A 144,179-nucleotide genomic window follows, 5' to 3' on the forward strand; every position below is an offset into this window, starting at 1 on the left:
TTATGAAATCCAATTTCATAAATATATACTTTAGTAATTTCTTACCGAAATGGTTAGGCCTAACTCTCTGAATAACAAATCCATTAAACTTATCTCAAGGGAATATTTTGTATCTCCGTTAAGAGACTATGAATTCCATCTTGAGAATACATGTTCCATCAACACTAAATGTGGCTGCTCTACATACTGAGGTTTTGACCGTTACTTCAGATCTCACTCCTGATATATCAAAGCAACCTATACCTCATGATTAGGTCCATTATTCTCTCAGGATTAAGAGTTCATGTTAATATAAGTCGTGAGATTTATTATTCATTTGACAGTTGTTAGGAGAATAATAAATCTCACAGCGGTCCAGTTCAATATGTCTTAACTCTTAAAACATATCAACATATCAACTAGAAGTCTCCACTTCCAGATCAAGACAAATCATCTTAGTTGATATGTTATAGTCTTCGCAGATGAAATGCTCAATTTCATCACCGACTATGAACTAAATTCTGAGTTTACAAAGAACTTGTGATTTATATCTTCTGTGACTAAATCACATACTATGTATCTCATGGACTATATGATAATGTCCAAATATTCATATTGCCATTATTTCAGATAATAATAAAAAAAATTTATTAATCATAATATTAAGTCATACATAATGTCATACTTAATATCATACATAGCATCATACAATAGGATTTAAGGGCACTAATCCTAACACAATAATGAAGCATTGGTCCCTACTGGCTCTCCACTCTCTAAACTCAACAATGGACCACTCATGATCATCCCCATGACAAGTAGGATAGTCGATAGTTAACCTGCGCTCCTGCCAAAAGCCAAAAGCACGATCTATAATGACTGTGTTGATGTCTTGGAGCCCAGAATCACAAGTAATGACAGAAAGATCACTAAACTGAGGGACATGTTGATCACCCCTAAACTGCCTCAAGGCCATACCTGGAAAGTACCTTATACAACCCCAGATGCCTACTAAAGGGATGCCAAGAAAATCAACACAATGGGTCCAACCCTGTCTCCTAGCAACTCCCCACTTAACTCTCTATGTCCAGTTAGTGGGACCCAAGCCAAACAAATACCACAACCAACTAGCAATCCCTAGTAAAAGGAAGATCAAGGACCATAGTGATCTTAACTCTATTCTTCCTTAAGAGCCCAGTAGGTTGTGCCTTAGACATCACACTCATATGACTACAGAATCACAACTGCAGCAGATGCACACAACAACCTAGCCTACCACTACTCGTCTCACAACACAGAGAAAGAGACCGAATAGTCTCAGAAAGGAGAGAGGAAATAAAAGAAGTGTTATGGGGCAGAGTACTTTCCAGGGGTAGGACTACAAAGTTGATAAAACCCAACTGAGAAGGGAATAGCACTGAGCCAAAGGAGGCCACCATAAAGGCCTGGCGTCTTTAGAGAGTCCAATGTTCCTCCAAACCCACAAAGTCTCCTCAGTAAGCAGCAGGGCACTCAGCTTCACCAAACCAACAAAACTAAAAATTCCAAGGGATGCTACCTCCCAAACCATTCCCATATTGTGTCAACCGCTTGCAAAAGCAGGATCGAGTCAATGGTCGATAAACCTGACTCACAGGGGTAGGAAAAGAAGGAAAGCGATCATACTCCTTCAAAGTAAGGACCAAGTCCACATCCCCAATGGTGATACATCACAAAGTGGGATCTCAACAAGTAACTATGGCCTCCAATAAGTGCCAATCCAAAGAAGTGCAAGAGAGTGAAGTGGCATTTCCGAGGAACTGCTTGATGTAGGCCAGATCCTTGGAAGAGAATGAAGTCTACCATCTCTTAAGCTCCTTCTCATGAAAAGTCTCCCACTCAAGCTCCTCCACAGTATCATAAGTCTTGAGCCCAAGAACGTCCATGCTCAGATCTAAAAGAATCTAGTGTTCTGAGGAAGATTCATGCAAGAAAGTACAAGAAAATGGTGTTTCTAAGCATTTTCAATGAAGAAAATGGGTATGAGAAGACCTAGAAAATTACTAATCAAAATGTGGAAGGTCTGGGGAGGTGCCCAGCCTTTATGCACGCTTCTCGAGGCCGGCACATCTTGTAGGGCTGCCAATCCCAAACGATGCACCTTGTAAGGACGCCACCCTCAGTACACGTGCCATGGTTTTTCAACCCCTCTGGCATAAACCCACACCTGTTTTGAGTTTAAATCCAAATGATGGAGGGTTTTGGACAGCTCTAGAGTGAAGATTCCCTCGCTTTTTGTACTAACAATGGCGCGCGGGGCAGGTTCAGCAGCAAACTTGTCCTTCAAAAGATTTTTCACACAAACGAGACCGCACAAAGCCTACATTGAGGCAGTTTATCTTTGCACTTCTCGTCTGGCATCCTAGAATATCTTGAACCTTAGTTTCAAAACTCGATTCACCTGGTTCAAGGGTTGGTTCAGCCCTCGTCATCAAGACATGCAATGGGACAGTGCCAGGGCCATTCCCAATCACTAATAGCTGTCCATCTAGTATGGTGTAGAGATCACAACGATCAATTCCTCAAGGTAAATTTTCTCGAAGCATCGATCGATTCAGTCGATAACTGTGACAATTAGTGCATTCTGCTACATAGCGAGTCCAAAATCCTGCTGGGGAAATCCATGATCATCATCAGGATTGTCAAGAAATCCATATCATCTAGTGCGATTCTAATCCTGCTTTGAGTCATTCGATTAGTTTGGAACCACGCAAAACCCTACAATAAGGCAGTTTATTTTGCGCGATTCAATCCATTTCTCTGCTAATTGATATGCTCATGAACAGGTCCATCACCACATAAAACCTACACTGGGGCAGTTTTATTTCATGTAGTCTCTTTTTTCATATCGTTTAGTAGGTCAATCAACATTGGTAAACCTATGAAAATACAATAAGATGCGAAGTGACCATAGTGGTACAATCAGCTTCTAAATGCTAAGGTGCTACTAGAAAATATACATTTGAGCCTACCAACAGGCAATATCCAGAAGCATACATGTAAGGCCTACCAAGAGGCAATGTCTAATCATACATTTAAGGCCTACCAATAGGCGAAATCTAGAAGCATACATGTAAGGCCTACTAAGAGGCAATGTCCAATCATACATTCAAGCCTACCAAGAGGCAATGTCCAAAAGCATACATGTAAGGCCTACCAAGAGGCAATGTCCAATCATACATTTGAGCCTACCAACAGGCGATATCTAAAATCATATATGTAAGGCCTACCAAGAGGCAATGTCCATACATACATCAAGAGCTTACCGAGATGCGATTTCATACATAAGATCCACTATGGGGCAATATAATACATACATGTCTGAAGCCTACGAAGAGGCAATATAAAAAATACAGTCCAAACCTACCAAGAGGCAATCTAATATATACATGTCTAGCCCACCAAGGGGAAATGTCTACAAAATACAAGAAAAATAAAAACAAACATGCCCACACAGGGGCTACATCATCATAATAATACGACATACATAGCTGGCCTAAGGGGAGTCATCGTCTCTAATGGCATCATTGGCAAAGCGCCCAACTATACCATCATCGGCATCATCACCCGCAGTGGGACCTGTAGAAGGAACGACTCGATTTGCTGAAGAACCTAGGGCATACCCCAGTGCCTAAAATAGTGCTTGTTCTGGTATAGGGCCCTGTACCCAATCATTCAAAGGGGCGTATCCCTAAATACCGGTCGGTCCAAAAGGAGTAGGCATATACTCTGACTCATGTTGACAAATAGGAGGATTTCTACCAGGAATATGAGGTGCAGGAGGTACAAGCATCCTATACCCCCTCATCTCGCCAATCAAAATGCCGATGTATCCAGGAAGTAGGCCTATCTTAACCAGGAGCTGACCCTTCTCTCTCTCTATGTGGCAACGACATGGGCCTCCCGTTCTCTTTTCCATAGGTCCCTCTCTCAAGCTAGCAACCTGGCAATCTCTTCCTGCACATACCCCTCTCCAACGGTGGCCACGCCTTCTCTAGTCCTCAATAACACAACCTGCTAAAGACAAATTGGAGAATTGATTTATAAGGGTCACAATAGCTAGAAATAAAAGATGATAAATAAAATGGGAAAAAGTGAATTTCAACATGCCAAAGAAAATTTAAGAATTTGCTAAAAAAAAAAAAAAAAAAAATTAAGAGTTGATATATAAGTTGGAAGAGAGCCAATAATCTAAATCAGGGAAAAAAAAAGTGCAACCCAAGATTTCCATTTATTTAGTGATTTGTTATTAACTTAATCATGAGAGATCTTAACCCAATTTCGAGTTTTTTTTTTAATTTTTTTTTTTTAATTTTTTTTAATTTTTATGTACAAGGATTACAAGAGTAGCATTTAAAAACAATTATAATCAAACTTTTAACAGTTACTTTCAAACTATCACTGGCCAATCCTGTTTTGAAAAAAAAATTTCATCTTAGTGGCAAATCCCTTCTCCTTATTATGAAAAATCTTCAGGCCAAAAAAGTATTGCTCCTAAATCTCTCTTTTGACACAACTGTCAACTTTAAGATTTGAATGTTGTCAATCCAATCTTAACGTTCTCTTAGATTATTAACACACGCGTGCACACACACACACACACACACACACACACGTATACACACCTATTATAACTTTTAGCAATCTTACATCACTCAATAATTTTTTATTGGATGTGTATTTTGAAAAGTCCACTGTTAATTTACATTTTTCTTTTATAGATTTTACCGTTTAAGCTAATTGGAACCCATAATAAATTCTTTTAATCAAACACTTTACGTACTGTTAATAGGAAAAAAAATTACAAATCACCAAATCAAAAAGAATCAAATTTTGTGCGGAAGGTTTGAACACTCTTCTCTCTAAAGCTACTTGTGATGGTGATATTCGAGGGTATTCTATTTGTAAGCTGGGCCAAGAATTTCTCATCCTTTCTTTGCAGATGATTGCTTGTTATTTTGTAGAGCAACACCTTTAGATTGTGCTAAATTTCAGAGAATTCTGGCTTGGTATGAAGTTGCCTCGGCTCAACAAGTTAACTCTAATAAGACCACGACTTTCTTTAGTAGGAATACCTTGGAGGAGGTTCAGGAAGAGTTAAAGGTTATGTTACAGGTGCCTGCAATCAAGAGTTATGAGAAATATTTGGGGCTTCCATCATTTGTTGGGCATCAGAAAAAAGCTTGTTTCAATCACATTAAGGAGAGGATTTGGACTCGTATGCAAGGATGGAAGGAGAAATTACTCTCTCAGACCAGTAAGGAAATAACGATCAAGGCAGTGGTTCAATCCATCCCTACTTATTCTATGAGTGTCTTTCGTCTTCCTTTTGGTTTGCTCAAAGATATTGAAGCCATGATCAAGAGGTTTTGGTGGGGTTGTTCCGAAAATTCTAGGGAAATTCATTGGGTTCGGTGGGAGACTCTTTGTTCTTCTAAATAAGTAGGAGGTATGGGATTTAGGGATCTTAGGATGTTCAATAATGCTATGTTGGGAAAGCAAGTATGGCATTTGTTTCATGATAGAAATTTCTTGGTGTATAAGGTATTTCAGGCTAAATATTTTCAGTCTGATAATATCTTTGATGCTAAGGAATCACCGTGGTGCTCCTATGCTTGGTGTAGTATTTTGCAAGCTAGAGAGAGGGTTTTGAAGGGAGCTAGGTGGAGGGTGGGGTGATAGGAAAGACATTTCAATTTGGCAGTATTGTTGGCTGCCTTCAGGAGGGGGTGGATGTGTTTTATCTCCACAGCGGGACCAGTCCCTTTAGATGGTTAGTGATCTGTTTTTGTCCGGGTCCAAGAGATGGAATGAGGAGCTTATTGATTTGAGTTTTTATCATTTTGAGGCTGAAGTTATTAAAAGCGTACCAGTTAGTCAATTTGTGGACTTGGATACGCTGGTCTGGCCCTTGTCTTCTGATGGCATTTACTTGGTTCGAAGTGTGTACAGATTGTTTATGGAGCTCAGTAAACTGAACTTGTCTAGTCCCTCATCTGTGGAGCTAGGTTAAGGGCTGTGGCATGGCATTTGGAAGCTTTAGGTGCCTCAGAAAGTTCGACATTTTTTATGGAGAGCTGTCCGAGAGGTGCTGCCTACCAAGTTGAATTTGTGCAAGTGGCAAGTGGTGACTGATGGTCGTTGCGAGCAGTGTCGTGATTCAATTGAAGATAGTATCCATGCTCTGTGGCTGTGCGATTCAATCAAGGCCATTTGGATGTCTAATCAGCGATTTTCCTCTCTGCGTTCGAAGAAGTTTTCCACGTTTGAAGATGTTTTTCGTTTTCTGTGTGGGGAAGTTTCTTCAAAGCCAGTGGAGCTCTTCACCATGGTTGCGTGGAGTATTTGGGAGTGTCGGAACAGGGTTCGGGAGAGACAAAAGGTATGGGGTATTGATGAGGTGTGTCTTCGGGCCTCTAAGTTGCTGAAGGAGTTCCATGATGTGCATAAGAAAATCCCTCAGATGGCTGTTCGAAGTGGGGATACTCAGTGGAAGCCGCCTGCCTCTGGTTTGTTTAAAGTTAATTTTGATGGAGCTTTGTTTGAAGAGTAGGCTTGTGCAGGTCTTGGGGTGGTTATCAAGGACTCAGAGGGGATGATCATTGGTGCATTGAGTCATAAAATTTGGCTTCCAGGGTCTGTGGATATGGTGGAAGCTTTAGTCACAAGAAGAGCTGTTGTATTTGCTCAAGAGCTGTGCCTTCAATCCGTGGAGGTGGAGGGTGATTCTTTGAGGGTTATCCAAGCTCTTGTTGTTGCCAAGCCTTCAAGGACTTTGTTTGGGAATGTAATTTCAGTTATTCAGTGTTTAGTGTCTAATTTTAATTGTAGTTTTTGTCATGTCAAGAGGGAGGGCAATAAGCTTGCACATGCCTTTGCCCATAGAGCAGTTGCATCTGCAGATTTTGATTTGTGGTTAGAAGATCTACCACGTGATTTGGAGGATGTTTTTCAGTTTGACTTGCTTTAAATAAAATTTCTTAATTATTTCTCAAAAAAAAAAAAAAAAAAAACCGAAGAATCAGAATATTAATTAACAAGTTATAGCTACAGTTAAATATATTAAAGTAATACCTTCGCAATATTTCAACATGAACGAAGGCAGATGCTTAAAAAACATGTTGTCCTAAATTTGGATGTATTCTTGATGATAGTCTCCATCCATGCCAACCTACCAAACTAAGTTCCAGCATTAATATTACAACCAAAAATAAGAAAAGATAATGAAACAGAAGAAATTAATCATAGGCATAATATCACCAAAAAAATTTAGAATATTCAGTTGAAGGTATATTGCTTAACAAAATCTGGCTACGTGGAAATACAAAACAGAATAAGGAATAAACTTCTTACCGCTCAAAAGATCTTTGGTAGCCACATCATTATACCACCGGCCGAGGAACATCAACTCTATACATTTTTCTTTGATTCGGTATAAGATGTTATTGTCTCTTTTGCATCTGGAGTCAAGTCACTGACAAACTTACTATGCCTGAAATGAATAGAAATAAGGATTTTTATTTCATTGGCTTGAAGAGAATGAGCTTGAACATAGATGCATGTGTTAGAAATACAGAATAATTGTATTGTATTTCATCATGAGAGAATATACATCATAGCCTTATATAGGAGGCGTAAGTGTGCGGTACAAGTAAAGTATAGTACAAGTATAAGTGTGCTATACAAGAAAGGTAATTGGGCCTAAAGCCCATAATATAATATAATATACATTAACAGCCCCCCTCAAACTCAAGGTGGATGTGAGACCAGCTTGAGGTTGTCAACCAAATCACGAGTGCGTCCCTTAGGAAGTGACTTGGTGAAGATATCTGCAAGTTGATCTTTGGAGGAGACGGAGAAGAGCTTGAGAGCACCATGGACAAGATGATAACGGATAAAATGACAATCAATCTCGATGTGTTTAGTCCGTTCATGAAAGACATCATTGTGAGCAATATGAATGGCACTCTGGTTGTCACAATAAAGGGGAGTAGCAGAGGATGTGGACACACCTAAATCCTTAAGAAGCCATCGTAGCCAAAGGAGCTCAGATGTGGTATCAGCAAGGGCACGATATTCTGCTTCAGTACTGGAGCGGGCCACAAAGGTTTGTTTCTTACTTCACCAAGAAATTAAAGAAGAACCAAGGAGAAAGCAATAACCTGTAGTGGACCTGCGATCAGTGGGATCCCCTGCCCAATCAGCATCAGAAAATGCACGAAGTACAAGAGGAGACTGAGCTGAGTAGAAAAGGCCATGGAAGAGAGTGCCCTTCAGATATCGAAGAATGCGCAGAACAGCAGCATAGTGAGTAGATCGTGGAGCAGACAGATACTGACTCACCTGATGAACAGCATAGGAGATGTCTGGACGAGTAACTGTGAGATAAACTAGGCTGCCAACCAATCGTCTGTAAAGAGAAGGATTAGACAATGGTTTCCCCCCCGAGGGTGTCAAATGCGCATTAAGTTCAACTGGAGTGTCAACAGTCTTGCTGTCAGTGAGTCCAGCTCGAGATAAAAGGTCAGAAGCATACTTGGCTTGAGTAATATAAAGACCATCTGTGGAATGAGTAATTTCAAGACCCAAGAAATAACTGAGACGTCCAAGATCTTTCATCTCAAATTGTTGACTGAGAAAATCCTTGAGTTCTTGAATGCCACTGAGGTCATCACCAGTTATGATCATATCATCCACATATAGAAGAAGCAAAATGGTGCCTTTATCAGTACGACGAAGAAATAAGGCAGAATCATACGGACTGGCAGTGTAACCCAAGCGAAAGATAGTGGAGCTAAACTTGGCAAACCAAGCTCGTGGAGCTTGTTTAAGACCATAAAGTGCACGTCGAAGATGACAAACCTTGTTTGAGTCAACAGAGAGACCAGGAGGAGGTTGCATATAGACTGCTTCACTCAAATCCCCATTAAGGAAAGCATTTTTAACATCCATCTGAAAAAGATCCCATTTACTAGCAGCAGCAACAGCTAAGAGGGCACGAACAGATGAGATACGAGCAACTGGAGCAAAGGTCTCTTCATAATCAATCCCATACTCCTGTGTAAAACCTTTTGCAACAAGACGAGCCTTGTAGCGCTCAATGGACCCATCAGAGCGAGTCTTGATCTTATAGATCCACTTACAACCAACCACAGACTGTCCAGGAGGGAGAGTGACCAGATCCCAGGTATGGTTTTTGGTTAATGCATCAAGTTCCTCTTTCATTGCAATCTGCCATAAAGGGTCAGTGGAGGCCTCACGATAGGTTTGAGGCTCGTGAAGTGTAGCAAGGGCAGTGTAACAATGATAGTCAAGTAAATGTGTAGGAATGGATCTTACCCGGGTTGAGTGGCGATGTGGAATGTCTTGTGGAGGATCTTCAGGCGGAGCAGGAGCAGGGGACCCAGGCTCTAGGTGGGGTAGCTCGTCATCAACCTGTTCATCTTCAACCTGTCTAGGAGTAGCATCAAAAATATCTGGAGAAGGGTCTAAAGGAGGATCAAAAGTATTTGTAGAAGGAGCAAGAGACTCATCTGGAAAAATTTCTAAAACAGAGGAGGTAGTTAGGGAAGAACGAAAGTGAGAGAGTTCAACAAACAATCGATGTTCCCAAAAGACAACATTACGAGAAACACGAAGACGATGAGAGACAGGATCATAACACCTATACCCTTTTTGAGTTTCGCCATAACCAAGGAAACAACAAAGTCTAGATCGAGGCTCAAGTTTGTTGTGTTCATGAGGCTGAAGAAGAACGAAACAAGCAGATCCAAAGGATCGAAGGTGATGATAATCAGGAGGTGACCCAAAGAGACGCTCATACGGAGTCTGATTATGGATGACAGCACTTGGAATGCGATTAATCGCATGAACAGCATTAAGAGCAGCTTCACCCCAAAATGGGGCAGGAACTTTGGCAGAAAGAAGAAGAGCACGAACAGTGTCAAGAATATGACGAAGTTTTCTTTCGGCTCGACCATTTTGCTGAGAGGTACCTGGACAAGTTAGATGATGCACAGTGCCATAGGAATGTAACAAAGCTTGAAACGCATATTGAGTATATTCAAGAGCATTATCAGAACGAAAAGTTTTGATACGTTTGGAGAATTGGGTTTCAACCATTTTTGCAAAGTTGCTGTATATTGGTAAAATTTCAGAACGAGATTTCATAGGAAATATCCAACTATAACGAGAATAATCATCAATAAAGACAACAAAATATCGAGATCCACCAATACTAGCAACAGGAGAAGGTCCCCAAACATCAGAATGAATTAACTCAAAAATACTATTAGAAATGGATTCACTGTTATTAAAAGACAAAGCTGGTTGTTTTCCTAACTGACATGAAGTACAATCAAAATTGTCTTTGGACACAGAACCCAACAGACCCCTAGAAGCTAACTGTTGTACCCGAGAAGATGATGCATGACCAAGACGAGAATGCCAAAGTGCAAGAGATGGTAAGGAAGAAACTGCAGCAGCTGCAGCAGCAACAGAAACAGGAGCAACAGGTGGAAGATGAAGATTGTCCACGGGAAACATACGCCCAACTCTAGGGCCGGTCCCAAGCTCTTGTCCCGTCCTCGGATCCTGCACAATACACCCAGAATAGTCAAAAATAAGGCGATAACCTAGTTCAGCTAATTGTCCCACAGAGCACAAATTATAGGATAGGTCAGGTACATGGAAGACTCCAGGAACAGAGAGGTTGGAGGTCGAAACAAAACCTAGACTATTCCCATGCATGGTGGAACCATCAGCTATATGAATATTTAAAGGGTGTGGTGCAGGGTCAAGTTTGGAGAATAAGGAGGAGTGAGGTGTCATGTGATTGCAACAGGCAGAGTCAAAGAGCCAAGTTTGAGACTTACCGGGCAGAACTGAGAGAGCAGTGGAAAGAGATGCATTACCAGCCATACGAACAGCCTGAGCTATGATCTCCTGTAGTTCAGTGGGAGAGAGGTTGACAGTGGATCCAGAAGACTGGGACTCAGCTGAAATGGAAGCCGTCGGCGGAGTAGGCTCAGTATTAGCAACAGCAGCAGTAGATTTGTGACGACGATAACAAGTCTCAATGGTGTGGCCAGGACGCTTGCAATAGTTGCAGAACTTTTTGTTGGTCTGCTTGCGACGATTGCTAGAGCCAGAGGAATCACCTGATTGTTGAGGTTGCTCTATGGGTGGAGCAGAAGGTGTAATAGCCAAAACATTGAGCTTATTCTGAGCTTGAAGGGTTGCAAGACGAGCTTCTTCTCTAACCAACTCATTCACAGCAGTATCAAGAGAGGGAGCAGGACTGCGATTTAGCAGCTGGCCTCGAATAGGCTCAAAGTCCTTGTGAAGGGACATCAGGAATTCATAGAGTCGAAATTCATCTCTGATGGAAGCATATTGTTGAGCATCCTTTGAGCATGCCCAAGTTGGATCAGAAAGGTCAATTTGGTCCCAAATGAAGCGAAGCTGATCATAGTAGTCATTGATGGATTGCCCTGGTTCTTGTCTGAGTTGATGCAATTCAACCACTAACTGATATTTCATGGAGCCATGAGTAGTGGAGTACCTTTTGGCCAACATATCCCACGCTGACTTGGCATCATCATAGCTGCCCAACAGGTTGGAAATGGAGGGAATTGAAGTGTTCCGAATCCATGTGAGGATCATGTGGTTGTGACTATCCCATTCAATCATACGACCAAGAAAGGCAGTATCTTCTTCACTTGCTCCTTTGACAGGAATGGCGACTGCACCAGTACAGTAATGCCAGAGCATACGACCCTTAAGAAAACTGCGCATAGCTTGAGACCAAGATAAGTAATTCTTGTTCCCCTCCAATACAGCATTGATGGGGCGAGGAAGAAAAACATCCTTTTTATCCATTTAGAGACACAATATGCAAAAACAGAATGCAAAAATGAAATCTACGCGAAAAACTGGGTAAGGAGAACCTGGACAGAAAAAGTCAACCCTGGAAAGTCAACGGTCAAAGTCAACGGTCAACAGATGGTCAACGGTCAACGGTCAACGGTCGTCAACGGTCAACAGTCAGCTGCTGACGTCACAGGATGACGTGGCGATGACGTCAGCAGAACAGTAGATGCTGACGCAGCTAGGGCTGACGTGGCAGAGAGATGACGTCAGCAGACCAGGTTAGGGCGCGTGAGAGCGCGTGAGAGCGCGTGGAGGCGCGTGACGGCGCGTGGACGGCGCGTGGACGGAAATTGCGGCGCGTGTGGCGCGTGATCAGCGATGCAGCAGCTTTGAGCGGCGCGTGGGAGCGCGTGCGGTCTCCGATGGCGACGAGGTTTCCACGACTGTGTAGATCGGCGCAGGACGATCTCAGTGGTACCTTCAAAAATGAAATCGGAGCAATATTCGCAGCGGTAATGCAATGAGCAGTGGTCTGTGCAGTGTGAAACTCCTTAACGACGGCGGCTGCAGGTCCGGAACCCAAGGACGACGGCTGGATGACGTCGGAGGTTCAACGGCGATAGGCTGCGGCGGCAGTTGTGATGGCGGAAGCGTTAGTAAAAGAAAGGAAGTCACACAATGAAGACAAGACTGCTAAGAAAAGGTCAGAGCAGTGGCTCTGATACCATGTTAGAAATACAGAATAATTGTATTGTATTTCATCATGAGAGAATATACATCATAGCCTTATATAGGAGGCGTAAGTGTGCGGTACAAGTAAAGTATAGTACAAGTATAAGTGTGCTATACAAGAAAGGTAATTGGGCCTAAAGCCCATAATATAATATAATATACATTAACAGCATGAATATTTAGACCAGTGGAGGTGTCACCTTATGTAGTCAATCTCAACATATGGGATATGCTTAATCTTTGGCCAATCTTCGCCTATTTCACGCTTGCATTTTTGTGATATGAGGGAAGAACCAGAAATTTTCAGTGCCTGCAAGGAGGTGAGTTTTCCCATCCCTTCAGGCAATGACACCAAATTAGGACATTCCACAATAGAAAGATGCTGAAGAGATGAGAAGCTGTCCATCCTTTCTAGTAAAGCCACCAAATTAGAACACTTCCTAATACGAAGATCTGTGAGTTTGTGAACATATGTAAGCTCCTTAGGGAGAGCTACCAACTTTGGAATTTCCCCAATCAAGAGAGAATTGAGGCTCCCAAGTGCTTTCCATTGCTTACCATAATTGGATAGATCAAACTCATTGCAATTTTCAATTTGAAGATGCTCAAGTGAGGAGAGATATTGAAGAACCAGAGACAGAGACTTCAATCTAGGGCAGAACAATATCTCTAGTTTCTTAAGTGAGGTAAGATTTTGCAGGCACTCCTTTGGTAGATATTCTAGATCATCCATTCTACTTATAGACAATGACTTTAAATCAGACACAGGAGAGAATGAGAAGGAGGCAAGTGTTGAAGAAGAAAAGGTCGATGTTGTTAATGCATTTTTTGGGCTATTAGGTCCAGCCATATCAATCATCATAACTGTCTCTACCAATGGCTTCAAGCTAGCATTCTGAAGCACCAGTTCTTCTAGATTTGGAAATCGTGGCATGGAATTCAGCTTGGGGCAAACACAAATTGATAATTTTGATAGATGAGGAAATGAAGGCAATGGTTTATCACCAAAGATTACATCCATCTTCCACCATTCTTTCAAATTAGGCAAGTCATTGAGTGTGAGTGCTTCTAAGGATGGAAAAAATGGTGTTGATGTAGAAGAATAAGAAGTTGAAGAAAAGCGCATGTTATCACCAGCAGAAACATACTCTAGAGCACTCATGCTGTTCAGAGAGAGATACTTTAGATAAGGGAGTTGATCAAAAGGTGGGAGATATTGGCAGTTTGGAATGTCAAATAAAGTGAATTCAATGAGATTTGTGAGCGAAGAAATCCAACTTGAAAATTTAACACCCCCAAACCCAATCACATACAACTTCTTTAAATTTGCGTGTGGCTTGAGGCAATCCAATTGCTCTCCATCTTTGTTGCTTCCACGTGTCCATCTTAATCTTAGCTCTTGAAGGTTTTTTTTCTCACCCATGTTTGCAGTCTCCTTGTCTGATACAGCATCATTCAAGTGCTCAAGATTTAAAATCTCCAGACTTCTCTTCAACTCGTTCAGCTTATTTAGTTCAGAAAGTCCACCACCACGGCTAGAGACTGACTGGTATTTCTTACTAAGGACAAATCGCGGTAATGTCTGAAGAGAAGTTAATTCTCCCATTCCAAGTGGCATATGAGTCAAGCTCCAACATCCATCAATTTCAAGATGCCTAAGGTTGATTAATTTTTTAATACCTTTTGGCAATTCTTTGAGTAGATGACAATCAGAGAGCTTCAGAGTTTGCAAATTCTGTAGCCTGGTAACATAAAGCGGAAGCAATTGGATGCTATTCTGGGAGAGATCAAGATATCTTAAATACTTCAGCTTACAAATGGAAGTCGGAAGTGTCTTGATCCCTAGAGCATGGAGATCCAACACACGCAAAAGCTTGAAACATGAAATAATTTTATAACAAATTGAGTCGCCCATCTTTTCTTTATATGAGAGCAGTGATTCAGAGGGGAGAAGAAATGTGCGCAGTCTGTTTCCTTTAAGTAAAAGAGTTGAAATATGATGCATGAAATCAGAGTGAAAAGAAAATGACAAATGCAGGATGCTTTTATCAATCTTCTTACTAGCTGCCTTTGACAACATGCTCTTCACATCAGCCACTGAATTTGCAAATAGATTACGAGGAAGGTCATGCATTCTGCATCTTCTTATAATACCCAATTCATCCTTTTTTATTGCGTAGAAAAATGGTCTGTGAACCAAAGACAAAAAATATTTATAACCGACATCTTCCAAAGGCTGGCTTTGATCTAATGATGTGATAAACCCCTGTGCCATCCAAAGATTAATTAGCTCCTGTACATCAATTTCATAATCTTTAGGAAATAACGCGCAATAAGCAAAACATAATTTGAGATTTGCTGGTAGATGATCATAACATAATTCAAGTGCAGCATGAATAGAATCTTTGTTTCTACATTTTTCTGAAAGTTCTCTCATTAAGGATGACCACTTTGTTGGATTTTTTGAGGACAGTAGGCTTCCCACTGTCTTTATTGCAAGAGGAACACCTGCACACTTCTCTACAGTTACCTTTCCGATTTCCATGATCTCCAAATCCTTCACCTCTTGCCCTTTCTCAAATGCGATCTCCTTAAATAGAGCCCAGGTTTCCTCTTGATTTAGACTCTTCAAGGTGTAATGGTCAAGGTCTGTACTCTTTGCAACTGCCTTTGCAACATATTCGATGTGTGTGGTCACTAATACCCTACTGCCTCTAGCAGCAACCGATAATAGATTTGTGAAGTCAACCCATTCTTTAAGATCCAGTTTCAGCACATCTTCCAGGACAATCAAGCATTTCTTCGCCAGAATTTCTTTCTGGAATTTTTCCATCAACTTATTCATTTCAAGGTTTTCCCGTTTCTTGTTTGTCGTCGATTCTAAAATCCTTTCAAGAATCACTTTCAGACAAAACTCATCAGAGACATGAACCCACATCCTGGGCTCAAAACGTTTCATGATTCGGTCATCGTGGAATACAAGTTGAGCTAGAGTGGTCTTTCCCATACCAGCGATTCCAAAAATTGGAATGACTGTAACAGCCTGCGCAACCTTGGAGTCCAACAGACGTCCAACGATCCTCTCCTTAAAAGCCTCTCTACCAACAATAGAGTGAGTACGTTCTGCATGCCCGGACCAACTGTCAACCACTTCTTTCCTGGGGTTCGCAGATAGGACATAATCCGCCCACTGGGCGACATTTCTAAGGCGCTTTCCAATACCCTTAAGCTTGCAATTCATAGAAAGAGCATATGGAAGGTTGAAAGAAAAGAAGCATACCTCTTTTGGCTTGCTCTTCAGCCGCTGAGCTTCAACACATACATCATCGACCAAGTCATCCAAATCGATGAGTACATCTTTAAGATGTCCCAGCCAATCCCTGCTTTTACAGCTGACGACCTGGTCTTTCTCCGCACCCGTAACCACATCTCTGATGGAGTAAAGAGTTTTCCTCAGCTTTTCAATCTCAGCTTCCAAACAGGGGAACTGTCGGATATCGTCTTGGGACAAAGTACTCATGATTGCCTTAGTAAAGAACCACACAGGCCCTGGCTCCATTGCTTGTTACAGGGGATTGAAAGATTACTGGAAAGGTCTAAAATTTCAAGCAAGATCAATTTGCGGTGTGAAAAGGATAACAACAATCTGTCCTCATTTACAGTACTCTACCGACAGCCACCTCAGCCAACATTGGTGACTTATCTTACACAATTGCACGCATTTTTATCTTTTTTTATTTTTTATTTTTTCAACTTCTATCTTTTTTTTTTTTTTTTTCTTTTTTTCATTGGCTACCTGTTTTGTTTTTTAAGTTGGAGTTTAGATAACGTTTTCAACGCTTGTGTGCGTTGTGCGTTTGCGTCAGTGCCATTGTTGACTTATCTCCCACAATTGCACGCCTTTCTATCTTTTTTAGTTTTTTATTTTTTCAACTTCTATCTTTTTTTTTTTTTTTTTTTTTTCTCATTGGCTTCTGGTTTTTTTTTTTTAAGGTGGAGTTCGAATAACGTTTGCAACGCTTGCGTGCGTTGCACGTTTGTGTCTGTCAATGGGTCCTGTGTACTATTTATTAGATCTATAAATTTCTATTTTTAATAAAAAATTTTATTAAAAATAGGTCCCAAAGAATTATTTACATATTTAAAAATTATTTTACTACAGTGTTTTCAGTTTTCAGTAATAAGTGGTATCCAAACAGATTCTTCGAGTTTTCTCATTGGCATCCAAGTGTGAGTTTCTTATTTTTCTTTCTTTTGTCAGGGTCACATGGGATGGGTGATAAGTCAACAATTGTCAACAATTGTGAAAATGTAGTGAAAGTGTTTGAAAGATAGGTAATAAGAATATCACAAGGAACTTGAGTTTCATAAACTCGAGTTCCAAGTCGGTTTTTTTAGGAAACTCGATTTTCATAAACTCGATTTTCAAAAAAGTGATAGATTGCTAAATATTTCTCAAATAGTGGTAAAACACTAATAATTTCGAAAACAGTGGTAATTGGCTATTTTTTCCATTAGGACTCGGTCCAATTAACCTGGGGGTGTCAACCCAACCCAACTCGCAAACACGACATTTTTGCAGGTTAAGGTTAGGTCTTAGCGGATTTAGGTCATAATCGATTGAATCAAAAGCGATACAATAAAAAACGCGTTATAAACGAGTTAACTCACATGCCCCGCATTAGACACATTTGATAAATCAATTTATTTGTGTCAATCCGAAATGATTCATTTAACACAACCATGGTTTTAAAAACCGATACAAACAAAGAACCAGAAAAGAGACTGGTTACTAGTTTTATGGTCGGATCGATGGTCAAACCGATGATCTCATAATTAATATAATTTAAATATTTAAATATTTTTTATATGAATTTTGAATTTTAATAACTTATTTTAAGAAAATATAAAATATAGATTTTTTTTTTCCATACTACCTTTTTTTTCTAGTCAGTAATTATTGACAAAAAAAGAATAATCTGCTATTAAAGTTTCATATTTTTACTTTCTTAAATAATAGTCTAACTTTAACTATTTATCTATTCAAGATAAAATTTTTAAAAAATCCCCCAAAGTCAGGTGACTAGACAACTCACTGACTTATTAATTATTATGACCAATCCACTTTCCCACTATCCCACTCCCAGCCACACACGTATACTCTTCTTTAATGATTTGTTTTTAATTACCCCCTCATAAATCTAGCACCCCACACCTGTTTACTATCAAAAACTTTTATTTTTTCAATTCTCAGTTTTTTGTCCTCTATGGGCTGTTTGAGATCTGTTTATTTTATTAAAATTAAAAACTTTTTACTAAAAGGACTGTAGATAAAGGTAAAAATTAACTGAAAATACTATAGCAGGACCCATGAATAATACCAAAGAGTGCAGTGGGGCCCATGAATAGTAGCAAAAATAAATTGAATAGTAAAATAAGCTAACTTTTTAATTTAGGCCAAACGCACACCCAGTACCTCTCTCTCTCTCTCTCTCTGTGTCTGGAAGTTAGATCTCCATCAGATCCTCTCATTCCCTCTGTCTCACCAAAGAGCTATGGATACCTCATACCAGTCCTAAAGGTTGGTTTCAACACCAAGCATGAGCATTCAAATTTTCTCATCCTCTCAAGCCTAGCAGATCTGAGGAAAAAAAAAAATTATTGCAAAAAAATTGTCCTTACCCACTTATTAGACCAACAGATCTAAGAAAAAAGAATATTTTTCTACAAAATAAAGCTTCATTCCAGATCTCTTTCATCAATTTTGCAAAATCGGTTCAACCATCCCCATTTTTAGTTTCCCTAGTTGAACTAACGGTTACCGGTTAAATCCGATTTTTCTTATATTTTCGGTTTTTAAGCATAACTAGACCTGATTATTGTCTAGTCCTTAGTTAAACAAGTCAAATCGACCGATTCGGTTATATGAGTTAAATGGGCTGTGTTCCATTTGACTCATATAACAAATAAATATTCATTTTAATTTAAATTTGTCAAATGTCTTTTATATCAAACTTATATTTTAAATTTAAAAAGAAAAGTGAGTAATTACAAAAACTTACAAGTGATATAATTGAAATTTTAAAACTTTATGGACCTTAGCCATGACCAGTCTATTGTTTGCATCAACCCATTCAATATTGATTCTTAGCATTTGACGAATTCCGTGGATGTTACATTTTTTTTGAATTATGTTATTTTAAATTTGGAATGAAGTGTATGCACTTATTTTGAAGTCTAAAGAACTTATTTCTAAATGGATGTTATATTTTTGTTAAACTATGTTATTTTGAATGTGGGTTGAAGACTTAAAGTATATGCATTACTTTCGGGATGTAAAAACTTTTTTTTTTTTTTTTGAAGATGTAAAGAACTTATTTCTATATAGATGTTATATTTAATACTAAGCAAGTTAAAATAAGTTGTGTCATATTCGTGTCAACCCAACATAACCTGTTTTATAAGCATGTTAAGTGGGTTGGGTCGTGCAACCCGCTTTATTAATAGGTCGGGTTTGGATTGAGGCATTTAGTCGAATACCCCTACCTCGATACGACACAAACCCGACACGCTAACCCAAATTGACACCCCTAATTAACCCCCTTCCCCCACTTAGAAATAGGGCTGCCAAAATCTAACACGACATGACTAATCCATTTATAAATAAATCATGATTTGAGGCTAAACGGGTTTGGATCATATTCGAGTCAACACGCTTGACCCCTTTAACAAATGAGTTGTGTTCGTTTTCAATATGCAAACCCTGTTTGACCTTTTTAGCTTATAACTGTATTAGCTTTTGTTATTATTGTTTAATTTATGGTTGTAATTATATGCTTATTACTATATTTATGGTTATAATTATATTTTAATTTTAGATATATGGAAATTGATAATAGGTTATTTAGGTCAAGTATGACCTATTAATCAAACAAGTTATTAAACAGGTCATTTGTGTTAACTTTTACATGACATGTTAACTAAACAGGTTAAACATGTCATGTTGGGTCGACCTGTTTAATAAACAGGTTGTGTTAGGGTTGAGAATTCTTGACATGTTCATTAAATAGGTCGGGTTTGATCAACCCATATAATTGAATACTCATGGCTAAACACGACACAATCCTAATCCACAAACAAGAATTGCCACCCCTACTCATAAATACTCTTTACCATTTTCATTTTTTAACCTAAATTTTTTTTCTCACTTTTTTTATTCAATAGTTGAGGCTGAAAATTACTTTTTTCAACTCTCAATCTCAGATTATAATACCATGCGTCTAATCCTCTGTGACACCGTAAGAGTCATCATTTTTTAAGGACCAAACACTCAATAATTCTATGGTAGAAAGTAAATGGACACAACTTTAACTCCACTACTCATGTCACAACTGAACATGTACCACTTTCAACTGTGGGTTCATGCAAAACTGATAGCTTGCAAATCACAATGGCACATATATTAAGTTGTGATAAAAATGGTAGTAAATGGTGTGATTCTAGAAAAAAATCAAAGTCAATAGTTACAATGAGGAGGGAAAAAAACAAGGAAAGCTAGATTTGAATACTTGGAAATGGAGGTGTGAGTTGAATTATAAGACTTTTGGTAATTTTTTACACAACTTGATGACATGTGTTACTTCACATGTTGGGTTGTGACAAAAATGGTGTATTTAGACTCTCTCATGGCAATTGTTAGACCAAAAAAAATCAGATACGCCTTCCATTTAGGTAGATGATCAAAAGGGCCTTTTCCGTAGATGGACGATCTACAGTGTTTGGTCTATTAATTTATGCATAACATTACGCATATCTATCACTGTGATTGGTTCTCCACAATTTTTTTTTTTTTCGCAATCTATCCCAGTGATTGGTGAACTGTTATTTTCACAATCACCTTTTATTTATATATTATTTATTCATAATGGTACGAGTCCAGATTTCGTGTAATTTTCTCATGAAATTATGGTCAATGTCGTCTAGGGTGGGCGAAAGGTAGGTAAGACAAAGGTAACGTAGTGGAGAGAGAAAAGCTATCATCCAATCAAATTCAAAGTAATTACAATTGATTTCGTGTAATTTTCTCATGAAATTGTGAATGTCGTCAGGGTGGGCGAAGGTAGGTAAGCCAAAGATAACGTAGTGGAATTCAGCGGCCACCAAAAAAGATAACGTAGTGGAGAGAGAAAAGCTATCTTCCTACTAAATTCCAAGTAATTACAATTGACTTGACTAGTGGTTGTTGACTATTAAAAAATAATAATAATAATAATAATAATAATTGTGTTTATTTATCAATTTGAGACCGATCTTAAATAAAAAATAAATTAGTCGTTAACTCGTGCGATGCATAAAATAATTAAATAAATATTAAAAATACTTAGTTTGCTTGAAGGTAATATGACTTGAAAATAAATGAGAATAAATAATTTTGTCTCGTTAACACATTTCTTCTAAAAGTTATAGACTAAAACAAATGAGTTAGAGCATTCGCTTTGGGGTGGCCAAAAAAGTTCTATTTTACTTTATCTACTAGATAAAGGCCGTGCGTTACACGATTTTATTATAAACTTATATAATATATATTTTATTTGATAAACAATAAGAAAATAAATAATCTATATATATATATATATATATAACTGAAACCTCTAAAGCTCTCATAATTTTCCACATCAGCATAATATTTAAATAAAATTATCATTTTATTTAAATAAAATTATTTTTGTTTATCCAAACTTAACAATGAGTGAAACTCTATCTTTCTAACATGTCCAACTTAAACTCAAACTCATCATTATCATTTTTTTAAAACAAAATTATTTTTGTTTAATCCAAACTTAATAAAGAATGAAATTCTATCTCTCTAACAAGTCCAACTTAAACTCAAACTCAAACATTGACAATTATTACACGTAAAAAAGAAAAAAGAAAAAAAGAAATTGAGATATCACGTGCCCAAATTACTACACGTAACAATATCATTACTGACTAATGCAATTGGTTGATGGAAATGTTAGACCAATGCAACCAAATTGGTTAAATATTGTTACCTTCTTCTTTTTTTTCTTTTTTCTTTTTTGTGCTTTTCATTAGTTTTAGTCTTTGTTTAGCTCCTGTGAAATTTGTGGTACAAAGTATTTAGCATCATAGGTAATACTCAGCCTCTTATTCAAATTTGAGAGGGTCTTCAACGTCAGATTTGATTATTTTTATTATCAAGTTGAGATTTTTATTGGTTTATCAAGCATGGGTTAGTCGAGAAATCTGGTCCTCATACGCAATTGATAGATAATTACTAAGAGAGACAATCACTTATTATAAATAGAGCTTGAGGAGTTTAACAAGGTTTTGGGCATGTGGAAAGTATGGCTTAATGAGTAGCAACATGACAAGAAGTCGATGGAGGAGACTGGAGAGTTTTTGGACTTTTTTTTTATTCTATGGTCTAGGTCAAAATCTTACAATATTGTGAGTATTTTGTAGTGTATTATTTTGGGTATTGGGTATTTTGTTGTCCAAGTAGGAAATAGAAAACTTAGGTATAAATAGTAGATTTGTTATTTGTTGTTTCTTACTTCTGAATTGTTTCCGTAGTTTGTAAGTTTATGGAAGGAATTAGGGTTATTTGGAGTGTGGTTTTTGGTAGATAAGGCTAGAAAAATATATAGAGGTAAGGTTTAGAATACCTAGCAATGTATAGATTCTATGAACTTAATTGAAATTTTACATGATTAATACTGTTATTTATTTTTTCATTTATGGATTGTGGCAACATGGTTGAGACTTCTATGCAAACTACAGATGGAGTAAATACTAAAAATAAGCTAGAGGTAATAGATGTGTAAAATTATTTAACATTTGTTAACTATCACGTGTGTCGCACGGGTTAGCGACTAGTTATTATAATAATAAAAGTAATAAAATATATTGGCATAATAACTATCAAATATAAAATGATAACACCTAAAAAAATTATTATTTTGTAACATACCAATTGTGTTTTAATCAATATTTTGTATTTTTGAGAGATTGTTGAATACCTCTTTGTACACTATATTTTCTAATACTTGCATGAATAAGATTATCATGAAAAAAATAGAATAAACTTATCAAGAAAATAAAATTCAATTGTATTTGAAGACCTAAAAGTAATTTTATTATTTTATTTCAAAACTTACCTTCTCATCAAGTAGCACCAAATCAACACTCATAAGTTCATTATTTCTTTTAATATTAAGTACTTCCCACATTCTTGTGACTCTTACTCTAATATTCCAATCGTCTTTTTCAAAGTCGATTTCATCTGAGAGATTATATCTTTGATTTTGTCTATCCATTCTAATAATAAAAAAAAAAAAATAGCATTTAGCTAAGTTCAAAAGAAATACGATTTCTATATATGAAAACTCAAATGCACCAAAAAATAGTTGCTTCTCAAGATTAAAAAATAAAAAGTAGATTAAAAAAACAGAAATATAAATATAAGCAATTAAAAAACATTCTAACATCTATACACACAAAACACAAAAAGGAAAAGAAAAGCCTAAATATTAGCTCTATTTGCCAAGAAGAAAAGAAAAAAAATAAATATTGACTATATATTTTGTTTTTTTATTGTATTTGGACTCAAAAATTAATTTCGTAGTTAATTAAACATGAAAGCTCAATTTCTTATAAATTTTCTCAACAAATACACAAAATACATCCAATTTGATGGGGGAAAAAAGTAGAGTAAACAAATACGTACTTGTAAAGTTGTAGGTAGAAGAAAAGAATAATAGAAGCTGTAGGTATAAAAAGAGAAGAATAGCGCAAAAGAACTATAAGATGGGTATTAATTATGAATTATTTGATATATATATACACACACTCCATATTGAAGAATTTGATATGAACAAAAAGTCTAATATTAAGCTAATATTAATTGATTAGAATTTTATAACAGACTTTTTTATTTATTTATAATTTTATGTTTGATTCGTAGAGTTTGGAATACACTACGTTGCAACCTTGGACAAAAAGTCTAAGGTTAATCTAATTTTATTTGATTCAAATACATCATCCTTGTACCTCTTGAAACCTTGCTTTTGATAGACAAACCTTAGCAAGAAGTCTCCATGCATATGATGCATCATCAAAATCTATCATTCCTTTTAGAACTATGTGTCCGTTGATCTCCCAATACTGTTGGGTTTAGTATTCATCAAAATCCTTCCTTCTTTTTAGCACCACGTGAAACAACTATATTAGAAATTAAATTAAGCACAGCAAGTGTAATTTAACTTTAATCAAATTAAGATTTTTATCCACTTAGAAATTGTATGTTAAGAAAAATTATATATACATATATATTTTAAAATCTAAAAATTTAAAAAAATTTCTACAATTTGACGAACCCACCTGGCATAAGATGGCTTCTAAGCCTAACTTTTATTATATAATATATGATTTTACCAACCCATTTTACAATTCACCCTATATCCTAGATTTTATTTTTACATACAACCCAATAAAATAATATAAACTACTTAATAAAATAATATAAAAAAAAAATAATTTCTCTCTCTTCTCCCATCTCACTCTTTCCTCTCTCCAGCATCCACTAGAAAGATTAGCTTAGCCACCCACCACCACACACACCCTACAGCAACCACTAAAAAAAAACCCAACAACCCCGCTGTCCCCACCACCGACACACCACCACCACCTTTAACATCCACCTACCACCCCACCACCACACACACCCCCCAACAACCACAAAAAAAAAAAAAAAAAAAAAAAAAAAAAAAAAACCCAGCAACCCCACAGTCCCCTCCACCAATACACACACCACCACCACCTCTAACTATTGGAAAAACATGGTTTGTATCTCATACAAAATATACGCAGGGGAAAATTAACGGATCTACTTCATTCGCAATCGATAACATGTATTATGTAAATTTTAGAATTTAAGAACAAGAGAGCGTACCTTGGTGTGGTGAAATTCAAAACTAAAGATTAGAAGAACTTGGAAACACTTTTAATCTTCACTCCAATTCCACTAACACCCAAGAAGTGTGGTCTCTCAATCAGTTTCCAAGGGAGAATAAGAGAGTGGCTTATACTCACATACACACCATCATATAATAGTGTCTCTAATAAAATTATGTATATTTCTCCCTTAATCTCTAACTGATTATCTAATTACGCTAGCCTTTTGGGCCATTCTAATTGGGCTCTAGTATGTGGCTTGAGCTTTTCTGTTAACTCTTGACAAATCCAAAGTTATCATTAATTATATTTAATACCACAATATAAATATAATTGCACTTTAGGCCTTATTGATAAATTATATCCCAAGACTTTATTGTACACGCAACCTCTTCATAAAATATTCGTAGTAATACAAAATCATGAATATAGACTGCCACTTTGAAGATCATTACATTTTAATCCTTGAATACCCGGTTTAATCATTTATATTATTCATCATATATTTATGAATACAAATTTCATAGATATATACTTTAGTAACTCCTTACTAAATTAGTTAGGCCTAACATTTTGAATAACCAAACCCATTAAACTTATCTCAAAATAATATTTTATATCTCTATTAAGAGATTATGAATTCCATCTTGAGAATATATGTTCCATCAACACTAAATGTGGCGTCCCAACATACAGAGATTTTGATCGTTACTTTAAATCTCACTCCTGATATATCAAAGCAACCTACACTTCATGATCAGGTCAATTATTCTCTCAGGATTAAGAGTTCATGTAAATAGAAGTCGTGAGATTTATTATTTATTTGACAATCGTTAGGAGAATAATAAATCTCACAGCGGTCTAGTTCAATATGTCTTAACTCTTAAAATATATCAACATACCAACTAGAAGTCTCCACTTCCATGATTAAGACAAATCATCTTAGTTGATATGTTATAGTCTTCGCAGATGAAATGCCCAATTTCATCATCAACTACGAACTACAATTCTGAGTTTACAAAGAACTTGTGATTTATATCTTCTGTGACTAAATCACATAAATCACATACTATGCATCTCGTGGACTATATGATAATGTCCAAATATTCATATTACCATTATTTTAGATAATAAGAAAACAACTTTATTAATCACAACATTAAGTCATACATAACATCATACATAGCATTATAGAATAGGATTTAAGGGCACTAATCCTAACACTAACACCCACCCACCACCCCACCATCACACACACCCCCTAGCAACCACAAAAAAGAAAAAAAAAACCCAGTAACCCCAGTACCCTTCACTAATACCATCGACACACACATACCACCACCTCTAACACACAAAAACCCAATGCTGCCGATCTACTTAAAGCATACTCAACCGCCGATCAACACAAAGCAAGGTTAAACCTCCACCATGCCGATCTACCATGCCCTCCACCATGCCAACCCACAAACTCAGACCTCCACCACGTCGATCAACAAACCTAGACCTCCATCACACTGATCCTTAAATCCATGCCCTCCACCTTACCACCACAACAACATTCCACAACCATGGTAACAACCCACCTCACCACCACAGCAACACCCCACCACCATGGCAACATCATATGCATAGAAACCCACAAAAAAATCAAAGGAAAATCCACACAAAACCCACGAGCACTAAGCAAGCAGAGAGTTAAGAGAGGAGAGTTTCAGAGAGAAGAGAGTTTCAGAGAGTTGAGAGAGAAGAGAGTTGAGAGGGTCAAAGAGAGAGAGAGAGAAAATGAATAAATTAATATTATTTTGGTTTACAAAACCAAACTTGTGAACAATAGGTTCTAAATATAAGTACCTACTATTCACGGGTTCTAAAATTTTTAGAATTTGCATAAGTTAGAGCATGTTTTTAGGTTCTCAATGGCTAAAATAGCAACTGGGGTTGTTTTACACCCCCGGATGCGAATGCTTTTAATATACTAAAGGTACAATTGCATAAAGGAATTTACACGTGTTGGAATGGCTTGCAAGTACATGCCTGGAAAGGTTCACAAATTGCTAGAGGAATATATGTTGGATAAATACATGTTTGTATCGCATACAAAACATACGCAGTGAAAAATTAACGGATCTACTTCATTCGCAATTGATAACATGTACTATGTAAATTTCATAATTTAAGAACAAGAAAGCGTACCTTGGTGCAGTGAAATTCAAAATCAAAGATTAGAAGAACTTGGGAACACTTTTAATCTTCACTCCAATTCCACTTGCACCCAAGAAGTATAGTCTCTCAATCAGTTTCCAAAGGAGAATAAGAGAGTGGCTTACACTTACATACACACCATTTCATTTCACAATAGTGTCTTACAAAATTCTGTATGTTTCTCTCGTTATATTTAAGTGATTATCTAATTGGATTAGTCTTTTGGGCCATTCCAATTGGGCTTTTGTATGTGACTTGGTGTGGGACCAAAAGGGAACAAATAAGACTCTAACTCCAATGGGCCTTAGGCTTTTCTGTCAACTCTTTACAAGTCCAAAGTTACCATTTATTATATTTAATACCACTATATAAATATAATTGAACTCTAGGCCTTATTAATAAATTATATCCCAAGACTTTATTGTACATGCAACCCCTTCATAAAATATTTGTAGTAATACAAAGTCATGAATGTAGACTGCCACTTTGAAGATTACCACATCTTAATCCTTGAGTACCCAGTTCAATCCTTTAAGTCATTCATCATATATTTATGAAATCCAATTTCATAAATATATACTTTAGTAACTCCTTACTAAAGTAGTTAGGCCTAACATTCTGAATAACCAACCCATTAAACTTATCTCAAGTGAATATTTTATATCTCCGTTAAGGAATTATGAATTCCATCTTGAGAATATATGTTCCATCAACACTAAATGTGGTTGCCTAACATACTGAGTGTTTGATCATGACTTTAGATCTCAGTTTTGATATATCAAAGCAACTTACACCTCATGATCAGGTCCATTATTCTCTCAAAACTAAGAGTTCATGTAAATAGAAGTCGTGAGATTTATTATTCATTTGACAGTCGTTAGGAGAATAATAAATCTCACAGCGGTTCAGTTCAATATGTCTTAACTCTTAAAACATATGAACATATCAACTAGAAGTCCCTACTTCCATGACAAAACAAATCGTCTTAGTGGATATATTATAGTCTTCATAGATGAAATGCTCAATTTCATCACCGACTACAAACTAAAATTCTGAGTTTACAAAGAACTTGTGATTTATATCTTATGTGACTAAATCACATACTATGCATCTCATGGACTACAAGATAATGTCCAAATATTCATGTTACAATTATTTTAGATAATAATAAAACAATTTTATAAATCACAACATTAAGTCATACATAATGTTATACATAGCATCATACAAAAGGATTTAAGGGCACTAATCGTAACAATCTCCCACTTGCCCTAAAGATTATTGTGCACTAATCTAACTCCTATTTCCTCCAAATGTGACTCAAAAGTCCTTTGGGGCAAGGCTTTGGTAAAGGGATTCGCTATATTGTTTGCACTATCAATCTTTGCTACTACTACATCTCCTCGAGCAACAATGTCTCGAATGATGTGGTACTTTCTTTCTATGTGCTTTCATTTCTTGTGATTCCTTGGATCCTTGGATTGTGCAACCACTCCACTATTGTCACAGAACAATGTGATAGGAACTTGCTCCATTCTCACAAGACCAAGATCAGAAAGGAATTTCTTGAGCCAAACAGCTTCCTTTGTCACTTCACAAGTAGCAACATATTCAGCTTCCATGGTGGAGTCAACAATACAAGATTGCTAAACACTCCTCCAACTTATGGCTCCACCTCCCATGGTGAACACACAACCTAAAATGGATTTCTGAAATCAAGATCTAATTCAAAATTTGAATTTGTATAACCAATAGGTTTCAAATCCTCACACCGGTAAACAAGCCTATAATCTCTCGTTCTCCTTAGATACTTGAGAATATGCTTTATAGCTTGCCAATGTTTAAGTCTTGGATTTGATTGATATCAGCTGACCATGCCCACAGAATAATAGATATCTGGCCTAGTACATAGCATGGCATACATCAGACTTCCTACCACTAAAGCATAGGAAACTTGTCTCATCATATCTTCTTCCACAAGAGTCTTAGGCATTTGGTCATCAAATAGGGGAACTCCATATCTAAAAGGAAGTAATCCTTTTTTGGAGTTTTGCATGCTAAACCGTTCTAGAACCTTATCTATATATCTAGCTTGTGACAAGCCTAACATCTTATTCTTTCGATCTCGCCAAAGCTTGATCCCCAGAATAAAGTTAGCTTCTCCCAGATCCTTCATGATAGGCCAAAAACGAATTGACCCCTTGTGGTAAATTAACCAATTAATTTAGTCAAGTGAATTAATTAAGTTAATTAACATGCAAAGCATGATAACACAAACAAATCACCAAATAACTAAATATGCAACGGAAAATAAATGACACGGTGATTTGTTTATGAATGGGGAAAACCTAATGGCAAAAACCCCACAGGGTGATTTTCAAGTCACCACTCCTAAAATTCCACTATTATCATAACGAGCGGTTACAAGTAAAAGAATCACAGTACCTTATACCAACCTATAGTTGAACCCTTATCCCAATACCCAATTGGACTTGTTCTGTAGTGACAATTTCCCTTTTCGATGCACAGCTCCCAAGTACGTGAAAACCAATGCGCAGATCCCAGTACACGACTTCAATCACCAACTAGAGAAGGTTGTTGGCTACAAAGTTCTTCAGTTCATCCCAACGATGAAGATCAAGAAGATGCTTGGTCACAAAACTCTATGGTGCACATACACAGCAACTTCTTCACAAGAATGATGAACTAAGGCAAAACTTTGTCTCCGGTTACAAATTGCTTGAACAAACTTTGCTCAACACTTGTGCAACTTGTGTATGCTTTGACAACCTATATTTCTGAAATACTTTTAAACAAAACTCATCAAGGCATCTTTGTGTGAAATAGAAATAATAGATTGCATACACGTAATAAGAAGCATGTACATAAAGAGAGAAAAGAAACAACACATGTAAGGGTAGGTGAAAGAAACATACATCAACATATATAAAGAAGATAATTACAATGTATGTCAAAATGGTCATAAGACCCATGTACAAGAACAAATGTATCTAAGATAGAGAAAAGAAAAAGATACATGTAATCCTCAGTACATCCCTCAGACATCAACACTCCCCCTAATAAAATGTCCTATACTAACTCTCCCCCTAAGAATGACTACTCTCATATCCAAAACTACTTCCCCTTTTTGTCACGAGTGACAAAGAGTAAGAGTGTCAAGTAGACACCTCATTGGTAGAGCTAGCATCTCCATCATCATCATTCGAAGCATCATTGTCATCACCATCATCATCATCATCATCCTCAGACTTAAAAGCTACTGGAGGAGGTGGTGGAGGAGAAGCCTTAGAAGCATAATCACCCATGGTCGCCTGTCGCCGTGCAATATGACCGACACAAACGTTCACCTAATACAACTCCGTAGAAAGTGTATCAAGGCGAGCATCCATGCACTGCAACTGTGCCATGATGTCTCTTAGAGTCACATCACCCGAAGAAGAAGAGGGAGCGAATGTGGATGGAGCAGAACGAGATGGAGCAAAATGAGAGGGAGGAGTTGCTGAATCCGACTGTTGAGACCGAAACTGCACCTCGCTACGTTTAACGATAGCGTAGTCTATGGCACATATGACAGGAAAATGGTCAGAAGAGGGAAAAGGAATAGAAAAATGGCATAGAATCCGCGTGATAGCCGAAGGGAAAATGAGCTTATCATGGGTAGTCATATCCCTATACACATCTAAGATAGAAAGAATGAAATGTGAAGGAAAATCTATAGTGAGGTGCTCTAATAAAGAAAGCAAAAATCGAGCACGTGGCTCTGTGATAAATTTATAGTGAGAGAATGGGTGCAAAACAAAAGTCATCACCATGTTCATGAATCTAGGACCTTCAACAAAAGGCCGACATGGTGTGAACTGGCGATCACCCCAATCTGTGGAACGCTCATAGAAAGCGAAAATCATCTCGTCTTTGGACACAGTCTGCAAACACTTATAACTGGGATAGTCAGGATGCTCTACCATCAGAACATGAAGAACATCCGCAACAAGCTGCGGTGTGACTACAATGCGCGTACCTTGAATGCAAGTAGAAAAGAGAGGTACTAAAAAATCAAAACCATGCATGTTGGAGTAAAACTAGACACGATGCATGTTGGACAAGTGATCGGGACGTCACACAGTGACTCCCATCCCCGACTGTGAATGATAGTGGGAAGGTCAGTGTTGGCGAAGTCCGCCAAATTGACTCGGCGTTCCGAATGAACATCTCATCGAGAAAAGTTCTCCGAGAAGTCCTTTCGGGCATCCTCATCGCGGAACAAAACATGAGAAGAGTAGGATCAGAAGAAGATGATGTCCTAGAATGCAAAGGGTTCTAGGATGGAGCTGACTTACGCCTAGGTGCCATAGACATGACTAACGTAAATAGAAGGAAGGGGGAGAGAAAGAAAGACAATCAAAAAAGCTCCAAAGTAGTTCAAATATAACAAGTATATTGAAAAGAAAGTATGTATGCATGGGGAATGCATGAACATGTGATATGTAAAAGAAATTGCATCATGGGCTCAACCCAATCCAATCCTACTAGCACACAATCAATTGCACACATCTAAAATGCATGATAATACTGTTATTATGCTAATGTGATGCAATGCACGAGATTTTAAACTCATTTAAGCAAAACCCAGCCCAAAATTTCAACAAACACTCATCAATTTTGAAAAACCCCAAAATTTTTCAAAATCCCCAAAAACTTAGGTTCTAGAGAATGAAATGCATGAAAATGAGGGATTAGAGACATACCAAGTGAGGAAAAACTTGATTAGGCTCGAGAATCCCTTGGGAAAGAGGTTAAGAATTAGTGAGAAAGGTTTGGGAGGTAAAAAGATAGAGGTATCAAGAGAGAGATCGAGAGAAATGAGGTTCGGATCACACAAGGAAGTATATATAGAACCTCAGTAAAGCTCGACAGATGAGGTGTCGAGCCAAGTGTCGAGGATTTTGCCGTCGACAAATACAGGTGTCGAGCAAATGTTGAGGTACAAAAACATCAGACACAAGAGATGAGGCTCGATCGATCCACCAGGTGTTGAGAAGCTATCGAGGGTCCAGGAACTTTCTCGTTTGATCCACCAGCTGTCGAGGATCTATCGAGATTACGATAAGAAAAGACCTTAAGAGCTCGACAGATAGCCAGATGTCGAGAAGGTATCGAGGAGGTGTCGAGATTGCTTAAAAATCGTTTTTCAAGAAGGGAAAAACAAAGACATGAATGCAATCAAGCATGCAACTCAACCAAGGATCCAATCAACATTTTAAGCTCTCAAAATCATCTCTCAACAAAATTTTAAGCACAATGATCCCAAAAACACACACACATACTAAACAAGTCTAACTAATTTTATATTTCAAAAACAAGTCAAGACAGTTTAGTGAGCATACATTAACACATGTAAAACCTTGTGATGGCCAAATCATATTGTACCTGCACATGTATCAAAAGTAACAAAGAATATTGCGTGTTGTGTGTGAAAAACATCGCAAGATTGCATAAGTGTATACATGTTATAACGATTTGAGATATGAGAAAATTACTTTAACTCACACACTGATGAGATGGTTATTTATGCCTTTCTCTTAGGATTTTCTAGTCCTTCCCGTCAAAAAGAGTGATGCGAGTGTTAAGTACAAGAGATAACTTAATCTTACTCATCACAAACAAGAGCCGCAAAGCTCACTCACTTAGTTGTGCATAGAGATGCCCATCTAAGCTACAAGAGATATAAACTTTAGAAAACTTTATTTCAATGGCCATCCAAGGTACACAAGTACCAATGTACACATAACACACACCATTTTTATATTTTTCTGATTTTTCAATAATTTATTTATTTTTATATTAAAAATAAAATAATCAAAACTGAAAACAAACAAAAACAAGTTAATCAATGTAAAGTATAAAAACTAGATGCAAATGCAAAAGGAAGAAGGAGGAGAGAAAGAGATCAATCCATGGAGATAACACCAATGTTTTGACAAAGGAATTCAAAAATTTTGCTGTCAAGAGGTTTGGTGAACAAGTCAGCCTTCTGATTATCGGTGTGAATAAACTCAAGAGTAAGAATACCATCTTCGACAAGCTCCCTAATGAAGTGATGTCGAATCTCTATGTGTTTGGTTTGGGAATGTTGAACCAGATTCTTAGAGATGTTGATGGCATTGGTATTGTCACAATAGATGGTGAGATGCTTTTGACAAATACCATAATCATGGAGGAGTTTTTGCATCCATAGGAGTTGGGTGCAACAACTACCGGCAGCGATGTACTCAGCTTCTGTAGTGGATAATGAGACGGAATTCTGCTTTTTGCTCATCCAAGAGACAAGATTGTTACCCACATAAAAAAAACCCCCCGATATACTCTTTCTATCATCAGCATTCCTAGCCCAATCAGCATCAAAATATCTAACTAAGACATCATTTGTGTCCTTACTGTACCACACACCGAACTCAGCAGTGGTTTTGACATACTTGATAATTCTTTTTAAAATAGTCATATGGGATTCTTTGGGATTAGCCTGATATCTAGCACACACTCCAACACTGTAACTAATGTCAGGTCTACTAACAGTAAGGTAGAGAAGACTACCTATCATGCTTCTATAGAGAGAAGGATCTACATTTTTACCTAACAAGTCCACAATGAGTTTAACATTTAGGCTTATAGGGGTTCTAACAGAACTAGCAGATTCCAAACCAAATTTTTTCACAAGATTCTTAGCATATTTAGATTCAGATAGGAATATACCTGGATTTTGTTGACGAATCTACAATTCGAGAAAGTGAGTCAGCTCTCCAATCATGCTCATCTCGAACTCTGCTTGCATGAGTTTTGAGAAGCCATGAGCAAATTTGTTAGGACGTATGTGATTTACTAGTTAGGAACATAAGTCACTATTTTATGTAATTCGCTAATCTTTTGACAAAACGCACTTTACTTGTATTTTGGTAGATCTAGGATTTGTTTAATACTTCAAGAAACCTTATTTCACGTTCAAGTGTTAAAGCCATGCAAGTCTGTCCAAGAATCAAGTGAGAAAGTGTTGAATTTTAAAGCTCGATAGCTTCTCAACACCTCTCGATCGATCGAGATCCTCTTGCATGCATTGTTTTTCACATGTTTTGCATCTTTCTTTTATCTTGTCATCCATAGCATCATGTTTCATTACATTCATGCATTTATGTGGATTTCTTGTGCCCCATTAATGATCCTTGATCATTTTTATGTCTCTTGGGTGAAGCTTTCTAGCTTCTTGTACCCTTTGTCACTCGTGACAAAAAGGGGGAGAGATTGTGGAGAATATGTAGTTTCTTTTTAAGATTCTACATGTTAGAGGGAGAAATACATGCCTCTGTAAGGGGGAGTTGTGTTTCATCTTGTTAGGGGGAGTGCTTACTTCCTTGTTCTTGTACACCGGTCTTGTGACCATGTTTACATACATTATGCTTATCTCTGATATATGATATGATGATGAATGTTTTTCTTTCACCTACCTTTACATGTGTTGTTTCTTTTCTATCTTTATACACATGCTTCTTATTACTTGTATGCAATTTATTATTTCTATTTCACACAAAAATGCCTTGATGGGTTTTGTTTAAAGTGTTTCAGAAATACATGTTGTTAAAGTCTACTTGCCATAAACTCTCTTCTTGCAAAGTTTTTCAAGATTTTGTGTTAGGATAGATTTTATTGTATTCAACAAGTGAATATGAGTTGAGTGATTTATGACTTCTCTCATATGTTCATTTGTTTGTTGTGGTTTTTTCACGGATTGCTAAAGGGAGAGATTGTTAGGACATATGTGATTTACTAGTTAGGAACATATGTCACTATTTTATGTAATTGGCTAATCCTTTGAGAAAACGCACTTTACTTGTATTTGGGCAGATCTAGGATGTGTTTAATACTTCAAGAAACCTTGTTTCAAGTTCAAGTGTTAAAGCCATGCAAGTCTGTATAAGAATCAAGTGAGAAAGTGTTGAATTTTAAAGCTCGATAGCTGCTCGACACCTAGCTTATCTGTTGAGCTCTTCAGTTGCTTCTTATTGCAATCTCGACACCTCGATAGCTAGGTCGATCGATCGAGCAAATTTCTGTCCCCTCGACACCTACTCGACACCTCCTCGATAGCTGTATCTGTCAAAGTTTAAAGCTCAACACCTCTTGATCGATCGAGGTTACAGGAATTCAGATTTTCAGATCTGATTTTTGGCCCATGATGACATGTATGTATAGGGTTTCTTTTCTCACAACCCTAGACCTATATAAGGCTTATTTTAGAGGCCGTCACATAAGGGAATACAAGGAGAACATATGCAAAAGGTGACCGATGCCTTATTCTCTCTAAAAGAAGCTACTGCATCTTTACGCCTTAGGATTTTGTAACCAAGTGCTTCTTGATCTTCATTGTTGATGAAGTGAAGAACTTTGTAGCCAATAATCTTCTTCAAGTTGGTGATTAAGTCAAATATTGGGATCTGTGCAATTGGTTAGTCACGTACTGGGATTCGTGCATCAAAGGGTGGCGTTCATATATTGAAGAGTTCAGAGGTTTTGAAGCGGTAGAAGGTTTCTGCTGTGAGTTCATCTACGGGGATTGTAGAGTCTAGGGACAAAGGTTTTGTACTAGATCTGAAACTTCTCTTTACTATAGTAGATTGCTTTTTGGAAAGGTTTCCCCCCAGGTTTTTTACTGTGAAACTAGTTTGTTTCATTGGTTTTCCTGGGTCATCATATCTTGTCTTATTTATTTTTCCACTGCATGATTTTGACATGATATTGATGTTTGTTTTTTTTACATGTTTTATTCATAATAAATCTAATTAACAACTTGGGTTTAAAACTTGTTAATTCTATCAATTGGGGTCTAAATTTTCTAACAAAATTCATCCTTAGTTGACCCAAAGATGATATTATCTACATAGACTTGAGCAACTATCAACTCGCAATCTTCCTTTTTGATGATGAGAGTCTGATTAGCTTTTCCTCATATGAATCCATGTGATACCAAGTATTGAGTGAGTCGATCATATCAAGCTCTAGGGGCTTGCTTTAAGTCATAGAGTGCCTTCTTGAGATACAACACATGATCTGGAAAGTGTGGATCAATGAATCCTTTTGGTTAAGCCACGTAGACATCTTCTTTAAGTAGCCCATTCAAGAAAGCAGTCTTTACATCCATCTGGTAAAGTTTGAACTTCAATTGATATGCTAGTGGAAGGAAAATTCTGATGGCCTCCATACGTGCAACTGGGGCAAATGTCTCATCATAGTATACTATTTCCATTTGTGAGTATCCTTGAGCTACAAGCCAAGCCTTGTTGCGAATCACATTGCCCTCCTCATCAGTCTTATTACGGAATATCCACTTTGTGCCGATGATGTGCTCGCCCTCCGCTCTAGGTACTAAGGTGTAGACATCATTCCTCTGAAACTGAAGGAGTTCATCCATTGCTTCGACCCAACTTTCATCCTGAAGAGCTTCCTCAACTTTTGTGGGTTCAACCTGTGACAGATAGCAAGAATAAGACACAAAGTTAGCAACACATTTATCAATTGTACGTTTCCTTAATGTGAGTTCATTCATATTTCCCACAATAACTTCTGGAGGATGATTTAATTTAATCTTGGATGAAGGTCCTTTTTCTTCTTGAGATTCAGAATTTGGTGAAGTGGGTATATCTGCAGAATCTTCCACAACACTAGGAGTATAGGGAGCACTTGGAGATGCAGGTTCTTGTTCAATAATTTCTTCAACTTCCTTAGGCTCAGGAGGAAGGAAGGATTTCTTTGGAGAATTCCTCAATACCTTTCTCAGAACCGGAATCTGAAGACTCATCAATAACAACATTCACTGTCTCCATTACCTTCATGGTTCTTTTGTTGTATACCCGATAAGCCTTGCTTGTGGAGAAGTAGCCTAGAAATATACCTTCATCACTCTAGGAATCAAACTTTACCACATTCTCTTTATCCTTGATGATGAAAAAAGTACTTCCAAAGATTCTGAAATACTTCACATTAGGCTTCCTTCCTTTCCATAACTCATATGGAGTCTTCTTGGTTCCAAGTCTGAAGTACACTCTATTAACCGTATGACTGGCAGTGTTAACGGCTTCTCCCCACAAGTTTCTAGCCGCATCCTTGTTATGTAATATGGCTCTGGCCATCTCCTGAATAACCCTGTTCTTCCTTTCTACTATACCATTCTGCTGAGGAGTAATAGGAGTAGAGAATTCTTGAGATATACCTGATCTTGTGCAAAAGGACTCCATATATGAGTTCTCGAATTCTTTATCATGGTCACTTCGAATTCGATCAATCTTTAGACTCTTTTCATTCTACAGTCTTGTGCACAAAGCTTTAATATGCTTAGGAGCATTAGACTTGGATCATAGGAGAATGACCCAAGTATACCTAGTGAAGTCGTCTACCACAACCATGATGTATCTCTTACCACCAAGAGTTTCGGTTCTAGTTAGACCCATCAGATCCAGATGTAGAAGCTCCAATGGTCTAGATGTAGCTGATGTCTGAGTGCCTGGATGCTTAGCTTTCGTCTGTTTCCCAAGCTGACATGTTCCACACACTACATTGCTTATTCTACTAAGCTTTGGTATTCCCAAGACTGATTCATGCTTAGATACAATAGAGAGATGTTTGTAACTAGCATGTCCCATCCGTTAATGCCATAGATCTTTGTTTGGCAAACGAATGCTATTGCACACAATATCAGCATCAGGAACCAATCTATAACAGTTGTCTAGAGTGCGAACACCACTTATGAGTTTCTTTCCAGACTCATCCATGACAAGACACTTTCCTTTTGAGAATAGCACCATAAAGTCTTGATCACATGTCTGACTTATGCTCAATAGGTTCACCCTCAGACCTTCCATATATAGAACATTTGCAATGTCTGGCAATCCAGGTAGAGAGATGATTCCCTTACCTTTAATCTATGAATTGCTCCCATCACCAAAAGTGACATTGCCACCTTTCTTAGACTCGAAAACCTTGAAGAGAGATCGGTCTCCAGTCATGTGTCTTGAGTAACCGCTGTCAAGGTACCACAAACACGTGTCCATCACTTCAAATGCGGACTTCATCATAAACACACTTCATGCTTTGATGACAAATCAGTAGGAATAATGCTTTCTCTCATATGCCTTTTATGAGCTAAACCTTTAATTTTCATTCTTCTCAGAGGAACTCCTTTGCACATTTTCGTTCTGAGACAGTCTATTTTTTTCCTAGGCAAACTAAGATCTTTTACAATGGTCATCGTAAGTGAATTCAAATAACTTTTAGACTTGTATTTTCTAAAACACTTAAAAAAGCAAAGATTAGAAAAACAAGATGTATTTGAATTAAAAGATCTCTTCAAGCCGGTCGTAGCCATGACAACAGGGGTCAATGGATCAACACAGCAAAGATTAAACCCTAATTAGAGTGTGCCTGCTCTGATACCACTTGATAGGCCAAAAATGAATTGACCCCTTGTGATAAATTAACAAATTAATTTAGCCAAGTGAATTAATTAAGTTAATTAACTTACAAACATGTGGTAGCACAAACAAATCACCAAATAACTAAATATGCAGTGGAAAATAAATGACATGGTGATTTGTTTACGAATGGGGAAAACCTAACGGCAAAAACCCCACCGGGTGATTTTCAAGTCACCACTCCCGAAATTCCACTATTATCACAACAAGCAGTTACAAGTAAAGGAATCCTAATACCTTATACCAACCTACAGTCGAACCCTTACCCCAATACCCAATTGGACTTGTTCTGTAGTGACAATTTCCCTTTTCGATTAACGGCTCCCAAGTACATGACTAACCAATGCGCGAATCCTAGTACGCGACTTCAATCACTAACTATAGAAGGCTGTTGGCTGCAAAGTTCTTTAGTTCATCCCAACGATGAAGATCAAGAAGATGCTTGGTCACAAAACCCTACGGTGCACATACACAACAACTTCTTCATAAGAATGATGAATTAGGGCAAAACTTTGTCTCCACTTACAAATTGCTTGAACAAACTTTGCTCAACACTTGTGCAACTTGTGTACGCTTTGACAACCCTTAAAATAATCTTTTTATATGTCTAGGTTTAGAAAAAAAGAAGGCTCAAAGACATAATCACGGATTAGAGTCAAAACAAAACTGGAATTGTGTTTTTCATAAAGCTCGACAAATAACTATCTGTCGAGGTGCTGTCAAGCAACTGTCGAGCCACGGGGTTGGAACAGTTTCTTAAGCTCGATGGATAGCTAGCTATTGAGATCTAATGAACATCACTTCTTCTGCTTGAATCTTGAATAGACTTGCATGTCTTCAACACTTGATCTTGAAACAAAGTTTTTTGAAGTATTAAACACATCCTAGATCTACCCAAATACAAGTAAAGTGCGTTTTGTCAAAGGATAAGCCAATTACATAAAATAGTGACATATGTTCCTAACAAGTAAATCACATATGGCCTAACACTTCATATCAAATTGGTTTGACAACCAAACCTTTACTGATGACATTACCCCTACATCATTTCCAATGAGTAGAATATCATTAACATAAAGTACTAAGAACATTACTAGTTTATCTCGATGTCTTTTGTACACACATGGTTCATCAAGATTTTGTTCAAAACCAAATGACTTGATTGCTTGATCAAATCTGATGTTCCAAGACCTAGATGCTTGCTTAAGTCCAAAAATGGACCTTTTCAACTTGCATACCATATACTTTTGGTTCTTTGCTATGAAACCTTCTGGTTGTATCATATAGATTTCTTCTTCAAGATTGCCATTAAGAAATGCTGTCTTGACATCCATTTTTCAAATCTCATAATCATAATAAACAGTAATGGATAAGAGAATTCTAATAAATTTAAGCATGGCTACTAGCGAAATAGTTTCATCATAGTCAATACCTTCTTTTTGTGTATACCCTTTTGCCACTAGTCTTGCTTTAAAGGTTTCAACCTTTCCATTTATCCCTCCCTTCCTCTTGTAAACCCATTGGCAACCAATAGGATTAATGCCATTAGGTGCCTTTACAAGATCCCATACTTGATTGGAATACATAGAATCCAATTCAGATTTAATAGCTTGGACCCAATGACGTGCATCTATATCATTCATTACCTTTTCATAAGTGTAAGGATCAGATTCAACCTCTTCTGGGATAGCTTCTAAAGTTTCTCCCAAGCCTATAAATCTTATAGGTGGCCTTACAGATTCATTCATTTCTACCAAAACAACTCTAATTCTAGGAGTATAATCATTCATATAGTAATTTTCCAAAAATTTGGCATTTGTACTAAGAAATACTTTATTATCTTTATGATTGTAGAATAAACCTCCAACCGTTCCTTTTGGATACCCTACAAAGAAAACCACTTTTGTTTTAGATTGTAACTTTTCAGACTTTCCTTTCAACACATGTACTGGACAACCCCAAATATGGAGATGTCTCATACTAGGCTTATGCCCAATCCACAACTCTACAGGTGTTTTAGGAATAGACTTCAAAGGTATTAAATTTAGAAGATACATTGTAATATTTAAGGCATATCCCCAAAAGGAAATTGGTAGAGTTGAATAACTCAACATGGATCTAACCATATCTAAAAGAGTCATATTCCTTCTTTCTGCGACACTATTTTGTTATGGAGTTCCAAGTGCAGTCAATTGGGAGATAATCCCATTTTCAGTTACATAATCCTTGAAATCCCCAAGAAGGTATTTGCCACCTTGATCAGATTGAATGTCCTTCATCCATATACCTAATCGATTCTTAACTTCAGCCCTAAACTATTTGAACTTTTCAAAAGTTTTGGACTTCCATTTCATTAGGTACATAACCAAATATAGAGTAATCATCAGTGAAAGTAATGAAATACTCATTTCCACCTCTTGCTTGGATCGACATATGACCACATACATCTGAATGTACTAGTTCTAGTAACTTTTTGGCTCTTCTACCTTTTGCATTAAAAGGACTTTGGTCATCTTACCCTCCAAACAAGATTCACAGACTGGAAATCCATCAAAATCCAATGGCTCTAAAAGTCCATCTTTGATCAGTCTTTGAATTCCATTTGAATTAATATGACCCAAACGCAAGTGCCAAAGATATGCATCACTAGTAGAAGGAAAATTTCTCTTTAATGATTTCACACGAGAGTTATCATCTAATTCAGAATTGTATAATTCATGCTTATCAGGAGTTAAAACATAAAGACCATCTACAATATTGCTAGAACAGATAAACATTTATCCTTCTTTATTACAACACTGTCTTTCAGGATAACACAATATCCATGTTTACCTAAATAAGTTACAAAAATTAAATTCCTACGAACATTAGGTACATACAAACAGTCTTCCAATATTAAAACTCTAAATCCAAAACATAAATTAAACACTCCAACAGCTACAACTGTAATTCTACTCTCATTAGCCAAAGTAAGAAACAATTTTCCCTCATTCAGCTTTCTAGTCTCCTGGAACCCTTGCAAAGAATTGTAGATATGATTAGTACAACCTGAATCCACACACCAAGAATCTGTGGGATTCTGTACTAAACATATTTCAAGAAGAATTGAAATTTTCATACCCTTATTCTTGGCAGCTTTGAATATTGGACAATTCCTCTTCCAATGACCTTTCTCGCTACAATGGAAACACTTTCCTTTGGTATAATCCTTTTTCTTTCCCTTGTTGGCAACTCCTAAGGCAATTTGTTTACCATCTTGCTTTGTGAAGTCCTTCTTCTTCTTCCTACCCTTGCCTTTCGACATAGGTTGAGAAGTAGAAGCTTCAGCCATTCTAGCACCAACATTGGATGTACCAAGAATGCCTTCCACCGCAACCAATTCATTCATTAATTCAGACAATGAATAAATTTTTTTGTTCATATTATAATTAAGGCTGAATTCCTTGAATGATTCTGGAAGTGACTGGAGTGTTAGGATTAATGCCCTTAAATCCTATTATATGATGCTATGTATGATATTATGTATGACATTATATATAACATTATGTATGACTTAATGTTGTAATTAATAAAGTTGTTTTATTACTATCTAAAATAATGATAACATGAATATTTGGACATTATCATATAGTCTATGACAAACAAGTTCTTTGTAAACTCACAATTTTAGTTCGTAGTTAGTGATGAAATTGGGCATTTCATCTGCGAAGACTCACTACAAAAAACGCGGGCTATAGCCGCGTTTTTTTTAGCCGCGTTTACAAAAAACGCAGCTATAAGGGATCTATAGCCGCGTTCCTTAGAAACGCGGCTAAAGCCACATGCTATAGCCGCGTTTTCTAAAAACGCCACTATAGCTAACTTAAAACGCAGCTAAAGATAAGATGTAGCCGCGTTTTAAGAAACGCAGCTATAGGTCCAACCGAATAATTTTTTAAGTTGGACTTATAGCCGCGTTTTTGTGTTTTAAAAAGCGGCTAAAGGTTACCTACAGCCGCGTTTTTCAGAAAACGCAGCTATAGGTAACCTGTAGCTGTGTTTTTGTAATTTAGAAACGCGGCTATGGGTCACCTTTAGCCGCGTTTTTAAAAAGACAAAACACAGCTAAAGGTTACCTATAGCCGCGTTTTTAAAAAACGCGGCTATAGTTCCAGTAAAAACCGTACTTAAGCGCCGACCTATAACCGCGTTTTTTAAAAACGCGGCTATAGGTAACCTTTAGCTGTGTTTTTTCTTTTTGAAAACGCGGCTATAGATAGCGCTTAAAAAAAAAAAAAAAATTTCTGAAGCTTCCCACGTACACTACCTTTCACACCTGCACCCCACTTTCCCACCTACCCCCACTTGCTCTCTTTTCTTCCTATTTCCTTTCTTTCTTCATTCTTCAGATGGTACGTTCTTTCTTCTTTTTTTTTTTTTCTTTTTCTTTCTTCCTTCTTCACATCTGGGTAAGTCTTCTTCTTCTTTTTTTTTTTTTTTTTTTGTTCCTTCCTTCCCACATCCAGGTAACTCTTTCTCTTTTTCTCTTTTTCTCTTTTTTTTTTTTTTTTCCTTTTTCTTTCTTCCTTCACATCTGGGTACTGCGTTTTTTTTTTTTTTTTTTTTTTTTTTGTTCCTTTTTCTTTCTTCCTTTTCACAGGTTTGTGTTCTTTTTTGATTCTGAGCTTGTGCTTTTGTTTTATTGAATGGAATTAGTGTTAGATTTGGTTGGTTTTGTTGAATGAGAGGAGATTCATGGGTTTGTGTTATATTTTGGAACACGTTTTGTTTGATTTTGAATTTTTTTCGTTGTGTTTGTATTGTGAGAATGTTGTGTTTGTATTGTGAGTATGTTGTGTTTGCTTTTAATTTTCCGGGTTTGTGTTTGATTTTGAATTTTCTGGGTTTATGTTTGATTTTTAATTTTTTGGGTGCATGTGTTTGTATTGTGAGTATATTGTGTTTAATTTAAAATTTTCTGGGTGTGTTTGTATTGTGAGTATGTTGTATTTGATTTTGAATTTTCTGGATTTGTATTTGTTTTTGAATTTTTTGTATTTGTGTTTAATTTTGAATTTTTTATATTTGATTTTTCAATTTTGAATTTTCTGGGGAAAAAAAATTCCCAGAATTTTTTTTTTTTTTTTTTGTTTTTTAAAAAACCTATAGCCGCGTTTCAGACGCGGCTTAAAGCTGGTCTATAGCCGCGTTTCCAAAAACGCGGCTATAGGCCGAATCCTATAGCCGCGGTTAGGAAACGCGGCTATAGGTCAGACCTTTAGCCGCGTTTTTCAAAAACGCGGCTATAGTCTTTGAGCTGCGGTCTTTAAGCCGCGTTATAAACGCGGCCATAGGAAACGCGGCTCAAAGCCTATAGCCGCGTTTTTGGGGTCTTAAGCTGCGTTTTTCAAACGCAGCTTTAGACCAGTTTTTTTGTAGTGACTATAACATATCAACTAAAATGATTTGTCTTGATTGTGGAAGTGGAGACTTCTAGTTGATATGTTGATATGTTTTAATAGTTAAGACATATTGAACTGGACCATTGTGAGATTTATTATTCTTCTAACGACTGTCAAATGAATAATAAATCTCATGACTTCTATTTACATGAACTCTTAATCCTGAGAGAATAATAAACCTGATCATGAAGTGTAGGTTGCTTTGATATATCAGGAGTGAGATCTAAAATCACGATCAAAACCTCAGTATGTTGGGCAACCACATTTAGTATTGATGGAACATATATTTTCAAGATGGAATTCATAATCTTTTAACAGAGATATAAAATATTCCATTGAGATAAGTTTAATGGGTTTGGTTATTTAGAATGTTAGGCCTAACCACTTTAGTAAGAGTTACTAAAGTATATATTTATAAAATTGGATTTTATAAATATATGATGAATAACTTAAAGGATTAAACCGGGTACTCAAGGATTAAGATGTTGTAATATTCAGAGTGGCAGTCTACATTTATGACTTTATATTACTACGAATATTTTATGAAGGATTTGCATGTACAATAAAGTCTTGAGATATAATTTATTAATAAAGTCTAGAGTGTAATTATATTTATATAGTGGTATTAAATATAATTAATGGTAACTTTGGAATTATCTAGAGTTGACAGAAAAGCCTAAGGCCCATTGGAGCTAGTGTCTTATTTGTGCCCTTTTGGTCCCACTTCAAGCCACATACTAAAGCCCAATTTGAATGGCCTAAAAGGCTAGCCCAATTAGATAATCAGCTATAAGGAGAGAAACATAGAGAATTTTGTAAGAGAATGAAATAGTTTGTATATGAGTGTTGGACACTCTCTTATTCTCCCTTGAACACAAACATATAAACTGATTGAGAGACCACACTTCTTGGGCACAAGTGGAATTGGAGTGAAGATTAAAAGTGTTCCCAAGTACTTCTAATCTTTGGTTTTGAATTTATCCGCACCAAGGTACACTCTTTTGTTCTTATATTCTGAAATTTACATAGTACATGTTATCAATTACGAATGAAGTAGATTCGTTAATTTTTCGTTGCGTATGTTTTGTATGCAATGTGAACATGTGCTTCCCACAATTAGTATCAAAGCGGTCTTCAATTTCGAATCTGTATAACATATTTTTGTGAGTTTTGGAATTAGAGATAATAATTTCATGTTGTTAGAAGATTATACACTTAATTTTTTGCATGGTTGTTGAAATTATTGTTTGATGAAAACCAATATTGATGTTATGATGTTGTATTAAGTATGTTAAATTGAACTTTAAGACTGTAGCATCATTGGAATTCAGTTTTGATATCAATCTTAGACTATTATGTTCATATGATGGTTGTTTGTTCTTGAAAAACCATTGAAAACTGCTTAGAAAAATTCTGGAAAATTCAAGTTTCACGAGATTCGATTGATCGAAATTTGCTTTCGATCGATCGAGTGAAATAGTGACCAATCTGTTTGATTCGATTGATTTTTGATTGCTAGTTGATCAATCGAATGTTCTTTTTGATCGATCGAGCAGCGATCAAGTATCAATCGAGCCAGGCAAATTGTTTTGTAACAATTTTCTTTTTTTTTTTCGACCAATCGAGATATACATTCGATTGATCGAAAACTGAGAATTTTGAATTTTTCTAAGTGTTTTCATGTGGATAAAGTGTAAGGCTATGTGTGATTAGATTACATGTGTTTTCTAATTAAAAACCTTTCCTTTTAAAACATCTAGTGGGAGAGAGATACAAGGGTTGGATCTCACGGCCTCCATTGTCAATTTATTGTAGTGTGAGTAAGCACCTCACCTTGGCATATATGCCTTGCTCCCTTCGAAGGGTGTTTAATTCATGGCACTACAGATTAAACTTCTTAATGATGGTTGATATGTGTTTTTACATTAAGAACAACCACACTACCATGGAGTTACTTAACAACTCACATAGAATTCAGGTAATAGTGTACACTAGACTAAGTTTGATGTTAACCTCCCTTCGGAGCTATGTCATTATTACTTAGAGGCTAAAGGAAATACGACATGTTATTAGTGTTTGATAAGAGTTATTATGACAGCACTAATAATGAGAACTGTTCTCAATCAGTCATAGTGTTTATAATTTACTTGCTACCAAGGAATTTTAAACATGGGATTGGGTTGTCTTTGCATATTTTATATTATGATTTTATTAAGGTTCCATACTATATATTTATATGCTAAATTGATAATGTCCAGTTTACTCATTATATTCATGTTTATTCTTTTTAGATTTAATCATGGCATCATTTAGCCCACTTGTTACTATTCTTAATCAAAACAAACTGACTGGGTCCAACTATGTTGATTAGAAAAGAATTTTGGACATTTTTCTTACTGTTGAAGAGCAAAAATATGTGCTTACTCAACCATGTCCTAGCTTTCCATCATTAGATGCTCCTCCTGAGGAAAAACAGTGATATGATCGTTGGTAGAAATCTAATGAGATGGCCAAGTGTTATATCCTAGCATCTATCTCAAATGTTCTACAGCATCAAATGCAGGATGTAGAACTAGTTTTGGACATAATGCTAAGTCTGAAGGAGATTTTTGGTGAGCAAGGCCGTTCTGCAAGGCAAGAAACTATGAGGCAAATTTATAATACCAAAATGACTGATGGCACTTCAATGAGGGAACATTGTCTTAAGATGATCTCTAATCTAAATACACTAGAAGTTTTAGGTGCCGATATTGATGGAGAATCCCAAGTGGATATGTTACTCTAGTCACTACCTGAATCATTCAAAGAATTTAGACTTAATTATAATATGAACAAAAAGATTTATTCATTGTTTGAATTAATGAATGAATTGGTAGTGGCGGAAGGCATTCTTGGTACATCTAGTGTTGATGCAAATATGGCAGAAGCTTCTACTTCTCAACCTAAGTCAAAAGGTAAGGGTAAAAAGAAGAAGAAGAAGGACTTCACCAAGCAAGATGGTAAACAAATTGCCTTAGGGGTTACCAACAAAGGAAAGAAAACCAAAGAAAAGTGTTTCCATTGTGGTGAGAAAGGTGGTTGGAAGAGGAATTGTCCAAAATTCAGAGCTGCCAATAATAAGGGTATGAAAAGTTCATTCCCCCTTGAAATATGTTTAGTACAAAATGCTACGGATTCCTGGTGTGTGGATTTAGGTTGTACTAATCATATTTGCAATTATTTGCAGGGGTTCCAGGAGACTAGAAAGCTGAATGAAGGAGAATTGTTTTTTACTTTGGCTGATGGGAGCATAATTGCAGTTGTAGCTGTTGGAGTATTTAATTTATGTTTTGAATCTAGGGTTTTAATATTGGAAGACTGTTATATGTACCTAATGTTTGTAGAAATTTAGTTTCCGCAACTTATTAGGTAAACATGGATATTGTGTTATCCTGAAAGACAATGTTTTAATAAAAAAGGGTAAAGTGTTTATCTATTTTGGCAATATTGTTGATGGCCTTTATATTTTAACTCCTGATAAGCATGAATTATATAATTCTAAATTAGATAATAATTCTCATGTAAAATCATTAAAGAGAAAGTTTCCTTCTACTAATGATACATATCTTTGGCACTTGCGTTTGGGTCATATTAATTCAAACAGGATTCAAAGACTAATCAAAGATGGCCTCTTAAAGCCATTGAACTTTGATGAATTTCCAGTTTGTGAATCTTGTTTGGAAAGCAAAATGACCAAACGACCTTTTAATGCAAAAGGTAGAAGAGCTTAAGATTTGCTTGAATTAGTTCAAACGGATGTATGTGGTTCTATGTCAACCTAAGCAAAAGGAGGTTATGAGTACTTCATCACTTTTACCAATGATTACTCAAGACATGGTTATGTGTACCTAATGAAACGGAAGTCCAAAGCTTTTGAAAAATTCAAAGTGTTTAGGGCTGAAGTTGAGAATCAATTTGGTAAACACATAAAGGCCATTCGATTTGATCGTGGTGGCGAATACCTTCTTGGGGATTTCAAGGATTGCTTAACTCAAAATGGGATTGTATCCCAATTGACTACACCTAGAACTCCCCAACAAAATGGTGTACCAGAAAGAAGGAATAGGACTCTTTTAGAAATGGTTAGGTCCATGATGAGCTACTCAACTTTACCGATTTTTTTTTTTTTGGGCTATGCCTTAAATACAACAATACATCTTTTGAATTTAGTTCCATCAAAATCTGTTCCCAAAACACCCATGGAATTGTGGAGTGGGCGTAAGCCTAGAATAAGATACCTCCATATTTAGGGCTGTCCAGCACATGTATTAAAAGGGAAGCTTGATAAATTGGAACCAAAATCAGAAGTGTGTTTGCTTGTGGGTTATCCAAAACAAACTAGGGGTTACTTATTCTATAGTTGTAAAGATAACAAAGTTTTTGTTAGTACAAATGCTAAATTCTTAGAAAATAACTATATGAATAATTTTACTCCTAGATGTAGAGTTGTTTTGGCTAAAATGAATGAACCTGTAATTAAACAACCAATGGATGAAACTAGGAATGATGTGGTTGTATCGGATAAACCACAAGATATTACTCATGAGATGATTAGTACACAGGAACCTTGTTGCAATGGGAGGATTGTAAGGCCACCTATAAGATTTATAGGTTTGGGAGAAACTTATGAAGCTATCTCAAAAGAGGCCGAAACTGATCCTTACTCTTATGAAGAGGCAATGAACGATATAGATGCACATCATTGGGTCAAAGCTATGAAATTTGAAATAGATTCAATGTATTCCAATCAAGTTTGGGATCTTGTAAAGGTGCCTAACGACATTAAACCTGTTGGTTGCAAATGGGTTTACAAGAGGAAGAAAGTGATAGATGGAAAGGTTGTAACCTTTAAAGCAAGGCTAGTGGTTAAAAGGAATACACAAAAAAAGGTATTGATTATGAAGAAACATTTTCACCAGTAGCAATACTTAAATCTATCAGAATTCTCTTATCCATTGCTGCTCATTATGATTATAAGATTTGGTAAATAGATGTCAAGACTGTATTTCTTAATGGCAATCTTGAAGAAGAAATCTATATGATGCTAATGGAAGGTTTTATAGCAAAGAACCAAGAGTATATGATATGCAAGTTGAAAAGGTCCATTTGTGGACTTAAGCAAGCATCTAGATCATGGAACATCAAATTTGATCAAGCAATCAAGTCATTTGGTTTTGAACAAAATCTTGATGAACCATGTGTGTACAAAAGACATCAAGACAAAGTAGTAATGTTCCTAGTGCTTTATGTTGATGATATTCTATTAATTGGAAAAGATGTAAGGGTAATGTCAGCAGTAAAGGTTTGGTTATCAAGCCAATTTGATATGAAGGACTTGGGAGAAGCTAACTTTATTCTAGGGATCAAGCTTTGGCAAGATCGTAAGAATAAGATGTTAGGCTTATCACAAGCTGAATATATAGATAAGGTTCTAGAACGGTTTAGCATGCAAAACTCCAAGAAAGGATTACTTCTTTTCAAACATGGAGTTCCTCTATCTGATGACCAAAGGCCTAAGACTCTTAAGGAAGAAAATATGATGAGACAAGTTCCTTATGCTTCTGCAATGAGCAGGCTCATGTATCCCATGCTTTATACTAGACCAGATATCTGTTATTCAGTTGGCAAGATAAGCTGATATCAATCAAATCCAGGACCAAAACATTGGTAAGCAGTAAAGCATATTCTCAAGTATCTACGAAGAACGAGAGATTATACGCTTGTTTATCGGTGTGAGGATTTGATACCTATTGGCTATAAAGATTTAGATTTTCAATCAGATCTTGATTTCAGAAAGTCCATTTTAGGTTATGTCTTCACCTTGGGAGGTGGAGCCATAAGTTGGAGGAGTGTTAAGCAATCTTTTATTGCTGACTCCACCATGGAAGCTGAATATGTTGTTGCTTGTGAAGCAGCAAAGGAAGCTATTTGGCTCAAGAAATTCCTTTCTGATATTGGTGTCATGAGAATGGAGCAAGTTCCAATAAGATTGTTTTGCGACAATAGTGGAGCAGTTGCACAATCCAAAGATCCAAGGTATCACAAGAAAGGAAAGAACATTGAGAGAAAGTACCACATCATTCGAGACATTGTTACTCGAGGAGATGTAGTAGTAGCAAAGATTGAAAGTGCAAATAATCTAGCAGATCCTTTTACCAAAGCCTTGCCACAAAGGACCTTTAAGTCACATTTGGAGGGAATGTGAGTTAGATTAGTGCACAATAGTATTTAGGGCAAGTGGGAGATTGTTAGGATTAATACCTTTAAATCCTATTATATGATGCTATGTATGATATTATATATGACATTATATATGACATTATGTATGACTTAATGTTATAATTAATAAAGTTGTTTTATTTTTATCTAAAATAATGGTAACGTGAATATTTGGACATTATCATATAGTCCATGAGATGCATAGTATGTGATTTAGTCACAGAAGATATAAATCACAAGTTCTTTGTAAACTCATAATTTTAGTTCGTAGTCGGTAATGAAATTGGGCATTTCATCTACGAAGACTATAACATATCAACTAAGATGATTTGCCTTGATCATGGAAGTAAAGACTTCTAGTTGATATGTTGATATGTTTTAAGAGTTAAGACATATTGAACTGGACCGCTGTGAAATTTATTATTCTCCTAATGATTGTCAAATGAATAATAAATCTCACAACTTCTATTTACATGAATTCTTAATCCTAAGAGAATAATGGACTTGATCATAAGGTGTAGGTTATTTTGATATATTAGCAGTGAGATCTAAAGTCACGATCAAAACCTCAGTATGTTGGGTAGCCACATTTAGTGTTGATGGAACATATATTTTCAAGATGGAATTCATAATCTCTTAATAGAAATATAAAATATTCCCTTGAGATAAGTTTAATGAGTTTGGTTATTTAAAGTGTTAAGTCTAACCACTTTAGTAAGGAGTTACTAAAGTATATATTTATGAAATTGGATTTCATAAATATATGATGAACAACTTAAAGGATTAAAATGGGTACTCAAGGATTAAGATGTAGTAATATTCAAAGTAACAGTCTATATTTATGAATTCGTATTACTATGAATATTTTATGAAGGGGTTGCATGTATAATAAAGTCTTGGGATATAATTTATTAATAAGGCCTAAAGTGCAATTATATTTATATATTGGCATTAAATATAATTAATGGTAACTTTGGATTTGTCAAGAGTTGACAAGAAAGCCCAAGGCCCATTAGAGCTAGTATCTTATTTGTTCCCTTTTGGTTCCACTTCAAGGCACATACTAAAGCCCAATTAGAATGACCCAAAAGGCTAGTCCGATTAGAGAATCAGTTATAAGGAGAGAAACATACATAATTTTGTATGTGAGTGTTGGACATTCTCTTATTCTCCCTTGAACACAAACATATAATCTGATTGAAAGACCACACTTCTTGGGCACAAGTGGATTGGAGTGAAGATTAAAAGTGTTCCTAAGTACTTCTAATCTTTGGTTTTGAATTTCACCGCACCAAGGTACACTTTCTTGTTCTTATATTCTGAAATTTACATAGTAAATGTTATCAATTACAAATGAAGTAGATCCGTTAATTTTCCATTGCGTATGTTTTGTATGTGATACGAACATGTGTTTTTCCAATATGGGGTATCATATCCACTTGGGATTCTCCATCAATATTGGCACCTAAAACTTCTAGTGTATTCAGATGAGAGATCATCCTAAGACAATGCTCCCTCACTGAAGTACCTTCAGCCATTTTGGTATTATAAAGCTGCCTCATAGTTTCTTGCCTTACAGAACGACCTTGCTCACCAAACATCTCCTTCAGACTTAGCATTATGTCCGAAGCTAGTTCTACATCTTGCATTTAATGCTGCAGAACATTTGAAATAGTTGCTAGGATATAGCACTTGGCCATCTCATTAGATTAATGCCAACGATCATGTCACTGTTTTTCGTCAAAAGGAGCATCTAATGATGGAAAGTTAGGACAAGGTTGGCTAAGCACATACTTGTGCTCTTCAGTTGTAAGAAAAATGTCCAAATCTCTTTTCTAGTCAACATATTTGGATTAAGTCAGTTTGTTTTGGTTAATAATAGCCACAAGTGGGCTAAATGATGCCATGATTAAAGCTAAAAACAATAAACATGAATATAATAAGTAAACTGGAGATTATCAATTTAGAAAAGAAGCATATAGTATGGAACCTTAATAAAACCATAGTATAATATAGCAACAACAACCCAATCCCATATTCAATAACCCTCAGCATAGAGTGAACATTAAATACTATGATTGATTGAGAACTATTCTCATTATTAGTGCTATCATGATAACTCTTATCAAACGCTAATAATATGCCGTAATACATTTAGCCTCTAAATAATAATAGTAAGAACTTAGCATAGAGGATACTATAATATTTAGTCTAGTGTATACCATTGTCTAGAATCATGTGTAGCCACATTTCATCTCCCCTAACAAGTTTATCTTGTAGTACCATGATACAAAACACCCTCCACATGGAATGCTAAGCTCAAGGCTAAGTCAAGGTGTTTGATCAAACTAATATAAACCAGGAAATTCAATCTTGTAGCACCATGAAACAAATACTCTCTGCATGGAATGCTAAGCTCGAAGCAAAGACAAAGTATAAATTTCATACTACTATGAACCGACAATAGAGGCCGTGAGATCCAACCCTTGTATCTCTCTCCCACTATATGTTTTAAAATAAAGGTTTTTAATTAGAAATCTTGTGTAATCTCATCACACATAGCCTTGCACTTTTAAATGTGAAAACACTAAGTGAAAATTCAAAATTCACTATTTTCGATTGGTCGAATGTATCCCTTGATCGATTGAAAATATGAAGAAAATCTTACCAAACTTTTTGGATGACTCGATCAATTCTCAATTCCTATTCAATCGATCGAAATGGCAAATTCGATCGATTGAAAGGAATTCTCGATCGGTCAAAATTTTAAAGAAATTCTTCATAAACTCTTGGGTTGACTCGATTGATCCTCGATTCTTGTTTGATCGATCGAAAGGGACATTCGATCGATCGAAGGGAATTTTCGATCAGTTGAAACTCGAGAAACTGAATTTTCCAGAATTTTCACTAAACAGTTTTCTACGGTTTTCTTGAACAAACTATCAACATATGAACATATAGATAGAGTTTGAGATCAAAAATTGAATTCCATTGATGTTATAGCCTTAAAGTTCAATCTAACATATTTAACATCAAACATAAACAACATCATAACATCAATATCAGTTTTTATCAAACAATAATTTCAATAACCATTTAGAAAATTAATTGTAAAATCTTCTAACATCATGAAATTATTATCTTTGATTCCAGAACTCACAAAACATGTTATACAAATTTGAAATTGAAGACCGTTCTGATACCAATTGTTGGATACATACATGTTTGTATCGCATACAAAACATACGCCATGAAAAATTAACGGATCTACTTCATTCGCAATTGATAACATGTACTATGTAAATTTTAGAATTTAAGAACAAGAGAGAGTACCTTGGTGTGGTGGAATTCAAAACTAAAGATTAGAAGAACTTGGGAACACTTTTAATCTTCACTCCAATTCCACTTGCACTCAAGAAGTGTGGTCTCTTAATTAGTTTCCAAAGGAGAATAAGAGAGTGGCTTACACTCACATACACATCATTTAATTCCACAATAGTGTCTTACAAAATTCTGTATGTTTCTCTCCTTATATTTAACTGATTATCTCATTGGATTAGCCTTTTGGGCCATTCCAATTGGGCTTTTGTATATGGCTTGGAATAGGACCAAAAGGGAACAAATAAGACTCTAGCTCCAATGGGCCTTGGGCTTTTTTGTTAACTCTCAACAAGTCCAATGTTTCCATTAATTATATTTAATACCACTATATAAATATAATTGCACTCTAGGCCTTATTAATAAATTATATCCTAAGACTTTATTGTAGATGCAACTCCTTCATAAAATATTTGTAGTAATACAAAGTCATGAATGTAGACTGCCACTTTGAAGATTACAACATCTTAATCCTTGAGTACCCAGTTTAATCCTTTAAGTTATTCATCATATATTTATGAAATCCAATTTCATAAATATATACTTTAGTAACTCCTTACTAAAGTAGTTAGGCCTAACATTCTGAATAACTAACCCATTAAACTTATCTCAAGGGAATATTTTATATCTCCGTTAAGAGATTATGAATTCCATCTTGAGAATATATGTTCTATCAACACTAATTGTGGCTGCCCAACATCCTGAGGTTTTGATCGTGACTTTAGATCTCACTCTTGCTATATCAAAGTAACCTACACCTCATGATCAGGTTCATTATTCTCTCGGGATTAAGAGTTTATTTGACATTCGTGAGATTTATTATTCATTTAACACTCGTTACATAGTGTCATACATAATGTCATACATAGCATCATACAATAGGATTTAAGGGCACTAATCCTAACAACATAATATAATGACTTAAGAGTACATGCTTGGAAAGGTTCTCAAATTGCTAGAGTAACATAATATATTGAATTTTCTTGATAGATTCTCCAAAGACGACTACCAAAAAAAAAAGAAGAAGAAGAAAGAAAGACTCATTTCACATCTCTTAAAAATTTCAATCTCTCTATGGTATATTTGAAAATAAGAATCCAAATGTTTATACATTCCTCATTTTTTTTTAGCTTACAACACTTTAATAGTACAAACACATAATATGTACAACTTTTAACTACAATACTTGAAAAACCTAAAGCGGAAACCTAATGCAACAAAATACAATTTCATAGAGGCAATAACACAAAAATAATACATATAAATTTTCATAAACTTAGAAGAGTAGATTTCGTCCATCACATAAACATAAGTTGCACATTTCTTGTAAAAACACTCAGTGGCATATTGTGGGCACAAGTGCCCGCATTGAAGTTGGACGCTTTTTCCAACTATGAAGATCATGAAGTTGCTTGGTCACAAAACCCTATGGTGTACAAAACACAGCAACTTCTTCAAGAACTAGGACAAACTAGGTTTCCGGACACACTCTTCTTCACACTTGTGGAATTGTGCTCTTGTGTAACTTGTGTCACCAATTTCTCTTTAGCCCTTAAAATAATCCTTATATATGTTTAGGGTTGTGAGAAAAGAAAGCCCAAACATATACCTACGGATTGGATGAAAATCTGAACTTCATAAACCTCGATCTATCGAGCTAGTTGTCGAGCCACAGGCTTCAGCAGCTTTTAAATCTCGAAAGATGCTACCTGTTGAGCTAGCTTTCGAGCTTTAAAATCCTGCACTTTCTCACTTGATTCTTGGACAGACTTGCATGGCTTTAACACTTGAACTTGAAACCTTGTTTCTTGAAGCAATAAACACATCCTAGGTCTACCCAATTACAAGTAAAGTACGTTTTGTCAAAGGATTAGCCAACTACCTAAAATAGTGACATATGTTTCTAACATTGAATCACATATGTCCTAACATCTTCTATGGCCAAGATGGCTAAATCTTCTTTCTCTTTGTGCACTAATTGATACTTCTGTTCAATCTCCAAATGTCGTGTCCACACTCCTTCAAGTATGTAGGCACAACTAGGAAGGGGAGGAGTATACCTTGGCCAAGTGGATCGGGGCGAAGAAACGAAATGGAGTTGCCACCTAGATTAGGTCTAGGAACCATAAATATAGCGCCCTTCGTGGAAGGACTAATCTTACTACTAGAGAATGTGTCTAGAGTTTAGGTATAGGGATGGGAAAATGTTAGGAACCCAAGCCCACCTGACCCGAGGGTCGGCTTCCACTCATTATGTCTTACGTCTTAATCTGATTAAAGACATATTCAATATTGTCATTCTAGACTCACATACACACTAGAATACATCTAAGCACACAATATGCCATTTCATCCCAAATCCTAACTTACATCTATCATGCACCTTATATCAAATCCTAGCATGCATCTACCACACATTGCATCGCATCATATATTCCTAAGGGTAGAAATACTATGCATGTGCATACATGGGGCTTGCGCACACAGCCTAGTTATATGCGTACGCATACTTCGAGTATGAGTGCGCATGTAAAAGGCATGCATACACATACTCACCCTAAACTCTAACCTAGAAATGTAGAACAGGGTAGAAATAAAACTATAAATCTAATAACCTAATATGCTTTAAAACAAAAGATAAAGAAAACCTAAACTAAGCAGACTTATTATAACAAACAATAGAAATAGAAATAAAGATCAAAATAAAGAGAAAAAAAAAAAAAAAAAAAAAAAAAAAAAAAAAGAGGTAAGAAACTTTATACCTCAAAACAAAAGCTCCTTAACTTGATTTTGACCGTTCCCCTTAGTCAAATCTATCACAAACAAATAAAAAAGTGATTAGTAATCTTAGAACTCGAAGATCAAGACCAGAATTGGTCCCAATCAGAAAAATATTGACTTGAAGATGTTTTATGAAAAACTCTCTCTTTGATTCACTATTTCTAGTGAATCTTATGTTTTCCCTTAGGATTTTCTATGTATTTTGAAAAGGTGTCATGTATGGCTTTATATAGTGAGAAAATAGGGGTTTGGAACGGTTCCTAGATGATGTGGGATTCATTTCAAACCTCAGGGTTAATGTAGAAAACTTTTCTTTCATAATTTCTGGAACCCTAACATGCGCACGTATACCCGTGTATGCATACGTATGCGTAGACAAGTCTAGAACATGCGTGCACATAGCGTGTATGCATACGCATGCCTAGGGTTTCCATGGCCTTTCTTTTCCAAAAATAGCTTTATTCAATTCATAAAAGAGTTATATTTTCCACAAAAACCTTCCTTAATTCAATTTCAATTTGATTGGACCCTAAATCAACCTTGGGCTTTGGAATTCCTACATCATTGGGAATGAGGGCCCGAGTCATAAGGGATACAAAATGCGGTGTTTACTTATGCCCCTATTTTTATTCATGAACTCTGCTAACAAAATCAAAAGAATAAGAGACAAAACATTTTGTTTCGACGTAAGGCTCAAGCCCAACCCATGCACACGGCAAACAACACACATATAGAGAGCGGGATGCAACTTTGCAGAGTTGCGTGGGATTCATATGTCTGAATTCTCACATTTGTTACTAGGGAAATGAGCAACAATAGGTTTACTATCCCAGGACCTATTTTGCCAATTGCATGCAAAAGGCAAGTGACTCACTATCCTAGAGTCACTAAAACAAAAAACAAAACAAAAAATGGCCAACGGCCGCAACCATCAACTAAACAAACAAAGTGCTTTTAAGTGCTTAAAAAGGATATATATCTGTGGTGTCCATTTGGGGCTCATGCCTCAAACTTCCCCGGGTGGCTTGTGCCTTTAGGTAATACTTGTCTTCTATCTCCCTCTCTACCTACTCTAGTAAGGCTCTTGCCTCGGGGTGACCTTGGTCTCTATCTTTATCTTTACCTCTTATATTGTGCTTGCATATTCAATTCCCCTTGGGATATGTGCACAAATTCTGGCTTTCTTCTCTTTTGACTTGCATTTGATTTGTGCCTGCATATTCAATTCCTAAAGGATATGTGCACAAGTTCTGTATTCTTCTTTTCTGACTTGTATGGGATTTGTGCTTGCATATTCAATTCTCGAAGGATATGTGCACAAGTTTTGTGTTCTGACTCACGAGAAAGTCCTTGGTATGTGATCTACTGGGGAGAATGTCTAATCTGAGGAGTGTATTGGTGGCCCATAGGGAGCGTTCTTAGTAATTTCGACCTACGAGGAAGTCTCTAATGTTGTGTGGTCCACTAGGGAAAATTCTCTTCTTCTACCTCATGAATTACTGGGGAACTGGGGAAGCCTGTGTTGATTCCACTCATGAGGGAGTTTCCTCAACTCCATGGGGAAATTCCTTTCTTTACAACCATTGAAGGAGTTGCCTTTGTGCCTTGGACCCTCGAGGGAGTCCTCAGTGATACTTGGGAAAAACTCTGTATCTGTAGCTTAATGGGGATTTAGTTGATGGTCTTAACTCACGAGAGAGTTGCGTTTGTGATATTCAATTCCCTGGGGGATGTTCTTGATCCTTTCAATTCCACCAGGGATTGTTTTGAGAGTCTTTCTGTCTTTTACCCAACTAAGGGTATTTCTATCATTTTCGGATGCATTCTTGAATTTTTCTTTGTACTTTCTACCTTTTGGGAACCTACGGGGGATATTTAGGTAATTTTTTTTAACTAAACTAAACTACACGTAGTTTAATGGATAGGCCTAAACTACATGTAGTTTAGCCGCCATGTGCCTTCTCGCCTCTTCATATTTTTCCAATGGTTACGAACCGTTTCTTTTTCTTCTCATTCTTCTTCATCTTTTCATTTTCTCCCTACCTCTTCAACTTCCCTCTTTTCTCTCTAAAAATACTCTCTACCTCTCTCTCATTTCTTCACCTTTCTTACAATCTGAAACTTTCTTTCTCTCCCAAATTTTCTCATCTTCTCCAATGGCACCCAAGTCCAAGAAAACCTCCTTCATGACTTTCGGTGATGTGTTCAATCTCACCCATTGGAATGGGGCTGTAAGGTTGAACGAGTCTCCTCCGCTAACCCACAAGCCACACGAATTGGTAAGTTTTTCAAACTTTTTTCACTTTCAAGTTTTACTCTGATCTTCCATTTTAATATGTTTTTGGACATTTAAATGCTTGGGTTTCACCGTGGGATGGGTTTAGATGAAAACCTGATACCTTAGGAGGGGTAGGAACATGTTCAGAATCAATTTTGATCAACATATGGCTAAAATTGTCGAAGAAAACTCTTTGTCTATGTTCATGTGTACGCATGTATCGGGCCTACGTACGTAACTTGCATTCATGCGTATGCATACTTGATTCATGCATACGCGTCCATGTTCTTCAGTTCACATGGATGCATGATCTAACTTGCGTACGCATGTAGAGTCCCTGCGAATGTATACGTAGACCCACGTGCACATTTTGGCACTAAAAAACCCTTATCTAATTATTTTAATTGCTTGTTCACTTGTTCTCTCATCCGACTGAAATTCTAATGCTCTTTTATTTTCTTTTTTTTAGATTTTGCCTCCATTCTCGGGTAGGGGAAGCACCAACCACATTGCTTCATGGTATAGGGCCTTGACCGATGATACAAAGGCTTTAATACATGTGGTGGGCTTTGAGCCCATCATCCACTTGCTTTTAAAGAGCCATGCTAGTGCCATTCTAGTGCAATCTTTGGCTGAGATATGGTGGGACACTACCCACACCTTCCACATTGTTGATAAGGATATGATGGTGACTCCCCACGACTTCCACCAGATGACCGATCATAGGTGCAATGGGGCGTTCATTAACATAGAGGTCGAGTTGGGTATACAGCTAAGCATAGATTTGCTCTGGCAGAGGTACACGACGGACACAATCCGCTACTTCGATATCAAGACGGATTACAGACCTCTTCCTTAGGTGATGCCTGGGGATTGTGCCCCAGAAAGCTAGTGCATTCCAGCTGTACATACTGGGAGCATATCTCTTTGCCAATGAAGGCAATCTCAATCTGGCTCTACAATGATGATCAAAGGGATCTACTCCACTTTGATAATGTGAAATAGAAATTATGATCATAGGGATCTCCTCTTCTTTGATAATCTGAAACTGAAATGATAATCAAGGTTATCTCCTCTACCTCGATCTGGCTTTGGAATAATGATCAAAGGGATTTGCTCTACAGGGAGAATCTGAAATTGAAATGATGATCAAAGGGATCTACACTACTTTGATAACATGAAATTTAAACGATGATCAAAGGGATCCCTTCTACTTTGATAATTTGAAACTGAAATAATGATCTAGGGTATCTCCTCTACCTCGATCTGGCTCTGCAATGATGATCAAAGAGATCTAGTACTTTAATAATCTAAAACTGAAATGATGATCAAGGGGATCTCCTCTACTTAGATAATCTGAAATTGAAATGTTTATCAAAGGAATCTCCTCTGCATTGATATTCTGAAACTAAAATGATGATCAAAGGGATCTCCACTACCCTGATTTTGCTTTGGAATAATGATCAATGGGATCTCCTCTATTTTGATTATTTTATATACAAATGATGATTAAGGGAATCTCCTCTACATCGATCTGGTTTTGGAATGATGATCAAAGGGATCTACACAACTTTGATAATGTGAAATTGAAATGATGATCAAGGGGTACTCCTCTACTTTGATAATCTGAAACTGAAATGATGATTAAGGGGATCTCCTCTATCTCGATTTGGCTTTGGAATTATGATCAAAGGGATCTACACTACTTTGATAAAGTGAAACTGAAATGATGATCAAGGGGATCTCCTCTACTTTGATAATCTGATACTAAAATAATGATCAAAGGGATCTCCTTTACCACAATCTAGCTCTGGAATAATGATCAAAGGCATCTAGTCTACTTGGATAATCTGAGACAGAAATGATGATCAAGGGGATCTCCTTTACTTTGATAATCTAAAACTGAAATGATGATCAAGGGGATCTCCTCTACATCGATCTGGCTTTGTAATGATGATCAAAGGGATCTCCTCTACTTTGATAATCTTAAACTGAAACGATGATGAAGGGGATCTCCTCTACCTCGAACTGGTTTTTTCATGATTATCAAAGGGATCTCCACTACCTTGATAATCTGAAAATGAAATGATGATCAAGGGGATCTTCTATACCTCAATTTGGCTTTGGAATGATGATCAAAGGGATCTCCTCTACTTCGATAATCTAAAGATGTAATGATCATCAAAGGGATCTCCGCTTCTTTGATAATCTGAAACTGAAATGATGATCAAGGAGATCTCCTCTACTTTGATAATCTGAAACTAAAATAATGATCAACGGGATCTCCACTACCACAATCTGGCTCTAGAATGATGATCAAAAGGATCTACTCCACTATGATAATCTGAAATAGAAATTATGATCAAGGGGATCTCCTCTACTTTGATAATCTGAAACTGAAATGATAATCAAGGTTATCTCCTCTACCTTGATCTGGTTTTGGAATGATGATCAAAGGGATCTCCTCTATAGGGATAATCTGAAATAGAAATGACGATCAAGGGTATCTACTCTACCTCAATCTGGTTTTTGAATGATGGTCAAAGGGAACAACACTAATTTGATAACGTGAAATTGAAATGATGACCAAAAGGATCTCCGCTACCATGATAATTTGAAACTGAAATGATAATCACGGGGATCTCCTCTACCTTGATCTGGCTCTAAATTGATGATCAAAGGAATCTCCTCTACTTTGGTAATCTGAAAATGAAATGACGATCAAGGGGATCTCCACTTCTTTGATAATCTGAAACTAAAATTATGACCAAGGGGATCTCCTCTACTTTGATAATCTGAAACTGAAATGATAATCAAGGTAATCTCCTTTATCTCGATCTGGCTTTGGAATGATGATCAAAGGGATATCCTCTACTTTGATAATCTGAAACTAAAATGATGATCAAGGTGATCTCCTCTACCTCGATCTGGCTTTGGAATGAAGAACAAAGGGATCTCCTCTACTTTGAGAATTTGAAAATGAAATGATGATCATGTGGATCTCCGCTACTTTGATAATTTGAAACTGAAATGATAATCAAGGGGATCTCCTCTACCTCGATCTGGCTCTGGAATGATCATCACAGGGATCTCCTCTACTTTGTTAATCTGAAAATGAAATGATGATCAAGGGGATCTCCGCTTCTTTGATAATCTATAACTGAAATGATGATCAAGGGGATCTCCACTACCTCGATCTGGCTCTGGAATGATGATCAAAGGGATCTACTCCACTTTGATAATCTAAAACAGAAATGATGATGAAGGGGATCTCTTCTACTTTGATAATCTGAAATTGAAATGATGATCAAGATAATCTCATCTACCTCGATCTGGCTTTGGAATGATGATCAAACGGATATCCTCTACTCTATTAATCAGAAACAAAAATGATGATCAAGGGGATCTCCTCTACCTAGATATGGCTTTGGAATGAAGATCAAAGGGATCTCCTCTACTTTGATAATCTGAAATTGAAATGATGATAAAGGGGATCTCCTCTATCTCGATCTGGCTTTGGAATGATGATAAAAGGAATCTACAGTACTTTGATATTGTGAAACTGCAATAATGATTGAGGGGATATTCTCTACTTTGATAATCTGAAACAGAAATAATGACAAAGGGATCTCCACTACCGCGATCTGTCTCAAGAATGATGATCAAAGAGATCTAGTCTACTTTGATAACCTTAAACTAAAATGTTGATTAAGGGGATCTCCTCTAATTCGATAATCTGAAACTGAAATGATGATTAAGGGGATCTCCTCTACCTCGATCTGGCCTTGGAATGATGATCAAAGGGATCTCCTCTACTTTGATAATCTAAAACTGAAATGACGATCATGGGGATCTCCGCTACCCCGATTTGGCTTTGGAATGATAAACAAAGGGTTCTTCTCTTTTTTGATAATCTGAAAATGAAATAATGATCAAGGGGAACTCCGCTACTTTGATAATCTTAAACTGAAATGATAATCATGGGGATCTCCTCCACCTCGATCTGACTCTGGAATGATGATCAGAGAGATCTCCTCTACTTTGATAATCTGAAAATGAAATGATGATCAAGGGGATCTCCGCTACTTTGATAATTTGAAATTGAAACGATAATCATGGGCATCTCCTCTACCTCGATCTGGCTCTAGAATGATGATAATAGCGATCTCCTCAACTTTGATAATCTAAAAATGAAATGATGATCAAGGGGATCTCCGCTTCCTTGATGATCTGAAACTGAAATGATGATCAAGGGGATCTCCTCTACCTAGATCTAGCACTAGAATGATGATCAATGGAATTTAGTCTACTTAGAAAATCAGAAACTGAAATGATGATCAATAGGATCTCCTTTACTTTGATAATTTGAAACTGAAATGATGATCAAGGGGATATCCGCTTCTTTGATTATCGAAAACTGAAATGATGATAAAGGGGATCTCCTCTACCTCGATCTGGCTCTAGAATGATGATCAAAGGGATCTACTCAACTTCAATAATCTGACATTGAAATGATGATCAAAGGGATCTCCTCTACTCTGATAATCTGAAACTCAAATTATGATCAAGGGGATCTCCTCTACCTAGATCTAGCTTTGGAATGATGATAAAAGGGATCTACACTAATTTCATAATGTCAAATTGAAATGATGACCAAAGGGATCGCTTCTACTTTAATAAATTGAAACTGAAACAATGATCAAGGGGATCTCCTCCACTTTGATCTGGCTTTGGAATGACAATCAAAGGGATCTACACTAATTTGATAGTGTGAAATTGAAACGATCATCAAGGGGATCTCCTCTACTTTGGTAATCTGAAAGAGAAGAAATGATGAAAGATATCTCCTCTTCCTCGATCTAGCTCTGAAATGATGATCAAACAGATCTAGTATACTTTGATAATCTAAAACTGAAACGATGATCAAGGGGATCTCCTATACTTTGATAATCTAAAATTGAAACGATTATCAAAGGGATCTCCTCTACGTTGATATTCTGAAACTAAAATGATGATCAAGGGGATCTCCACTACCCTGATTAGGCTTTGGAATAATGATCAAACGAATCTTCTCTATTTTTATTATCTGTTATTCAAATGATGATTAAGGGAATCCCCTTTACATTGATCTAGTTTTGGAATGATGATTAAAGGGATCTACATAACTTTGAAAATGGGAAGTTGAAATGATGATCAAGGGGATCTCTTCTATCTAGATCTGGCTTTGGAATGATGTTCAAGGGGATCTACACTACTTTGATAATGTGAAATTGAAATGATTATCAAGGGGATCTCCTCTACTTTGATAATCTGATACTGAAATAATGATCAAAGGGATCTCTTTTACAATGATCTAGCTCTAAAATGATGATCAGAGGCATCTAGTCTACTTGGATAATCTGAAACTGAAATGATGATCAAGGGGATCTCCACTAGTTTGATACTCTGAAACTAAAATGATGACCAAGGGGATCTCCTCTACTTTGATAATCTAAAACTGAAATGATGATCAAGGGGATCTCCTCAACATCGAACTGGCTTTGGAATGAGGATCAAAGGGATCTCCTCTACTTTGATAATCTGAAACTAAAACGATGATGAAGGGGATCTCCTCTACCTTGATCTGGTTTTGGAATGTTGACAAAGGGATCTCCACCACCTTGATAATCTGAAAATGAAATGATGATCAAGGGGATCTCCTCTACCTTGGTTTGGTTTTGGAATGATGATCAAAGAGATCTCCTAGACTTTGATAATCTGAAAATGAAATGATGATCAAAGGGATCTCTACTTCTTTGATAATCTAAAACTGAATTGATGATCAAGGGGATCTACTCTACTTTGAAAATCTGAAACTGAAATAATGATCAAGGGGATCTCTACTACCTTAATCTGGCACTGGAATGATGATGAAAGGGATCTACTCCACTTTTATAATCCGTAACTAAAATTATGATCAAGGGTATCTCCTCTACTTTGATAATCTGAAACTGAAATGATAATCATGGTTACCTCCTCTACCTCGATCTGGCTTTGAAATGATGATCAAAGGGATCTCCTCAACAGGGATAATTTGAAATTGAAATGATGATCAAGGGGATCTACTTTACCTCAATCTCGTTTTGGAATGATGATCAAAGGGATCTACACTAATTTGATAATGAGAAATTGAAATGATTACCAAGGGGATCTCTACTACTTTGATAATTTGAAATTGAAATGATTATCAAGGGGATCTCCTCTACCTTGATCTGGCTCTGGAATGATGAATTAAGGGATCTCCTCTATTTTGATAATCTGAAAATTAAATGATGATCAAAGGGATCTCCACATCTTTAAAATCTGAAATTGAAATTACGATTAAGGGGATCTCCTCTACTTTGATAATCTGAAACTGAAATGATAATCACGTAATCACCTTTACCTCGATCTGGCTTTAGAATGATGATCAAAGGGATATCCTCTACTCTGATAATCTGAAACTGAAATAATGATCAAGGTGATCTCCTCTACCTCGAGTTGGCTTTGGAATGAAGAACAAGGGGATCTCCTCTACTTTGAGAATTTGAAAATGAAATGAGGTTTGTTGAGGTCCAAAATTTCACAAGAAAGCCCATTCCATGAAAAGTAAAGAAAGCCCAATTCGCGCAGCAAGAAGAATCAACATCAAGACCCTATGTATGTTCAGATTTCCAACAAAAAAAGGCCATTTAAAAATCCAGCAAAATCCAGTAAAAAAACTAGGCCGGGATACCCAGAGGCTGCCAGAGGTTCGGGATCCTCGAGACATGTAGCACAGCTAATGTGGGATTGAGACTGCTCAAGAGGGGTACCACGAAATACAAGAAATGAAGAACATATATGTCCTTCTCAAGTACACAGTGGTGCATCAAAGAACTAGAAAGCTTGGAAAGTGACAATTCATGAACAAAAAGCTGGTACATCGGGAAACCCAGAATGAAGAACTATAAAGGGAAGTGGTTGGGAAAACCTTCAGCCCAGCAGAAATGGATTCTGCTCACTTGGGAAAAATGACAGCAAGGAAAGACAACCAAAAGCTGAGTCTGAAAAGTAAAAAGCCTTGAAAGAAGAGAAGGTGAAGGTTAGCTCTCCAAGGACACCCCGGAATGGAAGGTCAGCAAGTGGCTTTTAGGAAAACAGATTTAAAAGAAGAAAAATATGAGAAACAGAGAAAGAATCAGCTGTTAGAAATGGCTGGCATAACAGAGGCTCTGGTACCCAGGGAGCCAAAGGGGGGAATCAATGGTATCCTAAACCCTAAAATGACACTATAAAAGTGGAAGGCAACCAACATTGAAAGGGGTTGTTCATGCATACGTACCCCTTCTCTTCTTTATAAAATGGGTTGTGATGGTGTTTTCTTGTTTCTCTCCCTCCCTCTCTCTCGGATAGACTGCACATGGCACCCAAGCACTAATCCACTCCGTCTTGGAACCCTTTTCATTTCAGGACATCTTCCTCTGACTCTACTCCTCTTCACATTTAGTTCCGTGATGAGAAGGCCCGTTAGGACTTCTTGGAGAGCTTCTCCAAACGTGGTGTTCATTCGGAGCACCACGTGGTTCTAACAGACTTTTCAGATACTACTCTACCCACTCTCATTCATAGTCAGGGATGGAAATCTCTATGTGAGATATTCGTGAGTTGTCCCACCGTGATCATACAGGAGTTCTACTCGAATATGCACGATTTTGATACCTCTATACCTCGGTTTGTTACACAGGTTCAAGATGCACATATCATACTCACTCCGAAGCTTATTTCTGAGGTACTACATGTTCCGAAGGTATCGCATCCTGATTACCCCGGGTGTCCATGTCTGAGGACTGTGTCTAAAGACAAACTTCTGTCTCTTTTCTATGAGACACCCTCTTCATGGGGTGAGTGCCAAAACACCTCATGATCGGGCTTTGAAAAAGGTTCGAGGTTCCTTAATATAGTGATGACTTTTGTTCTCCATCCTCTGTCTCACTATTACTCCATCACCGAGCCTCGTGCTCACTTTTTGCTTTCCCTCATTGAGGACTTTACTATAGACTTTCCTTCTCACTTCATTCTCTTGCTCATAGATGCCTATAAGGATATAGTGACCCGTGATAAGCTCATCTTTTCTTTAGCTATCATGACGATCATTTGCCATTCTTTTATTCCTTATCCCGAGTCTTCTCACTTTACCGTCAAGGGCGCTATTAGCACAGCGTTTGTTCGATGCGAGGCCCAATTTTGACCGAAGCAGCCACATACCGAGATGGCAACTCCTCCAGCCCCTTCTGCTTCATCCACCTCCGCTCCTTCTTCTTCTTCTGCAGGTGGTGTGACGCTTGAGGCTGTTATGGCACAGCTTGAGAACATGGATGCTCACCTTGATACACTCACTACTAAGTTGTATCAGGTGAACACCCGTGTTAGTCGTATCGCACAACGACAACCTCGCATGGGTGGCTTCACCACGTCTCCATCTCCTTCTCCATCTCTAGAGGCTTATGAGGATGAGGATGCTGAGGAAAAGGATGCTAGCTGTTCTGGTGATGAGGAGATGACCACTTCTTAGTGACTTACCCTTTGTCATTCGTGACAAAAAAGGGGAGTAGTTTTGAGATGAGAGTAGTCATGTACTTATGGGGAGTGTTAACATAGGACATTTTTTTGATAGGGGGAGTGTTTTTTTGTTTTTGAGGGATGTAGTGAGGATTTATGTATTTTCTTTTCTTTCTTTTTAGATACATTATATTTTTGTACATCGGTCTTGTGACCATTTAGCGATGACAAACATTGTATTTACTTTTCTTTTATATATATGCTGATGTTGTTATCATTCACTTATCTCTCCATGTGTTGTTTCTTTTCTCTCTTTACACACATGTTTCTATTATGTATGCAATCTTTTATTTCTGTTTTACACTAAGATGCCTTGATGAGTTTTGTTTAAAGTGTTTCAGAAAGACAGGTTATCAAAATCTATCATGCCATGAACTCTCTTCTTGCAAAATTTTTCAAGAGTTTGTGTTAGGATTAGATTTTATTGTATTTAGCAAGTGATTATGAGTTTAGTGATTTATGACTTCTCTCATACTTCATTTGTTTGTTATGGTTTTGTCACAAATTGCCAAAGGGGGTGATTGTTAGGATATATGTGGAACTTGTTAGAACATATGTCATGTAAAATTGGCTAATCCTTTGACAAAACACACTTTACTTGTAATTAGGTAGATCTAGAATTTATTTAATACTTCAAGGAACAAGAGTTCAAGTGTAGTGTTGAAGCCATGCAAATCTGTCCAAGAAACAAGTGAAGAAGCGTTATTCATTAAAGCTCGACAGATAGCTCTATAAATAAATCTATCGAGGTTTAATCTATAATTCTCGACAGCTTTCGACAGAAGTTGTATCTATCGAGAATTTGGAAATTCAGAAAAATTAAATGCATGCAAGGGTATCTCGATCGATCAAGGAGGTGTCAAGAATCTATCGAGAAGAAGCCAACCTTGATCAAAAGAATCTGTCAAGAATCTATCGGCCAGATGGAAAGTATCTCGATGGATCAAGAATTTGTCGAGAAGCTATCGAGACAAAATCCAGAAATCTTCAATGGAACAAAATTGCACTAAGATCTGTTGAGAAGGAAGTCCAAGGGTCTTGATAGATAGCTAGCTGTCGAGGATCTGTTGAGAAGTTGTCAAGCTTGATAAAAATTGGTTTTCAAAGAGAGGAAAAAGACACAAAAAATGAATGCAATCAAGCAAGCTACTCAACCAAAGATCCAAACAACATGTTAAGCTTTCAAAAACATCTCTCAACAAAAAATGCAAAGCATTCATGGATCCAAAACACACACACATACACACTAAACAAGTCTAACCAATTTTATATTTCAAAAACAAGTCAAGACAGTTTAGTGAGCATAGATTAACACATGTATCCCTTGTGATGGCCAAATCACATTATACCTGTACATGTATCAAAAGTAGCAAAGAATTTGTGTGTTGTGTGTGAAAACATCACAAGAGTGCATAAGTGTTTCATATTATGACAATTTGAGATATAGGAAAATCAATATCACTCACACACAATCATAACTCCTTGATGGGGGCTATTACCTTTGAGATACATCCTATAACTCCTACATCTCCTAGAAACACGCTTGCATCCATATTGAAAAGCATTTTGATTTTTTTTGTTTTTATTTTTCTTTGTGTATTTTTCTTTTTGAGCATATCATGCATGGGTGAGCATATAAGAGAGAGAAAAGAAATACCCAATTATGTAAGCTAAAACATCACAATTTTGCTATGTCGAAGCATATAGATGTTATTTATGATTGACGGGCTTTTATGGCGAGATGGTTATTTATGCCTCTCCCTTAGGATTTTTTAGTCCTTCTCGTCAAAAAGAGTGATATGAGTGTTAAGTATAAAAGATTACTTAATCATACTCATCACAATCACGAGCCACAAAGCTCACTTATTTAGTTATTCATTGAGATGCTCATCTAAACTACAAAAGATACAAAGTTTAGAAATCTTTATTTCAATGGCCATCCAAGGTACACAGGTACCAATGTACACAAAACACACATTGTTTTTTTTTTTTTTTTTTTTTTTTTGTATTTATATGATTTTTCAATTTTTTTTTTAAAATTTTAAAATAAACAAAACAAAACTAAAAACACAAACAAAAATAGACAAACAACTATAAAGCATAAAGAAAACTAGATGCATATGCATGAAAGCATGATTCCAAAAATAGATAAGAAATCAAACAAGAGAGTCCTACTATAGATGGAAAGAATTAAAGTAGAGGACAAATAGAAAGACAATTAAGTCTTAGGATTCTTTATCACCCACATAACACGAGTCTTTAGCTATGATGATGAAAATGCACATGTCCTAGTATGACTACTAAAGGATAGAGGAATTAGAATTCTCCTGAAATTGAGTTAAAAAGTTCAAAGCTTTTAATAACTCACCAAGAATAGGTACAGAGCCTTTAGACAAAGGATGAGACCTATTTGACACTCACTTAAGAGGAAACAACTTGAAACAATTAGGACAATTGTGAAACACCACAATGGTGATAAACATAAGTAGTTTTTGAACTACTATGCTTCCTAGAAGGAGGTCTAACCTTAGAGCTTGACAAAGACCTTAATTTAGGACAATTTGGCCTAATATGACCCCATCAGGTGAATTTAAGGTCACCACTCCCGAGAATCCACTATTATCAAAACAAGCAATTACAAGTAAAAGGAATCCCAGTACCTAATACCAACCTACAGTTAAACCCTTACCCTAATACCTAATTGGACTTGTACTGTAGAGGCAATCTCTCCTTTCAATGCACAAATCCTAGTACATGACTAACCAATGATGCACGGATCCCAGTACGTGACTAACTCCACAGCAACCCTTTGATTGTTGTAGTTGATTGGTGCAAGAGACTTTGCTTTGTTACAGAACCCAAAGGCATACAAGAAACGCAGCAAGAACTTTTTCTTCTATAGGAGGAGGCTAGGGTTTCAAAAAGAAACCTTATGAAGCTCTCTCTAAGGTTAGGTTTTTCTTTTTCCTCCTCCTTTAAATAAGAGTTTAATGGGCTCTACTATTCCAAACAGGTTTACACAAACCTTGGGCTTTCCTAGTCCAATAAGGATTATACAAACCCACAAACCTCGGGTTTTCTTAGTCCTATAATGATTATACAAACCCATAAACAAATAGCCCTTTAGTATAAAAACCTTGGGTAGATCTAGGATGTGTTTAATACTTCAAGGAACAAGAGTTCAAGTCTAGAATTGAAGCCATGCAAATTTGTCCAAGAAACAAGTGAAGAAGTGTTGTTCATTAAAGCTCGATAGATTCTATCTATTAAGCTTTAGTGCTCGACAGATCTCGATAGATCCTCTATCCATCGAGTTGCGATTTCTTTAAATAGCTTCAGTGCGAAATCAGATCTCACCTTTTCATATCTCTCTCGATAGAAAAGCTATCCAACTTCTCCCAAACACTCTTTTCTCATTCTTTTCATCTTCCCCACTTGGATTTCGGCCTAAACCTTGTGTTTTCCCTCTGGTATGCTCTTCTAAATCCTTCTTTCTTCATGCATTTCATGCATTTAGACCTAGGTTTTGGGTTTTCTTGAAATTTTTGGGGTTTTTGAAAATTGATGAGTATTTTGTGAATTTTTTGGATTAGGTGTTGTGTTTTTGATGCTATATGATCATGCATTGCATTCCATATGCATTTTCACAATGTTTCATGCATTTAGATGTGTGTTTATATGTTGAAAAATTGTGTGCTGTTAGGTTTGGATTGGGTTGAACTCATGATGCAATTTCTTTTAGCACGTCACATGTTCATGCATACGTACCCCTTCTCTTCTTTATAAAATGGGTTGTGATGGTGTTTTTTTGTTTCTCTCCCTCCCTCTCTCTCAGATAGACTGCACATGGCACCCAAGCACTAATCCACTCCGTCTTGGAACCCTTTTCGTTTCAGGACATCTTCCTCTGACTCTACTCCTCTTCACATTTAGTTCCATGATGAGAAGGCCCGTTAGGACTTATTGGAGAGCTTCTCCAAACATGGTGTTCATTCGGAGCACCACGTGGTTCTAACAGACTTTTCAAATACTACTCTACCTACTCTCATTCATAGTCGGGGATGGAAATCTCTATGTGAGATACCCGTGAGTTGTCCCACCATGATCATACAGGAGTTCTACTCCAATATGCACGATTTTGATACCTCTATACCTCGATTTGTTACACAGGTTCAAGATACACATATCGTAGTCACTCCGAAGCTTATTTCTGAGGTACTACATGTTCCGAAGGTATGGCATCCTGATTACCCCAGGTGTCCACGTGTGAGGACTGTGTCTAAAGACAAACTTCTGTCTCTTTTCTATGAGACACCCTCTTCATGGGGTGAGTGCCAAAACACCTCATGATCGGGCTTTGAAAAAGGTTTGAGGTTCCTTAATATGGTGATGACTTTTGTTTTCCATCCCTTGTCTCACTATAACTCCATTACTGAGCCTCGTGCTCACTTTTTGCTTTCCCTCATTGAGGACTTTACTATAGACTTTCCTTCTCACTTCATTCTCTTTCTCATAGATGTCTATAAGGATACAATGACCCGTGATAAGCTCATCTTTCCTTTGGCTATCTCGAGGATCATTTGCCATTCTTTTATTCCTTATCTCGAGTCTTCTCACTTTACCATAAAGGGTGCTATTAGCACAGCGTCTGTTCGATGCAAGGCCCAGCTTTGACCGAAACAGCCACGGACCGAGACGGCAACTCCTCCAACCCCTTCTGCTCCATCCACCTCCGCTCCTTCTTCTTCTTCTGCAGGTGGTGTGACGCTTGAGGCCATTATGGCATAGCTTGAGTGCATGGATGCTCACCTTGATACACTCACTACTAAGTTGTATTAGGTGAACACCTGTGTTAGTCGTATTGCACAACGACAGCCTCGCATGGGTGGCTTCACCGCGTCTCCATCTCCTTCTCCATCTCTAGAGGCTTTTGAGGATAAGGATGCTGAGGATGAGGATGCTAGCTCTTCCAGTGATGAGGAGATGACCACTTCTTAGTGACTTACCCTTTGTCATTCGTGACAAAAAAGGGGAGTAGTTTTGAGATGAGAGTAGTCATGTACTTAGGGGGAGTGTTAACATAGGACTTTTTTTGATAGGGGGAGTGTTTTTTTTTTTTGTTTTTGAGGGATGTAGTGAGGATTTATGTATTTTCTTTTCTTTCAATTTAGATACATTATCTTTTTGTACATCGGTCTTGTGACCATTTAGCGATGACAAACATTGTATTTACTTTTTTTTTTATATATATGCTGATGTTGTTATCATTCACTTATCTCTTCATGTGTTGTTTCTTTTCTCTCTTTACACACATGTTTTTATTATGTATGCAATATTTTATTTATGTTTTACACTAAGATGCCTTGATGAGTTTTGTTTAAAGTGTTTCAGAAAGACAGGTTGTCAAAATCTATCATGCCATGAACTCTCTTCTTGCAAAAATTTTCAAGAGTTTGTGTTAGGATTAGATTTTATTGTATTTAGCAAGTGATTATGAGTTTAGTGATTTATGACTTCTCTCATACTTCATTTGTTTGTTGTGGTTTTGTCACAAATTGCCAAAGGGGGAGATTGTTAGGACATATGTGAAACTTGTTAGAACATATGTCATGTAGAATTAGCTAATCTTTTGACAAAACACAATTTACTTGTAATTAGGTAGATCTAGAATGTATTTAATACTTCAAGGAACAAGAGTTCAAGTGTAGTATTGAAGCCATGCAAATTTGTCCAAGAAGCAAGTGAAGAAGCGCTATTCATTAAAGTTCGACAGATAGCTCTACAGATAAATCTATCGAGGTTTAATCTATAATTCTCGACAGCTTTCGACAGAAGCTGTATCTATCGAGAATTAGGAAATTCAGATTTCTGGATGAACTGAAGAACTTTGCAGCCAACAACTTTCTCAAGTTAGCATTTTAGTCACATACTTAGATCCATGCATCAATTAGTTAGTCACATACTGGGAGCTGTGCATTGAAAGGAGAGATTGTCAGTACATTACAAGTCCAATTGTGTATTGGGGTAAGGGTTCAACTGTAGGTTGGTATTAGGTACTGGGATTCCTTTTACTTGTAATCGCTTGTTTTGATAATAGTGGATTCTCGAAAGTGGTGACCTTAAATTCACCCAGTGGGATTCTGCTTTAATGGTTTTCCCCATTCGTAAACAAATCACCCATGTCAAATTTAATTTCTGCTGCATTTAGTTATTTGTTGATTTGTTTGTGCTACCACGCTTATTGCATGTAATTGAACCTAATTAATTCACTTGGCTAATTAATTGGTTAATTTACCTAAGTGGTCAATACATTGCCTAATTAATTCACTTGATGAACAGGGTCTGATGTACTTGTCCCCTTAAAAACCCATTGACTACATTTATAGGGTATGGTCTAACAAGGTGCAGGAAATATAAAATAGATATTGTCATACCCTAGGAATGAGGCCTAAAACTAGATGCAATGATGATAAACCCAATACAACACTCTAGAGGAGAGGCTAAGGGAGAAAGAGAAAGATGTAACCACTTGTGGAGGCTAAGCCTTCTAGTCTACTGAACATTGCCCATTTTGGGCTTGCGTCTTCTTGCTTACATCCTTGCCCTTTTTGCTTGCACCTAGGGAGTTGTGCCCTTGCTCCAAGCATCCTCGCTACACACATGTACATGCAACAAACAAAGAAAGTAGGCAGCAAACAAGCAAAAGGGAGAATAAAGGAGTAAAAGAAAGCATACAAAGAGACACACAAACATGGAGAACCAAACGGGTACAAACAAGCATGTTATCAAACAAAAATGGGGGTGTCCTTGGAGGACAATTGTAGGTTTGGATCGGCTGTTGTGAGAGACCACCAAAGTTGGGTGCCTCTATTATTTGGAGTAGGTGGTATGGAGTTGCCACTTATATTTTTATACAAAAAAATAAGAAAAAAATAAATATATACAGATACATGACTGAATTGTTCCATTCTCATTGATTGAATAAGAAAATACATGTTTGAAAATTTGAAAAATTACATGGCTTTGGGTCCAAGTTACAAACTACCAAAATACATGGCTTTTTGTCCTAGTTACATTCTACCCAAAATAAATAAAGACAAGGCTAGATCTACTTAGCCAAAGACCTAAATCCGGAGGCTAGGTTATGGAATGAGAAGGTGTTAGGCACCCATTCCGCCCAGACAGAGTCTGGTCTTCTAGGCTCTTGTGACCAATGTGCCATTTTATGCATGTCATGAATGATATGTTGAACATGTGAAAAAATTAAATCACACAAATTTATTTATGAATGAAGTCTCTTCTTTTGTTTGAAAAAAATTCAAATCTGTTTTGGTTGGTAAAAATAAAAAATTTGATTTTGATTTGTCAAAATACCAAATCTATTTTGTAACATGTAGAAAAAAAGTGGTTTTGGGAGATAAAAATTCAGATATGTTTTTATTACATAAAATAAAGTCTTTTGATTTGAAAAAGTATCAGATCTATTTTTTTAGAACTAAAAAAAATGGTTTTTTGGTTTGTAAAAGATCAAATTTGTTTTATGATAATAAAAGAAAAAAATATTTTTAACAAGAGAAAAATCAGATCTGTTTTTTATATGTTTTAAAAGAATGAAAAAGACTTTTTAAGAAGAGAGTTTCACTCATAATTTAAATTCATGCAACATGAATTAAAGAAAACAAACAAAAACACAACAATAGATGATCTCTTTCTTTATTTCAAAAATCTGCATGCATTAAAAAATCAGATCTGTATCTAAAGAAGATACAAACTAGTTTTGATTAAAGAAAATTCAGATCTATATCTATGGAAGATGTAGATCCATTTTATTTTGAAGAAAAGTTCAGATCTGCATCTAAGGAAGATGCAGATCTGTTTTATTTTGAAGAAAAGTTCATATTTGCATCTAAGGAAGATGTAGATCTATTTTGTTTTGAAGAAAAGTTCAAATCTGCATCTAAGGAAGATGCAGATCTATTTTATTTTAAAAGCAAAGAGTTATTTACATGCAAATCTTTAAAATTAAGAAACAAGTTATAACAACAATAAAGAAATTAAGAACATATTTTCATAAACTGAATATGAATATTTGAAACAATTAAACATACATCAACATGATAATAGAAGCATATAAATAAAAGGGTTTAGAAAGCAACCTCTTGCATAAGCACTCTTCTACTTGAGAGGATGTTTTAGGGTTCAAAGAAACTTATTCAGTTATCTTTAAAACCTAAAAACCCTAGCTTCAACAGAAAATCAGTGAGAAGATCAGAAAATATGAGCAGTTTGAGAGCCCAAAACTTATGCCTCTCAGAGCGTAAAAAGAAGGTGCTAAATTATGAGGTTCAGTCTCTATTTATAGAGGCCAAAAGACTCTAAAAAATTGGTATGGATGATTAGGATGTGAATCTGGACGCATCCTTTTGCGAAAAGATCAAAAATGGTGTGCATTATCGTCACTCGAAGGCCGTTGGGCCAAAGCCCAAAAGGTGAGAATTCAGCCCTTTTAGAGTGCCGTTCGGCACTCCGAAAGTGCCGAATTGGCCCTTGGGCACCGAACACTCTTTCATGTTTTGGTGCCATTTAGACTCCTATTCTAGGGTTTTTTGGCCGGTCTTTGTACCTAGATGTGTTTTCATTCTCCGTCCATGATGTTTTATCTCTCTTTTGGATAATTCAAGCTTTTTAAGAACAATTTTAATAACAATTATCTTGTAGATAAATACCCTAAAATAAATCTTGATAAAGTTCACATTATCCACAATTTTATTGTTATCCAATCATCCATTTTTTTCCTATGCATGCATCCCTATCTTAAACACTAATTATCAATCAATCACAAAATTATTTAATTAATTTTAATTGCTTAACCAATCAGAATTAATTTAAATTAATCATGTGTGGTCAACTCTGCCTAGACACAATGCATGTTGATTGTGTAAACTTGATCATGCGATATCTTTTAATCCGATTGTCCGATTCAGCAACCGGAAACACCGTTGTGACCGTTAGAATCTCAAGATCATTTTAATTATATGAAATGAATGAACTAATGCATGTAATGCATAGACAAAATGATGCATGTAATGCAAGAATAAATTGATGCATGTGATGCAATTGTGATCTTTAGGGTACATGGATGGTCATTCAAGTCATTCTCCTTGATCAAATCATGGGTGCAAAATTGAGTGTCTATAGGTGTCCATAGTTTCATGAGATTGGAGTATGAACAATACACGTGCCATCAAGCAAAATTCCTAAAGGGACACGAGGTCTCGTGTATCATAGTGGGGTGAGAACTCGCACGAAATAGTAGAAATTAGGCTTGATGACATAAGCAAGCAAGGACTCATGCATGAATATGTAGGCAAGCATGCAAAAACACAAAGAAGCAAAGAAAGCCAAATAAGTGACACAAAGCAAGCAAGGCAAGCATAACATCACACGGGTAAAACCAATTAATGTATTGTTCTAATGATAAAAAGAAATTATCATGAAATGAATTCCATAGGAGAATGATACAAAATATTTTAGAGTTACTTATTTAACCAATTTCAAGTATTTGATAGGCCAAGAATGCATTGACCCCTTGTAATAAATTAATTGATTAATTAGCCAAGTTTATCAATTAATCAAATTAACATGCAAAGCGCGTGGTAGCACAAACAAATCACCAATTATCTAAAGTATGCAGTGGAAAATAAATTGACACGGTAATTAGTTTACGAATAGGGAAAACCTACACGGCAAAAACCCCACCGGGTGATTTTAAGGTCACACTTGTTCAACTGTTCGTAATCCTTATGTATGTTTAGGGTTGTGAGAAAAGAAAGCCCAAACATATATTCACGAATTGGATGAAATCAGCTTGAAAAACTGAACTTCATAAATCTCGACAGATACCCTATTTGTTGAGCCGCTGTCGAGCCTCTGGCTGAAACAGCTCTCTTTAAACCTCAATAGGTGCTAGCTATCAAGCTTTAATGAACAGCACTTTCTCACTTGATTCTTGGACAGACTTGTATGGCTTTAACACTTGAACTTGAAACCTTGTTTCTTGAAGCATTAAACACATCCTAGATCTACCCAATTAAAAGTAAAGTGCATTTTGTCAAAGGATTAGCCAATTACATAAAATAGTGACATATGTTCCTAACATTGAATCACATATGTCCTAACAATCTCCCCCTTTGGCAATCCATGACAAAACCACAACAAACAAATGAACATATGAGAGAAGTCATAAATCACTCAATACATATTCACTTGTTGAATACAATAAAATCTATCCTAACACAAACTCTCGAAAAACTTTGCAAGATGAGAGTTTATGGCAAGTAGACTTTGACAACCTGTATTTCTGAAACACTTTAAACAAAACTCATCAAGGCATCTTAGTGTGAAACAGAAATATAAGATTGCATACGTTATATAAGAAAAATGTGTATAAAGAAAGAAAAGAAACAACACATGGAGAGATAGATGAAAGAACTGTAATAACAACCTTAAATGTATATATATCAACAGGTTCAAGGTTTGCTATCACAACATGATCACAAGATCTAAGGTACATGAACATTGTATCTAAAATAGAGGGAAAAGAAAAAGATACATGAAGTCCTCACTACATCCCTCAAAATATACACTCCTCCTAACAAAAATATCCTATACTAACCCTCCCCTTATGAGTATGACTACTTTCATATCCAAAACTACTTCCCCTTTTTTGTCACTAGTGACAAAGGGTAAGAGTATCAAGTAGACATCTTGTCAGCACTAGAAGAACTAGCATCTCCATCCTTATCATCATCATCGTCATCGGAGTCATCATCGTCCTTGGATGCCTCGTCGTCCTTAGATGCCTCGAGAGGAGGAGAGGGAGACTCCACAAAGCCACCAAGGTGAGCCTGCTGTCTGGCAATACGGCCAACACGGATGTTCACCTGACACAACTTATCAGTGAAAGTGTCAAGGCGAGCATCCATGCCCTGAAGCTACACCATGATTGCATCAAGAGTCACAACTCTTGTAGAAGAAGAGGGAGTGGAGGTGGATGGAGCTAAAGGAGTGGGAGGAGCTGCTATCTCGGACTGCCTTAAATGTAGCTATGTCTTGTTTCGTTTAACGGTAGCAGCGTCTATGGCACACATGACATGGAAGTGGTCGGAAATAGGAAAGGGGACAGAAAAATAGCGTAAAATTCTCGTGAGAGCCGAAGGGAAAATAAGCTTATCATGGGTCGTTGTATCCCTAAACACATCTATGATGGAAAGAATAAAATGAGAGGGAAAAGCTATAGTAAGATGCTCTAAAAGAGAAAGCAAAAATTGAGCATGGGGCTCGGTAATGGAGTTATAATAAGATAGGGGATGCAAAACAAAAGTCATAACCATGTTAAGAAACTGAGGACCTTTAGCAAAGGTCGTACAAGAAGTGAACTGACGATCACCCCAATTAGAGGGACGCTCACAAAAAGCAGATATAAGCTCGTCTTTAAACATAGTCCTAAGATGCTCACAACCAGGGTAGTGAGGATGCACTACCCTGGGGACATAGAGCACGTCGGATACAATATTCGGAGTGACCATGATGCGCGTACCTCAAATGCGAGTAATAAAGAGAGGTATTGAATAATCAAATCCATGCATGTTGGAGTAGAACTCCTAGATAAGAACAGATGGACAAGTGACTGGGACGTCACACAGTGACTCCCAACCCTTACTGTGAATGACAGTGGGTAGGTCAGTGTCGAAGAAGTACGACAAAATGACTTGGCGCTCCGAACGAACGCCTCATTTAGAAAAGTTCTTAGAAAAGTCATGTCGGGCTTTATCATCACGGAACCGAACATGTTAGGGAGTAGGATCAGAAGAAGTGGATGCCCCGGAATGAAGAGGGTTCTGGGACAGAGTAGACTTACGTTTAGGTGCCATGATGCGACTAACGTAAACAAGAGAGAGAGACAGAGAGAGAAACATGCAGGAAAGCACCAAACACAATCAATATATAAGACTATAGAGAATGTAAGGTACGTATGCATGAAAATGCATGAGCATGTGATGTGCAATATTAAAAACATCATGGGCTCAACCCAATCCAATCCTACCAGCACACAATCAGTTCAACAAAGTAGACACGCATCTATAATGCATGAAACACTGTTATAATGCAAATGAGATGTAATGCATGATGATTTAGAACCATTTTCATAAAGCCCATCCCAAAAATTTCACAAAAATTCCACCAATTTTGAAAAACCCCAAAAAATTTTCAAAAACCCAAAACTTATACCTAAATGCATGAAATGCATGAAGAATGAGAGATAAAGAGCATACCAGAAGCAAGAAAGATGATCTTGAGGTTGAAAAGCTCTTGGGAAGGGAGTTTGAAGTGAGAAAGAAAGGTTTGGGAGGTGAAAAGACACAAAAGTATCGAGAAAGATCGAGAAAAATGAGATCTGAATCAAGCAGATCCTATTTATAGACACTCATAATTCTCGACAGATCAAGAGGTATCGAGAGGTGTCGAGCTTTAAAGGCTTGAAAAGATATAGCTATCGAGCAGTTGTCCAGAGGTGTCCACAGCAAAAACAAGCTCGATGGATCGAGGAGCTATCGAGCATCTATCAAGGAGACATAAATTTTCTCGATGGATCGAGGTGCTATCGAGAAGCTGTCGAGATTGTGATTAAAAGAAGCTGAAGAGCTCGATAGATAGGCTAGGTGTTGAGAGGTGTCAAGAAGCTGTCGAGATTGCTTAAAAATAGTTTTTCAAAGGAGAGAAAAACACAGATATGAATGCAATCAAGTATGCTACTTAACCAAAGATCCAATCAACATTTTGATCTCTCAAAAACATCTCTCAATAAGAAAAATGTCAAGCACATAGATCCCAAAAAACACAAACACATTAAACACATCTAACCAATTTTATATTTCAAAAACAAGTTAAGACAGTTTAGTGAGTATACATTAACAAATGTATTCCTTGTGATGGCCAAATCACATTTTACCTGCACATGTATCAAAAGTAGAAAAGAATATTGCATGTTGTGTGTGAAAAACATCGTAAGATTGCATAAGTGTCTACATGTTATGACAATTTGAGATATGAGAAAATCACTCTAACTCACACACAATCATAACTGTTTGATGGGGACCATCACCTTCGAGGTACATCCTATAATTCCCACATCTCCTAGAATACACGCTTGCAATCATATATAAAGCATTTTGATCTTTTTTTTTTTTTTTTTTCTTTGCATATTTTTATTTTAAGCAAACCATGCATGGGCATATAATAGATAGAAAAGAAATACTCAATTATGTTAAGCATTTGACATTCTACTTTTACTATGCCGAAGTATACAAATGGCATTTCATGATTAGCGGGCAACAGTGGTGAGATGGTTATTTATGCTTTTCTCTTAGGATTTTCTAGTCCTTCCCATCAAAAAGAGTGATACGAGTTTTAAGTATAAGAGATTACTTAATCTTACTCATCACAAACACGAGCCACAAAACTCACTTGCTTAGTTGTGCATAGAGATGCTCATCTAAGTTACAAAAGATACAAAATTTAGAAAACTTTGTTTCAATGGCCATCCAAGGTACACAAGTACCAATGTACACAAACACACACTGTTTTTGTATTCTTCTGATTTTTTTCAATTTTTTATTATTTTTATATGAAAAATAAAACAAAGCAAAACTAAAAAATTAACCAAACAAAAACATGTTAAACAAAACAAAGCAATGCATAAAACTAGATGCAAATGCATGAGGAAGGAGAAAGAGAAGAGGAGATCAATCCATGGAGATAACACCAACGTTTTGGTGAAGGAATTCAAACCTTTTTTTGTTAAGAGGTTTCGTGAACAAATCAGTCTTCTGATCATCAGTGTGAATAAACTCAAGAGTAAGAGTACCAATTTCGACAAGCTCCCTAATGAAGTGATGTCGAATCTCTATATGTTTAGTTTGAGAATGTTGAACTGGATTCTTAGAGGTATTGATGGCACTAGTATTGTCATAGTAGATGGTAAGATGCTCTTAACAAATACTGTAATCATGGAGGAGTTTTTGCATCCATAGAAGTTGGGTGCAATAGCTACCGACAATGATGTACTCCGCTTATACAGTGGATAATGAGATGGAATTTTGCTTTTTCCTCATCCAGGAAATAAGATTATTACCCATATAGAAACAACCACCCGATGTACTCTTTCTACCATCAGCATTCCCAGCCCAATCAGTGTCAGAATACCCAACTAAGACATCATTTGTGTCCTTACTGTACCATACACCAAAGTTAGTAGTGGTTTTGACATACTTTATGATTCTTTTTAAAGCAATCATATGAGACTCTTTGGGATAGCCTGATATCTAGCACACACTCCCACACTATAACTAATGTCAGGTCTACTAGCAGTAAGGTAAAGAAGACTACCTATCATTCTTCTACAGAGAGATGAATCTACACTTTTACCTAACAAGTCAACAGTGAGTTTAACATTTAGGCTTATAGGGGTTCTAACAGAACTAGCAGATTCCAAACCAAATTTCTTCACAAGATTTTTAGCATATTTAGATTGAGATAAGAATATACCTGAGTCTTGTTGACGAATTTGCAATCCAAGGAAGTGAGTTAGTTCTCCAATCGTGCTCATCTTAAACTCGGATTGCATGAGTTTTGAGAAGCCATAAGCAAGTTCATCCTTAGTTGACCCAAAGATGATATCATCAACGTAGACTTGAGCAACTATCAACTCGCTATCTTCCCTCTTTATGAAGAGAGTTTGATCTACTTTTGTAAGGTTGAATTTATTCAACCATCTAATTGGCTTTATTCCGTGCCAAATTTGCTTGTAATTCAGCATTTAGTAACCCTGTATTTAGGTGGGTTTGATGTAAGGGTAGTGAGTGAGATAGAGTGAAGTTTGCTCAAGAGTGTGCAAGAAAACAGAGTGTCGCGGCTGGGTCTCGCGGGTGACTCGCGGCTTCAAGCCGCCAGAAGCAACCTCACGTGCCAAGCATGCTGGAAGGTGAACAGTCTGCTAGCTGGAGCACTACAGGACAAAACAGGACAACTGGCCATACGGTTATCTCGCGACTGGATCTCGCGACTTAGTCAAGCCGCGAGCCACCCCTGTTTTGTAGAATTCTGACGTTTCACATTCCTCTCCACTCCAGTATAAATACCCCTATTACCCACGATTGAAAGAGAGCTTCCAGAGAGAATTTTGAGAGAGAAACCCTAAAGAAAAACCAGATTGTTTCACCCACAATCTCTACCTTAGAATCTCTTCAAATTCCTCAACTCTCTTCCTCTCCATTGTTAAATCCTTGAGAGGCATTATACCAAACCAGGTTCTCACCATTATCATCATTGTGAGTCTGCTGTTTGGATTTCTAGGAAGCAGTTAGGAAGGAACCAATCTTCATTGGTTGATGCTATGGTCTAGTAGCGGAATCCGGAAAGCTAGAAAAGAAAAAGGTTCGGCGCAACCTCGTTGGAGCAAGAAGCTTGGAGGGCTTAGGTGCACTGGGTAGATTAGGCTTGGAGGGTCTATTGCTGTCCTTGTATCCCAACTATATTTTCTAGTGGATTGATTACCGCTTGGAGGGCGGCGGAGAGGTTTTTCGCCGAGGACTTCGGTTTCCTCTTCGATAACACATTGCGTGTTGTCTTTGTGTTTGCATCTTCCTTCCTCTATCTTTGCCTTTAAATTATCTGCTGTGGATTTTATTTTGTTATGGCTTAGATAGTATTTAATCAATTTCGTATGATAGCATATGTTAAGTTTCCGCACACTAGTTGTTTGACATATTGCTTGAATTGATTAAGTTGTTATTTGGGGGTCTAAACGTTCAAAGGTGTTTTTACACGTTTTTTGAACTTTCATTTGGTATCAGAGCGGGTACACTGATATTGGTTTCATTACCATTGTGTGATCCTTGACTCCCTTTTGAGATGGATAGGTCTCAATCCCTAAATGCACCTCCATATTTTGATGGTTGTAATTATGCTTTTTGGAAGGTTCGAATGAGAGCTTTTCTGTGTTCTATTGATGAATCCGTTTGGGATGCTGTTGAGATTGGTTGGACCAAACCAGAGGCAGCAAAATCCACATGGGATAAGGCAGCACTTGCTGCATCTAATGCTAACAGTAAAGCACTCAATGCTATTTTCTGTGGTGTGTCTCCAGATGAATTTCACAGGATTTCTCATATTACCGTGGCCAAAGAAGCATGGGAGATTTTGGAAACTACCTATGAAGGCACAAAGAAAGTGAAAGACACCAAGTTACAAATGCTGACCACTCGGTTTGAGGAGCTCAAAATGAGTGAGGATGAGTCTTTTGACTCTTTCTATGGCAAGTTAAATGAAGTGGTTGTCAGCAAGTTCAACTTGGGGGAGAAAACGGAGGACTCGAAGATTGTAAGAAAGATCCTTCGATCATTGCCGGAAAGTTTTCGAGCTAAAGTGACAGCAATTGAAGAGAGCAAGGACCTCGATGACATCAAAGTGCAAGAGCTGGTGGGTTCTCTGCAGACTTATGAGATGTCGCTGCCCAATCAACGGAAGAGTAAATCTCTTGCTCTAAAGACCATTAATGAGAAGATGGAAGATCAAGACTCATCGGGAGAAGATGTGGTTGACAAAGATGTTGCATACCTTGTCAAAAATTTCAAAAAGTTTTTGAAATTCAAAAATAATGGCAAATTTGATGATAAAAGAAAATTCCAAAGTTCTGGAAGGGAGAAAAGGGAATTCAAAAGGAAAGATGGAAAAGAATCCCAACCTACACAAGGTGTCACTTGTTTCGAATGTAATGGGCATGGACACTTCAAGAAGGAATGTCCGAATTATTTGAAATCGAAAGGTAAAGTGTATGCCACGACCTTGAGTGACTCGGATTCGTCTGACTCAGAGTCTGAAGAGAGCTGTGATGGAGAGGGGAACTATTCGGCTTTTATGACTATTGCTCATGTTGAGCCGTCAGATGAACTGAATCTGCTTGTGCAAGACCTTGGAGAACATAGTGATGATGGATCACTAGGAATTGTTGAAGAATCGGATGCTGAAGAAGATGGAAGCAACGCGAATCTTCAGGAGAATTATAACTTACTTTTGGAAAAGTCCGGGGAATACACAAGGGTGGCCAAGGCTGCTGTGAGAAAAATGAAGAAGGCTGAGGAGGACTACAAAAGTCTCCTAATCCGATATAGGGAGGCCAAGTGTGAGATAGAAACTCTGAATGGAGAGTTGTCCGAAGCTTACACAAAAGTAAGGTTTCTTGAGAGTGAGGTTGTGCAAGCTAATGCTAAAGTAGAGAGGGTTACCACCAAGAAGCTAGATGATGTTATATCATCTCAAAAGAGCTTTTCAGACAAATCCGGATTGGGATATACCGGAGGAGGTAGTTCGTCTGGAAATATCACAAAAGAAGTAAAGTTTGTCAAGGCCAAAGATCCAGTTGTAGCTGACTCTACTGGTGAAAAGCTCGAGGTGAAGGAGAAGAAGAATTTGGTGAACCAACGGATGTTAAATCCTCGCAATCAGTTTGCAGACAGATCTGAATCTCGTGCCAAGTCACGTCCTCGACTCCAAAGAGGTCCTAGAGGAACTTATGTGTGCCACTACTGCGGACTTCAAGGGCATACTCGACCAAATTGCCAAAAGCTGAGAGCAAAGAATAGTGCAACCCCTCAAAGGTCAGGAGGACCTAGAAATGAGAGAAGAAGTTGGGCTGGAGATCAATCTAGAGATCAGAATGGTGATCCCGGAATGATGAACGTGATGAAGATGATTGGTGCATTCACCAACTGCTTGGAAAGTTTCTCACGAAGGTTTGAAAGCCCTAACTCCCGTACCCAATCCTATAAGGAAATCACCCCAAACGCAAGTGACGTGAGGGTGAATAAGGGTACTCATGCATAAGCATTACAACATGTCCATGCATCAATACTTCCTATGCTTTGTGACTATGTTTGATTGTTTTGCTTGCTATTTTTGCTGATTGGTTGTTTGTTTGTCTTTTTGTACATTTCTTTAATTTTGTCTTATCGATCTTTTTGTTTCTTGTGTCAAAAATCCAAAAATCACATAAAAAATAGAAAATCAAAAAGCTTGATTGACTTTGTTGAGTTTTTGTCTCAAAACTTGTTTTGCCTTGTACCTTTGTGCTAATGGCTTTGTGCATTTTCGAGCATTGCTTGTATTTATGCACTTATATCACTGTGGGAAAAATCTTGAAATCTTTGTGATTGTTGTAAATAGATCTTCAAACTTGTCATGAATGATTAGTGAATGGTTTTGTTGATCTTGAGACTTGCATAGACTTGTGTCTATATATCTTCCCACTCTTTATTTTTGTTTTGCTAAAAAGAGCTCTCCAAATGTAAATCTCCAAATGAAAAGAGATATTGAGCTGCAAAAGCCTGTCGCACACTCTAGTATTTGACTAGGAAAAAGGGTAAGCGACCTTATATTGAAGTGATTGTTCATTCAAAAAGCCAAAGGCTTATTCATTAAAGTGAAATATCCTATATCACTCTCACAATGAGAGGTGATTGACTCAAAAGATCAAAAAGATCAAATGTTATGATTAAAAGTGGAGTCAAATGTAAAGCTCCAAATCATGTTATCAAGTTTTGTGGGAAGTCATATATACATATTTCTATAATTGAGATGGGTCACATGATCTAGTGCTAATTGTGTATGGCTTGGTTGAATTGATCATTGAAGCTTCACATTAGTCTAAGGACTATCTCATTGTTGATATCCACACACAACACACAAGTTTATGTTCAATAAATGCCATATTCATTTGTGTGATTGTACTTGATGAAATGTGTTTTCACATGCTCAATCTTTGTTGATTCAAGCACAAAAAGATTTTTGAGTGTTTTAGGTGTTTTTGGAAAGTATTTTGTTTGAAAAATCTGAAAATTTCAAAAACCTGTTTTGCCCTGTTTTGGCGGCTCAGTCGCGGGTATGTCAAGTCGCGAGCCTCAGTCGCGTCTCCGCGGGTAATTTTTGGCGACTTGTTCGCGAGTGGAAGGTCCAGTCGCGAGGTTACTCAGAGATTTTCGCGGCTCAGCTCGCGACTCACTCGCGGGTAGACCTTCCAGTCGCGAAAAACACTTAGAAAAATTTTCAAATTTTTGGTCTTGTGTGTTTTGGCGGCTTAAGCTGGCGACTATGTGGCGACTTCTTCCAGTCGCGAAAATCGCGTGTCTTACAGAAATAAGAGCAGTTTTTAAATCATTTTCAGTTTTTCCCTCGAATTTTTGTGACTGTTCATCTTCTCCCTCCCAAACACTCCGTGCTCTCATTTCCAATCTCCATTGTTGCACACTTGTAGCTCAAAATCTTCACATCACAGGTATGGGTTTTCAGTTTTCCACTCTTTTCTACTTGATTTTGTGTTTTTCCCTTTGATCTTTCGCATATATTTGTGTTTTAGAAATGGGTTTGTGTTTCGGAATTTGCTCCTTGTTCACGCTTAGATTGCGAATGCTGCTGCTAGAATATGATTTGTTCTTAGTTGTTTCACTATTACTCTTCATTCTGTGCTTAGCTATGTGATTCTTTGATTTTCACTGATTTTTGAGCTGTTGAGTTGTTTCAATTTTTTTTGGGGTTGTGAGTTTAATGTGCTAAATATGCCTGCTCTTTTGTGTTAATCTTTTGGGAGCATATGTGTGCTTCACAATATTGTTTATGTGTCATATCATTTTCAGTTTTTGTCTCATTGACATATAACTGCCTTTAAGTTAGTTTCTATATTTGATGCTGTTATGTGTATTTCCTATCTTAGGCTTGCTTTTCCATGTGATTGATCTAAATAGCCTGTGTTTAAATGCTTCAAGTTCAGTTGTATGGATGATATCTCTTTGATAATTACATGAGACTAACTTGTTTTACACGTATATTGCTCTGTATTGTTGTGGCCTCTTCTGATTGATCACAGATGGCTCCCTCACCTCCTAAGAAGAAAACTATTGCGAAGAAGGCTGACAAAAGGTTGAAAATGGACTCTAAGCTTTTTAGGTCAGTTCATCACTTTGAGAGATACAGGGATAACTTCTTGAGTGTAGGAATTATTCAAGAGAGATTTGTTGATTTGAAGGATTTAAGATAAACCTTTATCCCCAGTTGTTTTGAAGGTAGAGGATGGGAAAAACTTCTGAGTGATTTCCCTGTAGTTTGTGAACCCCTGATTAGGGAATTTTACTCAAATGCTGTGATAAAGGAGAATGAGTTAAGCTGCTGGGTTAGAGGGAAAGAATTCATTGTAGATGCTCATGTCATAGATGAGGCACTAGGACTTGAAGGATTAGATGATGAGGAGTTTATCAACTACAAGGATAGGAGTGTATCCATTGAAACAGTTCAACAAAGGATAGGTGGGCAGAGAGAAGGAAAATGTTTGAATACCACTGCCTTTCCAGTGGACATGAGGTGCCTAACGATCATCATGATGTTTAACCTCTATCCCATTAAGAAGTTGACTACCATCAATTGTGCTAGAGCAATCTTTCTGATGGATCTCAAAGAAAAGAACTTCATAGACATAAGTTCCCACATATATGACATCATTGTGGATGAGACAAGAACAACCTCTAGACCAAAACTGATCTTTCCCAGTTTGCTTATGAGGATTTTTAGAAGGAAGGGTGTTCCTATCCCACAAGACATCAGTCCCATGTCCACACCTTCTGCAATTAACAGGCTTACCTGCAAAAGGATAAGTGTTAGACTTCCAGGAGAAGAAGATGAAGGTGATGAAGGAGAAGGTGTCCCAATGGAGACTGAAGCAGAGGCAGCCGGGCATCCATCAACCTCAACACCCAGGAGGAGTGGCAAAAGACCCAGAGCATCAACTTCTTCAGATACTCCTCCAGATGCTTTCCAAATCATTCTGGAAAGACTTGATGGGATCAGAGAAATCCAGACTGAGCACTCTGAGAGGATGAAAGCTATGCAGGATCAGATTGATGTTTTGTCTGCAAAACTTGACAGCTTCACCACTCAGCCTGAACACTGACCATTTGGCCATTCCTGACAAAAAGGGGGAGATGTTTCTGTTGAGGATGGACTGAGAAGCAGAAGAGCAGCCCTTAAGGGGGAGTAATGTGTTGAGGGGGAGTCATGTTTTAAGTACTTTTAGTGGTTTATGGGTTTGATACACTATGTTTTTTTTTGGTGTATTGTTTCTAACTCTTAACTTATACTCTTGGTTTAAAGTTTAATATATTTTGATGATGTTATTCAGGATGTTTGGTTTTTGTACCCATGTGCTTATGTAAGCTTTTAGGGTTTATGTCTTTTGCATGTTTGTAGGCTTTATGGTTTGTACCTTGCCTAGTGCAGCCTTTATACTATGTTGAAATCAGTACTTTAATCTAAATGTTATGCATTTTGGTTTATGTACTGTCACTCTTGTGCCCTTGTAGGATTGTTCCTAGATGCATATGCCTTGTGTGATATGCATTGGTTGAGTGTTGTGCATACAAGTGTCTTGCCTTGTGCTTGTTAACTTGTATGTTCTTGTGTTCATTCCAAGTGTGAATGAGCACTGTGATCACTACCTTGTGGTGTTCACTTGGTTGATCAAGCCATGGTTTGTTCCATAACTCCATCTTTGCTTGTTCACTTATTGCCTGTTTCATATGCATTGTATAATTTTCTGCTTACAATGATCATGGTGTATTGTTGTGTTTCAGGAGTATTATGTTCATATGATTCAAGTGCTTCACAGCTTCTAGAGTTAGGTGTGAGTGAGTTTTTGTTCAACTGTTCCCAACTCACATGTTAAGTCTAGAGTCTGTTTTAGGGTTTTGTCACGGAATAGCCAAAGGGGGAGATTGTAAGGTTGAATTTATTCAACCATCTAATTGGCTTTATTCCGTGCCAAATTTGCTTGAATTTCAGCATTTAGTAACCCTGTATTTAGGTGGGTTTGATGTAAGGGTAGTGAGTGAGATAGAGTGAAGTTTGCTCAAGAGTGTGCAAGAAAACAGAGTGTCGCGGCTGGGTCTCGCGGGTGACTCGCGGCTTCAAGCCGCCAGAAGCAACCTCACGTGCCAAGCATGCTGGAAGGTGAACAGTCTGCTAGCTGGAGCACTACAGGACAAAACAGGACAACTGGCCATACGGTTATCTCGCGACTGGATCTCGCGACTTAGTCAAGCCGCGAGGTCAAGCCGCGAGCCACCCCTGTTTTGTAGAATTCTAACGTTTCACATTCCTCTCCACTCCAGTATAAATACCCCTATTACCCACGATTGAAAGAGAGCTTCCAGAGAGAATTTTGAGAGAGAAACCCTAAAGAAAAACCAGATTGTTTCACCCACAATCTCTACCTTAGAATCTCTTCAAATTCCTCAACTCTCTTCCTCTCCATTGTCAAATCCTTGAGAGGCTTTATACCAAACCAGGTTCTCATCATCATCATCATTGTGAGACTGCTGTTTGGATTTCTGGGAAGCAGTTAGGAAGGAACCAATCTTCATTGGTTGATGCTACGGTCTAGTAGCGGAATTCGGGAAGCTAGAAAAGAAAAAGGTTCGGCGTAACCTCGTTGGAGCAAGAAGCTTGGAGGGCTTAGGTGCACTGGGTAGATTAGGCTTGGAGGGTCTATTGCTGTCCTTGTATCCCAACTATATTTTCTAGTGGATTGATTACCGCTTGGAGGGCGGCGGAGAGGTTTTTCGCCGAGGACTTCGGTTTCCTCTTCGATAACACATTGCGTGTTGTCTTTGTGTTTGCATCTTCCTTCCTCTATCTTTGCCTTTAAATTATCTGCTGTGGATTTTATTTTGTTATGGCTTAGATAGTATTTAATCAATTTCGTATGATAGCATATGTTAAGTTTCCGCACACTAGTTGTTTGACATATTGCTTGAATTGATTAAGTTGTTATTTGGGGGTCTAAACGTTCAAAGGTGTTTTTACACGTTTTTTGAACTTTCAACTTTTCCTCTAGTGAACCCATGTGACACCAAGTATTGTGTGAGCTGATCATACCAAGATCTAGGGGCTTGCTTTAACCCATAAAGTGCCTTCTTGAGATACAGCATATGATCCAGAAAGTATGGATCAATGAAACCTTTTGGTTGAACCACATAGACATCTTCTTTAAGCAGTCCATTTAAGAATGCAGTCTTCACGTCCATTTGGTAGAGCTTGAACCTCAAGTGACATGCCAGGGTTAGGAGAATTCTGATGGACTCTATACGGGCAAATAGAGCAAATGTCTCATCATAGTCTACTCCTTCCATTTGTGAGTATCCTTGAGCTATAAGACGAGCCTTGTTGCAAATCACATTACCCTCCTTATCAGTTTTATTGCAGAATATCCACTTTGTGCCGATAATGTGCTCACCCTCCGGTCTAGGTACCAAAGTCCAGACATCATTCCTCTTAAACTGAAGCACTTCATCATGCATAGTTTCAACCCAACTTTCATCCTGTAGAGCTTCCTTAACTTTAGTGGGTTCAACCTGTGACAAGTAACAAGAATAAGACACAAAGTTAGCAACACATTTATCAACTATACGCTTCCTTAGTGTAAGTTCATTCATGTTTCCCATAATAACTTTAGGAGGATGGTTCAATTTGATCCTAGAAGAAGGTCCTTTCTCTTCATGGGTTTTAGAATCAGGTGAAGTAGATAAGTTTGTTGAATCTTCTACAACACTTGGAGTATCTAGAGTATAAGGAGATGTAGGCTCTTGTTTAACAATTTCTTGAACTTCCTTGGGCTCAGGAAGAAAAATCTCTTTGGGGATTTCCTTACTAAATTTCTTAGAACCAGAATCTGAAGATTCATCAATAACAACATTCACTGTTTCCGTTACCTTCATGGTTCTTTTGTTGTATACCCGATAAGCCTTGCTTGTAGAGGAGTATCCCAGAAATATTCTTTCATCACTTCGGGAGTCAAATTTTCTCACATTCTCTCTATCCTTGATAATGAAACAAGTACTTCCAAAGATTCTGAAATATTTAACATTTGGCTTCCTTCCCTTGCATAACTCATATGGAGTCTTCTTGGTACCGGGTCTAAAATACACCCTATTAATCGTATGACAAGCAGTGTTGACGGCTTCTCTCCACAAGTTTCTAGCCACATCCTTGTTATGCAACATGGCTCTAGCCATCTCTTCAATAACCATGTTCTTCCTTTCTACCACACCATTTTGCTAAGGAGTAATAGGAGTAGAGAATTCTTGAGATATACTTGATCTTGTACAAAAGGACTCCATATATGAGTTCTCGAATTCTTTACCATGATCACTTCAAATTCGATCAATCTTCAGGCTCTTTTCATTTTGCAATCTTGTGCATAAAGCTACAATGTGCTCAGGACCATCGGACTTGGATCGTAGGAGAATGACTCAAGTGTACCTAGTGAAGTCATCCACCACAACAATGATGTATCTCTTTCTACCAAGAGACTCGGTTTTGGTTGGACCCATAAAATCCAGATGTAGTAGCTCCAATGGTCTGGATGTAGCAGATGTCTAAGTACCCAGATGTTTAGCTTTTGTCTGTTTCCCAAGCTGACATGGTCCATACACCACATTGCTCACTCTACTGAGCTTTGGTATCCCCAAAATTGACTTATGCCTAGATACAATTGAAAGATATTTGTAACTAGCATGTCCCATCCTTTGGAGCCATAGATCTTCATTTCATAACTGAATGCTATTGCACACAATATCAACATCAAAAACTAAGCCATAATAATTGTCTAGAGTGCGAACACCACTTGTGAGCTTCTTTCTAGACTTATCCATGACAAGGCATTTTCCCTTTGAGAGCAGTACCATAAAGTCATCACATATTTGACTTATGCTTAGCAGGTTCACTCTTAGACCTTCTACATATAGAACATTTGCAATGTCTGGCAGTCCAGGTAGAGATATAATTCCCTTTCTTTTAATCTGTGACTTGCTCCCATCACCAAAAGTGACATTACCACCTTTCTTAGACTTGAAAACCTTGAAGGGAGATCGGTCTCTAGTTATGTGTCTTGAGAAACTGCTATCAAGGTACCACAAACATGTGTCCATAACCTTAAATGCGGACTTCATCACGAAGCACACTTCGTGCTTAGATGACAGATCAGTGGGAATGGTGTTTTCTCTCATCTTCCTTTTATGAACTAAACCTTTAACTTTCACTCTTCTTAGATGAACTCTTTTGCACATTTTCATCCTGAGATAGCCTAGTTTTTTCTTTGTCAAGCTGATATCTTTTCCAATAGTCATCATACTAGAATTCAAAGATTAAAACCTATCAGAGTGTGCCAAGAATGTATTGACCCCTTGTGATAAATTAATTGATTAATTAGCCAAGTTTATCAATTAATCAAATTAACATGGAAAGCACATGGTAGCACAAACAAATCACCAATTATCTAAAGTATGTAGTGGAAAATAAATTGGCATGGTGATTTGTTTACGAAAGGGGAAAACCTACACTGCAAAAACCCCACCGAGTGATTTTAAGGTCACTACTCTAGAGAATCCACTATGATAAAAACAAGCGGTTACAAGTAAAGGAATCCTAGTATCTTATTCCAACCTACAGTTGAACCCTTACCCCAATACCCAATTGGACTTGTTCTGTAATGACAATCTCTCATTTTCAATACACGGCTCCCAGTGCGTGACTAACCAATTGCGTGGATCCCAGTACGCGACTTGATCACCAACTTGAGAAGAATGTTGGCTACAAAGTTCTTCAGTTCATCACAGGATAAAGATCATGAAGTTGCTTGGTCACAAAACCCTAAGATGTACAAAACACAACAGCTTTTTCAAGATAAAGAAGAACTAGGGCAAACTAGGTTTTCAGTCACACTGTTCTTCACACTTGTGGAATTGTGCTCTTGTGCAACTATTCGTAACCTTTTACGACCCTTAAAATAATCCTTATATATGTTTAGGGATGTGAGAAAAGAAAGCCCAAACATACATTTACAGATTGGATGAAAATCAGCTTGAAAAACTGAACTGCATAAATCTATATCTGTCGAGCAGCTGTCAAGCCTCGGGTTGAAACAGCTCTCTTTAAACCTCGATAGATGCTAGCTGTCGAGCTTTAATGAACAGCACTTTGTCACTTGATTCTTGGACAGACTTGCATGGCTTTAACACTTGAACTTGAAACCTTGTTTCTTGAAGCATTAAACACATCCTAGATCTACCAAATTACAAGTAAAGTGCGTTTTATCAAAAGATAGGCCAATTACATAAAAGAGTGACATATGTTCATAACATTGAATCACATATGTCCTAACAGTATTAAATCTTGAACAGAGTCCAAGTTGAGTTGATATAATTTGAGGCTAAAAAAATAATTTTAAATTAATTTTTTTATTATTTAAATATCATTTCATTATATTTATTAAAACTTTATATTAATTTTTTTTTTATTCAAAGTCTATTTTTTCCCTTTCGAAATGCGAAAGTACTAATTAAGTTTTTTATTTATATTTTTCTTACATCTACTTTTCAATCAATAATGTGAATAATCCACTTAATCTTCTTGTGACACATAACCATTTTAGTTTTGGATTTTTTTTTTTTTTTTTTTTAGTTTTTGGTTTTTGTAGAAATATTTCCAACAAATTTAATCAATTATATTGTAGGCTTTAAAATTTATTTTATTTTTTTATTGTATATAATATTTATTTATCTATAAATATATATATATACAGACACACACATACATACTTACATACATATATATATATATATATATGTGTGTGTGTGTGTGTGTGTGTGTGTGTATAAAAATATTATAATTGTGTACTAGAAAATATCAAATTGTTTATGGAAAACCAAAGTGTAAAAAAAATAAAAGAAGAGTAGGAAAATTAATTAAATCTCAAACAGAATCTCTTAATAAATCATGCAACTTAACTTAATATAGAATCACCGAACAAAAATGGTTCAATATATAACTTGATGACTTAATACTAACCAAACCAATATTGATTTTATATAAAGAATCAAATTATCATACTAACCCGACAAGCTGAATGGCCTAATGCTGAGGTTGTTGCAATTTCTGGAGACAAAGGTTTCTCAAAATGGCGCCTTCCCTTGTTACAATTAGAGTTGTAAACGAGTCGAGCTTTGCTGAGTATTGCATGTTCAAGCTTGGCTATTCATTAAAAGTCAAAAGTTCAAGATTGGATCGAGTTCGAGACGAGCCTAAAAAAATGTTTGAGTTTGAACTCGTGGGAAAATCCAAAATCTTGAGCTTGGCTTGGCTTGGCTTGATTAATTAGTTAAGCCAAGCTCGAGCTTAATATCATGCTCAAACTTGAGCTCAGATCAAGCTTTTGAGCTTGAGATCCAAAAAAATTATATCATCCAATATGAAAATAGCATACTCATATTATCATGCTTAGAGTCCCACCTATGATTAGCCATTGTTCAAATTAGAACTTTACATAATTAAATTCATCAATTCATCCTTCCTTGTCTATAGTTTCAACAATTGTTTAAAATATAATTTTTACATCTAGATTAGATGGTGAAAAACTACAAAAATACTTGTTCGTAACTATTGTGAATGGGAAATGACTAACATGTTTCATAACTATACATTAGATGATGAATGAGGGAGGACCATACATGGCCCATTGATTAAAAAAAAAAAAAAAAAACTAAAGTCTAAAGTGATTCCTGGTCAGTTTAGATGGAAGTGAAAAATTAAGGTAAATGGTAGTAATTCCATGTGATCCATGTCATTATTAAGATATATATAATGAGTTTATTTAACAAACACATATCAAGCCTATAAATGAGTCTATACTCGCTTGTTTTGTATCAAGCCTTATAACTCACAGGTTTGTTCACGAACAAATTATTTTTGCTTGGGCTCGGCTTTTTTATTAAACAAGTCTAAAACTAAGTCTCAAGTTTGGTTTATTTATAAACAAATAAACATGAATGAGTTTTTTATTAAGCTGAACTCAAGTTGTTTATGAATGATTTGGTTTATTTACAACCCTAGTTACAATACATTTGTTTAGAGAATATTCATTTTCTTTTTGTTGTTGTCGTGAATCAATACGTGTCGATGGACCAAGAAACAATGGAGTATATCACTGGAGTAGCGTAAAGTGATCTGGAATATTGCTTTGTTCATGTGGTAAGAAAGTCCTTGCTTGAGGAGTTGCGCAACGTGTTTTGGAAGGCTTTGTTCATGTTGTAAGATCTTCGTTGCTTGTTGCGTAGACAAACAAGTTATGAAGTAAGTCAGTGGATTATAATAAAGTTATCTGGAATATTTCTTTCTTTATGCGGTCATAAGAAATTCCTTGCATGTTTCGTGGACAAACAAAAAGTAAAGAAGTAAATTACTGAAGTAGAATAAAGTGATGTGAAGTATTGATTTCTCTCCATCTGGATAGAAAGCAATATACTGTGCTTGAATTAAAGCCAAGCTCTCTTTTATTTATGTGATATCCCAATTTGATTGATTGTGTGAAGTGTGTGGATGTGTGATGAGTCCCACATCGGGGTATTTACTGGGTAGATCTGAGCTTTATTAATAACTACAAGAAGCCTCAATTGTGACTAGTCCTTTTGAGGTATAGCGCAGATGTGGCTAGCGCTTTTCCTTAGGTCGTTCATATGGTATCAGAGCCGGCCCGGTAACCCTGTGTGGGCTCGAAGATGCTACCCCACAAAGTGGGCCCTAACAAGGACGTTAGGGATTTAAGTGGGGGAAATTGTGATGCCCCAATTTGATTGATTGATTCTGTGGGTGTGTGATGAGTCTCACATCGGGTATTTACTAGGTAGATCTGGGCTTTATTAACAACTACAAGGAGCCTCAATTGTGACTAGTCCTTTTGAGGTATAGCGCAGATGTGGCTAGGGCTTTTCCTTGGGTCGTTACATATGGTATCAGAGCCTGCCCGGTAATCTCGTGTGGGCTCAGAGATACTACCCCACAAAGTGGGCCCTAACGAGGACGTTAGGGATTTAAGTGGGGGAGATTGTGATACCCTAATTTGATTGATTGTGTGAAGTGTGTGGGTGTGTGATGAGTCCCACATCGGGGTATTTACTGGGTAGATCTGGGCTTTATTAACAGCTAAAAAGAGCCTCAATTGTGACTAATCCTTTTAAGGTATAACGCAGATGTGGCTAGCGCTTTTCCTTGGGTCGTTCATATGGGGGGTGGATTGTAGTGATCCAAAAAGGAGGGGTCTTACATTCCATGGAATCTCACATCGCCTAGGGAAGCACATGAGAATGTGTTTATAAGGAATGACCTCCCTTCAATGTGTAGAGGCCTTTTTCCTCCATTGTTGTGTGCTTTGGGGGAGAACAAAGCCGTGAGGGGTATGGGCCCTAAAGTAGACAATATCTACACAGTTGGGGCGGGGTCGTTATAGATGGTATCAAAGCCATGCCCTAGCCAGAAGTGTGGATCCCACACGCGAGGACGCATGTGCCCGTAAGGGGGGGGGGATTGTAGTGACCCAAAAAGAGGGGGTCTTACATTCCATGGAATCCCACATCGCCTAGAGAAGCACATAGGAATGTGTTTATAAGGAATGACCTCCCTTCAATGTGTAGAGGCCTTTTTCCCCCAATTGCTGTGTGCTTTGGGGGAGAACAAAGCCGTGAGGGGTATGGGCCCCAAAGTAAACAATATCTACACAGTTGGGGCGGGGTCGTTACAGATGGTATTAGAGCCATGCCTTAGCTAGAAGTGTGGGTCCCACATGCGAGGATGCTTGTGCCCGTTAGGGGGGTGGATTGTAGTGACCTAAAAAGGAGGGGTCTTACATTCCATCGAATCCCACATCGCCTAGGGAAGCACATGGGAATGTGTTTATAAGGAATGACCTCCCTTCAATGTGTAGAGGCCTTTTTCCCCCAATGTTGTGTGCTTTGGGGGAGAACAAAACCTTGAGGGGTATGGGTCCCAAAGCGAACAATATCTACATAGTTGGGGCGGGGTCGTTACAATTTATGTGTGTGAGTCATGTGGAATATTTCTCTCTCTATTGTGGAGACCTTGCTGGGGTCGACCACCCTGTGCGGCAATGCACGCGCCCCTGCCCCCAGAGGGGCAATGCTCGGGCTTGGGTGCTGTGAAGTAAGACCCTTTGGTGTGTATGAGTGGACTACTAGTTGAGTCATTTTTTCTAAGGTGTGATTGGTCACCTGACTCTTTAATTTTGTTACCAATAATAGGCTAAGAAAAATGTCGTTTTTCCTAATATAAATGGATGATAACAAAATCTTGATGCATGATTCTTGTTGCATACACGGGGAAACCGATGTCATTAGCTGACACAAATAAGGGCATTCGCACATGTGGCTGGTCATGCACCCAATGAAGCATGAATAAACACCTATAATACAAGCCTTGAATGTATACTCACACTCCAAGGTTAAGAACATTTGCGATTAAGGAGGGTTGCCTCTCTAAACTTGTATGTTCATCATTCGAAGTGCATGACTACCTTTTTAACAACATACATAGCATGCACAATGCATTTACATAGAGTAGAAAGGAAAAGCAGACATAACCACACCTAGGGGTTTGGCCCAAGTAAGGTACAGGAAAAGGAACCATAATCTAGGAAAGCTATAGATATGGTTCTAAATGGAAAGGCTAGTAAAGAGTGGACCCCGCGGAAGGGCTAAAACCCCCAAATCTACTTGACTTGAGGATGTTTAATATAAAGACTCCCTCTTTGATTCACTATTTTCTAGTGAATTCTTTGTATTTTCTTCTTCCATTGTAAAAGTGCCTTTTACGGCTTTATATAGTGGTCATAGATAGGTGTAAAGTTGCTCCCAAACGTTGTGGGATTCACTATACACAAATTTATGTCCAAAAACTTTCTTTACATGTATTCTGGAACCCTAGATACGTGCGCATACTCGGGGCACTCATGCACATACCCTAAGTATATGTACACATACATTAAGTGTGCATGCACATATGCATATATGTGTACGCACACCTAGGGTTTCCAGCACTATTCTTTTCCAAAAATCACTTTATTTTTCCAAAAATAACTTCCCAAGTCAAGATTTTACGAGATTGGGCCTAAATCAACCTTTGGCTTTCGAATGATGTCGGTGGGCGTAGCGGGAGGCTTGGGGCATACACCTCAGCCAAGTGGACTGGGGCAGAGAAAAGATAATGGAGTCACCACCTAGTTTTATGGCCTAGGAACCATTTATATAATGCCCTTACGTGGAAGGACTAATCTTACTACTAGAGTATGAGTTCGAAGTTTAGGTACAGCTTGGGAAGGTGTTAGGCACCCAAGATCGCCTAACTTGTGGGTTGGCTTCCACTCATTGTGTCTTATTCAACACATCAAAATAAGCCAAATCAGAATACATCTTATTAAAAATGTTGAGACTTACATCAGAACTTGTGTTACAAGATATTTTCCCTATGACTTTAGAAAAACTGACTTAGGTCCAAATGCTATGGTACCCATCAATAAGCAAGATGAATGCAAATGAATCACTTGGCTCTTAATTATGCTCCTCTACCTCCTAGATGTTAGTAGTGTCTCCCTTGTTTCCTTTTTCAAACTAGGTTTTTAGCTCCATGGTCTAATCTTCCTCCTCCATAGGATTCCATACCTGTACTGCTTTACCCAAACTCCATTGGCAGCTTCTTGATCAGAAAAGGTACAATCTTATCCTCCAATGGACCAATCATGGTCACTATTAATCTAGTGCTCCCCATTGTTGTCTCCCTTATCTTCCTTATCCTTCTCATCATCAGCCAAAACAAAGCATTGCCCTTCATCGGGAGATGAATTAGGATCCCGTTCAATCCAGCACTTCCAACCTCAGAGAAATAATTAACTCTTGTGAAGGCCATGGTCCTAGAACATCCTTCAGTGCTAGGAAAACTTCGATCAAAACATGGTCAATTTCCTCTTAAGCTACAAAGTTTATAAAACTTTGTTTCAATGGCCATCCAAGGTACATAAGTACCAATGTACACATAACACATATTGTTTTTGTGTTTTTCTGATTTTTCCATTTTTATTTTTATATAATAATAATAATAAAAAAAGGTGCTGAAATAACCAAACAAAAACATGTTAAACAAAGCATAGCATAAAACTAGACTAACTCAAACAAGAAAGCAAAACACAGAGGTAATGCATAACCAAAAAAAAAAGAAAAAGAGGGAGAGAGAAAAGTGACTAATTCACTTTAAGCCTTTTTCCTTCCACACCTTTTAAGAACCTTTCTATTTAGCAAACCTTTTATCCGGCGGAAAGGGGGAAGAATTGAAACCGTTCAAGTTCAAAAGGAACATGAGGGCTTTGATTAGATCTCCAAGAGGAGCGAAAGAGAATGGAAACTGATTCTGGTTTCCCGATGAGACCACACTGTTGCTCTGTTGAGTGGCTAACCACTTATAGCAATTAGGTCAAGTATGTCCAGTCGCTCCACAGTGATGGCAGGGATGCTGCATCTTCTGTTTAGGCTTTTGATTATTACCCTTCTTAGCCCTAGGGTTTTTAGTTTCTTTCTTATCAAGCTTAGGGGGTGCTCCTAAGATAGATTTACCCTTGTCTATGTTCTCACTAGCTAAAGTAGTTTTGACATTATTGTTCTCAGATTCAACATTATTAGCATGAGAAACAAAAACAGTAGTACTAGTATAAGCAATATTTGGAGAAGAGAAATCATACCCTAAACTAGTTCAATCAGAAGCAGATTTCTAAAAGTTGAGCATCTCATCAAGCTTTGCACTTGAAGTCCTTTCCAACTGAACTTTAACTTGGAACAGCTCTACCTTAAAACAGCTCTGCCTCAAGCTTCTTGGTCTTCTTAGCCAAGAAATTATTCTTAAACCTCAGTGCTCCAATGGTCTGATTAGCTTCATCAAATTTTGTGGAAAGCTCTTCTCGATCAAGTTCCACATCACTCAGCTTCTTGGTGGCCATCCTATATAGTTTCTCATGCTTTCATAAACCTTATACAACTTTTCATAGGCTATATGGATATCATCTTGATCGTCCATTTTCTCAAAGTTAAAATCCACAAAGTCCTCTTCATCATCTACTATTCCTGAACCCCGATCAGTAGGATCCACTGTAGTAATGAAGGCATTCAGGATTCCGTCAGCCTCATTGTCCGAATCATCCTCAGGTTCAGTGTCACTCAAAGTAGCAGCAAGTGCCTTGCTTTTCCCGATTTTCATGGGATACGTAGGGCACTCTTGTTTCATGTGACCGAAGTCTTGACACCTAAAGCACTTTGGTCCTGAGGGAACAGTGTACTGACTGCCATCCCTAGCATCTTTCTTTCCTTTGTCTTTGTTCTTGAACTGAGACAAACTGGACTTCTTACAATCTTTGTCAAATCCTTTGGCATTGACATTCTTCATAACCTTTTTGAACTACCTTGTAATGCAGGATTTCATTTTAGAATCTTCATCCTCTGAAGAATCATCAGTGTCACTGCTCTTAGCCTTCAATGCCATTCTCTTACCCTTACTAGATTTCCCAATCCTTGTCAAACCTAACTCATAAGTCTGTAGATTGCCAACTAGCTCTATCAAAGGAATTTGATCAATGTCCTTTGATTCCTCAATTGCGGTGATCTTGGCATGAAATCACTCGGGTAGAGATTTGAGCACCTTTCTAACAATCTCTAGTGTGCTATTGTAGGCAACCAAAAATAAAACTATACTCCTAAAAATACATGTAGTGGTGTGAGTAAGGATTGTTCCCACGGAGAGTGTCTAGCCTAGTTTTATGCAACGTGAACAAGGAGGGGGGGGGTTTAAGTATAACGAAATTTTTTTTAAGAAAAACAACTAAGGAACAATTCAAATTAATATATCGAAATCAAATAAAAGAATATACCTTGGTCTAAGTCAACATCCACCACCGAAATTTTACAACTGATCATTGATGCAAGTATATATCAATTCACACTTTGAATATTCATCGTTGGAACTATTTTCCTATCTCTCTTTAGTCGCAGTTAATTAGAAAACAAGCGATCTAACAAACCCTAACTACTAAATAGCCCAAGAAAAGCACTAAAGGTTTAATCTAGTAGCAGCCTTAAGAATTAGAAAGATCAATGAAACTAAACCACACAAGCACAAGTGGTTGTATTTAATTTAGTCGAGCGTTCTTCCTAAGATCTAATAATTTCTAATGCAGAAAATCATTAAATCTTGGTTGCTTCACAAATTAGAGAGATCAAACAATTACGGATTTGATATCTAACCTAGCAGTAGATTGCAACAAATAATAAACTAGTAGGCCTCCTAGTAATTAAATGAGACAATCATGAAAATAGGCACAGAAGAACATCCGATATTCAAAGCATAAATTGAACAATAAAAACAAATTAGATCTCACAGTTTTATCGATTCTGAGGCTTCAGTTTCACGAAGCTCCTTGGTCACAAAACCCTACGATGTACAAAACATAGCAACTTCTTCAAGAGAAAGAAGAACTAGGGCAAAACTAGGTTTTCGGTTAGACTTTTCTTCACACTTGTGGAATTGTGCTCTTGTGCAACTTTCATCACCTTTTACAGCCCTTAAAATAATCCTTATATATGTTTAGGGTTGTGAGAAAAGAAAGCCCAAACATACATTCATAGATTGGATGAAAATCAACTTGAAAAATTGAACTTTATAAATCTCGACAAATAGGGTATCTATCGAGATAGTTGGCGAGCTTCAAGCTTCATAGCTTTTTAAACCTTGATAGATGCTGGCTATCGAGCTAGTTGTTAAGCTTTAAAAACCTGTACTTTCTCACTTGATTCTTGGATAGACTTGCATGGCTTTAACACTTGAACTTGAAACTTTGTTTCTTGAAGCATTAAACACATTCTAGATTTACCCAATTACAAGTAAAGTGCATTTTGTCAAAGAATTAGCAAATTACATAAAATGTTGACTTATGTTCCTAACATGAATCACATATGTTCTAACATGTGGAAATTGTCTTATGTTTCCTTGTATATGTTCCGTTCTATAGGATCTATTCTAATTCCCAAGTGGGTACATCGTCCTGTTGATATAACGAGGTATTGATGACATGAATGAGACAATAGAGTTGGAACATGATATTGAAGGGATAGAGGGGATTCTGAGTCTACCTCGTGATATTTTGGAAGCTCTAAACAGAGAAAGCAAAGGGTCTAAGCCTAACATAGAAGAGATAGAAGTGGTTAACCTTGCTGACGAAGGCGAGAATGAAAAACCCATCAAGATTAGGGTAAAATTTCCTAAAGACATAAAGCCTAAGCTCATTGCACTACTCAAGGAATTCAAAGAGATTTTTGCTTGGTCCTACCAAGATATGCCAGGGTTAGATGCTGAGATTGTAGTGCACAGAATTCTAGTTAAACCTGAATATCCTCCAGTGCAGCAAGCCCTTCGAAGATCATTTTGAAGATCAAAGAAGAAGTAGAAAAACAATTGAAAGCCGGTTTCCTTACCACAATATCCTACTCAGATTAGGTTGCCAACATTGTTCTCGTGCCTAAGAAAGATGGGAAAGTATGCATGTGCGTCGATTACAGGGATTTGAACTAGGCCAGCCCCAAGGATAACTTTCCATTGCCACATATCAATACCCTAGTCGATAACACCGCTACCAACATGTTTCCCTCCTTCATGGACAGATTCACAAGCTACAATTAAATCAAGATGACCAAGAAGGACAAAGCCAAGACAACATTCACCACTCATTGAGGAACCTATGCAAATGATGTTATGCCATTTGGCTTAAAAAATGCAGGCGCTACTTATCAGCGAGCCATGGTAACCTTGTTCCATGATATGATGCACAAAGAGATTGAAGTCTACGTAGACAACATGATTGCCAAATCCCGCACTGCCAAGGATCATTTGGTGGATTTGAGAAAGCTGTTCAACCGCCTTATCAAGTACAGGTTAAGACTAAACCCTAACAACTACGTATTCGAAGCCAGTTCAAGGAAATTACTCAGCTTCATAGTCAGCCAAAGGGGAATTGAAGTGGACCCAACAAAAGTCCAAGCAATCCGAGATATGGCGACACTGCAAACTAAGAAACAGATTCACAGCTTCTTAGGCAAAGTCATACATAGCTCACTTCATTGCGCAATCGACCGCCATATGTGATTCGTTGTTCAAGCTCTTGAAGAAGGACACAAAGATAGAATGGACAAATGAGTGCCAAGCGGCCTTTGACAAGATCAAGCAGTATTTGTTGAACTCTCCTGTTCTGGTTCCGCCGACCTGGGATATCCATTGATCCTCCACCTAGCAATACAAGACACTTTCATGGGCTGCATGTTAGGACAAGCGACCGAGCTCGACTTTCAAAGAAAGGGCGATTTACTACTTAAGCAACAAGTTCACCAGTTGTGAGATCAGCTACATCGCCATTGAAAAGACGTGTTGCACCCTAGCGTGGGCACCACGCAAGTTGCGGCAATATATGCTCAACTACACCATACGGCTCATTTCCCGCATGGACCCCATTAAGTACATCTTCGAAAAGCCAGCCCTTACAGGGAAGATCTCCTGTTGGCAAATGTTGCTCTCCAAGTTCAACATTGTGTTTGTGACACAAAAGGCCATCAAGGGCCAAACCATAGCAGATTACCTAGCGGACCAACCACTAAACAATCCAGAACTTTCAGAATCCCTCTTTCTTGACGAGGATGTCATGGCGCTAGAGCCAGAACCAGATAGTGTGGAACCGTGGCATTGGAACTTTATTTTGATGGAGCCGCCAATTCTACCAGAAATGGAGTGGGAGTATCTTAGTTTCCCCTAAGAGCCAACAAATCCCTGTTTCAATCAAGCAAAATTTTGATTGCACTAATAACATCACAGAATACAAAGCGTGCATAGTTGGCCTACAAGTGGCCCTAGAGTTCGACACCTATGACTTGAGCGTCTTTAGAGATTATCTCCCAAATCAAAGGAAAATGGCAAGCCCTAGACACCAAGTTTATTCTGTATTAGAAGTGCGTTAGTCGCTTGATTTCAAAATTCCGAAACATCATATTCACCTATTTGCCCCGGGCACACAACTAGTTTGCAGATGCCTTGGCTACCCTGGCTAGCATGGTCAAGTTATTAGAGGGAGATGATATGCGGCAATTGCGCATAGAAGTCCATGGCGTCCCAGCCTATTGGATGAACATCGAAGAATGCGGGAATGTTGAAGTTGAAGCTGACAAAAAGCCATGATACCATGATGTCAAGACTTACATCAAGAACAGCGAATACTCGCCCGGTGCAACGAACAGTGAAAAGAAGTTTATTTGGCGTATGGCCTGCCAATTTTTCCTGAATGGAGAAGTCTTGTACAAAAGGAACCACGATTCTACCTTACTCCGATGCGTAGATGCCTTTGAGGCTAATCACTTGATGGAAGAGATGCACAAAGGCTTACTTGGGGCTTACACCAGTGGACCTTTGTTGGCCTGCAAGATATGAGAGCCGGTTATTACTGGCTCACCATGGAAAATGATTGCTTTAAACATGTGAGGACATGCCACCATTGCCAAGCCTATCAAGACAGGAAGAACGCTCCTCCTCAGCCCTTGCACTCTTTAGCAGCACCATGGCCCTTATCAGCCTGGGGTATGGATGTCATCGGACCTGTGATTTCGAAAGCTTCAAATGGTCACGAGTACATTTTGGTGGCCATTAATTATTTCACAAAATGGGTAGAAGCCGCTTTGAACAAGAGCCTCACTCAAGTAGTGGTAGCCCAGTTCCTGAAACACAACACTATTTGCCACTACGACATGCCAGGAGAGCTCATTACAGACAATGGGACAAACCTAAATGGGAAAATGATCTAGCAACTCTGCCAACAGTTTAAGATTGAGCATAGAAATCCGGTTCCCTATTGCCCTCAGATGAATGGTGCAGTGGAAGCCGCCAACAAGAACATAAAGAAAATCTTGGTAAAGATGACAGACACATACAAGGATTGGCATGAGTACTTGCCATTTGCTCTGTGCGCATATCACACTTTTGTACGTACTTCCACGGGTGCAACCCCGTATTCATTGGTATATGGCAAAGGTAGAGATCCCGTCTCTCAAGATTTTATCTCAGACAGAGCTGTCAGAAGCTGAATGGGCCCGTTCCCGATATGAACAACTAAACATGATAGATAAGAAGCGTATGACAGCAATGTGCCATGTACAGTTATACCAACGCAGCGTCGAGCAAGCATCCAACAAGAAAGTTAGACCCAGGGTCTTCGAAGAAGGCGATCTAGTCTTAAAGAAGCACAACAAGGCCATGCCTAATCACAGAGGAAAGTTTGCCCCAACTTACGAGGGCCTGTATGTGGTAAAGAAGGCCTTTTCTAAAGGAGCCTTGATTCTAGCTGACTTGGATGGGCATGACTTCAATGTGCCCACCAATTCTGACGTCGTCATACGGTTCTTTGCATGAAGGAGCCTCTTAGTGCACCTTATTTTTATATTTTGATGTAAAAAAAAAAATAATAAATAAAACAAAACAAAACAAAACAAAACAAAACAAAACAAAAAAAACAAAAAACAAAAAGAAAAAGAAAAGAAAAGAAAAAAAACCAAAAAAAATATAAACAAAACAAAAACAGAAAATATAAAAAGGTAGATCGAAAACTCGAAATGGCGGTCTACGCAAAAGGAGAGCCAAAAGAATGAGAGCGTGAGAAAATACAAAAGGTAGATTGAAAACCCGAAAAGGCGGTCTATGTAAAAAGAGAGAAAAAGAAAGTGTGAGAGAGCTTGCTAGATTGAAAACCCGAAGGGTCGATCTAAGCAAAATTTAAGGCAATCAAAAGTCAGTTGAACTACATGATGACCTGATCCTTCCTCGTGGATCAAAGAAGAAGTAGAAAAACAGTTGAAAGAAGTAGAAGTAGGCAACCATTTTGAAGAAAAATCAATTAGTTGTGCTTGCTTGAATTTCTGCTCAAGATCAAAAAATTAAAAGGATCCAGCATCCAAGACAAAGATATGAAGACCCCTCTAAGATCGCTCTTTGTCTACAATACTGCCACGACCCAGTGGTCTGCTCAAGATATTCTGGCTGATAGCAAGGGGAAATGTACCCTAATGGGAAAAGGAAAAGATCCATCTAGAACAGGATGTATCCTTAGAAAAATAAGATATTGATATGCATGGATTTTACATTTATCACTTATTTGTATAATCTTGCATTTTCAAAGCATTCGCCTGCATATTCATTAACATGCCTGTATTGTGCCATTCAGTTTCTTTCATAAATTTTGATATCAAAACATGAAATCTCATCTCATAAATATTTTCTGAATATCAACATAAACATCTCCCCATACCATCTCTCAGTTTCTAAGCATACCTAATAGACTAGACTATGCTTTAAGAACTCAAACAAAAAAGCGAAAGGCCTTACGCAATTGCCAAGAAATTTACGAAGGACTTTTCCATACATGGTGGAATACTAACTACATAGCTCATGTGCAGAAACAAAATAAACAGAAAAGAATGCCAACATGTCAAACATAGCCCAAGTGATCAGACACGACCTGAGCATGAGTGCGAAGTAACTCCAACTGCATCAAAGCCCTGGTCTCTGGAAATCTTTCTAAGTCTTTCATATGAATACTGAAGATGGACCAGCTCCCTCTCCATAGTGGAATCAAAAGTAGAGCCCTGCCTCTCGGTTTATAGCAAAGCCTGCAAGGTGCCCACCTCTGTAATAGCAATTCTCAAGGCCTTCTCTCTCTCGACCAACTCAGTCTGAAGGTGACGGAAAGCCAGTTGTGGCTTGCTAGGCTCATCACCCTCTCGTCCATACTCCATGCTCAGAGTGGAATGGATGTGATATCTCGCCTGTACTAGCTCTAGTGCTAAGTCGTCAACCCTGCTGCTAGCCTAAACCCTACTAACCTCCAATGCCACCTTCTCTTCATCCTAAGTGTGATCCAAGGTGGCAAACCTCTGAGTAAGAAATGAAAGCTCGTCCTCCAAGCCCACGACCCAGGATCTTAGCCAAATATACTCTACCTTTGTGCCTAGAAGGGTTGGCACCCTCCGATCGAGCTCTGCCTTAAGAGCAGCGAGCTCACTTTCTTACACACTACTCATCTCCTCAATATCCTCCATGAGTGTATCAACTATCTCCCTACAGCATTCTTTGTCCCTGATAGCCTCCCTCAGGCACTCCCTCAGATCTGCAAGGGCCCTCTCAACCTTGATCTCGAACTCTAGAGTATAGTCTCTCAGAATATCAGCCGGAAGTGGCAACTCGGCCGAGACTGGAGATGATAAGTCAAGTACAAAGATGGGGTCTCTCATGTCTCGCCACACTCTAAACTCAGTAGAAAACCATTCCTGGTCATCCCTAGAACAGAGGGGGAAGTCAATGCTCGACTTGTGCGCCTCTCACAACTCAGAGGCATGCCTTATCACTGCTACGTCGATGTCTACGAGCCCATACTCGCAGGTGACAGCAGAAAGATCACTAAATCAGGGGATATGCTATATACCACTAAACTACCGCATGACCATGCCTGGGAAGTACCCTGTGCACCCTAGATACCCACCAAGGGAATGCCGAGTAAACCGACACAATAGGTTTGTCCCTACCATCTAGTGATACCCCACTTAACTCTCCAGGTCCAGTCAGTGGGACTCGGGCCGCACAAGTATCTCAGCCAACCACTAGTATCCCTAAAAAAGGGAAGATCGAGAGCTACAGTAGCTCGAACTCTATTCCTACTCACAAAGCCCATAGGCTGATCCCTAATAATGACACTTAAGTGGCTACAGAACCACAACTATAACATATGAATGCAGTAGCCTAGCCTACCCTACTAGTCTCCCAACACAAGGACAAGGATCTAATGGTCTTAGAAGGTAAAGAAGGAATGAAAGAGGTACCATGAGGTAGGGCACTCACCAGAGGGAGAATGGCAAAACTGACAACTCTTGATGGTGAAAGGGATAGCATTGCACCAAAAAAGGCCACTAGGAAGGCCTGACGCTGATAGGATATCCACCACTCCTCCAAATCCACAAAGTTGTCTCGGTAGCCAATAGGGCATTTCGATAAATGGAACTGATCATGCAGGAACTCAATGGACATGCTCCCTCCTATCCCACTGCCATACCAAGTTAGTGCCTCCACAACGGGCCTCTTGAAGCCCATCAGATCAGTGAGCCTCTTATAGTAGCATGTCCACACCGATGGAATGAAAATAGTGCTCAAAGGAGTAGAAAGAGAAAGGAAAAGATCATACTCCTCCAAGGTAGGCACCAAGTCAACATCTCCAATGGTGACGCATCTCAAAGCAAGGTCCCAATAAGAGGTGATGACCTCCAACAAATGCCAATCTAGTATGGTGTAAAGAAGAGCAGTGGCATCTCCAAGAAGTTGCCGGATGAGTGCCTGGTCACCTAAAGAAAAAGAACCCCACAAGGGCTTTTCAGCCCCTCAGCACAAACCTACACACATTCTAGCACCCCCCCCCCCCTATTTGGCATGTTTTTTATCACCTTGGAGAGAAAATTCCTTCGTTTTAGCACTCACCGTAGTGTGCGATCAGATCAATAATGAGTCAGATTGCCAGGCACTCTCTCTCATACATTCGAGACCACACAAATCCTACATTGGGGCAGTTTATCTTTATGTCTTGGTCAACACCTCCAGATGTCTGAAACCTCATTTTCAAAGCCCAGTTCGCCCGGCTCAGGGGTCTGTTCAGCCCTGGTAATCAAAATTTACAACAGAAAAATGTTGGAGCCCGTCCTCAGCCATCCAGTAGCTTTTTTAGCTTATTTCAGAAGATGGAGGGAGTTGTTTCTCACAATATTGCCTTAAGAAACCCGTCCTTGAATTTTTAGCCTGCTGGGTAATAACAGGAGCGACCAGTGCATACCGCCTCATGGCGTGTCTAAGGAGATCTCATTCAGAGTGTTCACATTCATTATCAGCATTATGGTATGGTCTACGAAGTCGAGGCCACTTTCAGCCAGTCTATAGGCTTAGAACCCTGCAAAACCCTAAACTGGGGCAGTTTATTTTGTGTGGTTCTCTCCCTCTTTGTCCAATGTACAAGAATGAGTCCGTCCCATTCAGGATGTGTCCCTCATGTCAAGAATTGCATGAAACCCTATATTGGGGCAGTTTAGTTCACGCGATATCTCTATTCTCTCTCCCCTTAGGGGGATGATCATCGTTCAAAAGCCACTGACAAACCCATGAAACTATGGTGCAAAACGAGTAGGTGTGACATAAGCTGGTTCAAAACTGAAAATGCGATAGTGCATGCATACATCTCAGCAACCCTCTCAAGGGCGATTTATCTAGAATTGTACATGTAAGTCCTAATTAGAGGCATTGTTTTTCACACACGTCAGTAGCCCTCTCAAAGGCGATTTCCCTAAGGTGGTACATCTGCCCTCTTAAAGGCACTTCCCTAGATTTATGCATGTAAGTCCTAATCAGAGGCATTGTCTTTCACATACATTAACAGCCCTCTTAAAGACGATTTATCTAGAGTTATGCATGTAGGTCCTAATTAGAGGCATTGTCTTTCATGCACATCAACAGCCCTTTCAAAGGCAGTTTCCAAAGCTATACCTATAAGTCCTATCCAAAAGACAATGCTTTTCACACACATCAGCAGCCTTCTTAAAGGTAGTATCCATAATTGAACATGTAAGTCCTAATCAAACGCATTGTTTTTCACACACATTAGCAGCCCTTTTAAAGGCAATTTATAGATTTATACATATAAGTCCTAATCAGAGGCATTGTTTTACACATACATCGGTAGCCCTCTCAAAGGCATTTTTGCAGAATTATACATGTAAGTCCTAGTGTAGACACTCAATTTTGCACCCATGATTTAATCAAAGAAGATGACTAGAATAACCATCCATGTACTCCAAAAATCATGATTGCATTACATGCATTAATTCATTCATTGCATATCATAAAGATGATTTTGAGGTTCTAACGATCGTGACGGTATGTCTGGTTTCCAAATCGGACCATCGGATCGAAAGATATTGCATAATCAAGTTTGCATGGTCAGCATGCATTATGTCTAGGTAGAGTCCACCACGCATGATTAATTTAAATTAATTTTGATTGGTTAAACAATTAAAATTAATTAAATAATTTTTTGATTGGTTGATAATTAGTGTCTAGAATAGGATTGCTTGCATAGGAATAAAGGAGATAATTGGATAGCAATAAAATTTTGGATAATCTAAACTTTATCATGATTTATTTTAGAATAATTATCTACAAGATAATTGTTGTTGAAAAGACCTGAATTATATACAAAAGAGATAAAAATCTTAGAATACGGATTGAAAACACATCTAATTGCAAGGCCCGGCTCAAGAAAACCTAAAAAAGGAGTCCAAAACGCACCCTAACACAAAAGTGCAATTGGCATCCAAGAGTACCATTCGGCACTTTCAAAGTGCCAAATGACACTTTCAAAGTGCCAAATGGAACCTATTTGGGCTTTGGCCTAACTCTCTTCGAGTGACGACAAAACAAATCCTTTTCGACCTTTTTGTAGAAAGACGCATCCCGATTCGCATTCTACTCAAAATTTAGCAAACTCTTTTACGCTCTCAGAGAGACACATTCTCACACTATCAAATTTCTCATATTTCTTATCCCCATTATGATATTCTCTCAAGCTAGGGTTTTTAGGTTGTTTCTTATTAACCCTTGTTCTTATGTTTCTTTTGTTGTGATTATGCATGTTTATATATTTCTTTCAGTTTAGTTGTTTCAAATATTTATATCACGAATTGTTGATTTATTTTGTTGAAACATGTTCTTGATTCTTTTTATTATTGTTATGGTCTCTTTCTTAGATTCAAAAATTTGCATGTTATCACTTCTTTTTCCTAAATAAAAATGGATCTGCATCTTCATTAGATGCAGATCTGAATTTTTTTTCAAAATAAAACGGATCTACATCTTCATTAAATGCAGATCTGAATGTTTTTCAAAGCAAAAATGGATCTGCATCTTCATTAGATGCAGATCTAAATTTTTCTCAAAATAAAAACGTATCTGCATCTTCATTAGATGCAGATCTGAATTTTATTTAAATAAAAACTAATTTGTATCTTCCTTAGATAAAGATCTGAATTTTTCTGAAAATAAAAACGGATTGGCATCTTCATTAGATGCAAATCTGAATTTTTCTCAAAATAAAAACAAATCTACATCTTCATTAGATGCAGATCTGAATTTTTCTCAAATCAATAATTGGTTTGCATCTTCATTAGATGCAGAACTAAATTTATATCTTCCTTAGATAAAAACTAATTTGTATCTTCCTTAGATACAGATCTTTTTTTTTTTTTTTTTTTAACATAGCAGATTTTGAAATAAAAAAAGATCATGAATGGTTGTGTTTGTTGTGTTTGTTTTATTTAATACATGTAGCATAAATTTATTTCATGAATGAAATCATCTTCTCAAGAAATCTTTTTTATGTTTTTTGCACATAAAACAGATCTGATTTTTGTTAAATACACAAATCTGATTTTTTATTATTATCACAAAACATATCTGATCTTTAACAAATCAAAAACCAATTTTTTTAGTTCTTAGAGTCGAATCTTATTTTTTTTTAAGTCTATAAAACTAATTTTTCTCATTACATAATAGATCTAATCTTTTATAAACCAAAACCATTTTTTCTAAGTTCTTAAAAATAGATTTGATAACTTTTAAATTAAAAGATGTTGTTTTAATTAAATTAAAACAGATTTGAATTTTCTCTCCAAAAACCACCTTTTTTTTACACAACAAAAACAGATCTAATTTTATTTTTTTAAAACCAAATTAAATTTTTTATACACATCAAAAACATATCTGAATTTTTAAAAAAGAAGAGGACGCATTCATAAATAAACTTATGTGATTTTGTTTTGTTCATGTGTGCAACATATCATTCATGTCATGCATAAAAGGGGTACATTGATCACAAGAGTTTAGAAGACCAAACTCTGTCTAGGTGGAATAGGTGCCTAACACCTTCCCATTCCATAACCTAGCCTTCGAATTTAGTGTCTTTGGATAGGTAGACCTAGGTTTTATCTTTGCCTTATTTTGGTAGTTTGTAAGTAGGACAAAAAGGCATGTAATTATTTGGTAGATTGTACCTAGGACAAAAAGGCTTGTAATTTTCAAATTTTCAAATATGTATTCTTTTTTTTTTTTTTTTTTTACTTAATCAATGAAATGAAACAATTTAGTCTTGTATTTTTGTATTCAGTTTTTTTCTTATTTTTTTTGTATAAAAAAAAAAAAAATGTGACGACTCTACACCACTTACGCAAAAAGAAAGGTGCCCTTAAAAGCACTCAAAAATCTCTCTTTTTTTAGAGGTATTTTTGCAGTCTCCCACAGTGGCTCCGCTGGGGATGTCGAGGGTTAAGTTTCATATTAGACTTAAGTGACCAAATATGTACTCTTGTTTTGCATGGCCTTGCATGATATTGTTGTTTGCTTGTTTATTTATGTTTGTGGAGATGTTGTATGATATTTTGTTGTATGTATTGCTTGTTAAAAGCTTTCCTTAACTGTCATAGTGTGTGCCATCCAAACAATATGTATGCATCCCTTTCAACAACATGTGGTGGTAGTAACCATGGATCACCGGTCTTCATTAGATTCGGGTACCCAGTGGTGAACTCACCAACTCATAGCCTAAAGTCATTGGATCATTTCCTATTGACTATAAAGGACAAACCATGCTATTTGGACCAACGCAATGTTCATTACATTACAAGTTGGGAGGTGTAACGTCCTAGATATGGGAAACAATGAAACAACAAACCCACCCTACAACGTAATGGCTTAGAACCTACCCTTAGGTCGGTCCCCATTAAAATTGCATTGCATGTTGTGTGTGTTTGTTTTGGTTAATTAATTGATGTAGATGGGGGACTTAGCTTTGATTAACCTGACCAAGCCTAATATTAGGGGAGAATTTGGTCAAGATCTGAAGGAAGGCTGCAAAGAGAACCTAAGCTCGACACTTAAGCCAATAGCTCCAGTTCTGAGCCCATCACTCCCATTACGGTGTTGAAGCCCATAAGCATAGAAGAAACTCCGCTGCTGCAACATCACAATCCCATCTTTAACCTACATGACAATTCAAGCCACAAGAAGTTTAGAGCTCCCAACACTATGGCAGAAAAGGGAGAACAACCAAACACCAAGGAACCTATGAACACTTAAGAGCTACTTAATACCATGGTGGCTAGTCAAATCTAGTTGAGAGAGGACATGAACCGTATGGTGCAACAATTTCAGAATCTGAAGAGTAATCAAGAGGAGAATAAGGATGACCATGATCCACTAACCATGGAAAGTGAGAAGAAGATCAACGAAATAATGAACAAAATGGAGGAGATGATTAGAAGGGCTCATAAGATGGAAGACCTTATGGACTACGAATCCCTCTCACTTTTCCCTAATGTGAGACTGCCTCCCAAGTTCAAGATGTCGACCTTGGACAAGTTTGATGGGACCGGTTGCCCAAAGTCCCATCTGAAGATATATATGAGGGCTATGTAGCCCTTAGGTGCGATTGAAGAAGTACTTGCTCAAATGTTCCAAAACACTCTAACCGAAGCTGCTCTTAGGTGGTTCCTCAACCTGGATGATACTAGAGCAAGAAGTTGGGAGGATATTTGTTGAGAGTTTCACAAGCAATATAAGTACAATATAGAAATGGACATAACAAGGAGAGATCTTGAGACCATTAAACAAGAGTCGAAAGAATCCTTCTCTACTTTCATTTCCAAGTGGAGAGCCAAGGTAGCACAGATGATGAATAGGCCCAGTGAAGAAGAGCAGTTAGCTATGGTTGTAAAAAAATTTATTACCTGTATACCATAAGTACTTGTTTGCACAATACTTTCCTAATTTTGAAGCTTTGATTGCTACTGGAACCCAAATTGAGGATGCAATAAACAATGGCACTATAAAGAATGATGACCCACCAAGGTTTAAAATGAATGTAGGATCTAATTCTAACGCTGCAGAAATTTCTAATATCCATAAAAAAATAATCCTTATCAACTGATTGCACCCATTGCACCTGTACAAGTATCACATGAACCTAGACTTAGGAGCGAGTTTCATGAGTTGTATATGCCTATAAGCCAAGTGTTTGACAAGCTAAAAGCAAAAGGGTTATTGAAATCCTTAGCACCAAGACCAATTCCAAACCCCTTGCCCTCAAGGTTTGATGTGAATAAGAGATGTACTTACCACCAAGGCCTTGGCCATGATACTGAAAATTGTTTTGGCCTTCGTCATGCAATTCAGGACCTAATAGACAACAAGGTGATTATGCCCCTACAAGGCCAAGCATCACTAATAATCCCTTGCCCAATCACAATTTTGGGAAAGGACCAAGGATTAATTGCCTGATGATTGGAGAGAATAGTAAAGAAGACCCATCTGACTTGATCTATGACCTACCCGAATGTTTTATGATGCCATGGGAAGAACTGATGGATAGGACATCCACCACCACCACAGGATATGATATATGGAATGAAGGAGTACTAGAACCCAAAAATTACTCAACACCCACAAATGGGGGGAGACACTTTAAACCCCAATCAAGCTATCCAACATCCACAAATAGGGGGAGACATTTCAAACCCTAAGTAAACAACCAAATACCCACAGACGGGGGGAGACACTTCGAACCCCAATTCAGTAACTTGACATCCACACATTTGGAGATAGGCAACCCTATAAAAGCCTTGAATAGATCTACCCAACAAATACCAACCGAAGAAGATGAAGTCCTCAAGCAACTATAGAAGACACAAGCCAAGATATCCCTATGAGGTTTACTCATGGCCTCATACAAACACTGTCAAAACCTAGAAAACCTTCTCAACCAAATCCAAGTCCCTACAACCACAACCTCTCAAGATCTGAATGCTATGATTGGGTCCACAAATAGGGAACTCACTATTTCCTATTCTGACAAGGATCTAACCAAGAAGGGGAAGCACTACAATGACCCATTGCATATCACTGTAGTTGCTTGGGTCTAAGCATTGAAGACTTTGTGCCTACTGATCAACATGTGAGGGTATACAACAACAGTAGAAGAGAGGTCTTGGGAACCATAACACTAGAGCTCACTATAGGACCAATGGTTAAGAAGGTGGAGTTTCAAGTCCTTAACATAGACTCATGCTTCAATATGCTCCTTAGGTGACCGTGGATCCATGACATAGAGGCCATTCCTTCCTCCCTATACGAAAAGGTTCGGTTTCCACATGAAGGAGCTATTGTGACCACATATGGTGATACTTTTACAGTGCCTAAGCCTATTTTTCGGTATTTTTTTTGAGAAAGATCCATTGACCTTAGATGGATTTGAGATTGAGAGGCCTGGCTTTGAAAGGAGAGAAGAAGAAGTAGAGAAGATCTTGATGGACTTGGCTCCTTATAGCAACAACAATGTGGTAGCAATGATGAGAAAAATGAACTACCTTCTGGGGATGAACTTGGGGAGAACTGTGAAGAAGCCAACTATTCAGGTCCCGATGATTCCTACTACCACACCACCTTTTAGGCTAGGCTATAAGCCCACTGATGATGATTTGTTACAGATGGAGATAAGAAAGATGGCTCGAGCCAAAGCTAAAGCAAAGGGACTTTCTTATCCCCCAGAACCTCTAAAGCCCTATACTCCTACATTGAATGGGAAGTTTGTCAAAGCTGTAAAAATTCAATGCTATTGGGGATTCCTTGAACCGAGATTTGATGCTACGACAAGGAAAATTGTGCCTGGGTTTGAGATGTTGCTTGATTGCAACAACAAAGTCCCAGAATTGAAGAAATAAGCTACAACCTGGGTTCCTACTGATTGGGCAGATTACATGGACCCTAATTCCACGACTACACTCCTTGGAGATGCTATTTACAATATAAAAGAAGAAAAGTATTAGGAGGCTTGTCAACATGCATTGAAGAGCCCGTATGAATTAAGAGCCAATAATGAAGATGAGGAAAGGGGAGTAGCCCTTAGTGATGATGATGAAGCAAGTGATGCCGAGAGTGATAGTAGTAGTGACAGCAGCAGCAGTGACAGTGTACATGATGATGATGACAACAACAATGATAATGAGAGCAACAATAGTGAAGACGATGATAGCCATACAGTGGCAATGACTGGGGTGAACCCCTTAGTGATAGAGAAGATGAAGACGCAGATCTATTTTATGAAGAATATGATGATGATGTGGACTACTATGATGAAGATATTGAAGATGATGTCGAAGCTAACAGGTGGAGTGACACTGATAGTGACCAATACAAGCTAATATATGTATTAGAAGATGCAAGAGAGGAGGTTGCATAAGCCAATGATGTGGACTATAATGATCACCCTTATGGGCACCCCTCAGATTGGAGCTGTATCACTGATGTTAGCTCAAGGTTTGGTCCTTGATATGACAAGCATGGAAGAGAGATTCTAGAATTAGGTTCGTATTACGATTTAGAACCTAGCTCACCTACCCCACAAACCAAAGAGAAGGATGATATAAATGATAGGTTGGTCACTCTAGACCAAAACCTGATGGTCCACAGTCTCTGAATCATGACACTTGAGAATGTTGAACGTAATAATGTAAGGATGGAAGGAGGCAAGTCAGAACATCTCTTTCAACACACCTACTTGGGCAACAAAGGGAAGAAGGAACTTACTGGGAGCTACCTGCCATCGTTGAGGCCATTACTGAGTTGAAGAAATGGGCATGGGAGGGAGCCACCCACCCTATGGAGGACTCCATGAAGAAGATCAAGACCGTCAAGTCAGTCACTCTTGCCAAGAAGATCAAGATCGTTGAGCCAGTCACCCCTGCCAAGAACATTGTTTCTATCCCTATTGAATCTATTTTTGCTAGTATTTTTATTCCTGTTAAGTCTGTTTGTAATAGTTTTCTAGTTGAGTCTGATTTAGTTAAGTCTATTGAGTTTGTTAAGTCTGTTGAGAACTTTTTTCCTTTTAATATGATTTCTGATTCTGCTTATTTGTTGGCTTTGAATGTTTTTATTTTTTAAATTGGTAAAGAAACTCTTAATAATAAGGAATTAAAACATGGACACCTAGAATCCATAAAAGAAGAAACGCAACCCATTAACTTGGGAACTGATGATGAACTTAAAACGATACAAGTGGGCAATACTCTAACCACTTCTGAAAAGGATGCATTAGTGGCACAGCTAACAAAATTCAAGGAGGTATTCACATGGTCATACGAAGACATGCCTGGGATTGATACAAATATAGTATAGCATTACATTCCAATAGATCCAACCATGAAGTCGGTTAAGAAAAAGTTGAGAAGAATGAAGCCAAAATGGACTCTCAAGATCAAGGAAGAAGTTGAGAAACAGTACAATGCAAGATTCCTGAGGGTGGTCAACTATCCAGAGTGGCTAGCTAATGTGGTTTCGGTACCAAAGAAGGATGGGAAGTTCAGAATGTGTGTAGACTTTCGAGATCTAAATAAGGCCAGCCCAAAAGATGACTTTCCTTTGCCTCACATTGACATTCTGGTTGACAATACGGCAGGTCATGCCTTGCTATCATTCATGGATAGATTTTCAAGGTACAATTAGATTAAAATGGCTCTAGAAGATATGGAAAAAACTTCCTTTACTACACCATAGGGAACATATTGCTACAAGGCCATGCCATTTGGCCTCAAGAATGCTGGTGCTACTTACCAACGTGTAGCCACCACTTTGTTGCATGATTTAATCCATAAAGAAGTAGAGGTTTATGTTGATGATATGATAGTCAAGTCCAAGGACCGTGTAGGGCACATACTAGCTTTGAGGAAATTCTTCGAAAGAATTTGGTTCTACAAGTTACAGTTGAATCCAAAGAAGTGCACTTTCGGGGTAACATCCGGAAAGCTTGATAGGCCAAGAATGTATTGACCCCTTGTGATGAATTAACCAATTAATTAACCAAGTGAATTAATTAGATTCAATTATATGCAATAAGCGTGGTAGCACAAACAAATCACTAACTAAAGTAAATATGCAGTGGAAAATAAAGTTAACATAGTGATTTGTTTACGAATGGGGAAAACCTCCAAGGTAAAAACCCCATAAGGTGATTTTAAGGTCACCACTCTCGAGAATCCACTATTATCACAACAAGCAGCTATAAGTAAAGGAATCCTAGTACCTTATACCAACCTACAGTTGAACCCTTACCCCAATACCTAATTGGACTTGTTCTGTAGTGACAATCTCTCCTTTTAATGCACGGCTCCCGGTACGTGACTAACCAATTGATGCATGGATCCAAGAACGTGAGTAACCACCAACTTGAGAAGGATGTTGGCTGCAAAGTTCTTCAGTTCATCACCATAATAAAGATCACGAAGCTCCATGGTTACAAAATCCTACGGCATACAAACACAATAGCTTCTTGAAGAGAAAGATGAATTAAGGCAAATTGTCTCCGGTCACAATATGCTTGTGAAAAACCTTTGCATCAAGTTGCACTCACTTGCATCAATTGTGACGGCCCTTAAAATAATCCTTATATGTGTTTAGGATTATGAGAAAAGAAAGCCCAAACATATATCTATGGATTGGAGTGAAATCAGATCTGAAAAACTGATTTTCTTAAATCTCGATAGATACCTTATCTATCGAGCAGCTGTCAAGTATTGGGCTTAAACAACCTTTTAAACCTTGATAGATACTAGCTGTTGAAATAGCTATCAAGCTTTAAAATCCAGCACTTCTTCACTTGATTCTTGGACAGATTTACATGGCTTTAACACTTGAACTTGAAACCTTGTTCCTTAAAATATTAAACACATCCTAGATGTACCCAATTACAAGTAAAGTGCATTTTGTCAAAGGATTAGCCAATTCTACATTGACATATGTTCTTCACATGAATCACATATGTCCTAACAAAGCTATTGGGGTTCATTGTAAGCCAAAGAGGAATAAAAGTTGATCCTGACAAAATCAAGGCAATTGTAGAGATGAAACATCCAAGAACTAAAAAGGAGATTCGAGGATTTCTGGAGAGGATACAATACATCAGTAGGTTCATAGCTCAGCTCACCATGACATGTGAACCAATCTTCCGACTACTCAAGAAGGAAGTTCCTACAATGTGGAATGAACAATGCCAGGAAGCCTTTAAAAAGATCAAGAATTATCTGATGAAACCACCAATATTTGTCCCACCGGTACCTGAAAAGCTGTTGTTGTTGTATCTCACCACTACAGATATAACAATGGGGGCTCTACTTGCTTAATACCTAGAGGAGACTAAAAAGGAAAATGAAATCTACTACATTAGTAAGAAGATATTTCTTTATGAAGAAAAGTATTCACCATTAGAAAAGACATGCATAGCACTTGTATGGGCAACCCCCAAACTCAGGCATTATATGTTTGCTTACAAGGTTTTGTTGATTGCAAGAATGGATCCTTTAAAGTACTTAATGGAAAAGCCTGTGCAAGATGGGAAGACAGCTAAATGGGTGTTGCTTCTATCGGAATTTGATATTAAATATGTGACTTAGAAATCTGTAAAGGGGAGAGCAATTGCTGATCATTTAGCCCATTGTTCACCAGAAGAAGCTGAAGAGATCCAAGGAGACTTGCCAGATGAAGATATCATGGGGATTGAAGTAGAATCATGGAAGATGTACTTTGATGGAGCAACAAATCAAAATGGAACTGGTATTGGAGTTCTCTTAATTTCTCCAAACGGGACGCACATCCCATTTTCTGGTAGACTCAACTTTCCTGCCACCAATAATGCCACTAAATATAAAGCTTGCATCATGGGATTACGAACAGCCCTAGACCATGGGGTGAAAGAGTTAAAGGTGTATAGTGACTCTGCTTTGATAATCTCCCAAATTCAGAATAAATGGAAGATTAAAGAAGAAAGGCTGATGCCTTATCATGAATGTCTTCAAAAGTGGGCATTAAAATTCAGCAAGATCCAATATCAATATGTGCCAAGGATGCAAAATCAAATTGCAGATGCTTTAGCAACCATAACATCCATGATGGATGGGCCTAAAGAAGATGAAGCTAGTCCAATAGTGGTGGAACAAAAAGAAGAGCCAGCTTATTGCATGACAATAGAAGAGGACGAGGAAAAGAATGGAGAAGGTGAATGGTGTTTAGCCATCCTACAATACCTTAAAGATGGCACATACCCGAAGTCTGCAGACAAGAATGATTAATTGTCCATCTGGAGGTTGTCTACTAATTACATTATTTGTGGTGAAAGGCTTTACAAAAGATCATATGATGGAATTCATCTCCTTTGTGTAACCACCAATGAAGCACAACAAATAATTGAAGAGGTTCATGAATTAAGTTATGGGCCACATATGTATGCACACATGTTGTCAAGGAAGAAAATGAGACAAGGCTAATGCTGGACTACTATAGAAGCCGATTGTGTAGCTCATGTTCGAAAATGCCATTGTTAGGTTCTAAATGTTTAGAACAATTGGCAAATCATGAACACAAACTTGTCTAGATATAGATCTTAGAGTCTATAGGTTTTATTAGACAATGCTCAATGTGATTCAAGTCAAGATTCAAGAACATACAAGCTGTAGGAAGAAGATTTCATAATCTGTCTGGTTCGATCGATCGAAAGACAGGCTCGATCGATCGAAAGTCGTATCTACAGAATTTTAATTAAACCCAAACAACAGTTCAAGCCCATTAAGGATTAGGGTTTCTAATCTGCTTCTCCCAGTATATAAAGGAAACCCTAAGCATGTTTTTACAAGGCTTTTCAGAGAGAAAAGAGTGTGCCTCTTTTGTATTTAGGGTTTTGTTCCTAAAAAGCTCTCTTATGTCTTCTACCGGTGCTATTCCTTGAAAAATCTCAAGATCCGGTATTGTAGAAGTTGCTTCCTTCTCTTGTCATCAAAGGTGTTGATGATCTAAACCTTCAAGGGTGGTCTTAGAGTCACAAACAGGAGAGTTTATGTTGCTAAACCTTTGAGTGGGATCTCAAAGTCACAAACGGGGGTGTTTGTGTTTTGCAAAAGCCAAAGAAAGAAGGAGTCCGTGGATTCGGAGCTTACACATGGTCGTGTCAGTAAGTTCTACTGGTTGGTAGCAATAAGAAGTCGAGCGTGGGGGTTTGTAAGTCTTATTGTATGAACTTCGATTCTTTCTAGTAGATTTGCTTTTTACCTTGAGGATAGCTAGGTCAAATCCTCCCCAAGTTTTTACCGGTTTGGTTTCCTAGGTGATCATATCTTGTGTTATTTATTTTTCCGCTGCTTTGCATGATTTGATCTTTATTATTGTGATAACCTAGACTTGTTTAATTGGACTAAGTAACAACTTGGCTAATTACCTAGGTTAATTCAATTGTTTAAGGGGTCTAAAAACTAACAGCCATCAACGCCAAGTCCATGGAGATCTGAAACATATGCTACCCACTACATACCATGACATCACCCTCGCCATTCTCTACAAGGGGAATAGACATTATTGGGAAAATTCACCCAACAACATCCAATGGCCATGAATTCATACTTGTAACCATTGATTACTTTACTAAATGGATAGAAGCTGCCTCTTATATGGTTCTGAATTCAAAGAAAGTTGCTAAATTCATTTAGACCAATATCATCTGCATATATGGGGTACCACATGAAATTATCTCTAATAATGAGCAACATTTCAAAGGAGAAACAGAGAAGTTGCTACGACAGTTCAATATTCAGCACCACAAATCTTCACCTTACCATTCTCAAACTAATGGAGCAGTTGAGGCTGCTAACAAGAATATAGGGCAAATTTTGAAGAATAGCACAAAGAACTACAAGGACTGGCACCTACAATTGCCCCATGCACTCTAGGGGTACAGAACATCAATTCAGTCTTCCATGGGAGCCACTCCTTATTCATTGATGTATGGGATAGAAGCAGTTCTTCCCATTGAAATAGGTGTCCGTTCACTAAGGACAGTATTGGAAAGTGAAATCCCCGAAGCAGATTGGTTGCAAAGCAGATATGACTAGTTATGTATGCTAGATGAAAAGAGACTCAAGACCTTGTATCATATTCAAGGTTACAAAAGGAGGCTTAGGAAAGCTTTTGACAAGAAAGTAAGAACCAAAGATTTAAAGTTGGGGGATTTAGTGTTGAAAGAAATCCGAGCCCCGGTTCAAGATGCAAACGGGAAGTTCAAGCAAAATTGGGTAGGCCCATACATTATCAAACGGATATACTCTAGGAGAGTAGTAAGATTGATGGACTTAAATGCAAACCTTTTCACTGAGCCAGCAAATATGGATCAATTGAAGAAATATCATGTCTGAGGTGGTAGTCTGAAAGCACTATGTCTGAAGTGGTTGTAAATTATGTTATTTCTCCTTCCTAGGGTTTAAAAAAAAAATTAATTAGAAAAAAAAAAAAGAGCTTGCTAGGCTAAAAACCTGAAAGGGTGGTCTAGGCAAAAATTATAGCAAAAATAAATGGGGGGGGGGGGGTAGGTTGAAAACCCGAAAGGGAAATCTACACAAAAGGAGAGTAAAAAAAAAAAAAAAAGTGAGAGAGCTTGCTAGGTTGAAAACCCGAAAGGGCAGCTTAGGCCAAAGTTAAGCCAAATAAAAAAATTTCATCATCAGTGAACTACTTGATGACTTGATCCTTTTATAAAGGGGGTACGTAGGCAACCATGCATTGGTCTGGTCACAATTTCCCAAAACCACCATTTGCCTATTAATCAAAATCTTCAAAAATTCAACTATTCCATTAAACCATGTCATTACACAAAATCCAAGAACCCAAACCCTAAATCAAACCATTAAAAAAAAAAAAAAAAAAAAACCAAAACAAACCTCAAGAACCTAAACCTTTAACCAAATCATAAAAACCAAACCCCAAAAATCTACACCTTAAATAGAACCCTTAACCTGCAAGTCCTAAATAATTCCTAAACATAGGAGTTTTTACATCAACTTCTAAATAAACATGTTCAAAGTAAAAAATAAGAAGGTCACTTTGTCTTCAGTCTTTTCTCTTTAGATTGATCATTGATTTCTTCTGTGCTAGGTACTTCGTCATCCTTGTCCCTTCTTTCAAATTCATAGTTGTCATCATTGTGTCTTTCCTGGTTATCTCTGAGAAACTGCTTTCTCATAGCAACCATCTTAACTTCCTCTTTAGCAATCTTGTCCACCAACCAGTTAGAGTATTCTATAATCATCTTGTGAAAGTGAACCTTGACAAAAGATTGGTCCACTTAGTCAGCCATCTCCAAGCCTAACAGCATGTTCTTTATAGAAGTAGGATTTGTGTCCACAGTAGTGAAAGGCCTTCTTCTTTTTCCATCGTGCATTCCTTGCTCATTTTGGAACTGCCTCAAGAGTCTATCCACCTTATAGAAAGTGGCCTTCCGCAATCCAAAAATAAAGATGTGATTTGATCCTAGTGACCATAATAAAGCGGGTGGGCACTTCCACCAATAACAGTTCCATTGGATTAAGGCACTAGATTTCTTGTTCAAGAACTTCACCCAGTCACTCTCAATATGGCACTCAGTTTTGATGATAGTCCTACTAAGAAAACTGCTAGGACCATATTACCAGTTGTAGGCCTAGCAATCATATCCAGTCGCTCCATTAGCCATATCTGCAAAGTCAATGGACTTCCAAGGAAGTTTTGAGATTCTCCACCATGAAATACAACTTCTAGTCCTAGAGGAGTTTCTGCCAAGATTAGAGAAGTAGGATTATCACCATCTTTAATTTGACTTACAACACTTATGGCTTGAGCATCCGTAAAACCGTGTCTTCCAAAGCAAAGCAAAGCAAAAATTCTCCCATGAAGCATAGGGCCAAGCCAAAAAATTTCTGTATATTGTCGGTCACTCCATAAATGCGTTTGTTAATCAGCCTGGAAACAATTGCACGAAGATTCACCATATGTCCTTCAATCATACTACTAGTAATGGAAGTAGGAAGACCGAGAGCATCAAACAAGGATTCCCTATGCCTAGGATCATAAGAAACTGCTATGGATTTCCTGCTTGGATCATAGCCCAGGATAGCAGAAAATTCTTCAATTGTCAGATAGAGCTTAGCAGTTTTAAATCAAAACACATGATATTCGGGATCCCAGAATTTCACAACAACACTAAGGAAATCCCACTTGATTTTGACATTCCTCAGAGCCTTAATTCCCTCTAGTTTGTAGGCTGTAAAATTGGTCTTGGTACTGAAATCAAAGCTACAAACCCATCTGTTGATATCATGAATTATTGAATGAGAAAAAGTTTGATTGTTAGCCATGGATGGCTTTTGCTTGTGGTTATTGTGTTTTACTGACCTTGATGTAGAGATTTGTTGCAGGAGAGATCACCAATATAAGCTACATCAGTTCCTAAATTAGGTTTAAATAGGTTTCAAAGAGTTTGTAGCTGAGTAGGAAAGTGTTTCATGCTCACACATGAAGAAAATATTTTTCAAAAAACACAAAAACGTGAAACATGCATTGGAAAAGTGTAACACCCCAACCTAATTTCATAATTAATTTTATGGGTTTATATGCATGTTATTATCTTAATTACTTTTAAGTGCATGAAGCTTTGATATTGTGATATTATAGAACATATATGCTCTTTTAATGTGATGGATATAACTTTATAAAGGTAAGGATATATATATGTGTGTGTGTGTGTGTGTGTAAAGTGATATTATTCTTTGTAGAAAAGTGTAAGTATGAATGCCAAAAAGTTGAAAAAAAGGTGGGCTGTGATTTTTCTTCTTTAGCATCACACATATCCACCCCAAGTCCACTCTCCTTATCTCCTTTTGCTGCCTCAAAAGTCTTCTCCCTTATCTTATTTTCTTGGCTGCACCAGATCAGAAAGTCCAGCCCCTCTTTCTCTACTCTTTTTCTTGTTCTTGTTCCTTCTTCTTCCTTTGCTCTTACACGGCAGCCCTCCCTCTCTCACCAAAACAAGATATCCCTCTCTAAAGAAGAAATTAAAAGGTTAACACTAAAATTTCAGCTTCAAAGTTTGTGGGTAAGTAATCAAAACTTCATTTGTTTAGTTCTACTTCTTTATCCTCTATCCTGATCTTAGAGGCTAGACTATGATTCTGTTTTAGTGATTTAAAAGTTTGATGATATTGTGATCAATTGAATGCTTATTAACATATTTTAATATGTATAGTATGGGTATAAAAATACCCAAATGAATTTAAGGCCTATTTCTATTTGTTAATGATTTTGTAAGAATATGTACTAAAGCTGTCTCTATGGCAGATTTGATGTTTACAAAAAGAAAAATATGTATTAAATCATATTTTGTGAATTAGGATGCTAGAAGTAGTTTTTATGAATTATAGGACACACATGGTTGTTATTGAAGTGGTACCACAGCATTTGGATGAACATAAAAATAATGGTTTAATTTGTAAGTTGCAAAAAATTCTGTCAGGACAGATTTGAGTATACTGTCTTCCGTGATTTTTAGTAAATCATGGGTTTATTTTTTGACTCCGAAATTTTTAAGGTATATACTGCACATACAGGGGAGTAGTTATTTAAAATTTCATGAGATTTGAATGTGTATGGATAGCCCATTTGTATTTTATAAATGGAGCATATGCTGCTGTAATGAGCAGTGAACAACATATGCTACACCTGACTTTGTGGATTTAATTCTCAAGTTAGGGTGAATTTTTTGAGCTATAATTTAATATTATCATCCTTTGGTATGTTAGGATAATATATAAATTTTATGAATTGGTTTCTCAATGGTTTGGGTGCATAATGTGTTTGATGATTGTATCATGTGCTTTGGGGAACTTTATGTGATGGGAATTAAGATTTTCTTGAGTTTGAGAGTTAGGTTGTGATTAAGGTATAAGTTTATATATTAGGAAGAGTCTGTCCATAATAAGTTTTGGTTTTTCATTTAGGTAACGAGAACGAGAATACGGACACTTGAGCTCCTCTTATACAATCTCTCGCCTCTTTTGTTTTCAGGTAAGGGATTTGTGACATGTGCTTTTGATAAGTATAAAAATTGTTTAGAAAAGTATTATGCATTAAAGATTTTAATTAGAGATATTACATATATACATGATTTAAGTAAAATATGTGTTCGTGAGTTGTTCAATCTTATATACATAATAATTTTAGCATATTGATACTATTATTTATATCACGAACATAATATTTAAGAATGAAATAGATATGCTACTATTGTGAAACGTTTATGTAGAAGCAAAGTTATCAAAAAAATATAATTTCGGTTATTCCATTGCTATGATCTGAACTTAGCCAGTAGGGGTTATAGTACTGGTATTTCTATGGAGATTCTGATTGGCCATTAAAAGTGGGACTGGCTCTGCTATACCCGCCCTTGTTGGTAATAGCCAACTTACGGAGGATGTAAACCTACCCCCATGGTTGAAAATATGTATTATGATATGATTATGGAATTACCTAGTATTGTGGGGAATGCTAGATGCCTGGTACTCTATGCTGGAAGCCTCCCAAAGTTGTGATAGACTTACAATTGGATTAACTAATAAGTATAATAAATGAGCTATTAAGCTATTTGGACATTATAAGAAAAGTATGATGATAAGAAAGATATATTGAATATGTTATAAGTCTGATGAGAAGTTATGATAAAGTATTTGATAGTCTGTTCAAAGATAAGATTACTAAATTATATTTAAGTTCCTTATTATGTCCTTTTATTTATTATATGAAAGGAAAATGAAGTATTCTCATCTAAAAGCTCTTAAGTTATTTTAAGAACAATATGAACAGTATGAAGGCTATTTTACCAAATCTGGCATATCCATAAAATATTTGATTTACGTTCATTCTTATTAAAAGCCCATGAAGCTTAAAACCTTACTGGGCTTCGCAGCTCACCCTATTATATTTCAATGTATAGGTTCTTCCTAGAAGCAGTGAGAGTATTAGAGGTGGCATGGATTCTGTGTTTTCTTGTTTGTTAGAATGTAGAGTTTTGTTGTATAGCAGTTAGCTATTTTGTTGTATAGAAGGAATTAAGATGTACTTGATCCTTTAAGCACAGATGTAATTCGGTACCTTAGTTTGTTTTGAACCCTAGTTGTATGTCTTTGGGGTTAGGTTTGTAATAAGAGTTTTGCTAAACGTTTAGCTATGTAATATTTACACAGATACCTTAAGTTTCAGCCAGGTGGTAAGTTTCCAAGTTCAAGGGAAATGAAATTTCAAGGTTTCCATCATATTTGTATATTTTGGCTTTTATGCAAGAAAATAAGCAGGAATTTAAGAAAAAATTCGTGATAAGTACCTTCATTTTAGGTTGGTTCGTGTTAGTTGATATTAACATGCCGATCATGCTCTAAACTGCACCTCCGAGCACCCAACTCTGGCAAGACATCGTCCCTAGAAAAATTAGCATCTACATTTATAACGAGATCCTTAGCTCGCATCTCTCCTCTGGAGGCCCCCTTTCCTCTAGCCGGCTTGCATTGTGAGGAAGCCCCACTAGTATAGGACTCAGATGAGACACTGGCCTAGAACGGGTCTCTATAAATATACCGTCGGCAGGTCCAGTATCCCCCTTCCTCTCTTGGCTGTGTGTAGGTTATGGAAAATTATTTTGGCTATGTTGTAACGGTGTTGTGAATTTTTTAGGTCTGGATGTATGAGTATTTTGGGGTTGGTCCTGACATTCAGGAGGAGGTTACTAGCATTTTTCCTAGATTTCTTTGTTGGTTGCCCAAACATCATTTGTGTATACCCTTCAGGCGTTCTTTGGAGATTTGGCACTTGGTGATTGACAATCTAACCATTAATGATGTGAGTTTTTTTCTTCCTTCACCTTTTAAATCTTTGGCACTTGGTTATGGCTTGGTCACTTCCCATTCTGAGTTCCTTTGTGACTTTTCAGATGAACTTGAATCCTTAGGTTGGATGTGAGGGGTATACTGAGTGTGAGCGAGCTCTAGAACTGAATGGCCGCCAAGTATTTTTTGAATGTGGGCTTGGAAAGTACTAGTATCTTGGTGATCTGGTGTTGCCCCAAGTTGAACATGTGTATCCTTCTACCACAATTCCAACTCCTCCTTTTTGCACTGTTCGATTGGTTGACTTTTTGGCTGATGAAGAGATTGCTCGGGCCCGTGATGGCTATATTGTTTCAGGAGTAGAAGGAGATTATTTTGAATTTGTTCGGGATCATCTGCAAGGCTGCTTGGTTGGAAAAATGGTATTTTTCTTCCCTTTTGAAGTCAAGCTTTCATCTTGCATATTCCTTTTCCATATTTCTTCTTGGTAACAATATCTGGACATTGGATTTTCAGCCTCCATCTTCTAAAGGAGAGGAAAGGGGAGAGGAAGAGGAAGAGATTGCCTTGGTAGTTCTAGTTCTTTCATGGAGACTTATATTCATTTTCTGGCATGGCAATAAGATGTGATGAATCCTGATGGAACATATAGTTCCATGCCTTTGACTAGGCCAGAGCACATACTAAATGTTCCTTGGCTTAATCTGGTATGTTCTTGAATGTTCAGTTCTTTGTCCATATTTTTTCCTTAACTGGATGAATGGCTCTTAATCTGATAGAGTTGCTTCAGGTTGATGTGGATCTTATGGAAGAAAGCATGTGGATGATTGGAGGCTTGCAGTCATTGGCTGGCACTTAGTCCTCCCAATATGTACTCAATGATTCGAACTAGGTATGCCATGTTGCTTTCTAAGTGTCTTTGGCTTAAGCTTTTCTTGATAATGGAATTAACATCTGATTTTACTGACTTTCCAGGCACATCAAATGGAAACTGCTGACACTACCAGGAGAGCTTTAGAGGAAAGGATTAGGAGCCTTGAACTTGAAAATTGTCAGCACGATCCTCGCTTTTTTCCAGTCAAGAAGGAAATACAAAAGGTGGCTCCTCTAGAGGTGGATCAAGGAGATCCTCACGTAGGTGGACTCGGAGTCCTAATGATGTATGACTTGTATTTTTATCTTTCCTACAAAAGAGAAAGAAGTGTTCCTTAGGCAATCTTGTATTATTTTCCATGTTTAGCTCTTTGTTCTTGGCATCACCTCGGATCATGTAGAAACTTTAACTTAGATAAGTTTAAAATTCACTTGATGAGATCTTGTAGTACTAATTTAAACATATCTTGCTTGGCTCTGTTGGAATCTACGCTTACTTGAATAAGGTGGAGCCGAATGCCTCTAGTTTAAAATGAATGCATGATTTTTGGAAATCTTGGTTATGATGACTTTTTTTTTTTTTTTTTGAGAGGATGATTTTTGGTTCTTTGAAAATGAATGACACATGGGCTAATGCCCCTAGTTTAGAGCATAAGTCCATCAGTCTTAAAAAAACTTGATTTAATCAATTTTTGAAAACAATGATGTAAGTGATGATTTTCAGAAACAAGTGAGTTAGACATGTTAGAACATCCCAGCTTGATTAAAAAAAATCGGCACTTTTAAAGTGTTGAATTGCACTTGGCCATGCTACGACGCTCACGCCATGGTGGGCCAACTCCTCACGCTCTTCCAATGCGTGTTTCGCATTTTCAAGTTTTTTGAAAATGTTTACTTCGTTTGTGAACATGAAACACTCTCCTAGTCAACTACAAACTCTTCGAAACCTATTTCAAAACTAATTAGGAATGGCTGCAACTTATATAAATGAATTCTCCTGCGACAAATCTCTACATAAAGGTTAGTAAAACATAATATTCACAAGAAAAAAGTCATCCATGGCTAGCAATCATAATTTTTCTCATTCAACAATTCAAGATATCAACAGATGGGTTTGTAGCTTTGATTTTAGTACCAAAACCAATCTTACAGCCTTCAAACTAGAGGGAATCATGGCTCTGAGGAATGTGAAAATTAAGTGGGACTTCCTTCGTGCTACTGTGAAATTCTGGGATCCCGAAGATCATGTGTTTCGGTTTAATATTGCTGAACTCTGTCCGACAATAGAAGAATTCTCCACTATCTTAGGCTATGATCCAAACAAAAAATTTGTAGCAGTTTCTTGTGATCCTAGGCATAAGCAATCCTTGTCTGATGCTCTCGGTCTTCCTATTTCCATTACTAATAGTATGATTGAAGGTCATATGATGAATCTTCGTGTAATTATCCCTGACTGATTGGCAAATACCCCTATGGAGTGACCGACAATATGTAGAAAAACTTTAGTTTGGCTTTATGCATGGTGGGAAAACTTTTTCTTTACTTTGGAAAACGCGGCTTTGTGGATGCTATAGCCATAAGTGTTGTGAATCAAATTAAGGATGGTGATAATCCTGTGTCTTTGATCTTGGCAGAAACTTTCCTAGGATTGGATGTCGTATTTCATGGTGGAGAATCTCAAAACTTCTTAGGGAGTCCTTTGACTTTGCAGATATGGCTGATGGAGTGACTGGATATGATTGCCAAGCCTTCATCTAGTAATTATGGGCCTAGCAATATTCTTAGCAGGGCTATAATTAAAACTGAGTGCCAACTGAAAGTGATTGGGTGAAATTCTTAGGCAAGAAATCCACTACCTCAACTCAATGGGACTGTTATTGGTGGAAGTGCCCACCCCTTCTACTGAGGTCTCCAGGATCAGATCACATCTTCCTTATTGGTTTGCAAAGGGCAACTTTCTACAAGGGAGATAGACTCTTGAGGCAATTCAAATATGAGCAAGGAATGCCTGGTGGCAAAAGAAGAAGACCTTTCTCTCTTGTGGACACAAGTCCTACTTCTGTAAAGAACATGCTATTAGGTTTAAAGATGGCTGATCGAGTGGACCAATCTTTTGTCAAGGTTCACTTTCACAAGATGACTACAGAATACTCTAACTGGTTGGCAAACAAGATTGTTGACAAGGAAGCTGAAATGGTTGCTATGAGAATGCAATTTCTCAGAGACAATCGGGAAAAACCCAATGAAGACGACTATGAATTTAAAAGAAGGGATAGTGATGACAAAGTAACTATCACAAAAGAAATCAATGATCAACAGGAAAAGAAGAGATTGAAGACAAAGTGACCTTTTTATTTTTTTGGCTTTGAACATGTTTATTTAAAAGTTGATATAAAAACTCTTATGTTTAGGAATTATTTAGGATTTGCAGGTTAGGGATTCTATTTAAAGTGTAGGCTTTTGGGGTTTGGATTTTGTGTACTAACATGGTTTAATGGAATGGTTGAATTTTTGGTTAAATTTTGGTTAATGAGCAAATGGTGGGTTTTGGGAAATTGTGACCAAACCAATGCATGGTTGCCTACGTACCCTATCTCATTATCTTCCTTGACAACATGTGTGCATTCTTATGTGACCCATAACTTGACTTATGAACCTTTTCAATTATCTTATGTGCTTCCTTGGCAGTTACACAAAGGAGATGAATTCCATCAAATGATCTTCTGTAAAGCTTCTCTCCACAAATGATGTAATTAGTAGACAATCTTTGGATGGTTAACTGGTCATTCTTGTCTATAGATGGTGGGTATGTCCCATTTGAAAGCTCAAAATGTGTGAAAAAACAAGAGCTTATTTAGACTCCCAATTCAAATTACAGCTTGGTTAATTTTACACTAACTTAATACTAAGTGTGGAATAGTGTAAATGCATGCAAACAATCAAGAGAGCTACTTTAATTCATATTTAAAGCAACACAACAGTAAAATGAAATGAACAAGAGTAGGGAAGAGAGATGCAAACACAGATAACACTGAGACATGTTATCGAAGAGGAAACCGAAGAACTCGGCGAAAAACCTCTCCGCTGCCCTCCAAGCGGTAATCGATCCACTAGACAATCAGTTGGGATATATGGGTAAGTAAGAGACCCTCCAAGCCTAATCTACCCTCTGTACCTAACCCCTCCAAGCTCCTACTCCAACAAGGCTTTTCGGAACCGTGTCTTGTCTAGCTCTCCGGATCCCGCAACAAGCTCCATGTTGCATCTGCCATCCTTGGCTTTTTCCAATGTTTCCCAGCAGCACCAAAACCTCACTGGACACTCTCAGAATGTGTGGTAAGTGTTTGGGCTATTGACCTCTAAGTGGTATGGAAATGGAGAGGTAGGAGATGAGGAAATTCCACAAACAAATGTGTAGAAAATTGTTGGATAAACAATTTCTAACTCTCAAGTGTTTTAGTTAGGGTTTTCTCTCAGAAGCTCTCTCTTACATTTGTGGGTAATGTGGGTATAAATAGTGTAGGCATAGAAAGTGTGTATCAGACTAGACAGGCTGGCAGAACAGAATGTCTCGTGGGTGTCTCGCGGGAAGGCCTTACCTACGAGATACTCGCGAGACACAGCTGTCTCCATCTGGCCTGACTCTTCGCATTCCAGCATATGCATGGCACATGAGTTACTTCGCAGGATGCTAAGTCGCGAGCTACCCGCAAAAACACTTCATTCTTCAATAGCTTGAGTCTTCACACTCTTTCTCACTATCACACAACCCTTACAATAAATTCCCACAACAAATACAGGTTACAAAAGATTGAATAAAATTACAATTAAATTTAGCACGGAATAAAAGCCAACAAAATACATATTAGTAAATCACAGCTTTACAATCTCCCCCTTTCGCTATTCCGTGACAAAACCCTTAACAACAGACTCTAAACTTAAACATGAGTTTGGGAACAATGGCAAAACTCACTCACACCTAATCTAGAAATTGTGAAGCACTTGCAGTTTATACCTGTAACCTGAAACACTTGCACATGAACAAAACTTTCATTAAGCTTATGACAAGTTGAACAGAAGGTATGAACAAGAGCAAGCATATTGCGATCAAGTATGAAAACAATAGATATCATGCAAACCAACACTTGATCAAATAATGGCAGTCATTAAAGAATGACTCCAATGAACATATAACAAGTAAATGTTCATCCGGACATGTACATCAAAGCAATCACTTATGATTACTTGCATGTCCAATCACACAACCAATACAAAATACACGAAGTATATGCATCTAGGAACAATCCTACTAAGGGCACAAGTGTGAAGTACTCAAGACATTATAGCAATATCTAAAAGTACACAGAAAAAAATGCTACAAAAGCATTGAGATAGTCACAAACACAAAACAAATACTGAATATTAAACCAAAGAGTACTAAAGCTTTACAAAAAATAGTAAAAACATAAACAAGAACTATTAGTTATAAAAACTAAAAACAATTTGAACCAAAACAACTATGTTTATGTATTAGCTTTTCAAACTCCCCCTTTTACTATGCAGGCTCTCCCTCAGCTCCCCCTCAAAATTTTCTCTCCCTTTTTGACCGGAATGGCCAAAGGGCTAGAATGCCTCGGACTCTGAATCATAACCATGATCGACGGATAACTCCTCTATCTGAGTAGATAATGTTGTGATCTGTCCTTGAACATATGTGAATTGGTTTGCTGTATGTTGTACATGGGAATCTAGCATTGTGTACATCTGCTCAACTCTGGCCAGAATGTGATCAAGTCTATCTGGTCCCCGTGCTGGTGCTGAGGAAGATGGTTGTACTGATGATTATGTAGTATCGTGTGTACACCAGTTTTGGAACCCTTGATGTGAGCGGTGCTCCTATTGACTATGTGTGCACCAATAGGATAGTCCCTCTGGATTATTGTCAGACCACTTGGGAGTTTTAGTTTTGCCTTAACAATCAATCCCATAATCAATGAGGGAAAAGGCATTACAGTCCTTGAATTCTGCTTCTCAATGCTCTTTTTCAATACATGCATGATATGCCCACAAATATCTATCTCTTTATGGGTAAAGAGATCATACAGAAATCATGTCCTTGGAGCTGACAGTGTAGTGAGGTTGGTGACCGGATACAAGTTGTGAATCATCACATATGCCAAAGTCCTCATCTCTGGTGAGAATGGTATTGTGTTCATGGATGACTTTTTCGGTGTGCCACCAAGTGTCCATATCATCTCATCAGTAGACCCCAGTCTATCTTCATATTGCACTGTAATCGGCTGTGAGGGAGGACGAACCTCTAAAAAATCTTGGATGATTTCCCTTGTAATCACAAATTCTTTGTGCCTCACCCAGCACTCAATACGATCCCCGTCAACAACAGCATTGGAGAAAAACTCCTTGATAATCTTTGAATACACAACCCCAACCGGGTTCAACAATTTGGTCCAAGTTCTTTTGTTGAACACCTCAGGGATGAAAGTTCCCTCAAGTAATTCCAATTGTACTACCCTTTCCATGATAATGGTTGCACCCTTGTAGAAATCATTGTATTTCATATCTGCTTCTGCAGACTTGAAGTTGTCGGAATCAGTGCATGCACGTTTGGATGATTTCTTGGTGGCTGCATGCTTAGTAGGAGCCATCTGTGCAAAGTCACACAATCATAGAAAAGAACCAAGTACAACACCACAAAACAAATCAAAAATTGATTAAATTCATGTTAGATCAAACAAAAATGAAGACATCTCAAAACAAAGCATATCACATTCACAATAGAGCAGACAGACATAACCAACAAGCTGAAAATGTTAGAGCATGTAAGTATGATCAGAATGCATGAATAGAGTGAGTGTTTCTGTGTGTGCATAGGCTGTGCATGTGTTTGTGCATGTGTGTGCATCTTGAGATGCATGAGGGGTGCCTAGAGGGGCCCTAGAGAGTGCCTAGTGTGTGCAATGCGTGGCATTGATGCACGAAGTAAACAAAGTGTGTAACACATATGAGCACTGACCAAAAAGGTAGACAAAAGTAAACATGAGAAGAACTAAACCTTAGGAACTCACTTGAGTTCAAAACAAACATAGAAATGTCACTAAGACATTCTGTCAAGCACCTAGCATGCAACAATCCACAACACTAATGAAAAATGCATGAACATAATGAAAATCTACCTCAATACAAGTTAGAACTGCCACAAGGGGCCAACACAGATGCACAAACACCAAATGGTACAAAGCCCAATCAAGAGATTGAAGAAATTTTTAAAAAAATCAAGAACCCCAACCCATTTTCGAAAAATCCCCAATTTTGAGAACCCTAACTAATTTTCTGCATAATCTATGAAAAACAAAAGGAAAAATGTTTTAGAAAACATACCTTAAAGTTAAAATCGTAGAAAACAAGCTTGGAATTGATGGGGTTTGAGTGAAATAGTGATTTGGGTTGAAGGGGGTTTGAGAGTCTTGTGCGAGGGAAATAAGAAATGTTTGAAAACCTGTCACATCTGCTACATTTAGACTGAAAACACGCGTTTTTCGTGGGTTAGGCAGTGGCGAAGCGGTCGCGAGAAGGGCCACTGAGGCTTAAAACCTTTCGAGAGAAGCTTTAACTCACGAGACAGTAGCGACACAGTCGCGATAGCTTCTGTGTGATTTTGAGAAAAATTCAGTTTTTGCCTAAAAACCATTTTGCGAGAAGAGGTTAGTTGCGAAATACTCGCGAGGCAGTAGCGAGAGTTTCTGTATGAAAAATATGACTTTTGATTTCCCTCAAGCACATTTCGCGAGAAGCTCTAAGTTGCGAGCTTCTCGCAAAACAGCCTCTAAACCAGTTTTTGATGAAAAACACAAAAATGCATTTTGAACAAAAATTAAGAGTGCGAAAGTATAAAATCACTTTCAAAAACAAAATAAAACAATCAAAAGTCTTTTTGGGTTTGATCATCAAGTACTTGAGCATACACATCACATTTGAACATGTACAATCACACAAATGAGATAAGCATTCATTGAATCAAAGTCTTGTGAGTTGTAGGTGAGTATTAAGTGTGAAATAGTCCTTAGACTAGAGTGAAGTTTCAATGATCAATTCAATCAAGTCATACACAACTAGTACTAAGTCAAGTGATCAATCTCAATTCCAGAAATGAACATATATGACCTCCCACAAATTGATTACACAACTTAGAAGCTTTTCATTTGGCTTCTGCATAAATCATGACATTTGATCCTTTTTGGAAAAATACATCTCTTTTTGAGATCGGTGCTTGAAATTTTTGATATTTCAACATTGAGGATTAGCCTTTGGCTTTTTGAGCACCATACATTTCAATACACAAGTCGCTTCCCCTTTTTCCTAGTCAAATACTAGTATGTGCGACAGGCTATTGCAGCTCAATATCTCTTTTTCACTTTGAGATTTACATTTGGAGAGCTCAAATTCAAAAACATAAAAAAATAACGTGGGAAGAGATATAGGCACAAGTCTATGCAAGTATCAAGACCATCAAGACAATTGACCAATCATTCATGACAAGCTTGAAGATCTATTTACAACAATCATGCATAGTTTTCAAGATTTCTTCCACACAGATATATGTGCATATATAAACAAGCTAAGCTCGTAAATGCACTACGCCATTAGTATGAAGGTACTAGGCCAAACTTACATGTGATATACACAAAGACAACTGATCAAACTTTTTGAAGATTTTTCAATTTTTTTTATGGGTTTTTGAATTTTGAACACACTAAAAAACAGAGCAAGAATTGAAAGAACAAAAACAGAACTTGTAAAAGAAGACATGCTATAAACAAAAAACAATGCATGATATGATGCATGAACCTATGATCCTAAGTATTGGAAGTATTGATGCATGGACGTAGGAAATAATCATGCATGAGTACCCCTCTTCACCCACACGTCACATGCGTTCGGGGTGATATCCCTATAGGATTGGGTACGTGACTTGTGACCTTCAAACTTGCTGTTGAAGTTCGCCAAACATGTGGTGAATGCCTCAATCATCTTCATTACATCCATCACACCAGAATCTTCATTTTGACTTCGTGGTTGCCCAACAGTCCAATTCCTCCTGTTATCTCTTGGTCCTCTTGACCTTTGATCCCTAGGATTGTTCAACGCTCTCAGCTTATGACAATTAGGTCTGGTGTGCCCTTGAAGTCCACAATAATGACATACATGGTTCATTCTTAGACCTCTTTGTGATTTTAGAGGTAATCTTCCTTTGGCTTCAGTTCTAACCACTGATTGGTTATGAGACTTGTTCAGCACCCGTTGGTTAGTCACATTCTTCTTAGTTTCATCCTTTACTTTCTCAGGAGTAGAGGCAACTTCAACTGGCTCTCTGGCCTTCACAAACTTCACTTCTTTGGTGACATTGGCCGATGAGCTACTCCCTCCGGTATATCCCAACCCGGACTTGTCTGAGAAATGTTTTTGAGATGAAATAACATCATCTAGCTTCTTCGTGGATACCCTCTCTATCTTGGCATTTGCTTGCACTACCTCTAGCTCAAGAAATTTGATTTTTGAATAAGTTTCAGTCAGCTCACCATTCATCATTTCTATCTCACATTTGGCCTCCTTATATCGCCCTAGAAGACTTTTATAGTCCTCCTCTGTCTTTTTCATCTTCTTTACGGCTGCCTTGGCTATCCTTGTATACTCTCCTGACTTCTCAAGGAGTGAGTTGTAGTTCTCTTGAAGTCCGGCTGCGTTTTCATCTTCTTCAGCATCAGATTCTTCGACAACTCCCATTGATTCTTTATCACTATGATCCCCAAGCTCTTGTACCAGCAACTTCAACTCCTCCGAAAACTCATTATGGGTAATAGTCATAAACGCGGAGTAATTCCCTTCTCCATCACAACTCTCTTCAGAATCCGAATTTGAAGAATCCGAATCACTAAGTGTTGTGGCATACGCCTTGCCCTTTCCTCTTAGATAGTTGGGACACTCCTTCTTGAGATGTCCATGGCCATTGCATTCATAACACACAATGCCTTGAGGAGACTGGGAATCCTTTCCTTCTTTCTTCTTAAACTCCTCCTATCACCTTTGGAGGATGAGAACTTCCCTCCGCTGAACGGTTTCCCATTATTCTTCATCTTCAGAAATTTTCGAAAGTTCTTTGCTAGAAATACTACATCCTTTTCCACTCCATCTTCTTCGGAGGAATCATTCATTCTTTCGGTGATGGTTTTAAGAGTAAGAGATTTACTTGTCTTATGAGAAGGCAGTCCAAGCTCATACGTTTGAAGAGACCCAATGAGCTCTTAGATCTTAATTTCATCCAAATCTTTACTCTCCTCTATAGTTGTGACTTTCGCTCGGAAGCTTTCCGGCAAGGACCTTAAAATTTTTCTCACCACCTTAGCATCCTCAATCTTCTCACCAAGATTAAGCTTCGCAATCACAATTTTGTTGAGCTTTCCATAGAATGAATCAAAGCACTCATCATCTCCCATCTTAAGTTCTTTGAATTTGGTGGTTAACATCTGAAGCTTTGTGTCCTTCACTTTCTTTGTTCCTTCATAGGTGGTCTCCAATATCTCCCAAGCTTCCTTGGCTACTGTTATGTGAGAAATCTTGTGGAACTCATATGGAGAAACACCATAAAATATAGCATTCAATGCTTTACTGTTAGCATTAGCTACCGCAGATGCTGCTTTATCCCAAGTGGATTTAGCAGCCTCGGGCATAGTCCAACCTACTTCTACAGCATCCCAAACAGTATCATCTATTGAACATAGAAATGCCCTCATTCTGACTTTCCAAAAAGCGTAGTTACTTCCATCAAAGAATGGTGGAACATTCAAAGATTGAGACCGGTCCATCTCAATACGAGGTCAAGGAACACACTCAGGTATTTAAACCACAACGAGTGTACCCGCTCTGATACCAATTGAAAGCTTGAAATGTGTGAAAACACAAGAGCTTTTTTAGACCCCCATTTCAAATTACGGCTTGGTTGATTTTACACTAACTTAATACTAAGTGCGGAATAGTGTAAACGCATGCAAACAATCAAGAGAGCTACTCTAATTCATATTTAAAGCAACACAGCAGTAAAATGAAATGAACAAGAGTAGGGAAGAGAGATGCAAACACAGATAACACTGAGACGTGTTATCGAAGAGGAAATCGAAGAACTCGGCGAAAAACCTCTCCGTTGCCCTCCAAGTGGTAATCAATCCACTAGAAAATCAGTTGGGCTACATGGGTAAGCAAGAGACCCTCCAAGCCTAATCTACCCTCTATACCTAAGCCCTCCAAGCTCCTACTCCAACAAGGCTTCTCGGAACCGTGTCTTGTCTAGCTCTTCGGATCCCGCAAAAAGCTCCATGTTACATCTGCCATCCTTGGCTTCTTCCAATGTTTCCCAGCAGTACCAAAACCTCACTGGACACTCTCGAAAGGTGTGGTATGTGTTTGGGCTATTGACCTCTCAATGGTATGGAAATGGAGAGGTAGGAGATGAGGAAATTCCACAAACAAATGTGTAAAGAATTGTTGGATGAACAATTTCTAACTCTCAAGTGTTTTAGTTAGGGTTTTCTCTCAGAAGCTCTCTCTTACATTTGTGGGTAATGTGGGTATAAATAGTGTAGGCACAAAAAGTGTGTATTAGACTGGACAAGCTAGCAGAACAGAATGTCTCGTGGGTGTCTCGTGGGAAGGCCTTACTCGTGAGATACTCACGAGACACAGCTATCTCCATCTAGCCTGACTCTTCGCATTCCAGCATGTGCAGGGCACATGAGTTACTTTGCGGGATGCTAAGTCGCGAGCTACCTGTGAAAACACTTCATTCTTCAATAGCTTGAGTCTTCACACTCTCTCTCACTATCACATAACCTTTACAATAAATTCCCACAATAAATACAGGGTACAAAAGATTGAACAAAATTACAATCAAATTTGGCACAAAATAAAAGCCAACAAAATACATATTAGTAAATCACAACTTTACACCATCCTTGAGGTAATGTACGATATCTGAGTACCATTCACCTTCCACATTCTTTTCTTCATCTTCTTCTATTGTCATGCAGCAAGCTGGTTCTTCTTTATGTTCCAACATTATCAGTCTAGCTTCATCTTCTTTTGGCCCATCCATCATAGATGCCATGGTTGCTAGAGCATCGGTAATTTGATTCTGCATCCTCGACACATATTGATATTAAATCTTGTTGAATTTTGATGCCCACCTCTGAAGACATTCATGATAAGGCATCAGTCTTTCTTCTTTAATCTTCCACTTATTTTGTATCTGAGCGATTATTAAGGTTGAGTCTCTGTACACCTCCAACTCCTTCATTGCTAGGCCTAAGGCTACTTATAGACCCATGATGTAAGCTTCATATTCTATGGCATTGTTGGTGGCAGGGAAGTTGAGTCTGCCAGAAAATGGAATGTGTGTCCCTTTTGGAGAAATTAAGAGAACTCCAATTCCACTTCCATTTTGATTTGTTTCTCCATCAAAATACATCTTCCATAATTCTACTTCCATCTCCATGATGTCTTCATCCAGAAAATCTCCTTGAATCTTTTCAGCTTCTTTTGGTGAACAATGGGCTAAGTGATTAGCAATTGCTCTCCCCTTCACAGACTTCTGAGTCACGTACTTAGTATCAAATTCTAACAAAAGCAAAAGCCATTTAGCAATCTTCCCATCTTGCACAGGTTTTTCCATTAAGTACTTCAAAGGATCTATTCTTGCAATCGACTAGACCTTATAAGCAAGCATATAGTGTCTGAGTTTACGGGTTGCCCATACAAGTGCCACACATATCTTCTCTAATGGTGAATACTTCTCTTCATAAGGCAACATCTTCTTGCTAATGCAGTAAATTGCATTCTCCTTTCTAGTCTCCTCTAGGTATTAAGCAAGTAGAGCTCCCATTGTTGTATTTGTAGTGGTGAGATACAACAACAATGGCTTTTTAGGTACCGATGGGACAAGTATTGGTGGTTTTATCAGATAACTCTTGATCTTCTCAAAGGCTTCTTGGCATTGTTCATTCCACAATATTGGGACCTCCTTCTTGAGCAGTCGAAAGATTGGTTCACATGTCATAATGAGTTGAGCTATGAACCTGCTAATGTACTGTATTCTCCCCATAAATCCTCAGATCTCCTTTTCAGTTCTTGGAGGCTTTATCTCTACAATTGCCTTGATTTTGTCAGGATCAACTTCTATTCCCCTTTGGCTTACCATAAACCCTAACAGTTTTCCGGATGTGACTTTGAAAGTACATTTCTTTGGATTCAACCATAACTTGTAGAACTGGATTCTTTCAAAGAACTTCCTCAAAGCCAGTATGTGCCCTTCACGGTCTTTGGACTTCACTATCATGTCATCAACATAAACTTCTACTTCTTTATGGATCAAATCATGCAACAAAGTGGTGGCTACTCGTTGGTAAGTAGCACCAGTATTTTTAAGGCCAAATGGCATGACTTTGTAGCAATATGTCCCCCATGGAGTGATAAAGGAGGTTTTGTCCATATCTTCTAGAGCCATCTTAATCTGATTGTATCCTGAAAATCCATCCATAAATGAGAGCAACGCATACACTGCTGTGTTGTCAACCAAGACGTCAATGTGATGCAAAGGAAAGTTGTCTTTTAGACTGGCCTTATTCAGATATCGAAAATCTACACACATTCAGACCTTCCCATCCTTCTTTGGTATCAGAACCACATTAGCTAACCACTCTAGATAGTTGATCACTCTTAGGAATCCTTCATTTTACTGTTTTTCAACTTCTTCTTTGATCTTGATAGTCCACTTTGGCTTCATTCTTCTCAATTTTTGTTTGATTGACTTCATGGTTGGATCTGTCGAAATGTAATGCTGTACAATATCAGTATTAATCCCAGGCATGTCTTCATATGACCAGGCAAAGACCTCTTTAAATTCTGTCAGTAATGCCACTAATGCATCTTTCTTTGAAGTGCTTAGGGTATTGCCCACTTGGATCATTTTGGGATCATCATTAGTTCCCAAGTTAATGGGTTGGGTTTCTTCTTTTATAGGTTCTAGGTATCCATGTTTTAATTCCTTATTATTAAGAGTTTCTTTACCAATTTCATAAATAAAAACATTTAAAGCCATCAAATAAGTAGAATAAAAAATCATATTAAAAGGGAAAGAGTTTTTAACAGACTCTACAAACTCAACAGACTCAACTAGAAAACTATCACAAACCAACTTAACAGGAATAGAAACACTAGCAGAAATAGACTCAATAGGAACAGACACAATGTTCTTAGTAGGAGTGACTAGATTGGCAGTCTTGATCTTCTTGGCAAAAGTGACTAACTTGACGGTCTTGATCTTCCTCACAGAGTCCTCCATGGGGTGGGCAGTTCCCTCCTATGCCCAGTTCTTCAAGTCAATCTTGGCTTCCATAATGGCAGGTGGCTCCCAGTAAGCTCCTTCTTCCCTCAGCATCAGTACCGTGGGATTTACATCTATATAATCCGTATCTTCTTCTTCAATCTTCATATCTATGGGCTTGTCGGTCACAAATGTGGGGGTTTGAAGTGTCTCCCCCCCCCCCCCCTCATATTTAGGTGCTTGATTATTTGATTGGGGTTTGAAGTGTCTCCCCCATTTACAGATGTTGGGTTACTTGATTGGGGTTCAAAGTGTCTCCCCCCGTATGTAGGTGCTTGATTATTTGATTGGGTTTTGAAGTGTTTCCCCTCATTTGTGGATGTTGGGTAGTTCTAGGGTTCTAGTATTTCATTCCATATATCATATATCCATTAATTCTTCCCATGTCATCATGAAGCACTCTAGTAGGTCATAGATTAAGATAGATGGGTCTTCCTTGTTTTCTTCTTCGGTCATCAAACAATTGATCCTTGGTCCTTTCCCAAAGTTGTGATTGGGCAAGGGATTGTTTGTGATGCTAGGCCTTGTAGGCGGTGCAATCACCTTATTGTCTATTAAGTCTTGAATTGCATGACGAAGGGTGAAATAATGGTTAGTGTCATGACCAGGGACTTAGTGGTAGGCACATCTTTTATTCACATCAAACCTTGAGGGCAAAGGGTTTGGAATTGGTCTTGTGTCTATGGGGTTCAGTAACCCTTTTGCTTTTAGCCTGTCAAACACTTGGCTCATAGGCATGTATAACTCATGAAATTCTTTCTTAGGTCTAGGCCCTTATGGTACTTGCACAAGTGCAATGGGTGCAATCAATTGATAAGGATCATTTTTATAGATATTAAAAATTTTTGCAGCCTTAGAACTAGACCTACATTCTTTCTAAACCTTGGAAGGTCATCAATCTTTATAGTATCATTGTTTATAGCATCCTCAATTTGGGTTCTAGCAGCAATTAAAGCTTTAAAATTGGGAAAATATTGTGCAAACAAATACTTATGGTATACAGACAATAAATTTTTTGCAACCATGGCTAATTGTTCTTCCTCACTCGGTCTACTCATCATCTGTGCGGCCTTGGCTTTCCACTTGGTAATGAAAGTAGAGAAGGATTCTTTTAGCTCTTGCTTGGTAGTCTCAAGGTCTCTTCTTGTAATGTCCACTTCCATGTTGTACTTGTATTGCTTGTGAAACTCACGGCATATGTCCTCCCAACTTCTTGCTCTTGCATCATCCAGGTTAAGGAACCACCTAAGAGCGACTCCAGTCAGTGTGTTTTGGAACATTTGAGCAAGTATTTCTTAGGTCACGCTTAAGGGTTGCATAGCCCTCATATACATCTTCAAATGGGACTTTAGGCAGCTGGTCCCATCAAACTTGTCTAGGGTTGGCATTTTGAATTTGGGTGGCAACCTTGCATTAGGGAATAGGGAGAGAGAATCGTAGTCCATTAGCTCCTCCATCTTACAGGCTTTTCTAATAATCTCCTCCAATTTATTCATCCTCTCATTGATCTTCTTCTCACTTTCCACGGCTGGTGGATCATGGTCAGTCTTGTCCTCCTCTTGATTACCCTTCAAATTCTAAAACTGTTGCATCATATGGTTCATATCTTCCCTTAGCTGAATCTAACTAGCTACAATGGTATTGAGTAGCTCTTGGGTGTTCATGGGTTCCTTTATGTTTGGGTGTTCTCCTTCTTCTGCCATATTGCTAGGAGCTTTAAACTTCTTAAGGCTTGAGCTGTCTTGGAGGTCAAAGATGGGGTTGTGATGTTGTAGCAATGGAGTTTCTTCTATGCTCGAAGGCTTCAGTATTGTGATGGGAGTGACAGGCTTGGAACTAGAG

The 144,179-nt window shown here is 37.6% G+C and overlaps 1 protein-coding gene across 1 annotated transcript; it reads right to left on the reverse strand.

The window, feature by feature from the left end:
* Positions 1 to 12,817: 12,817 nt before the first annotated feature.
* LOC115986269 (putative disease resistance protein RGA1) lies at positions 12,818 to 16,180 on the reverse strand. The gene has a single exon (XM_031109113.1). The coding sequence runs from the start codon at positions 16,178 to 16,180 to the stop codon at positions 12,818 to 12,820; it is 3,363 nt and encodes a 1,120-aa protein (XP_030964973.1).
* Positions 16,181 to 144,179: the final 127,999 nt, after the last annotated feature.

This window comes from Quercus lobata, chromosome 4, assembly GCF_001633185.2.
Source record: "Quercus lobata isolate SW786 chromosome 4, ValleyOak3.0 Primary Assembly, whole genome shotgun sequence".
NCBI classification, from domain to species: Eukaryota; Viridiplantae; Streptophyta; class Magnoliopsida; order Fagales; family Fagaceae; genus Quercus; species Quercus lobata.

Coding starts and splice junctions, on each gene's coding strand:
- LOC115986269 (XM_031109113.1), bottom strand. CDS start 16,180: ATGGAGCCAGGGCCTGTGTGGTTCTTTACTAAGGCAATCATGAGTACT.